The following is a 144,179-nucleotide window of genomic DNA, read 5'->3' as shown; positions in this document are numbered from 1 at the left end:
GTGGCCAGATAGTGAGAACGCCTCATCCCCGAAGTGAGTAACCAGGTTTCCAGGCCTTCCTCAGCCTGAAAGGGTTGGATCCCAAAGCTCTTATCTTACCCAAAGCTCTTATCTCTTCAAAAAATATGTCCTAGCTATCGGATTAAAAAACAGCCTGGGAGAACAGGAGAAAATGGATTTTTTACATCTCTTCCTATTGAAGTTGTTTTTTATACAGAAGAAAAGGCCAGGGACAGATTCATAGGGCCAGGGAGATAATATGGAAGAGGGACCCTGACTTTCTAGTCCAGTGTGAAAGGTGCTTTGCTGTGGGGGTAAACTGCAGGCTTAGATGCCACTATAGACTGTTCACATGTGTCATCCAGAGACTCCAGTGATTCATACTGAGAAACTGTCTCCACAAGAGGACCCAGAACAATGACCTTGACCAAGTTATGGAGTCAGTCTCCTACTTTTTCACTCTCTAGTTCCTGAAACTTCCACTCCTGATTTCTCTGTGGTCCAACTTCACTAGGAGAAGCAAAGGGCTTTCCTGCCACCTTCCCATAAAAATACTTCTCTGAGAATCAGGAGCTCTGGCTTCAGTCCTGACCTTCTTCCCTCCCTTCCAAATGGAGAGGGCACATAGCAAGTTTTTCACTGGATGCTGCATTTGCTTTTACGTAAATGTCAGTGTCACAGCTGCAGTTGCGCTTGTGTGTTGATCTGAACGTAGCACAGAGCTAGGTGTGAATGAGATGACTTAAGCACGGTCAGTGGTCCTGACCTTTCCAGGTTAACTCAGGCAGAGTTTTACAAGCCTCTTCACATATCTCAGCACCTCGGTAAAATATGCCTCCAAACCTGGGTATTCTGCAGCACACTTGAGGTGGGGAAGTGAGAAGATTCTCTTACCCAAAAGTGGAGTAATAGCTCTCTTGAATCTGTTGATTTTTCAGTTTTGCTAGAGGCCAGAATGATGAGACTTAGGTGCCAAACCTGGATATCGAGCAGAAAGTAGGTATTTTTACTGTCTCAACAAATTGAGATGGGAAGAGATTACAAGCATTTTTTGATGCCTGTCTTGAAATGGTAGCAGAGGATAGACTGGGAAACAATCCATCTGCAGTTTGCTTTTCAGTATCTACAGATGAGGAAAAACATTTCTGTTTTTTTCCTATAGCAGAAATACAAGCAGTAACTCTAGGCAGCAGCTGGAGGCAGACTGATACTACACAGAGCTAAGTCTGTTGCAGTCAGCCTAAATTAGATCCTCAGACATTTCACAGTGAAAAAACAGAAACAGGCACTTTCTGAGGTAGAAATATAATCTATCTGACCATCCTTAAATTAAATACATCTTGGGTATGTCAGCAAATGAATTCATTGTCAGCATTAATTATGTGGATTAGCTTAGGACCCAGAAAAGGTTTTCTTATGACTTTTATCCTGGCCATTCTAAGGCTATCTGAATTTTTCCAGAATGGTGTCATGATGGCAGATGATTTAGGAAACACATTCCTTGTGGATGTGTGTAGTATGTCTGTGTCCTCCAAAGTTATGTTATTAATGTGGACCATTCTGTGTCCTTCAGACCTCTGGCACATAACCTACCTCTGTATTGTGTATCATTAAGATTGCTAGTTTCTAGCTCTCTGGTGTTTCTACTGCTCTCCAGCATCAGTGCCCTCTGATTATGCATGTTATTTTTCATTTCAGACAAAAAACATCAATATTCTTAGGAAAGTGAATTGAAAATATAAATGACACTTTGAGGTACTAGTATTCATTCTGGCAACACTTATCCACGTGGTCATATTTACAGCCTTTTTAGCTCTCTCTCGCTGTGCAGACATACAGATGGAGGGTTGTTCATCCAGTGGCAGAAACCTCAACAAAGAAGCCCATAAAGGAGCATTTTAATCTTTGCTGTGTTCCATCCTCTTTTTTATTTTATGACAGTGATAGTGAGTGTTTCCACTTCATTTTGAGAAGGAAGCACTGAGCTATTTTTTCTTCAAAGCTGTGGCAATAGTTTATCTATTTGTACATTCAATTATCCTGATTCAAACCCATTTGAACTCAGAGAAGCTTTGAGCAGCTTTGCTGTGCAGCACAAAATACTGTCCAAGAAGTTCTTCATAAAGCTGGTTATAAATTTCCAATGATTATCAATAACTAGTGACTTCGTCCTTTGCTGGTTTTACCACATATTTTTCAAGGTACAGCACTGGGGAAATATTCCAGGATATCTGTCCATATATCTGCTAAATTGGGAACATCATCGAAGGCTACTGGAACAGAATTATTTGTCTTTTAAAGTGAGGCATGTTTGTAGCTGATCACTTGCTTAAAGAGCAGCAGCTCAAATTATATCTAGTGAGGGATATACACCCGGAAAAACCTTGCCTGCCAGATGACGCATCCCAGTCTGGATTTAGGGCTTACTGTGGTCCCATTCCTAAGCTTTCACTGAACTTTGCCATGCTGCCCTGGCTTTTAACATCTAACCCTCTACATCAGCCCTTATTAAAGGGAGTCTGTAAGTCAGCCCGGTGTTTAAGGTGTAAACCTTCTTGCTACAAAAGAATCTTAATTTTTGTTTGATCTCTTTTAATATGAGCACATATCATACATTTAATTTTCATTGGAAGATTTTAATTTTTCTTCTTGCAGGAAAAATAGGACAATGTCCTGTTTTATTTTGTTAGTTTTCATAAAATTCTAGAAATAAAGTTGCTCACTGGATAGCTCTCCTTTTGAATCTTTCACTGCCTTTGAGCCAAAACAATTAAGACTCAAACCCTGATTGTTGCATTTGCATAAATAGAGTTACACCTGGAACTAGAGCATGTACAGAGATACTGCACAGAGATTGCTCTATCAGATTTGGCATACTGAATAGTAGGCACTGTTTTAATTTGGTACCATGCAGGTTTATGTTTTAGAGCAAGCAACCCGATTCAGAAGAGCACTTAACTATGTAATTAAACTTACATTTATTCAGTAAATGTCTTAAATACGTGGTTAAATTTCACCAAGTCAATGGAGCTGATATCTTCTTTCTCAAATTAGTGACTAATTGCTGAATCAGCCCTAGGTAAAATAGTGGATAGCAAGCAACAAAGTCTCTTTGAGTGTTTTGCTGCTATAACCAAATTACAGATATGAGATGTCACTTTTAGTATAGTATAGTCCTTCTAACTCACTTGTAACAAGTGGCACCTCCTTTCAGTGAGAACTGTGTAGCTAATGTGTAACATTGGAAAGAGCAAAGTCAGGAGGACCGAAATGCAGCATGGATGTGTAGCAAATGCAGTTTTCTGTACACAAAGCAGGGAGTCCCAGCTCTGTGTGACAGCAAACCATCTTTGAGATAAGACAAGAAAGGATCAGAACTGAACACTTTTAGACAAAGTACACTTGGGAGAACTGAAGATATTGGACTTTAAAAAAATGTGTTGAAAAGGACAAAGTACAAGTGCGTTATGAAGGGCAGCTTCCTGAAACTCACTCTCCTCTCCTGCATCTGCAACTGTCCCTGTACAGTGGGCCATAAAGGGGAAGGCTCAGAGGCAGTTCACTCACCCATGCCATACATCTCATTTCTCAATGTCCAGCTTAGCCATGAAAAAGGTGCCCAGCCTCTGCAGAGTGACTAACTGGTACTACACCATTGTACCAGCCTTGTGGTGGGAGAAAAAAAGAAACTATAAGGAGCTAGAAAGCAGGGGTCTAAAGCTAAGATAGAGGGAGAAAGAAAAACATAAAAAATGAATGAAGAAACAGAAGTCAAATCTCTACAGGATGGTAGAGGCTGTCTGTATTCACTGTTATGCCACAAGGGAGCTCCAATACAAAGCTCTAGGTCATAGCTGTGGGAGTGTTTTCACCAAACATTCTTTTCATAGACAAAAGGATTGAGAGTATAAGCCAGAGATATTCAAGAGAACAAATGATACTTGAGTGTTGTTAGGTAAGTATTTTCTTTTTTCATTTCTTTTATTGTTAAATAAGTAAAAGCCAGGCTTCTTCATGAACTGATCTACCTATACCAGTCCAACCCGTTGTTATCATTTTCCATTTAGTTTTTTGGGGTAATCATATTGAATAATGAAAGCAAATTCCATCCACCCTAATATGAATATACTGGAAGTCCTACTCATGTTACAGTGTGACACATTATTGTAATATAGTGGTTGAATTAATGATTTCAATTTATAAATGAATCAGTGATTTAGTACTGTGCATGCACACAATTTATATGAGTTGATATCAAGCTTTTGGAAGTAATGTTTATTTATTAGCACCTTTGTAGTAATGTACGTTATACTTGATTTAGCATATGAAACACTGAACAAAGAATCTTGGGAATTCAGAACTTTTAACTCCTTATTATACAGTTTATCACTGAGTGTGTTAGAAAATAATTAGTCTGTTTGCCTGAAAGAGTGCTGGCTGACTGAAATAATATCCAGACTCTAATGGTACAATTTTGTATTTAGAATATAAAGTATTCAGGATTGCAGATCTTCATTACAAAGACAATGCTCATTTGGCTGTTTCATAAGGCTATGCTTAGCTAAAGGAATGTAATGACTTAAGGTTATTCAACAGAGCCAAGATAATTATTCTCATCTGTTAGAGAAATATGGGGATTACTGGAAAATTAATTTGAAAGAGGAAAGACCCTAATATATAATTAAAGAATTGTCTTTATTAAGTGATTATTGAATTCTAGTAAGTTTTAACTGCTGCCTAAGAAATGAGTTCCCTACTAGGAAAAATATCCTGCAAGAAAATTACTCACATCTGTATTTAGCAAATGAGGATAAGGTAATGATTTGAAATGGTCTTTCAAAGACAATTTACAAAGAATATTTATTAGGACCCCGACCTCATTCACAGTGGACAAAACCAGGTTTTTACCTTGCTCACCTTCTGCATGAAGCCTGAGCACTGTGCCAGCCAATGCCGGTCTCAGTTCTGCCTCCTGTCACTGGCACCATTGAGAAGAATCTGGCTCTGTCTTCTTTACTCTCCCCCATCTGATATTTATTCACATTGATAAGATCCCCCATGAGCGTTCTCTTCCCCAGGCTAAACTGACCCAGCTTCCTCATCCTCTCCTCATATGGGAGAGGCTCCAGTCCCTTCGTCATCTTTGTGGACCTTTGCGGGACATGTATGTCCATGTCTTTCCTGTACGGGGGAGCCCAGCACTGGATATAGCATTCCAAATGTGTTCTCACCAGTGCTGAGTGGAGGGGGAGGATCACCTCCCTCAACTTGCTGGCTACACTCTGCCTACTGCAGTCCAGGAGGCTGTTGGCTTTCTTTGAAGCAAGCGCAAATTGCTGGCCCATGTTCAAATAGTTGTATACCAGGACCCCTCACAGCCTTTTCTGCAAAGCTGCTTTCTACCCAGTTGGCCACCAGCCTGTGCTTGGGATTATTTCTCCCCAGGGACAGGACTTCACATTTGCCTTTGTTGAACATGAGACTCTTGCTTGTTCATTTTTTTCTAAGCTGTCAAGGTCCCTCTGAATGGCATCATGACCGTCTTGTGTATCAGCCACTCCTGCCTGTTTTGTATCATCTGCAAACTTGCTGAGGGTGCACTGTCCCATCATCTAGCACATTTATGAAAATGTTAAGCAGTACTGGACCCAGTATTAACTCTTTGGCTTATACCACTTCCTGCTCTTCTTGAAGACACACAGGAGTGACATATGCTTTCTTCCAGGCCTCAGGAACTCTCCCAATCACCATGGCTCAAAGATAATCGAGTGGCCTCACAACAACCTCAGGCAGCTCCCTCAGCAGTTGTAGGTGTATCCCACCAGGTCCCATGGACTTGTGTATGTCCAGTTTCAGTGTTCCCTAAACTGATTCTCCTCCACTGAGGATAAGTCTTCCTTGCTCAGGACTTTCCACTGGTCTCAGGAATCTGGGATTCCTGATGGCAAATCTTACCAGCGAAGACTGAGGTGAAGAAGGCGTTGAGTAGGAGGTGTCCTACTGTAGTAGGAACTTCTGCGATGGAGAGTTTTTAGATGCTCAGAATGTATTTTAGAAGGAGTTACATAATTTTCTGATGAACTGACTGCCAGAAGTGTAGCAAAAATATAAAGAAGTTTTAGTTCTTAGTAAAAAAGGGGAAATATGAGGGGGAGAAAATTTGTGTCTGAATTAAAATGTTGATTTGGAAGGTAATAGCAAATCATAAGAGTGAGCTTTATGTTACTGTTACTACTGATTGCTCCTCTTTGCAGTGTATTTACTTTCTCTTCAGTTCCATGTAGTTTGAAAACACAGAAGAATAAAAGACAACGCTACCAGAATGGAGTAGAAAATAACAAAATAATTTTCTTATAAATTTGTGTAATCAGTCATATTCTAATTTTTCTTCAAAAATATTTCATTGCTTGGTAATTCACAGCAAAAACAAGTGAGGCTTTTAGTCTTGTGTCATACAGTATCTTAAGTTAAACTCTAATGGAGATGGCTGAAGGCATAACCAGGAAAAGGAGATATGTATAAGGACTGAAATTCCTGGGAATAGCTTGGGAGCTAGTTTGCAGATTTTGGTTTTGTGTTCCCCCCCCCCCCCCTCTGCTGTTCTAGCTTTCCCAGCAGATTTTCCTGTCTATTGCAGTTCTAAGAAGTAGCAATTGTTCCTCCCTAGCCTTCGGCACTTTTCTTTTCCTTTTCCTTCCATCTCTGTGGAAGGATCGATGATGAGGAATTATCCTCAAGACTCCCTGTCTACTGCAAAAAACCCTAAAATAGCTCTGAGCTGGCTTATATTTCTTAACTCCAGCACCAGAATGCAATGGAGTTATGTTTGCATAATGCTGAACATGAAGGGTAAATCACTGAGGTGCATGTTTCACCCTGACCTGGACCTGTAGGCTTTGATTCTGGAGTGAGCTGGGATATTTCAGAGTTGCACTGCATAGCATAGATGTGCCTCTAATTCCTGGGCTTAATGAACAACTACTTAGAATACGGGAAATGAAACAGTTATTTTGGTGTAAACCAGGATTTATTCTCCTCAGTCACTAATAAGATTTCAGAAGTAAGAAATGGATTTATGAAATCTGTAGGCTTGTTCATTACTTACATGAGTTGTACCACGGGGACACTAAGCCACAGTATGCCCTCAAGCACCATTCTGTATCCTAGTTGAGGAAAAAGGAAATATTTCCCTGTTATGAAATACTGATCAGCATTTTGCACAGTAATGCGAACCTATGTAGTTTACTCTCTTGCTGTTGCTTCAGCAGTAGTTCTAAATACTTGTGATTTCACATTACTTTTACACTGACTTCAGTGGGCATAGTCAGATTTTGTGTAAATGTAAGAACTAAATCAGTAATATAAATACCTGGTGAAAACTTCCTGATATTTTTGAGTTATCGCTGGAGCATTGCTGCAGTACCCAGACAGGGGCTCTGAACCCAGTGTGCTCAGCTGCCATAGAAATACAGGGAGAAAAGTAGGTCACTGTCCCAAAGAGCTTACAGCCTAAGGGAATAAAGGCTCTATTTCTGACGTAGGCTGGAGACTGGTGATAAGAATTGTTTGTCCATTTTCAAAATCAAGACTAAATCTCCTTTGTATCTTTTTGACTCTTGGGAACCAATACAGCATAGAACATTTCAAGTTTAAAAAGAACCATACAAAACACTAAAGAGCGCCATGTGTTCAAAAGGTCATACTAATGGTTCAAATACCAAATCATGCACTTTGCCAGGTGTTTTCCAAGACAATTTTTTTCCCCAAAAACAGTCCAGGTTTGGCTGATGATAATTTTTCATGATATGATGAGTGGACAGACAATGGCAAAAGAAAATAATATGAAAAAAGTAGTAGATTGGTAGTTTGTGGGGTTTTTTTTCTTTTTGGAAATGTTTTTCCTTCCTTCAAGGTAGAAAGTATAGTTAGTGTTGGTTATGGTTTTCAAGGTTAAATCTTGGTGCGCTATTCCATCTGCGCTTACTCGTCCCTAAGAAGATTCCACAGCTCAGCCTGGGATCCCGACTAGCTTTACTTCTTTTTCTAGCTTGTACTCTTAAGGTTTCCTTAATCTTATTTAAGTCTAGAAAGGACTTATATTTAGTTGAAAACGGGGTGGTTTTGTGCAGGAAAAGTTCAAGCCCTCTTGCTATGCAGCTGCAGGGCAAAGAGATTTTACTCCTTAGCTTTCCTGGGTTTTACAAATTTCTTTACCTTGCAAAACAGGTAACATACTGCCATCTAGTGGCAATACAATCTGATTTTATTTCTTAAAGTTATTTTAAGGATTTATGATTAATGGCATTTTCCCTTCATTAAAACTGTACATATCTCAGCAGCATGAACTTGCAAGGATCATGCACATATATCTTATAGTTCACTTTAGGATTGTTGTGAGATATTTCTGCGTTTGAATAATTCTTTTGCCAATCATCTGAGCTACAACCTCCAGTTTCCTTTTCAGCTGAAAAATGCTATTCGTTTGCTTAAAAACAAATAAAAATATATCGTATCAGTGTAAACTCTAAAAAGTTTCTGAATGTCTTTCCCCCCCGCAAAAAAAGCAAAGGTATTTTTCCAGATACTTTTGTAGCCCAGATGCCGAGCAATTACAACAGTATAAATGCTGAAGGAACTGCATGGAATTGCTGCGAATTTAGACTCATTTAAGAAACAAACAAACGAAAAAGCTTTTTGTTTCCATTTTAGTTTGGAAATAGTATACTTAAGAAAAACAAGGAAAAAAGAAGAGGGAAACTGTTTGGGTAGCCCTAGCTGTTTTTTTACCATTGAATTCTGCTTCCTCCTTCCTCTGCAGTTAAACCTCTATGTACACAGTCATATCTCTTAGCTCAGGAATAGTTCTGCATGGTTTTCATTACAAAACCAAACAACTGAGCCATGTTTACTCAGCTGAAAATTATAACTCGGTTTAGGCTTGGCCTACTTTGTTGGAGTCCTGGCCAAAATTTCAGCTGTATAATGAAGTTCTGCAACTAGCACAGTTTTTTATAATAGCTAATTGAACCAGTGTAATTTCCAACAGCACATGGTCACTGTATGTTAAGGGTTGAAGGTTATTATAATCTATTTATAATTTTATACTTGTGTTCTTATTTATACTTTATTTGCACATAGGCAAATATACAAAACACTATACGTGATGTAGGCATATATGGTTAAGTAATTGCCCCCCATGTTATACAATCTATGACTTTTTAAGAGTGATCATTTCAAGGCATGTGTAGCAACCATTACATAATTCTTTTAGCAGAATGCTTGAAAACTGAAATACAGTTAAGACATTAAATCTGCTACCCTGACGCTAGTGTTGTCACTTATGCTGCGCAAGGTGAATATTCAGGAAATACTGGTGTAAATACTGATGCAAAAGGCAACCACACTGTTTTTGTATTTACTTGTTCTGGTAAATATCAACCTATACAAAATGCAGGGTAGCAATGTGTCAGATCTTATAGGTCATAAAAGTGTGTTTAGTAAAACATAGTTCCATTCCTGAGCATAATTGGTAATACAACAGCTCTGTTTTGTTTTCAAATTGCTGTTCTCTTTTCCTCGATCACATTTTCCCTCTAATGTCTTTGTTTTCTAACATGTGAAAGAATCACATTGAACTTGTGGCCTTGTTGCTAGGTTTCAAGCTGATTTTATGCAGTCTACTGAGGCACTATTTTCATTTCTGAATTCTGAATCAAGTCCCAAGGCAACAGGACCCTGTTTCTTAGCAACCCAGATGGGTTGATTATATATTCCAGCTCTTTTGCACAACAAAAGAATAAACAGCTCCCCGAATAAGGGTGTGCGGCAAGTTCACCTCTTAACTTCCCCTAGAAAAGAAGAAGGAAAAGTCTGCTTTCTGTCAGACAGCGCATGAAGTTGGTCAGGAAGTCAGACAGTGGTGAGTGGTGCCTCTCTTTTCTGCGAAATGCATGTCTCCGGTCCTTATTCACCACTGTGCGTATGGAATTGGGACTTTGGGACAGCGAGTTTCAGTGTCTAAGACACAAAAACATGCACGGAAAATCACAGGTAAGAAAGCTGATAGAGGAAGTGGGTGTGAAAATACACAGCTTTTCTGTGTGGTGAAATTAATGGAAAATCACATTGCTTTTGGGGGGGCAATTAAGGCTTGAAAAATAGATTTTAGTAACATACTCTGGCTGCAGAAGTTTGCTTTTAGGAAAAAAAATGGAACTGGAGGAAACAGGTGGAGCACTGAGAGGTAAAAAGGAAGGAAAGGGTATTCACAGGACTAGTGAATTAGTGGTTTACATTATCCAGTGTGTGAAAAAAAGGCAAGATATGCTTATGAAAAAGTCCCCGCAAAGGGTCGCATGGCTAACTTTGAGACTTCTTGGCCGTGCAGGCAAAATGTGTATTTTGCTGCCTCCTGAGCGTGCGACTGCGGTTGCCGTGGGGCATGAGGGGCGCTGGGGAGAGGAGAAGGACAGGGGAGGACATGCGGCGCAGCTCTCCAGGGCTCAGCCTTGCTGCTCCTGACACCCGCGACGGTGCAGGATACCTACCCTTCGCACGACGGCAACAGCAGCAGCAATGCTAGGACCAGGTTATCAGAGTTTTGGCTCTGCACAGACAAGCAGAAAGGCCCTTGCTGTTCATGCTCACAGCTGGCTGCTGACCTTGGCAACTGCCTGTTGTACCTACACCTGACGCCTGTCCCAGGGAGTCTGCCAGCATCTCTGGTTAGCCGCAACACAAGAAAAGGCTGTTTTAAGTATCTGAATGATCACCTTCGGTTTTTTTCCCCATTTATTGAATGATCAAATAACGGCAGCAGCTGGCCGAGGGGGGGAACGGCGGACTTGCTGGCAGGCTCTTCCCTTCCTGCGTGATGGGGAGCCAGGGCCGCCCTGGGAGGCGAAAGCGGAGCCTGCCCAGGCCTGCTCCCCGCCTCCCAAGCAGGAGGGGGAGAGGGGCCTCCTCTACAGCGGGGTACGTGAGGCTGATGAAGGGCAGGAGCGGAGACTGGGTCTCCCTGGATCCTCTTCCCATGTGCCTTACCGGGACATACCGGGTGACATACCAGGAAATTTGTAAGGCTTTTCTTCTAAAAAGAAAGAGATTCTGGGGGTAGCTTTAAGATGAGTGAGAGACAGAACTGAGATAAGGCAGTATTTAGCCCCGTGCATGGGGATGAACACTTCACTGCCTTGAGGGCATTAACGCTGCTCCAGTGGTCCCTTGCAGGAGCAATCTCGTCACCCTGCCCAGGTGCATCCTTGGCCGGGGTGCAGGGCCTGCCCCCAGCCCAGGGGAGAGGGTGAGGCTGCAGCCGCGCTGCTGCCTCCTGGGACAGCCTGCAGCAGCACATAACCCCTGCGCACACATTAGGATAGTGCTGGGGCAGCTCTAATTAATGTTTGGCCTGGGCGGCTCCAGGAACGCGGAGCAACATGAAAATGCATCAGGTGGGATGGAGACTCGAGTTTCGACTTTTTTTCCTGATTTGAGGTTTGTTTGGTTGCTCCTGCTTCTGCAAACTGAGACTAGCCTGTGTCCACCTCCGCCTAGCAAACACCAAATCCCCGCTGTGCTGGGGTGCGTACACACAGGCAATAACTTGGCTTTAGTCTCCCCTCAAGAATATACTATTTAACAAGATGAGAATAAAACTTGGGAGAGGAGGTATTTGTGTTTCTACTTAGTGGTGGGTATTTCAGGCAAAAGAAAAGCTGCAGGTCCTGTTCCCATAAGCTGGTGTGAATGGGTGGATTCCTGCACACCCACACTTTTGGCCTCATATGGGCTTTCTGTAGGGTTAGGAGTTTGCTTCTTCTGGTTACTTTGCAGAAACTGCAAACTGAGAGAAAGAAGCCACAGTTATTCATCTGAGCATAGGTACTAAATAATACCGAAGTACGAGTACATATTTATCCTCAATGAGTGGGCTAAGTTACACAGATAAGGTTAGCCAGACTGAAAGTAACCATCAGTAATAGAAGTGCTGTTTGCCTGGCTTTTTCTTTTTCTTTTTTGCCAGGGATTGCAATATCTGAGAAGGAAAAAATCCACAGACAGGCCATTGTGTTCACCCTTTGCAAAGATGATTGATGATTTACGCTTGAAAGTCAAATCAAATTTTCTGCAAACCTTGACCTGGACCTTAAGTCCGGGCTACTCCTTCCTCTTTCAGAGAAGAAAGAAAAAGGAGGTGCCTCAGCTTGTCGCTGGGTTTTTACGGACGAGCTCTTACGAGGCCAAGATACGGTTTGTGAAGAATGGTAAATATAAGGCTGGAGTGTTTCAAGACCCCAAACCGTGTGATTACAGACAGATAAAGTATGTTTTTCTGCTCCAATGCTTTTATAAAGCAAACACACTGAAAGGATCAAATGTTTGATTACCAATTAATTAAGCCACTAGGTGTCAGTCTCACTAGGAAAAAAAAGAAACCCCGGCCCTCAGTACAGCGGTGAGGACGCAACTTTGCTATGTAACTGTGTGGTAGGTATAAGTCATTTGCCAAAAAGACTTCAGTAGGAAAGGCTGATGAATCCACATTTCAGAGCTCTCTGTTTTAACGTGCCCTCTTGCTGACAAGATGGTTTTCAGTTTTGCAGAGCAGACTGAAATGCGGACAGGACTAGATCAGGGCTCACAGTTCATCTTTGCCATCCCCTCTGTGACAGGTCTGGCTGGAGCTTCTGTTTTCCCCAGATCAAGAGGTAGCAACTGAACTGCTTGACTAGCTGGATGGTATGATTTTAAGGTATTTTTTACATTTAGCAGTCCTAAGCGAGACCAGGACCTTGTTGTGCTTGTTGTGTTGTTTGAGCATTTCACATAGCAAGAAACTGTCCCCTTTTCACAACAGCTGAAAATGAAATTAAGTGCAGAAAACTTGCAAAGAAGATGAAAAAAATCCAAGATACAGCTTGGATCAGTGCATCCAAAACAAACAAACAAAAATTTGGTGCCTTTAACATTAAAATTGCTAAGGAAGAAAAACTTTAAATCAAAAGGATGTTTGTTCAGAGTTTTTGCATTTTTTTTCTTTCGCCCCTAAAAAAGCAATTCAGCAAACTTACTATTTCTAAAATTAGAAACAAAGCCCAAAAAGTAAACAAAAAGCCTTCTGTTCTCCAAAGCAAATATTTATACCTGGACATATGGTTTACTGGGAAAACACAGAAATGGCATATAGCTGGTGTTACATTGTTATGTAAAAGAATAAATATTTTTCCCTCATACTGTCTTTGTGAAAGTATAAGTCATGCCTTTATTTATTTACCAAGCTGCTTTAGCAAGAATTTTACTTCCCTGTTTTTGAGTTTACCAAAGTTAAATAAAACCAAACTTTCAGTTTGCCATTACTGCCAAAAGAAATTTGTCCAATAATATTCCATCTCAAGGAAAATTCTGCCTTATTTCAATATGTTCCTGCTTCTGTAATTCTAATTAAATGCTAACTTCTCTTAAAACCTGATGAATGAAACCTTCCTCTTTTAAGTAAATGTGTCTTCCCTCCCACCTCCCCAAGTCTTGACCTCTAATGCAAATTTACAACCAGTGGAAGGAAAAAAAAAAGAAAAAAACTTTGGCCTTGCATCTCTGATGTTGCATTCGCTAAGGTCAGCACTCAGGAGGTTCTGACTGTAGGAAAACAGTGCACCGAAATATTCAAAAATTTTTAGGAAATGTTCTCAAGATTTCAGAACTTTCTCAGTTCCATGTCAGGAGAAAAATAACACTTCAATAATTTGACTGGCTCCAAGAACTAATTCCAGAAAGTCCAGTAAATAAATGGGCAAGACATTTAGCAATGAGGTGTGAAATCTGGGTTCAGGTTCCTTTTCTGAACCAGGCACTGTTGGAGGAGTCCAGCGTGGCTGCTCGGTGCTTTTATCGCTGGCCAGATGGTTCCCTGTGTTTGGTGAAATTCCACCCTGAGTGAAACTGGTAATGAGTCAGCATATCTGAAAAGAAATAAGGAAAAAGCAAAAAAAAAGAAAGTGGCAACCATAAATTCCTGATTAAGTTCCTGATAATAGGTAAACATCCCCAGGCTGCCCTCGGGACTTGGCCTGGAGGTAGAGGAGAGCTTCACTCTGAAGTTTGGAGGAGAATAGTGTATGTCGTCAGATTGGTTGGTTAGGTATGTTATTAACATTTTAGGCAACTGAAAAATTAGGCTGCTTAGGGTTGTAGACAGAACAGTGATGCAAATTTGTTGAAATAAGGACTTGCCTATGCAGGAAATTTTACTGTTTTTTTTTTTTTTTTTCCACTAAAATTCCCCCCCGGGGGAGAACTCTTAATGATGTATCTTCAGGAGTTTAAAATGAAATAACCAATCTTAGTGCAAGTTCTCTAAATGAAAAACATACCTAAGGACTAGCTACACTGATGCAAAATTCAGTGTAGGCTTGATCTTATGCAAAAAGCAAGGTCCAAAATTCAGTAATTGGGGTGATAGTAATTGGTTTATTTTGGTGCAATTTGCCTATTGTAGAGTTCACTCAGATGGCTAGTCCTTTTTCCACCATTCAGGACAATGGAAAATGCTTCATGAAACGGAAATCAGAACTGAGCCACGGAAAGTTAGAAAGGTGGGCGTATTAAGAGAAAGGCAACACATGACAAATGTAAGTTAATAGTGTACAGTATTTCTTTCATCTGGTGTTGTTCCCTGTAAACTCTTGCTCCCTCCCATATGCTTCGGAAGTGTATTACACCAGAGAGTCTGTAGTTAAACATTTGTTATAATAAAGTTTCTAATGTAGCTTCATGCACCATTTATGCTACATTGGTGAGTTTATAGGGCAGTCATCCTGCTGCCTAGCACATACCATTTTGATGTTCTCTTGTTCAGCCATCCAAAGAAACATATCTTCCTATTCATGCAGGTGATACCTCTAAAACATCATAGTTTTCAGTTTTCTATCTATCTGGTAACTGATAAGAAAACAACTGTCTTGTGATACCAATTTGAACCTGAGAAGATTAGGGAAAACTGTGAGTCAAATCTGTGTTCCAAACAAAGCAGTGTAATATAAGTGATCTACATCAGGAAGATAATAGCTTTTCTAGAATGGGCTAATGGAGAAGCTCACTGTATTGAGATACCTGGTCTCAGAAGGGTTCGAAGCCTGATTTCTAGTGTTGTATCTTGTCCTACACTTGACTCACTCAGTCTGCAGAACACTGTTTAGTCAAGAAGAGCACTACCAGCAGCCACACTCACAGTTTCTTCTTGCAATTTGCAGAAAATGTTATTAGTTATTTAAAATTCTGTCCACTTTGCATGAAGAATCACTTATTCTTCCAAGCAAGGAAAATAAGGGTTTAAAAACAATATCTCATTGATGTTACATGACTACCTTGTTTAGGCATTGTTTCTAACCCTCTCAAAAGTTCTCCAGCAACAGAAATCTCTTAAACTTATTGTAGCGTAGCAGACCACAGAATACGTTAATGATTAATTAAGTTCACCACAAAGGTTTGAAAAGTGATGCAGCAAAGAACTCCATGAAGGAAAGAACTCAACATGTTTATTCCAGGAAACTTTGTCTCCTGTGTTTTCAGAATCATAGCCCCTTTCTCTAGAGTAATGTTCTTTTTCTGTTATTACTCCTTATCTGTACTGTAGTAGCAGGCCACTGGACTTGTCTGAGACCAGGACCATGGTGATAGGTGTTGTGTAAATAAAGAAGTTCAGGTTAATGAACAAATGTAATTCTTGTCAGCTCAACAGCTCAATGCTTGACTGATATAGGACAGTTAGTTAAATATATTACAGACTTATCCCTAAATCTTGCATTTTATAACCAAAAATACTAACTTGATAAATAGGCGTATTCTGTACTTTGCCTAATTCCAAACTGTAAGGCTTATTCTTCATTTCACTTCTATGGTCTTGGTTCTAGGCATGGTGGCTTATCTGATGTTACAATGTACTTTTCTCTTTAAATGCAGTATGAAACTAACTTACCAGATCTTGTCAAAGCAAACGGGATCCTAGGCTGCTACTACCAAAGAATCCCTGGCCACCAAAATTTGCTTCATTTATGGTTAGTTAGACTATAGGACAACTTCCTGCTTTTTTGTGCATCAAAAGCTTTAAAAAATCTGAGTTTTCTTGTTTGGTTGTTTTTTCTTACTTCTGAATTAGATTGATTTTTGGTGTTTTGGATCATGCGATACCTGAACTTCAGGGGACAACTGGGATGTTCTGAGCAAAGCACCAGTGTGCTGGAGAGCGACGAACATGAACTACCAATTTTCTTTAGCTCTTCAAGAATATAATTCTATTCCTTTGCTCTTCTTGACTTCGATGGAGTCTGGAAAGATAATCACTTGGGGAATATTTTCCCATTTTAGCCTTTAACAGAAAATTATACAGCCCTGCGCATGCCAGCTCATTTGTAGCAATTCAGATATCCATGTTAGACTGTTCAAAGATACAGACTGTTTTAGAATACGCATATATTAGGAGAAAACTTTAATTGTTTATAAACATAACAACAAACACTTGAACTTAAGGATTTCCAAAAAGAAACTGTCTCCATTCTCTTTACAAAACAGCTCCCATTAACATTACTGAAGGTTAATAAATGGTGGGTTGAGGGGAAAAGAAATTGTTTAAGGAACCGGTGTGGGGGATGATAGATGCTGAGTTGTGAGCATAATTCTACTAAGCAGTGGTATGTGATATTTGTAAAACCTGCACATACATATTTGTAAAATCAGATGGCTGAACACAAACGTCTCTAGGCATTTCAACGCATTGTGCTCTGATTCACTTATGAAAGCACGTCTGAGGGTGGGTTCTTTGATGAACCTGTCAAAGACCATTCTCATGACAGCCATTCCTGTTTTGTTTTGTAGCTCTACCTTTTTACTTTTCTACTCTCAGAGTCTCAGAAGGTGATGTGGTGTTCATACTGCACTCTTAGACCATATGGAGGAAAAGCTAGGCTGGCGACAGCAAGGAGAGGTCAGTGGTGGTGTTAGTTCTCATTCCGATAGAGCAGGGACACTGAATCCAGTCTGATCCAGAAGGCAGATGTCTTTTCGGTCTCCTGGGCTCTTAGATGAGGAAGGATTGATGGGTGCTGGCAGAAGCTCCATCAGTTTGGGAGGGCCTGGAGGCACTGACACCTGAATAAACTCAATAGACCCCTTTTTTGAGCTCAGAGCAAAAAGTGCAGTTTAGATTGCCTTTCCTCAGGCTGGCTTGCACTAGAGAAAGGTTACCACCAGCTGAGTTCCTGGTGGTATGCAGGATATCCTACAGAGGCTTCATGTGTCCATGCAGGCAATGCAGCTTTGCCTCAGAGTCTGTGCTGTGGCATGGGTTATATGAGTGAGCTGAAGCAATGCAAGTGTGCTGGTCACAACACTGACCTTCACTGGAATAACTCATCCTTCTTGGAAAAATACATGTGTCTGAACAGAGTTCTCTGCTGCCATAGCTAGGGTGCTCTATCACCCAGCTTGAGCTATTTAATGCTCCAGTCTTCAGTATAGATGTTCCCTATAGTCAGAAGCGAAGTTGTAGAAAGCAGTTCTGAGTAACTTGATGATCAAAGCAAAAGAAGTATTATTAAATAGCTTTGTCTTCCAGGTATAAATTCTTATTCTGCCAAATTCTATGCACTTGTTTTTAGCCAGTATAAGACTCAAAATAGCTGAACTAAGAGTGGGCACCATTCCTTTTGCTGACAGATTTGCATTTCATACTGACAGTTTCTATCAGACTAAGAAGTTGGCTAATTTGTATATCCTAAAATAATACATTTTTAATTAAGGGTATCTATTTATCTGAGGTTGTTTTATGTTCAGTTGAATGCATATCTGCTGGTTATGATTGAAATTCTCCTGTGCTGAGGACCTGCAAAGTCAGGGTATTCCTTGACATGATCTTGTTTGCCCTTCCAAGGAAAAGGAGCAAATTTCTTTTTCATGTCTGGAGGGGTAAAGCTTAGGGGAGGGGAGAGGGATTTTTTGCAGTCACCCTACAGCCTGGGCCACAACAGCTGAATGGTGTATGAGATAAGGAGTAAAATCCAAAGCTTGACCAGGACACTTGCTGATGGGTTGGTAAGGACAGACTGTGCAGTCCAGCCACGTCTCTCCTGGCATATCACAAGGTGCCCTCATCACACTCCTCTGTCAGTAAACATGCCTGTGGAAATGCCTATGGAAACTCTTGGTCCTGCCATTTGTTGCAGCTTTTGTGAAATAGTAATTATCTCCCTGCCAGATTGGCAGCAAAGGAAATGTGCTTTTCCCCATGTATAGAATCATAGATAATTTAGGCTGGAGGAGGCCTCTGGGGGTTGTATGGTCTAAACCCCACCCAAAGCAGGGCCATGGTGGGCTGCTTTCTAAAGTATGTTGAAAGTAGGACCACTATTTAATGTATTAGCAGACATTTTTCTTTTTTAGCTTCCAACACGCCTCTCCTTCAATGTTCCTGGGCTGCTGACACATTACAACAACCTCTAACACAGCCCCTATGTCTGGCTTCCAGAATCCTGGGAAGACAGAAAAATGGCCAGGATGTGTGCCATGTTATGCTTCCATCTGGTCTAAAACAAACTTCTCACAGGGAAATTCCTGATTTTTCAGCTGACAAAACCAGTTTGTTCTAAACTGCCTTTATTTCCGTGATATCTGATACTAGTCTGACGTCATTTTATATGATGATTGATGACTACATTTAAATGACAATGTCCTTCCTTTCACAGGAACCCGAGACTCAGCAGCACATCCATGATAGAAGGGATAGAAGTTCGGCAGAATTATCCAAGCTAAATACCAACCTTCTGATCTTATGAAATGGGTACATTTGCAGGTGCTCGGACAGATAATAGTGGTGCTGAGCAATGTGTATGTCTTTTGTCCCATTATTTCAGGTATCAGCTCTTTGAGAACCCTGGCCTGGTGTGAAAAGGAGGTCTAGGTCCTTCAAGCAGTGCAAACACTATGATAGAGTTTATCTTATGAATGACATTTAAATATTTTAGAAAATATCTCTTTGTTACTGTAAATAGCGGTATTGAACAGCAACATGGTAAACAAATTGTATCTGGTTTTATCAATGAGTATATGATCTCTTTCACTTAGTTCTTAATTTCTGAAATAACACAGAGGGCGGTATTATTTTCTCCTTAATAAATCCCTCTCTCTATGTATTTGTCTCTATATTGCTAAAAATTACTTACTAGCTCTTCCAATTTATTAATTCTTTTCCCTAACCAGTCCCTCAGCCATCTGGAGATAAAAGAAACGGCTCAACCCATCGTGCTCTTGAGGACTGACGAGGCCGAGTGCCATTATGAATTTATTTTGGAAACTCCCTGCTGTCTGCACCGAAGAGCTTGTGATTAGCAAACTGTACCAGACTGATCCCCCCCACTTCCTCTTGCTTTGATAGCAACAGCTGTTTTGCTCTTGACTCTAATTTCTATGGACCCTCAAAGCTCAATATTATCAAGTAGTTTCAATTCCCTTTAAAAATGGTGTGTGGGGGTGTTGAATATAACAGAGGGAACCACTTCTTAAAGTCAGTGTGCATTGCTGAGGGCTTTGGAGCCATATCCAACAGCTAGATTTGGTCTCAGAGCTAGATTTAAACTGTAAGTAAGCTGCACAGTAAATATACCCCAGCTGGTGATTTAGCAAAAGAAAAATTGCACATTGGATTGTTTTGCCCTTTCCAAAAAATAGTGATTTACACACTATTGGGGGAAGTTTGAGGCGCTAATGAGAATCCCTTAAGCAATGATCTCATAGCTTTGTGTGTGCTGTTGTGGAGTTCGGCCTTTCTCCACGATTTCCCAGATGCAACCACAGGGGAAAAAATGTGTAATATGTTAACACTAGAAAAGGCATACTTAATGTTAAACACATCTTCCTACCAATCAGGGAGCAATCATGTTTTTTCTCCAGATACTTGTTTGGTTTGAAATTTGGTATTCTCTAAACTTGGATTTGGAAAGAATCAAGTCCCCATTCTGCCTGGAAATTGTGTGTTTTCTGAATGCCAGGTAAATCCAGCCCAGAAGACGGTGTTTTCTCTGTTCAGTCACACATGGCGGTGAAAGGGTTAGTAAAAATTGAATAGCTAGTGGACTTCAAAGGTTATTAGGATTTGACTTGTTGGTAGACATAATCAAAATATAATAGTACTGTATCAATGTGCAAATATTAGCTGAGCCTCCCCACAGCAGTAGGGGTGAGAGAGCGATGAAGTGGCACACGTGGCATTCCTCTGGAAGAATGCTGTTGAGGTTGTCTTTTTACAGATGAGAAAAATGAAGCACAGAGAAGCTGAATGACCTGCCCGAAAAGCATGTGGAAAGAGTCGGTTTCAGTCCAGCTCTCACAGGTAAACTTAATCTCTTATATCATAACAGATTTGGAGGCATTTCCAGTGTTTTTGAGCAGAAGAGGACTGAGCCTGCCCTTCCATTCCTGCATTACACTTCATCTTTAAAAAGTTGTATGGCAGAGGTGTATCTTCATCCTGACTCAGGAGAGGTGGGTAGCTCCCCTGTGCTTGGCTGTGACAGGGAGTGAGATGCATCAGCATGTTACAGACACACACGTCCTGGCTTGCGTAACTTCACTCTTGCTCTGGAGGAGCCAGAAAAAAGCCACAGAGCTGCTCTGCAGCCAAGAGAGTACAAGCTGCAAGAGCCTCTGGGGTACAGAGGCTATTAAGGAAGTTAAGGTACCTGCAATAATCCCATACCTGGATAATGCTTTTTACTTCCAAATATGTTATAACAGGTATCCTAAAAAACAAAACTGAGAGTTGTAAACCTAACATTTCTTTGAAAATGCCAGCTCAGTTTTTTTACCTACTGCTATGTAATTATTATAATACATATACTACATACAATACCATAAGAAAAAAAACCCCAACTGTTCCTATTAACAACACTACAACGAAGTATAAAATTTTCATTTGCTCCAACAGCACATCCTTGCTGGGAAGCAGCTTGAAGAGCATTATGGCTACTGACACAACAGATAACTTGCTTCCAGATTCCCACACTGGCTTGACAACAGTCAATAGCTCTTCTGAAATGCAGATTTTTTTTATTTACGCTGTGCAGCTAGGTGCACATGTTACCTCTCCGGGCTTACCAGTGTGTAATGCAGTGGCTTGGTGGAAAGGAGCTGCCGATACTATCATTCAACTTGCAAAGCAAACATTTAGGCGTTTGCTGGAAAGCAATTCTGCCTCTGTTACGTCAGCTTGGTACAACCTGGCGTTCAGCACAGCCCAACAGGAGTGTAGCTTCACCAGCCTTTTGCTGTGCCTCTGCAGGCGGTTGCCCACTCTTAGTAATTCATAGGCACATGCAGGAGAAGCCCTCATCTGAGCAGAGTGTGGTGTCAGCTAGTCATGCTGTCCCCGGCCGGGAGCATCCCTGGTTCCCTCCGCTGTGTGCCTGAGCCCTTGCAGGGCACTGAGGGCTCCTCTGGTTCTCCTGTTTGCCATTCAGGCTGACCTCCACCACCTCTGACAGCGGCATAAAGCTCTTAAACCTCAGAGACACTGGAGTACAGATTTCGTATCAAGACCTGGCTAAAGTCTTTTTCTTACGCCCAAGCAGTTGTTGATACTGGAGATTCATGCAAAATCTCATAAGCCTTTTTTATTTTTTCATTCTCACTGTGGCAGTGTAAATGCACTGTAAATCTTGCTGATGGTTATGTCACCCATTTGGGCATACAGTCAGCTGCAGGGTGAACACCACTTAGCCCCGTGTACGAGAAATGACCTGCATCCATTACCAAAAATGTCTCTGAACTAAAATCCTTTCCAGTCAATAGGTTTCATTGACTTCAGGGTACTTAGGAACATGCTTAAGGAGATGAATTCTGTTGTTTTGAACAGCACTGTTGGATTGTTTCTTTTAGAATCATTTTATAAAAACCTTTACAGCTTATATAGATGCAGAGAGAGAATGTGGATCCTTTCTGAAAGACTTAAAAAAAAGAAGCAGGCTTACGGGTTAATTGTAAATACTGTAATCTCAAGTGATCTGAAGAAATAAGGGAATTACACAAAAGTATGTTCAAAAATGCCACCCAAGCAGACCGACTCTATAAAGAAAAATCATTAGATTCCATAAGTTATTAATACTAATACTTTGCAGATATATGGAGCTTTTCCTTCAGAGCTTTATTATAAAACAGGAGAGCTGTGCAATACTCAATAAAGGAGTGAGGCCTGAATGACAAGGGTACTGGGTTTATTCTTTTCATTTACATAGAATTTCCTCTTTTTTTAAAATTTCGGTACCAATCTTTGTAACAGTTCAGGAAATACTGAGAATTTTCTGCTTAAATTTTGCACACAGGATTGCAAAGGGCAATAACAGTGATGAAAACTGGAGGGGGGGGGAAGAAGCTGTATGAAGAGGGACTCGGAGGAGGTAGCAGGAGGCCATCCACAGGAACGGCTGCTGTCACTGCAGAACGTCTGTAAATAGTTCTTTTAATAAAGAGCCAATTTGATTGTAGTAGTATGGGATTTCCTCATGTTACAGACCAACAGGCAGCACATGAAACACAGAAGGTCTATTCTGCAACTGTTTGAAACACAAAGATTTATAAACATTGAAGTGTTGCTTTTCCTCCATAGAGGCTTTTTCTTGGATGAAAAAATAAAACAAGGAAGTGCCTGTCATGTAGGTTGTACTAAAATTATACTCAGCGCAATAAACTTATCTGTAGTGTGTTCCTCAACTGATGCTTTTTACCAATCATCCTTTATTTTGTAAAGAAAAAAAACAAAACAAAAAACGGCTGCAGTTTATTTTCACTAGCATCCTACATCGCTGAAGAAGGTAGTACGTAAGTGGTAATGGTGTTCCTCAAATTTTCCTCACAAGAGATGGATAGGAGCACGGCAATCCCATGGCAGCCAGTGGAAAGTCAAAACACAGTGCAATAAACAGATGCATGTTAGTAAATGTTTTCCTAAGAGGGAAATTGTTCTTGTTGATGGCTATGAACTTCTCAAAGTAAAGAACAAACAATGTTACTAGTGAAAATAATGAGAACCAGATGAAAATCTGACAAAGCCAAAGAGTACTAAGGGAATCTCTTTTTCCTAACTGAGGAAATTTTCTGGCCTTGTGGAAAAGGCAAGGAAGGAAAGGGAATATAATGGCCTGGTCTATTTTAAAATAATATACTGATATGCACACTCCCCGCTGACCAAAGCTGGCTGGTATGCTCTGTGTGAAACCTTGCATTGAGTAAATAAACAAGTGTTTTCTTGAATCCAGTAAGAGATGGACAAAGCCTTAAGTGACTTTCTAGCACACACATGTTATCACAAGGGGAATGCTTGGGGTAGAGATAATGTTTACATTTGGTTTCTAGGCAAAGCTAGAGAAGAAAGCTCAGGAACAGAGCTTGTAAAGGTGGGGCAGGAGAAAGCAAGAGACCACAAAGCCTTACCCTTCATTGCAGTAGGGAGCTTAGCCTTCCCGGCATGGTAGGGTGGGAATTGCTCTAGCAGAATAAACTGAAGACCCAGGGAAAAGAGATACCTAAGCTACTGAGTGTGGGGGAGAAGCTAAGAGGTGCTTTGTAGCTGTTCAACTTTTGTTTAACCCTGAGAGGAGTGAATGCTGTAGCTCTGTTTGGGAGCACAAGTACACACTATACTATTGACAAGAGTGTGCTTTTGACACATATATTCTGTGTACAGCAAACTCTGTAATGTGAAACTGAAGGAAAAAATGAACATACGTAATCCCATTGTTCACATAGGGCTATAGAGTTCAGGAAAATATTTGGAATATGTGATGAAGAAGAAAAAAAGCTTTGCAGAAGGACACACTCAAGATGTTTTGAAAAAGCCTCTTTCCTCACTTCTCCTTTTCTTTCATTTAAATGTTCCTGTAACTGTAATTCAATGCAGGGCATTAGCCTTTGTCGCAGGGCGGGGATGGGTTATTATATTATGGTATTATTATCTCTGGGTTTATTGCAAACAGATTTATTGAAGATGGCTATACAGTGTAGTCATGGCAAGCAAATCTTACTGCGCATTTCTTATTGCCCAAGTCTGGCTTACCACGCCAACAATTTCTTGTCAGAGGTTCTCTTAATTCCTGGAAAGCAACCTTGAGAGTCCCCAGCTCAAGGGGAGATTCATCGCTGTGCAGCCCGCTGCCATGCAGGAGAGCCCTATGGGCTCCAGGCTGCAGTGCTACTTATGGGCACGGAGTTTGACTCATGGTCATACAATATTTGGTGTGGGGATGTACCTTTTTTGCTGATCTCATGCCTTGTTTGGGAAAATATACCCCTTTTTGCTGATCTCATGCCCATTTCTGGCCTCACCAGTTGCAACCAGTATCTCCTAGTTCCTGCTGGTCAGCCCTGGGCACTGTCAGTCATCCACGATCAGCTGGGGCTTAAGATAACAGGGGAAGGGAGGGGGAGTTGTGCTCCGCCACTCCCTTGTAGAAGGATGCAGGCTTAAAAAGTCAAGGTTGAAAGTTACTCCTACCGGGAAAGATGCTGGAGCTCAGTTTCTGGAAGCCCGTTTTGGGCCCTAGAATGTGTGTGTAACACCTGGAAACAAAACCGTGTTTTGTTGCGGTCCTGAGGGATCCTGATAAAAATCAGAGCTTGGTACATAACATGTTGTTTTTCATATGTGTATGCACACACACACACTCATGCACTGCTTATATGCAGTATATAATAACAATACCCTAAGGAAAAAAAAAGATCCCTTAATGAATACATATTAAAAAAAAATGGAAGTAAAACATAGCAAAATAAAATAGCGAAGTTTTTCATAAAGTTAGATTATGACCTTGAATTCCCTGGAATCACCACCAAAGCTGTAAGCTCAATACAAATCTGAATCTCTGCTGTTTTAAGGACTAGAAGAGGAGCAGGAAGACCTTCCAACACTCCTGCGTGACACATTAGGGCATTGCATTTGGGACTAGGAAAAAACAGGCATTTAAAGATTGCCATACTTCACACAGTGCAGTGAAGCTGGTAGAAATGTTCCATTTTCCCTCCACATCTGTGTTCCAGGTCTGAAGCAGCAGTCAGCTGCGATAGCCACCCTTCCCCTGGGAAAGGGTGTGAGCAAAATGCTTTCCCTTTAATGCTGCAGGGCTAAAACAGAGCTATGCCTTTGCTACGTTTATGACGAAGCTGTAATTCACCACCAAAACATAATCTTTATCTTTAGGAAATTAGAATGGAATTTTTTGAACTGTCTAAAGTAGTCTGAAACTGCATTATAGTGTGCTCTTATGCTCTTAGCTCTAACGAGCTAAGGAATCACGACTTGACCTGCGCCTTCTGGAACACTAAAGGGATGTTATTTTATAGTCTTCCCTACCTTGGTTACTATCTCAAACACCAGGGAAAAGCACATTAAATTTAATTTTAAATATTCTTTCTGAATGTATATAATTTACAAATCCTAGAATAGTTCTCATTTTTCTCTCCAAAATTTCACTTTGAAATAACTGCATGTTAGAAAGCTTTTGGTTGTTTAAAATGTTATGGAAAATCCCTGGAACGCTATCAATGTCAGTGCTCACTTTTGCTACAAGAATTCTGTGAATTAGATGGAAAGGGATCAAGACAAAAGACAGGACAACTTTCATAAAATGACAGACACACATGATAGGAGCCAGATTGCAAAAGAACCGCTGACCAGACAAAAAAAAGATTAAAAAAATTGAATAGTACAAACAAATATTCTGGCACTTACAATACAGACTGGAACCCAGGATTTCCTTTGTTAGTGGCCAGTAAGTGATTACATAGTACATAATCCTACTAAGACTTGTGTATGAGAAAACTTTGCCCTGTGTGCTTAAATCCTTTAATGTGTGAGCAGTTCTATAGACTTCACTCTGAGACAAACAGTTCAACTGTTCTGGTGTCTTTAACCTTTGCCCATTGGTGTGTGATACTGGGCACAGTCAATGCCGAACAAATAAGAGCACTAATGTGTATTTCATGACAACAACAGGGACAGCTGCGAGTAGCACTGAAAATTTAAAACTAGAATAGGGAGATGTAAATTTGACTTCAAATGTATTCTACTGGACTGTGCAATCTGTGCATAAACAGTCTTATCTTGGCAATAAAGGTAGAACAGGGAAGAGACATGAGGCTGGATTAGATTAGGCTGGTTTGAGCTCACATTTGGGCAAAACTCAGCACATTTGCAAAGCAGGAGCAACTTGCCAACTTCAGAAGAAATAATAAATCCATTCAGATAGAGAGTATATAGTAAGTTCTGCTCACAGTGACTAAAAAGAAAGCATGACATGAGAAAAAGAAAAACTGCTTGGTAAAAGAAAGTGACTAAAAGTGAAAAGAAGAACTGGCATATAGATGTGAAGGCAAGTTTAAGAAATCACTTACCAGTATTTCATAGCATCTGATACTGTATTGAAACTGAAACTACTGCAATTTTTTGGCTTGCTATTCCTCCAGTTTCCCTACTTCCTCTTCCCATGGTAACTGGTCTGGAGAAAAGCATTTCAGCTGGGTGACACGATGCTTTGCCAAGCAGGCTCTGCCTCAGCAAGTCCTCAGACCTGGCAGACTGAAGGCTAACGTGCCTGGCTGTGAGCTGATGGAGGTGAGCTGTGATGAACTCACCCGGACCTTGGACATGGCAGAGTACCTGCAGGTTGCTGTCCTTAGTAGCAGGGATAGAGCATAGGGTGCCTGTCCATCTCTGTCTGGCCAGATGACAGGACGCTCACTGGAAGGGACATGCTAGTAGGTACGCAGTGCATTACTGCATCTTTTCAAGCACTAGCTAAATTGCACACTAGACGGTATACAAAGAAAGCAGGGAAGATGGCTAAAAAGCATGTCCTAGGTGTGGTGCTACTTTTACCTTGTTGCCAGAGGAGATCTCCTCTAGGTACATTGCTGCATTTAGCAGCACTACCGGGGCAGCCCTGATCCACCGGCAGGTAGGTAGTTACCTCGTCCTGTAATAAATTGCTGAAGGAAGCCAGCAGGGAATCCACGAGCCTGCAAATTCAGCCGGATGGGTAAGATGATGGACCTAAACACAACCCTTTCAGAAATGTATAATTTCACCTACTGATAGCTTGAACTCTGCCTATCTGTATCCTGCCCAGATTAATCTACCATCTGTCAATGTCAGATGAAAACAGTCAACTTCTTATAATTTTCATGTCATAAAGACTTGGCAGCATGACAACCAACCATATATAGGGATAAGCAATGAGGAAATGAGTTTTAGCCTTTTGAGTTGCTGCTGCACGGTGAGGAAAAACACCAGAGTGATGCTTTCTGTTTCCTGAGAAACTGATACACAAATTCTGGACTTGTTCATTTGGAATCTTCAAAAACCATTTTTCTCCCCTGAAACAAGGTTCCTGGCAATTCTGAGCAAGCAAAATAAAATTATAGGATGGGGGAAGAGAATTGTGGTTCTGCCTTTCCATGCTGGGAAAAAACAGAGCCTGCCAGCAAGTGCAAGCTATAAAAACTCTTTGTACTTGGATGAGGGCAGCTTACAAAGACAAGGCAGATATGGCAATTATACAAGCGAACGGCACACCAGGATAACACCCGCAGTTAATGGGTTAGGCCAGTTGTGCTGCGCCTCGGTGACTTTTTTTTTCTCCTCCTCCTCCGTTTAATTTTAGAATAAAGTTGCCCGCTTGCAGCAATAGAGGCTCTAACTGGGCGGGTGACACGCTCTGCAATGTCTTGGTGGCACAGGAAGGTGTGACCGCTCCGATTTGCAGGCGTCTCCAAAAAAAGAAGAAAAAAAGGGGGAAAATCTGCTCCTCGCTCGGACAGCCAGCGCCAGCCAAGCCCTGCGCTTCAGCGCCAGGCGCGCACAGCCGGCCGCCGCGCCGCCCCGCCCGCTCCCGCGGAGCGAGCGCGGCCCGGCTCGGCCCGGCCCAGGTGCGCGGCGCCGGGCGGGGCGAGCGGGCGGGTCCGCCCCCGCCGCCGCCGCCGCCGCCGCCGCTGTAAAGGCGCGGGGGCCGGAGCGCGGTGCCGCTGTCGCCGCTCGCCATGGCCCCGGCTCCGTACCACAGGGAGTTCGCCCGGGCCGGGCAGCAGAGCGGGCTGCAGGTGTGGCGCATCGAGCGGCTGGACCTGGTGCCGGTGCCCGCCGGCTGCCACGGCGACTTCTTCGTGGGGGACGCGTACCTGGTGCTGCTCACCGCCCGCCGCGGCAGCGCCGTCGCCTACCGCCTGCACTACTGGCTCGGTACGGCCGGGGCGCGGGGCTGCGCCGCGGCGGCGGGGGAGCCGCTGCCTCCGGAGGCTCAGCCTCCTGCCCTTTCGGACGTTTCTTGCTGCTTTGCTGGGCTCCGGGGCATCGGGAGATGAACTCTTACTTTTCCTTTAAGTGCTGAACGTGTGATGCTTCTAAGTTGAGGCATTTAACTAACAGAAGTTGGCCTAAAGCCAGCTATTGGGCTGATGCTAAGCCTAATTGCTTCTGCTGCTGTGCTAAGGGACTCTGGGATGAAGAAATGGGGTGTGGAAGGAGGGTATGTATTTGCTTGCTTTGTGGTATTGGTTGAGAAAGTGGTGAAGGATTAAAGCCAAGTGCTGGCAGCATCCAACCAAGATTCAAGAGTGAATCTCTACCCGTATTCAGCTGAAGAAGAATTTTTTTTTCTTTTATTCCATTAGGATTAAAATTTCATTTTGGCATTCTCCCCTGTGATGATGTTATGCTGGCTGGTGCCTGGATGTTGACTTTTTTGGAAAGTGACAGCTAGGCTAACTTTGCTTTCTGATGATACAGCCTGAGAGGTTGGAGGTGAAGTCACCAGAGCTGTAAAAGCCCATTCTCTCTAATATTACATGTGATAGCCTAGCAAAGCCCCTCCTTGAGCAAAAGGGAACAGTGGTGTCTGGCTGATACAGCTCACTGTGACCCTTATCTAGCACAGTGTTTTGGTAGAATAGAACATAAAATGCATCCTCGTTAGTGCATCTTTAGCTGACTTCATCTTCTTGAGACTTTCTTATTTAGTCACTGAGTCATCTGACCTCAGTGGTTCACTATGTAGCAACCCGAGATCTGTTGCTATTGTCTTTTCTCATCATCCTGAGGTTTGTGTTTGTATGCAGTCATCTCTGTGAATGCACACTGACAGGCCAATATTTGTTAACATTAACGTGTTTGAAATGTTTGAGTTCCCATGGATCTCAGTGTGCTTTTGGATGTGTGGAAAAACAATAGCTGATAAAGCTGGGATTGCTTCTGCACAGAGGTTTGAAGCTTGTTTAGTTTCACTTGTGTCAATGAGAAATGAAAAGAGTTGCTGGATGGCATCTGTCTGTGATGAGTATAATCACAGATGGCAGCATAAATGCATTTCTGGCAGATGTTCTCATGTGAGTGGGCACTGGTAGTTATTAGCAGGGTTTGGCGATCTAGACCTTTGTTAATGATGCTAGTGCTTGTCAGTACTGTACTTATCTAGGTACTTATTATCTTTTCAGCATTTATGTAGTAGTTAAAGTACTGTAGATTCTCCTCAGAGAAAGTTGTGGAGAGCCCCTACCTCTGCAGGACTGAAATCAAAATGGCTAAAGACCTCCTAGTTGCACATGTTGATGTGCATTGCATGCTGATGTGGCAATATCCAGGTATTGCAAACAGCTGCAAGCAGCCTGGGTGCACTTCATTCTTTATGCAAAAGACTCTCAATAGCAGTGTGTTTGGTAGCTTGGAAATTGCTTCCTGCTCTCAAAGTCCTGCAGTAGAGGGCAGGGGATGCTGAAATGCTCCTGCAAAGTTTAATGGCAATGGGAAAGAGCAGTTGGATTTGGGCAGGAGTCTGAATGGCTGGTATCCCTGACTTTGTTTCTCACTAATCTTAGAGATGACAAATCTTTTTCTGATGAGCAAACACTTTTTAACCTGTGGACCAGAAAGATCTCAGTTTTTTTTCTGAAGGCTTCCTATAAGTCTCCAAGAAGTAACTGAAGTCAAATTAGCAGTCAGACTTTGGGATGGAAAGAATTCTTGCAAAATTAGCTTGGTGGAAACCTTCTGGATTTTTCACCTACTACAAATTGGCCTTCTGATCAGGACACTTCTGCATACTTAAGATTATTGAGTGCCTTGCTGTTTGATGTCATTGCCACTCCTGCCCTTCATCTGTGTGGGCCTCACATATGCTGGCTTTGAATCTGGATAGATTCTGACATATATATACCCTCCCAAACCCAGAATAAAAATAAAACATTGAGTTTCCATATCGTGCAGCAGCAAGCTGCCTCCTAATACTTTGGGCACACCTGAGGGAGTGGGAAGAGGTCTAGATCACGGGAGGAGGGTGGTCAGTGACCTTGATGCAACCTTGTGCTGTGAGTGCTGTCCTAGGGCAAAATGACCAAAACCTAAAGTCTCATGCCTGGGCATATTCAGTGTGATCAGCTGGGAGCTGAGGAAAGTGTGTTCCTGAGGCACCCCTTCACTCACAGGGTAGCTCTTTCTCTTCTGTTTTTTGTTGTGTATATTTTTAACAGCCCAAGGCCTGCTCTTTGGCCTAGAAGCCAAGTGGCAGAGCATAGTTCCATTGATACAGCTGAACTTTCTCCTTCTAGCATCTAGCAGGTGTGGGCATGCTTCCAAAAATTTCTTTAGAAAATTAAAACATAGATGTTACTAATATGCAGAATTTTCTGGTTACAACCTGTTGTAGCTTTGAGTTTGCACACTGTTCTTTGTCCTTTCACTTATTGCAAGTTAGGGTCTTTTTTAAGTGTCCTAGGATTAGTGTTGATTTCATAGAGTTAGGAAAAAATTAGAATCCAAGAGCTATCTTAGCATATTAAATTAGAGAATATGTTTATATTTGACTGGTTTAAGCTAAGCTAATGGAGAAGTTCCTCCCTTAATGAAACTGTTCATAGATGAGCTCTCTGATGTAACTCTCTGGTGACAGTTATTGCTAAAGAAATTAGCCTTCCACACCTACTTATAACAGTATATGAAAACAGAATGGGCTAACCTTATAAAAAGGGAAACCCAAATTTGTCAACCAGAGGAGATATGTTGGTTTAAAATGATTGTACTGTTAAAAGCATGAACCTGTAGGCTGAGACACTCCATTTTTTTCAGAGAAAAATGGTAATTTCCTTGTTAAGAATGGGACTGGTAGGACTACAGTACTTGGCAAAATTCATTTGACCAGCTTCCATGTTTTGCTTTGGAAAGTAAATCTGAATGACACAGCTGGAATATACCTTCAGGCTAGGAACTGAAAAATGCTCCTTGCCCCTGTGCAGACAACCTGTGTCCCACTTCTTTAGCTATATGGGGATAGTGTCCTTAGTTACATTTTTCCTTTGAATGTATACAGTGCCAGAGCTTTTTATTAGGACTGTGCAGGGCAGAGAGACACCTGATCTCTTTACTCCATGAGAAAGGTATAGTTAGGTCTGTTGAAGCAAGTTTAGTTTGAAACTTTTGTCTCAGCTGCAGAACTAAAGCTTGCATGCTAGTTTATCTCCTTACAGCTGTTGGATGTGCCTTTGCAAAAAAGGCTTTTGAGAACTTTTTTGAGAATTTAGTAATTGTTTAAGTTTCCAGAGAAAACAAATCAAGATTCTTTTCATCAAATGTGTCTGGCTACTGCCTCAGACTGGAGTCCTAAGTCCTCAAATCCTTATTCAATTTACTTTTCTTCATCTAACACCCTGAAAGCTTTTACTTAAGTCATTCAAGTGCTCCATCTCTTAACTAATGGGCTTCAGGCACAGGTGCCCAATGTGGTAGTAAAAGGGTTTGTTCTAGGAAAGGAAATGTCAAGTTATGTAACTCTTCTAACACTTCCCTTCACTGCTTATTGCCTAGTGAAACTTATGCCTGTGTACCCTAAAACTGTGACTGTGGGCAATAGTGCTTTTCTAGATAGCTAAGCTAATTCTCCTCAGTTAATTTGGGTTACTGGGCTTGCCCTTGTTTCCATTACAGAAGTGAAGTCCATAGTTGTGAAGGCTTCAAGCTTCTCTGGCCAAACAGCAGCCTGTGCAGATCTTGCCTACGGCAAGTGTATGGCTAATATCACAGCTAAGTGCAGTCCAGGCGGGATAACTTCTGAACAAGCTAACTCAGCTGCCGGAATGATGTTAGCATAGCAAGGCAGTCAAAGTGGGTTCACACTGTCTTGGTAGTGGTATCTGTTCTTAGCTTAGTGCTCCTGGTTTCGAGGTCTGCACAGGCATTGAGGGATGTCTTTCCAGCTACTAACTGACTCTTCTGCTCAGTGGAAAGACTACACTAGCTTTGCAAACAGACAGTCAGCTAGGTTTTGTGACAACCACTTTTGCAGACTAGCTCTGTTAGATACAGGATTTCAGGGATCTGCCAAGTCAAAACTTGACAATTATCAAGTTTATTAAAATGGTGCTGGTGGGGGGGGGGGGGGGGGTTGAACAGCATTATTACTGTTAACCCGCTGTTACAAATCTTTCCTTGAAGTGAGGTTGAGTGAGAATATTTGGTGATGAACAGGTACAAGCCCTACCTGAAGGGAGCTGTCTAGACTTAAAACTATCACAAGTAGAAATGGCACATACTATTCCAGGATGAGACTACTTGTGGGAATAAAAATGACTATGGCCTATTTATTTTCTTTAATAAAATTATGCCTGGTGTGTTTTTTAACTGTCCTTAATCCTTGTCCCCAGAGATGAATATTCAAGACCTATCCCTGTAAACCAGGATCAATCCTGGTCAAATTTATACTCCCTCCTCCTGCTTTGTACACTGTGACTTATTTAGAGCTGCCTGTACCTTAGCCTAGAAGGTAACCCTGATTTCCTTATGGCTTGAACACCGTACATTAGGTTTGATGCTCCCTTGTCTTTTTTAAATGGGTTTTCACTGACTACTTTATTGCACAGCAGCTGTGAGACTGAGCCATGGTAATGGTTCTGATCTCTAATGATGCACCCAAACCAGTTTTCTTGGGCCCTGAACCCTGTTGTATAATTACAAGCAATAAATCAAAAGGATCTAGTTCCAATGGAAATGAATAACCATATAAAAAACCCAATAACTTTATGTGGACTGAGGTCTGCAAAAGAAGAACTTGCAGTGTGGCAATATGAATCACTTGAGTGATGGGGATTTTTTTTAAGAGGTTCTTGGGTTGCATCCTGATCTCAGTAACTTTCTACCTCTTTTCAGCCACCCTCACTGCTTTCTCTTCCTTATGCCTGCATTCTTTGGTATCCCTTTGACATCTACTTCATCCTTGCTGCTTTCTTACTGCAGGTTTTCAGTGCCCCACAAAAGCCACAGTCGTGGTGTTACTGCTGCTGGCAGAAGCAGAGTAGTGTTATGAGGCTTGGGAAAGGGGTTGTGTGTGTGTGTGTGGGGGGGGGGGGGGGGGGTTACCTGTAGGATTTGTGCTGCTGAGCCACTGATAACTAGCTCCTCTCTTACAGAGAGCAAGGGAGAGACTCAGTGCACCCTATACCCCTCTGCCACACTTGCTCTTTCCTTGTATCCTGCTGATGGGCCTCCTGTGGCCCCAGCTCCTGGCTGGTGCACAATCAGCTTCTGATTGCCTATGCTTAAATCTAGTTCTAATATACAGCCTGCTTTGCAGAGTGGCTAGGCCATCAACACACTAGGTAAGGAAGACCATTTTGTCACAGCCTTGGGAACTGACTGATCTCAAAGGTACTTACTTCATCAGGGCATACTTTGTAGCTGAGCCCCAAAGCTGCTTTTCTTTCTCCCAGCTTTATCAGGTGATCTAATAAAAGATATATCTATGCAAAATATGCTTGCTTGTGCTATCATGTCAATAGGAACACTCAACATTATTTTAACTTTATTTATAGCTTAGGAAAAGGTGGTGAGTTGCTCTTACTCTTAATATGGCTTACTGTCTAACCAGTCCTATGATGTTATCTTCCTGGGCGTCTTCACACTTCAACTTGAGTGCAAAAATGGGTTACCACAGACATTTGTTTTGCTAAACTTGCTTCATTGAGATATATTATTATTTAAAGGGTTGAGAGGAGGGAAATTCAGCTTTTGCCTCCTGTTTTTAGCTTATGAAGTCTGTTTGCAGGTAGCTAAGAAATGGTCAAGATAATGTTGGTCACTGTCAAAAGCACTGTCATGTAGTGCTCTGTCACAGCACATGCAGACTGTACCAGGTGCAGAAGACTGGCTGTCACAGGAACTGTTTCTATAACAGAGTTCAAAGGTACATGCTGGTGCTTAATAGACATAATCTCACTTTGTTTCAGGGAAAGAATGTACCCAAGATGAAAGCACAGCTGCAGCTATCTTTGCTGTTCAGATGGACGACTACTTAGGAGGAAAGCCTGTACAGAGTAGAGAAATTCAAGGATATGAGTCTACTGAGTTTGTGGGATATTTCAAAGGAGGAATTAAGTACAAGGTAAAGAGCTAGCTGAGAAAATGTACTCTAAAATGTGACACTGTCCCCCAAAGTAGAAACAAATCTTTAATGGACTTGGAAAAAACCTGCATTGTATGCTATTGAATGTTTAAGAAACTGTTTCCTAATACTTAGTGGTATTAGATCTGTGCTACCTGTGCTAAACTATGAGTGCAGTACTTGTGCAGAGTATGTCAGCTTGTTTACCAGCCTTTGCTGTAACTGCAAACCTGGCCCAAGTGTTTCCCCAAAATTAAGCTATCCTGAGATTTTTGTACTTGTCACTAAGGGAGCTCACAGTTGGGACTTCTTGTATTTGGAAGGCAATAAATCTCAAAGAAGCCATTTCTATGCAGTAGACTGGATTGCTTTGTTCAAATTCAGAATCCAATATGCCTAAGTGATTAGACATGAACACCTTTTTTTGGTCAAAAAATTGTACTTATGTTGTATGGAATAACTTTTCCAGTAGTACTGCAGTTATCTTCATCTTTGAAATAGCTAACAAAAACAAAACCCCAAATACTTCTCATGAAACCTTTTATATTTTAAAAGTTGACATTCAGTCAGCTGCAATGTCAGCTGCCTTCTTGCTGTGCCACTTCCAGAGCAGTAACTTTAGGAAGGAACATCTGAGCCATCTATGTTATTGAAAGAATAATGTGTCTTCTGAGAGAAAACAGTATGTGCATTTTTCTGTGGCTGTGAACTTCAGTGACTGTATAGGCTGCTTAGATATACTAGATGTTCTGGGAGACTTGGTCATTATTTTTTTCATGTGTTACGGAGATTTTTAACCTGTCATTCTAAACAATCAAACTGAAGTTTTTAACCTTAGTTTGAGTAAGAGGGCTTGACAGTGACCTGCCTGCTCTTTCCCTGTTTTCCTTAAATATTTGAGTGGCAGATTGTTCCAACCCAGGGTCTGCATATCCTAGAGGAGTTGAGAATACTGCCTCATGGGAGCATGTAGCCCACCCAGTTTACAGGAATAAGTTAGACTTAAATTCATAGCTGTTAAAATCAATGTTTTATTTCTTTCACTACATTTGCTAAGTAGCAAATATTTCAGAGAATTCCAGAACTGCTATGGAATTACCCTTCCCTTTAGACATAACCAGACATTAAAACCACCTGAACTTCTGAGATTTAGGAAGTTGGGGAAATCCACCCAGGAACTGCATATTCCTTTGTTTTCCATCAGTCCCTATTCAGTAACCTACTTAGTTTTGTCCTATCAGTGCAGTTCAGCATTATCTGAACCTTAAGATGGTGCAGGAGAGAGTGCAGTAAATCCCACATTTTCTTTCTCACTCACCAAAAAAACCCTACTCACACTTAAAAGCAGAGTGATGTCTGAAGAAGGTTCACAACATGAGTGAGTTCAGCTGCAGAAGCATTCACCATGTCTATCTGATCTGTGGTCAATGTTGTTAAAACCATATACAATTTTGGTTCATCTCTCACTGCATAACTTGTTTTCAGCTAGTTTCTCAGCTGTAGCAAAAAGTTAAGCTTGCAGAAACAAGGCTGAAGTAAAGCTTGCTGCTTTGTGTTTTTATTCAGGCAGGTGGTGTTGCCTCTGGATTTAAACATGTTATTACTAATGATCTGAGTGCTCAGAGGCTTCTGCATATCAAGGGCCGGAGAGTAGTACGAGCCACCGAAGTTCCTCTTGCTTGGACCAGCTTCAACAAAGGAGATTGTTTCATTATCGACCTTGGAACTGTAAGTCTTTCACAGAGACATAAGTGCTGAAAATAAAGACCTACAGCATCTCTTCTAAGGCTTGAATTGTGCCTTAAAATAGACAATTAATTTGTTGCTTGCCCAAACCAATTGAAAGACTGCTTCAGAAATAAGTTTTAGTATTGCAACATGCTGCAGGTTCAAAATTGCCCCTTAATGGTTTATGAAGTACATGCATTCTGCTTTAGGAAACAATTCTCTTCCACACAAAGCATTAAGATCTTTTTTTAACACTGATGTTGATGTGAGAAGGATTTCATTCCTCTAAGCCTTAAGCTGTTCACATGAAGCCCTTTCTCACTTTGGTGATACCCAAAAGTGCAATGGGCAAAAGATTAGTGCTAAGGTTCAGAACTTAACACAGAAATTGGACTTTTTCAGAAGTTCAGTATGAAAAAGTGAAAATAGTTTGTGCAAGGTAGCAACTGCACCTGGTCTTAACTTTTCTCTGAAATCTTGAATTATCTGACCACTTCCTTTTGAAATGTAAGAGTTCCCTAAAACATTGAAAAAGGAGTTGTTCTGAACTCATGTTATAAATTTGACTTTTTCTCTGAAAAACTTTCGCTGGTGTGACATGGATTGTGAGGGGCTAGGCCTTCTAGAAGAAGTGTCAGTTCCTGTGTGCAAGTGGTTTTTGGTTTATACTTACGGCTTCTTCCCTTACCTACTTAAGGGAAGATACTGGTATTGGGCAGCTATATTGATTATGTTTGCCAGATTTCTATCATGCTCAGCAGTCTTCAGATTAGAAAATAATACTGGTTAACGCTGTTCTCCTAACGTCATTCAGCTCCTCCTGATCTGTGTGCTCTGACCATCTGAAACAGCAAGGAATCAATATCCAAACCATTACCTCTAAATGTGATGTCTATTAAGGATACATAGAAGATCCAAATCATCATATCCCATGGGAGATTTGTGAAAGGAAGGAGGGAATACTGGAGCTACATATTAGTGGAAAATGCAGCTTTTGAACTTGGGCTGTCACAGGGCTTGGTGTGTTTTCGTCCCTTTCCCTGTAGATACCTTCTAGAGCCAGGTGTATGCCATGACTTCCACTTGCCCTGGCCCTTACTGAGTTCTGGCTACTCAGTTTGCATAAAGTAGTTGCTAAAATCATGCTGCAGCCATGACAATGACACTCAAATGCCACATAGCTATTTAGTGGTGCTATGTATATATCTTAGGGTTCATTCCTTTTGGTGCATGCTATTTGAGGAGAGTATTGTTATTAAGCAATTTAAATGTAAAAACACATTAGTTTTTTGACTTCTAATACTGAATGTACATTGTGAGCCTTCTTTTTTAGTATAACTGACTCTGGCTTCTGACTGTTTGATAAGACAGATTAAGCAGTGATGTAATCCTCTAGGAAGAAAGATTAGATGGGAGCAACATCTATATCTTTTTACCATGCGTTATGGTATGGGGGGTGTTGGTCAAATCATATGACAAAATTTTGGTGTTGCTTTATTGGAGTTCTGAGTAGTAGATTTTTCTCAGTTGTGTAAACATGTCTAGGGCAGGGAACTGTTTCAGCACCCAGAAATCTGTACATCTTTGTTTTGTAAAAAATAGAATTTCCTTTCTTGAGAGTTGAAAAGCAAGTGTTGAAATAATTCAAGATCAATATGCGTAAGTCTAGCTGAAGTGTCCATGGAGAAACAGATGTCTAGAACTTGCTCATGGTTTCCACTGTGACACTATTTTCTGAAAGCTGTATTTTAGATTGATGTCTTTACAATGGCGTTCCAGTCCTGGGAAATTTCAAAGGAGCTCTTAATCAAATTTAGGGTGGTTCTTAAAAAAAATAAGGATTTTGGCTCAAGGAGATGTCTTTACTCTAATAACCAAAAGAAAATGACTGTTGAGTACGGTTGCTCTCAGCCTTGGAATTTATCACAGGGCACTACTGAACCATCAGCTGAGAATAATGGGCAGTAATGGCATGAAAAATACTGGCCATATCACTATTTAATAGCAAATTATTGTAGCATGTCAAGCAAGATGAATTTCTAAGGAGTACTTTTCCCAGTCCCTTAGCTAACCAGAGATGGTTTCCATGGCACTATAAAACTGCTTGTGCAGCCCATTTCCTGTTATCTGCATCAGAGCAGTCATCTAATATAATTAGAAATCGCTTATTTTTCTCATTGAGCTCAATTACTGCAGTATTTTAAACCTGTGGTCTGAACAGATAAGGGATAATTAAAAAAGGCTAATGATCAAGAACAAAACAATGATTGGCCACTAACACTTCCCTTGCTGGTGATACTTACGTAAGTATGAAAGCTTTTTGTGTGCATTTCCAGCTAGCTTCAGATAGTTTGGGTTCTGATGTTTACCTCATTGCTAGCATGTTGTTTACAAACCCAAATTTACAGTATTTTAAGCATCCTGCCCAAATCTTGTCAAACACTTGCCTGCTTTGAACTTCCTAGACTGGAGTAGAGAATTGCTGCAAATAGCAGGGAACACATTGGCTCTTGGGTGCTGATCTGAATCACTTGCTATCGGAAATGCATACAGACCTCTTATCCAAACGATCTTCTGTAAGCCGATGACATGAGCACTACAACCATGACAATTTCAATGGTTCAGCGCAATGAGTGATTCATGAGGATGTCTGCAGTGTCCGACCTTTTTTCTTCTCCCCTACAAGGCATTTACATTCCACCTCTGCATTTGAATCTGGGAATCTCCTTGTAAGGGTGACTTTTGGGGCAGGGCAGGCAACCTAAGTACAAGCAGTTGCCGAGAAGGCTTTGTACAAGACCTGGAGTAGAGAGACCAATGTTGGGTGCTGCTTAGCATGTCCTGTACTGGTATAGGTGGGCTAGAGCCCTCCCAGAAGCTGTGGTCTCCTCCTGTACTGCCCATCCCATCCTTTTGGCTGGAGGCAGGTTCAATGGAGGGTGCTGAGCTCTTCCTTGTGTCTCACCTGGGAGGCACCAGGACATGTTTGGCAGTTCTTGGCTGCTGTAAACTGTCTGGCTCTGTCCTGTGCTGTCCCCCTCTACCTCTGGAGGATGAGTGATGCAGAAACAACTGTGTCCTGTCACCTTCCCTTAGCCACATCCCTCTTTCTCCTCTGTCAAGACAAATTTTGGGAACACAAAGCAGTGGGAGAAGGCATGGAGAATGGTTGGGGAGGGGAAGGAAATCACTGTGGCATTAGTGGATAATTTTTTTCTAAGCTATTTTAGTATTAGCCAAATGCATATTTTAATATTGCATATTTGATGTGATATGCTAGGTACTTTTGTCACTTTTCTTATTGGTTGGTTTAAAGAAGGAAGGAAAGTCCTCAGTATTGAGGTTCACCCTGGATATATTGGTCTATACTGGCAGTGCACAAAATGTGAGTGTTGGGGACACCAATAATACGGGAAGGACTGGAAGACCCCAATCAATGAGAGAAAGGGTAACTTTCAAAACATATGTGGCAGGAGCAATGGAAGTAGCAATATAATAAAACTGCTTGAAAAGTGATCAGCTGACTTTGAAAGTTCCTCAGCTCAGTCTGAGGAAACCCTCTGCAGTAGGAAGGCCATCTAAATTTATACCCTTGGTGACCTATAAAAATATTCCCTAGGCAGTTGTTCAGATAGAAATTTGTAAAGTGTAAGGTTTAATTCTGACTAGTTGACTTTCTTCTAGAGGGGAGGCAGCAACAGTGTTACTTGCCAAGAGACTGCAGAGGGCTGCATATCACTTAACCTCTGTAAGAAAATTGAGACAGTCCCTAAAAATAAGGTCATAGTGGGTGATAAATACTGAGCAGTTCTCTGAGCTTGGGACTGACCTATGCCAAAAAGTTTTCTCAGTACAAGCATAGGTCTGTTAAATCTTACTCCTGTCCCCAAAGGAATTGGATGTCAGGAATGCAGAAGGCTAGGTTGTAGGTATACCAAAAGTTAAGTAAACACTGAAGGCAAACTGCAGTCAGTTGTCCATCCTTCTCGTTTCAAGGGTGGTGCTTCTAAACTGTGGTCTGTAAGCAGCTAAGAGGCTGCTAGATTGAGATTTAAGAGCATGCAAAGTGTGTTTAAGAAAATCAGTTTGCTGTGCCATATAGCAATTGACATGCATGATTTCTCAAGGGCTCCATAAATCACAGGTGAAAATCATGATGTTAGACAGAGGCATGGGACTGAGTAAAGCTTTTGTGACCATGTATTCACTGGCATGCTCCTACCTGAGCTTCTCAATCTAGCAAAATTTCAAGTGGGGAAGAGATGGTGCTCTCTCAGACACTAGAAATACATCAAGCTGAAAGACAACTGTCTTTTTATCACTTATAAAAATTAACTTCCTATAGACTAAAATAGTTAATTTTCTTCTAAACATAATTTCCACTTTCTAACAGTAAAAGATCAAGAGGACAGATACCTGTTTTATGGTTATGACTATTGGATATGAGTCAATGTCATGTTGTAACCTTAAGTACAGCTGTAGTTTTGCTTGCTTCTGTCATCTCCCTTCTTGCTTGCACTACCTTTCCTATGTGGTCTTTCTGCTACTTTCAGGAAACCAGTTCATAACCAGCATATTAATCATTTTATAATAAAGTCACTGCCTGGGAGTAAACAGGACTGGAAGAACAGATTCTTGCACATGGGAGTCCCTCATTGTAAGATTCTAGTTCTGTTTTTCTGATGCAACCAACCAACCACTTTTTCTTGTTTTTTCATTCATGTTTCTCTACAGCTAGCTTCTTCCCCAGGCTCCCTCACCTGAGAGTTGGAATATTGGTCATGCTGTAACAGAGTTCCCAAACAAGCAGCAGAGCTTGCAGAACTAATAGCTTTAGTTCTTTATTAACTTAATGGATTATTAACAGCTGGGAAATATAGCTAATCTATGCATAGTATATCTTAGTAAACAGGCATCTTGTATTACTCTGTTGTTAGTAATCTGACTTTCCTGTGAACCAGTTATTTTTACAGTTTCAGTAGTGTAAACTTCAGCATTTTAGAAGTGTGTTCCTAGAGTCATCAGATAAACAACAACTGTAAAACTTCTCTCTTCCTTTCAGTTAAAGCTTCATGATTTGCAGTTTTCCTTCATACTCTATGAATAGGAAAGTTATTTTTTTCCTGTTTGCATGCAAAAAGGGGCTAAAACGGAGAGACTCAGTAACTGAGAACTTGTACTTTCTGATAGATAGGACATACATGTATGCGTGAGTGTTCAGTCAGATTAGTTTTCTTCCTGGTGGTGTAGGAAATCCAAATGCATTGCATTGCTCCTTGAACTGCTGTTACTTAGAATGGCTGTCCTACTGGTACTTGCCCTTTGGGGCACTGTGGTATAGCAACAAATATTCCCAGAATGCACTAACAAAACAGTTAGGTGCAAGAGGAAAAAAATGAATATAGTGTTTGTGACCCATCTGACTTCTTATCTTGACAATTTGTTCCAGTTGAATCAAATGAGATACTCCTAAACTGATTACAAAGATGCTATTGTAATTATACTAGGACCATTCATGGTGCCCTCAGACAGCATTCTGGCTGAATTAATTCAGTGTGGTTTGGATTATCAAAACTCTGCAACTTTCAAAGGCTCACTGTGTTACAGTTTCAACAAATGTAAAAGGCAGATTTGATGAATATGTGAAATAATCTTTTTTCCCCCTCTACCAAGAAGCCAACAGCTGAGACAGCAATAAACACTGAATAATTTTTGCTGAGAAAAATGGCTCCAGAAGCCCATATTAACCTTGTTCAGCCCAAACAGTCTTCTCAGTATATATGTCAGTTCCTGCAAAACTGAATTAGTTATTGAACTAACAAAGTTGCTATACTTGAGGCACTTATATTCAGTTTTATCACTCAGTTACTTTTCCTCACCATTTGGACTCTTTTCTTGGTTTAGCACACTTCTGGCTGAAAATGAAGCTATGCACCCTCTTGTTTTAGGGGTCTTCATTCAAAGCTTCCAGAAGCTAGTGTTTGAGAACCACTGAGATGTAATGTGCACTTGTTTTAAAAGTACCTTTAATGAAAATTGATAGCATTGGAAGCACTTCTGTTTGCAGTTCTCATAAAAGCTCACTTTTCAAGTCTTTTTGCAAGTTCACGTTTTGTATTGACATCATTCCTTTTAATCTGCACATTGACTTTAACTTAAAAGACTAGACTTTAACAATGAAGAACAGGTTTTTAACTAAAATGAGCTCTTGCCTTATCAAAACAACAGTTTAATGACCCTGAAGACAATGGAAGGAGTCCCACATGGATGTGTGCCAATTGCTTTGATATAAGAGGAGCATGATGAGATGCATATAAAAGCTTTGCGAATATTCATGCACATTTGATCTGCCTGTAGTTTTGCTAGGTCCTTCCACTCCTCTCAAGTGGGATTTTAGGTTCACTGATACATAGAAACATTTATTTTTAATAGGAGTAAGTCTTGGGGTGTGGGGGTTTTTAATCTATTTTCTGTGACTCTTATCTGGCCGGTTCCTTTGGGCATTCCTGCACTCCACTGCCCCTTGTCCTGACCCATCTACTTTCTGTGCAAGCCCAGTCAACAGAAACCAGTGCACCAGTAAAATGCTACAGTGGCTTTCTGTGATGTGGTTAATTGCCAAAGCTCTTATCTGCTCCTATATAATATAATAGAAGCAACTAAGCCCAAGAGAAGAGAGGCATTAAGGCAATAATAACCTTACAAATCTCCTTTTCCTGGCATCTATCCCTTTTGTGAGTTGTGGAGTTCATATGAGCAAGCAGCTTCAGCTGAAACTTCTCACTAAGCCTCTTTGCTTTGTGACTGTGCCTGCATACATAGCACTGGTGTACACCAACCAAAGACAACTTCCTGACATACACATTAAGTCAGCATAAGCTAAGTCATGCTGACACTTAATTAGAAGTGGTAACTTGTTAGGGCGAGTGGACATTACGTTCTGGAAGCATGTGGGCAAAGGTGCAGGGGTTTAGGTCCAACCAGGGCCTGCCAATGAAAAATGGAGAGGGGAATATTGTCTTATGATATTTGGCTTAATGTCTTTCCTTAATGAAAGACATTATTTTTTGATGCTTTAAGATGAAGGAAGCTTTAATATTTAAAATATTCTCCTCTTATTTTTTTAACAAATGAAATTTGACAAAAACTTGTTTCAAAGTAGAGTTTTGAAACCTATTGAACTTGTGTAGTTTTTAAATGCCTTTCTCAATTAGGATTAAGGAAATTATAGTGCAGTATAAGCCTGAAAGTTACTAGGATCTTGAACAAAGGTATAGGATTAAAACATTTGTATGTTCAGGGCACATTTGTAACTAGTATTAAATTGGGTCCTTCATGCTACTCTGCTTTGGCTTTCTTAGCCCTGGCTCAGATTCATAAAAAGGACACAGGGACACAGTATAACTTTTTTATTTGCCTCCCATCTGAGCAGGCTGCCAATTGAATACAGAGGTGGCTTGTGTCAGAAGGGAAAACTTGTTTTTATGTCACTCCTGAAATGAGCAGCTTCTGTTTTTGTTTTGCCTTCTCTTGCTCTACATCCAAGTCAGCTAGAACAGGAAAGCAGGAGGTATAGTGGAGAGGGATTGTGAAAGTTCAGGGAAAAGTGCCAAGGTATTTTTATAATCTCAGTTATACATAAGCCACACAATTATCCTGCAGCACACTTCTGCATCGAAGGCAAGTGTTGCACCACTCTAATGCACTGTAGTAAACACGTGAGACCTGGCTCAAGGTTGCTTTGCAAGCCTGTAACTATTGGGAGTAAAAGCTGAGATTCCTGATACCTGGAATCTGTTAGGTTCCTTGTAGCTTATGTGCAAGTGTTGAATGCCTCTTGTCCTAAACTTCCAGATCTCAGAAATGTGTGGAGAGGTCTGCTCTGTTCTTGTGTACAAGATTAATCTGGCTCTGGAGCAGCTGACCCACTTTCTCTTTAGCCCAAAACAAATTGGAAAGCAAAGAAGCCAACAACCAGAAAGAAACCTGACTTCTGCATATGAAGACCAGTCATGAATTTGAGATGACTTGAGCTAAACTTATTTGGATTTGTAGTCCTAAAATTCTGTTCTCCTTGTAATTCTAGCAATTATACAACTTTCTCTTCTATATATGGCAAGATTTCTTTTTTGGTGCCTTAATCTTCTTGCTAAACGCTCACAGGTGGTCACCAATTTATTGTAACATTTTCTTATGCTGAGCTGCTAATTGTCTCACTGATCCAATAGTGATATTGGTATCAAGAGCTATGAATATCAGGTACCAGAGCTTCCATATCTTCCATAGCTAGTCTATTTCTTTAAACTGTTAACTAGATTTTAAAAATTACTGCTGGTAAGACTTCCAAAAATAAACAGGGCTTGGCAAAGGAATTACTGATGAATGAAGTTCCTTTTTCTGAGGGGAGTGAATGCTTGAGGTCTATTTTCATTTTAATAGAAACATTTTTTGTCAGCTTGCCAATTCAAAATAAGGTTACCAAAGCAAGGCTAAACTTAGTGAAGGTGCAATAGAATTTCAGAATTGTGAAAGAACTGAGTGAACTAGAGCTAAGTGCCATATTATGGCCCTAGTTCAGCACTTAATTTTAGACACATATGCCTGCATAGTAAGTAAAATACAAGCCAAAGCTCAGTAGCTTGCTGGACATAGCTTGCTGATCCTGGATAGGTATGTCTGATAAATGCAAATATAAATATCAGCGTTGTCAAGCAGCTGTTTAACTTTTAATCCTTTCTCTGGATTTAAATACATAAAAATATGCCCAGAGACTGAAATGAATTGGTTGTATCAGGAAGACAAATTCAAAATATCTATCTGAACTTCTATCCTGAGGCCTCAGAATGAGTTATCTGAAAATATTTCAGTCCTAAAGTAAAATAAACTAACTAAATCTAAACTCCAGAAGCTTGTAAAACTCAGTATGTAGTTTAACACTCTTGTGCTCAATGTAATTAAAAGTATACACTTTCATGGCTCTTGGCTGCTTGCTGCCTTCTGTTAAATTACACATGTTGTACTTGAAGGTTTAACTTTTTGGGTTTTGATAAAGAATGCTGCCTTTATCTTCAAGGACTTGAAAACATTCAGATTCTTGTTTCTCCAACTTTCTTTAATCTTTTTTTAATAATCAGAGGATAGTACTTTAGGAATGATATTGCTCATCTGTGCATACTCTAGATCAAGAACACTTCAGATTGACTGCTTGTTCAAGCCAAGCTGCTTCTGCTGCAGGAGAGAACCTGGGTTCCATTTACTACATGCAGATTCTCAGGGTTAGAGCTGATAAAATTGCGATTTTACTTAGTTTGGGCCAAAAGTACTTGTTCCCCATTTTAACAAAATGTGTATGTAGTTTAAACTTTTGGTTTTTTCTTTCCATCATAAAAGTTGAAACAACCACATATGCAAAATGAAGTCTTGTGTGGTATTATTCATGCCAAATTTTGCAAAATTTAGCAATTTTCTGCAGAGTGAATTCTGAAAACTATTTGAGGAATTTCTTTTTTTGTGGTAGCTTATGACCTCTTGTGTACTAATTTTGGGGTCTGAAAGGAACAGATAATTGTAGGGCTAAGTTTATTGTATATTTTCCTGTAGAGATATGGATTCAATACAGAAAATGAGGTCTGCATATCAAAAATCTGAAATCCACTTCTGTACATCTTTAAAGCTTTTCCCCTTCCTCAAGCTGGTGGGCTTGTATGAGAACTCAGCTTAGTCACTTGCTTACTGAAGAAAAAATGGGAGACGATCCTGAGAATGGTGGCTGGCCAGGGCAGATCTTGCAGTGGGACTGCTAGGAGATGTTAAAGGAAAATGTGAATTTATTGCCTGAGAACTAAAGGTCTTTGTATTTTATGATGACTATTTAAGTTTCTTGTGGTCAGTACAATAAATATCATTCATTTTGTAGGTGAGAATGCTGGAAAGATTATGTAACCTGTTTGAGGTTGTACAGCCATTTACCAAAAGACCAAGAGAAGACTGCCACATACAACTGAAAGTGAACTTTTCACCTTTCTCAGTGACCTTCATGAGTTACAGCCTATACACCAGGATAATGCAGTATCTCCCTAGCCTCCTTGGCTAATTCTCTACATGTGTTTTCTTCCTCTTCCTTATTGCTTTTATTTCCCATGGGAAATTAGAGATCCAACAGCAATAAACAGGAATTCCTTATGATCCCTGGTTTTTTTGGATTGCTTCAAAAAAAGCTCAATTAATAGGCCAGGAATAGGCTTGAGTGCTGAAATTTTGTGACACAGGAGGAGTATGTGTTTTGGAAAGATGCCCAAAACTTGACAGAGGAAAGTTGGAAAAGTGCATATCAATAGTAACTATTGAAAAATCTGGTCAAACAGACTTGACTTTCTGCACGCACCAAGGCAATCTTTCATTAATGCTTCAGAAGATCCTGTTTCCCTGAGTATCCACAGATACTTTTAACATTTCCCCAAGAAAAGAAACTATCTAATCAGATTTAAAACAGGGTTCAGATATGAAGCCAAGTATGTGTTTCCAGATTCTGGATTAGAACCAGAATGTAGAAAATAGATTTTTGTTGTCTCGGATCTGCAGTCAAGTTTATAAAGGCAAGCTGAAATGCCCATTTCTTTTGTTGCATAAATCTAGAAGTTGAAAGAGATCCAGCCCTGGAAATCTGTCTAATCCCAAGATAAACTTAAAATGTCATCCTTGAAGGAAGCTCCCAAAAGGAAGGGGAGGGGACTTGGCTGTGAGATCAGTGAGTTTTGTTGTTTTATTTAAGCTGGTGTGAAATAAATACCAGAAATTGCTAGTGGACTGTTTTGCATGCAGATGGCATTAATATTAGCTGGATTCTAAAAGCTTGTATCTGCTAGTGCTGAGAAGCAGTACTTCATCATGCAGTTGTCTCAAGCCAGCACTTTAAGTACTATTAAATAATGATAGCAGAAATAGTGTAAACATACATTCAAAAATCTAAGCTGCATATAGGTGTATATACCCAGTAAAGCTTTTAGACCTCAGTAACTTATTTGGTGAAGACGCCAGTAAGTATTTTTCTTACCATTATTTGTACCATACATGGACATAAGCTAGTTTAACCTTTTCTAAAGATGAAAATGACTGTTTACCTCTTGTTCTTGCTACACTGTTTGGGCTACTTTTTAGAACTTTGGAAAAAAATCATGGGACTTTCCTCCAAAAGTTGGAAGGAGGGGAAAAAAGCAATCAAGAAAAGCTGATTCACTTCTGTTGGCTATCTCCTTCCAGTTTAGCCTCTAGTGATTTTGCATCTTATGTTCTGGCTTTTCTTAGTAACTTTCATCAAGACTGAAATCTGAATTCTTTGTCCTGAAACTTTCTGTATTCAAGATGAATAATGGGGCTTATCCAGACTTGGGGTGCTTGGCTTGTCTGTCTGGATTAGATGTCAATCTTAGGCCGATTCTGGTGGCTCTCCTTCCTGAGAGGCTGTGGGGAATAAGCTGTGCTCCAGATGAATTGCTTTCCTCCTTGTGTGAGGAGCATACCTATGCGACATCTATTCAGCTGTATGATAGGAAGGGCTGGAGGTGGTATCTAGGACTGGGCTGCTGCCACCAGAGCAGGCTTGCTGGTCAGCCTGAAGAGCTGTTGCTGCTGTGGCTGAGGCATTCCTGGTAAAGGGGGCAACCATGGTGGGGTGAATTGCTCCTGTAACAGCATCATCTTTTTAGCTGCTGTGTTTTCTGAATGTAGGCTTTTCTTAAGTCATTTATGAAGATTTGTGATTCCTAAAGTTAGGAAGGGCTCAGGCCAATGAATTCTCATGTGTATCACCAGCTGAACCCTGAAGGAAAAAATCTTCCAGTTGTGAAGACACCTACACTGTCCATTTTGGTTTGAGCTGGTTTCATGGTTTGATGCAGCACAGTGAGGGCCAAGTATCATTCTACAACAAAAAGTCATCAAGATAAAAGCTAGTTATAAAGATCTTGTTTTACTTCTGAGTAGCAATATGATCAGGACTTTCTTTAAGGTTTTTGAAATTACTTTTTTTTTTGCTAGAGATAAGAACCAGCACTGCTGAAGTAGCTTAGATGAGAAACTGCCAGATACAAAATAGAAACAATCTGCGATAGCAAACTTAAGATTTTCAGGTTCTTCAGATAGTTTAATTTAGCTGTATCCCAAATAAGGATAGAACTTCAGCTAATTCTGAGACTGAGCAATCTCTTATGTGGATGCTATAGTGAATTACACTATACTATATTACTACATGAATATCTCGCTTATTACCGATATATAAGTGGCTTAGAAATGCATCAACTTTCCCCAGATGTCTTCTGAAAAGTATTTCAGTTATGTTCTAGTGGTTCAGATCCAGTGAGACCAGATGGCTATTAATAAAATGCTGATTTTATGATTTTGCTCAGTGACTTATTGCTACCGCGTGTGCTTTTAATTATTATAGGAAATCTATCAGTGGTGTGGCTCAGCATGCAATAAATATGAGCGTCTGAAGGCTACTCAGGTTGCTGTTGGTATTCGGGACAATGAGCGGAATGGAAGGTCGCAGCTAATGCCTGTGGAAGAAGGAAGCGAACCGGACCGACTTATAGAGGTAAGGTAGATGCGGTTCATGCAATTGCTGATGCAGCTGTGATTAAAATGCTTTTGCAGCTCAGGACCTAAACAGGATTGGGCTCAATCCTTGCGTCCTTCAAGGAGGCCAGGAACTCAATTACCTTGTGGTAGGTCAGTTAATACTGCTTGGATTAGGAGGGAAAAGTGTAAAGATGCTGGGCACTGGAGTCTGAGATAATTAACCACCTGAATATACTCTTTGAGGACTAAGAATATTTGCTTTTTTTGGATTAGCCTACAAGTGACTGAATTAACAGCAGAGTTCTGTACTAGCAGAGTACCTGAACTATGCTATCTGTTCCATATGAGGAAGGAGCAGGATCAAGGTGGGACAATATCAAACAGCTGGAAGTACTGTGTTTTGGATGCCAAAAAGTGTAGCAAATTGCATGGGATCAAGCACACTGCTTTGCATCACCACCTCTATTACAGACTCTGCACCTAGCATCTAGTGAGCCCCTTCCTCTTATGTTTAGAAAGTTTAACTATTAAAAAATAAAAACAAATCATTTGGATTTCAGAAATGATCAAAATAGGGTGCAACCCCTCCCCTGCCAATTCATCTTATTTCCATATCTTGCAAAAACTAACGAGCACAGAGTTGTTGCTGTCCACATACTAACTTAGTAATAAAAGCGTTATCACTGGCATTTATGTACTAAATTTAGCTTTTTCCATTCCTCTAAAAAGAGGAAGGAAGAAACAGGGTCATAAAGCAGTCCTTCAGCAAAATGGAAAATGTACATTTGAGACAATATCTTCAGATTAACTTCAAGAAGCAATGTTAATGGTATAGGCAGGTATGCTATTATTTTTTGATGATTTTTATGCTGTTTTGTCACATGAACTAGTAACTGCCTAAGCACAAAGCATGACAGGTGCAGAGCCTCCAGCTCCATACTAGCCACGATGATGCCTTTGTATAATCTATTCGTCTGCTTGCAAAGATGTTTTGCCTGTGGGTGCCTGTGTACAGAGGCTGGGGAGGTGGTGTTCAGCTCACCTAAGTTCTGTGAAGGAAAAGAACCCCTAAACCTGTGTCTGGCTTTTGGTCTGCTTTCATAGACTTCTCAGATTGGCTCTTGTCCGGCATAGACTTCACACAAATAACTTATGAAAAGAACACGATTGGTTGAGACTTTGAGCCTAGCCTTCCTGCTCCTTGCCTGAAATTTGTGAGAGTTGCAGCCTGATGTGGGCTGTGGCTTGGTGGCAGGTGCCAGGTGGCATGATGGCACTGTGCTGACATAGTCCCTAGGCAGCAGCCTCCTACTGCCCAGCCCACCTTGGAGTTTACATTTGAGGCTCCGTATGGGGTTTCTGAATCTCATCTGTGAATTGGGAGTGCTGATCAGAACAGCTGCACTTTGCACCTCTTATCTGACTTAAAGTTGCAGATGCAAATTCAGGCTTTTGGGCAGCAGCAACAAGGACATGGGCCCACTGCAGAGCTGGCCTTCAGGAGGCTGGCTTTCTCCTTCCCCTTGAAGGATGTGAGTGGCAGGGGTATGGTGGCCTACCATGTTTGTTTATTTGCCAGAGTTGTGTTCAGCTGTGTGCAACTGTCTTGTAGCCACCTGGACATGTGATTAAGAGCAGGAAAAATGACAAGGTTGCTTTTTGATTCTGAAGCACGTTGTTACTTTATCAGGGAATAAATCTCTTCTTTGCTTGCCCAGTAGTGTATGATGAAAAGTTTCAACTTATTCTTTTGGGTTGTGAATATAGAGGGAGGATGAATGTTAGTTCAGTGCAAGTAGCTTCACTGCATTTGTTGCCAGCCATACAGTGAGTTTGACTCAAGTGACTTTGTCAGCAGCCAGGGCCTACTTTCCAGCTGGACACCCTCACTCTGGGAAGCCCACACTGTCTGTAGCTCTGCCTGGGCTGTCCCAATCACTGCACTCTGACGGAAATGTGCGGCAAAACAGCCAGGAAGACAGCCAAGCAAACATATGAAGCCCACTAATGCATATTCCTGCTTGAAGTGTATCCAATTCCTTGCCTTCATTTTCTCCTTGCTCCCACAAAATCATCTCTAACTTGCCTGTAGTGCTTGCCTAGGCTGACTCCGCTGAAAATACTATGCTTGCTTATTCCCTCAGGATCAAAGCGTGGGCAAGAGGAGGGGAGGTGCCATTCCTTTCCCTAGAGGATGCATGAGTAAAATGAGTGGTAAGGAACAGTAGTAGTTTCATGAGCCTGTGCCACAGTAAAACATCTGAGGGCATATTTACTCTTAAGAGGTCTATTGCTGATTGACTGTCCTGGCAGCCAAGCTTGTTCTGCAGATATCAAGCTATTATTATTCTTGCATTGCCAGCTGGATTTGAGAAACTCAAGAACTGTTCTCTTAGCTGTGGGAACTAGTTATCTTGGGTGTAACCACACTGTTTAATTGGATGTGCAGGCATCACTTGTCATTTGCAGTAATCCCTAAAGTTTAAGCTTCAGAACTGTCAGAAATTCCTTTTCTCTAATTCTAAAAGTGCTCAAATCTTTTTGGGGATCTGATGTCCCATATTGCTTTCTCTCCAAAAGCACGACAGTACACTAAGTTTTTCCAAAGCAAACTTCACAGGTTGTGCTGAAGGAAAAAACAGACTGAATAGTCTTTTACCTAGAAGTAAGAAAAACAAGTCAGCCACAAACTTCTAAATCCTGTTTAGGTACCCAACTCCTACTGAGATTTGATGTTTAACCTTTCAATTTCTGTGGTTTTGTGTAATTTATCCTTGTGCATCTTGGCTAATGTGACTTAGCTCATGGCTACTACTAAATATGAAAGACATACCACAAAAAGGAGCTTATGAGTCTGCACAACAAAAACCAGCTGGTTTAGCAAATTATTAACAGAATGTTTGAAGTGAGGAGGAAAACTTTGGTTTACTGATATCTGAATGCTATAGATGAAAAAATACATAGATGGTACTTATTGCCTCTTGCTCAATGCTTTCCAGTGTTAACTGACAAAAATGTTATTGTCAGTTTGATTCTGCTGCTTTTCTCACTGGTATTAAAAGAAACTAGCTTAATTCTAAAGGTAAGGTGAAGTTTATAGTCAGCATTTATAAAAGCAAATGACTTGACCTCATCATATGCCAAAAAGGAAAACAGATCTTTTGAAACTGGTGGAGGATCTGTGGAGAGCATGGATGGATCTGGGAAGTGACTCTCACAAGCTCACAAAGAAACTAGAAAGCGGATTTCAGTTTTAGCATGGTCTTTTCCCAAGAATCAGGACAGTTAGGCCTCCATTGCAGAAGTCATCAGACAGATCCTCAGGTATCATTTAAAAGAAAACCTTTTAAACTACTTTGGTTTCTGTCAAAAGCTGAACAGTGCCAGAACTGTCAAAGTAAGGCAAGCAGGAAGCATGTACTGTAGATTAATTTAGTAACCAAATAGTTTGGAAACCTAAAAATAAAGTGGGCCAAGATTGACATACACTTGAACTTTTGGTTATTCAGACTAGAAATGGATTTTTGCCCTCTATCTTTTGTGGGGGGCTAATTCTTTTTTCTAACAAAGAAGAAATCATGTACTTCAAATAGGTGGTTTTTTCTTCCTCCTCTCCCCTCATCTGTTGTCTAGCTGAAATCAGAATGAGGCTTTCCTAAAGTTATCTTCTGATAAGTGTCAGGAAAAATTCCCCCTCCCACAAGTTAGAAATCCATCTGCTTCCCCATGAGTGGTTTGAGTTCTTGCGCAATGCTGCTACAACAGCGTTCCTCAGGCAGAGATTGGCAAACATACCACACTACCACTGTAATGAGTTGATACTGATTTTTATCCATACTCCATTAACATGCCAACTAGTAAAGCAAGACTGCTGTGCTTACACCCCACCACTGAGGTGCAACATGGAGACTGATTGTCTGCTCTAACAAATCTTGCTGGATTTCTGCTAATCCCATGGGAAGGGGTAGAAGGCAGCAGAAGCAGTGCTGGGCTCCCTTTCCCTAACAGCTGGCTTCCCTGCTGGGAGCTGGCAGTGGGAGAGATGAACTACTTTGACAAGGGCAGTTGCCTGTTCTCATCTACTGCCTCTTTAGCTGGGACTTGTTCAAGTGGTGGCAGCCTGTTTCCAGTTTGTCTGTGGGAAAGGGAGCTGGCTGGAGCATGCCATGGGCTGGGTGAATTGCTGTGGCAGGCCAGCAAGATGTGGCTTGCTAGCCCTAGGAAAAGAGTGGCCAGAAGCTGTGCACAAGTGGCAACCCCTTTCTCATCTGCTGTTGTGGCCAGAGGCCACCTGGGAATACACAGTGACCATCTTGTGCTCACACTCGGGAAATCTGACACTTCCAGGAAGCTCAGGCCTGCAGTAGGTGTGCAGAACATCTTCTGAAATGCTACAGAACGGACTAATTCCACTGTGGAGATGAGCCTGAAATTTTCCCTATAAATACACTGAAGGTGTGTGGTTATCTGGTTGAACATCCCTGTTCGCATTTTATGTGAGGTGCTGACTGGGAGGTTTAAATAAGCACTGCTGTACAGGATTGCTGCCTTGGAAATTTTAAAAAATAAACTGACTACCTTGGACAAATTGCAGCTGTTCATGCTCAAACTGTGGTGGCTGCCCGCAGTCACAGCTGTCTGTAGTAAAACTAACCAGATGCCAACTCTATTTTGATTTTCACACACAAACAGCTGAACAGTTACTCATTCTTGCTGAATCTTGGGGCTGAATGTTGCAGTTGTGTTATGGAGAAATTTTTAGCCCCATGGGACCAATCCAAAAATAGGTCTTAGCAATGCTTGAGTCAGTTTGGTCACCCTAGAGTGACCACATTAGGGCTAAAGTTAACTTTTTTTTTTTTCTTTTTTAAGCAAGAGGAACACTAAAGATATAATTTAGAAAGCAACATAGGATTGAAATCCTCTAGGGTCTAGCCCTGTTGGCTATTTCCTTGGGTGTACTGCTTTGATACTAATTTCTGTCCTTCTGACTGTTTCTAATGGTAAGCAGATATCTCATGACATAGCAGTCGTATACACAACAGATCTCTGATATCATCTGAGGTCTGAGAGTGCAAGTACAGTAACAGCTAGCAGTGCTTAGAATTGACTTAAGGTGATAGCTTGAATGGCCTAGCATTAACTTAACGACTAATGCTTTTCAGGATGACTGTTGTTGTTTTTTCAGTCAAAACTGTCTGATTCTTTGGGCCACACTTTTGCTGTTTCTGTACAAATGATTGCCTAAAAACTCCAGCTCTTGGTAGCATGTGCTTGTTGAGGTTTTTACTGCTTAGGCTTTTGGCTTCTGTTTCATTTTTTGCTCAAGGTTTTTAATGTCAAGTTGAAAGCTGAGAAATGTGACTGCTTAGCTCTAAAACCAGAAGAAAATGAAGGACCATGTTAGTACACATTTGAAATTGCTCTTCTGTCTTTAAACAAAAAAGCAGGAGCTATTATTTGCAGTTGTCGTGTGCCTGGTTTTGTTAGAAATCTTGTGGCCTTGCAATAATGTTCAAATATAGTACAAACTCTCTTTTCATAAGAGTTATGTAAATATCTGAGCAGTAGAAGGAACCTTTTCTTCCTCCTGATAAAGGAGGGAGGAGAAAAGATTTTCTTCAAAGCTCCCAATAAATGCTTTGTTCTGAAAGTTCCTCAAGGTTATTGTGTTTAGTGATTGTTTTTGCCTGTGGTGTGAATAAATGTTACATAGAGGTATGGGGAATAGCTTGATCATATTGTAGCCGGGCACACCTTTCCACCTGTATAGCTGGTACCATTATACTGTGCCAAGTCAGTCACATGGATAAAAATCTCAAGGGCACCAAAACTGCCCATCATTAATGCTTGTTACAAAGGCTATTCTTCTAGACACTCAAAATATGCAAATACTGTTTTAATGCAAGGCTTTAGCAATCGTTAATTCAACTAGATAGGTGGCTGGGCATACAGACAGTGGAGCAGGAAGAGGAGGATGACCCTCCTTCATTGTTAAATTCAAGCCCCTAAAAATTGTTTGCTCCAAGCAAAGAAACATATCTGCTGAGGGCAGCACAGAGAGCAGCGAGGTAGCTGGAGAAACTAAGACTTGCTGTGACTTGTGGCTTGTGACTTACACCCGTGGGTTTGACGCTGCAAAGGCATGCTTCTCCACCAAACGAGACGAGCCGGTTTCTGCAGTCCCCAGTGCTGTCATGTGGATTATTGCAAAGGGCTCGAAGAGCAGCAGGTGCCTCAGCAATTCCTGCTTGTGCGTGACAAAACAAATGACCTTTGAGTAAAACCATATACAGGTTATACAGTATGCATTACCTAAGCTATAGTCCAGCCTGACCTCTTCACTTGCTCAAAATACAAATACCTTAATGCAGTCATATTATGTCAAGTTATATATGACTTCGGGAATATGTAAGCCAAAGTATCTATTATCTAAATTGAGACAGTTATAAAAATGGGCAAGCCTCCCAGGAATTTTGTGAAATAAATTCTAGAAATAAATTTGTCCAAGCAATCATGTATAAAGGAAAATGAATGTTTTAAGAGAGCAGTGGTGACGGGTGGAAACAGTACTACTGCCCTGTGTGAAGACTCAGTTATGCAAAGTCAGACACAGGTATAGGAGTGAGAGGTAAGCTTAGTTTTTCATGAGAATGTACAGATTTAAGAAAGTTAGGTGAGGGAAAATAACAAAACTAATGCCACTCAGCACCACAAACAATATTCTCAGGCTGCTTTGAAACTATGGGTCAAACTTATCTCTCAGGAAGGCCAAGTATGCTTTTTACTTCACTGGCACTACTCTGGATACATTCAGGTGCCAGCAAGAGCAAAAGTTGGGTCTTCATATTCAGAACAGTGCCTAAGAGGGTGTAGGATATGAACACAAAGTATGAACTCTGGGGAAAAATACTACATGTGTTTGCAGCTTTCACAGCAGCATCTACCTGCTCTGGGTAATGAAAGTCTAATCATTACATTGTTCAATTAAAATTTATGATGGGTTATGAATGTGTATATGAAGCACAGAAAAACCCCTTGCACTGCAGGCAGCCAGTTGTAGGCTGTCAAAACCACATGGCCTGTTTTCTTTCTAATTATTGACCATGTTTTCTTCATTAAAGGCAGTCTTGTTTTGGTGAAAATTTCCATTTAAAGGACTCAATTCTACAACCTGTACTCAGACAAAATGTGCATGGCTTGGATCCTCAGCTGAATTGACTTCAGTAGAGCTTGGCTCATTTGTACCAGTTGAGCACTTGGCCCAGTGTTTTCCCCAGGGCTAAATGGAAAATCAGTGGATGTTTTGCCTGAGAATGGAAGAGGCTTGTTTGTAGGACTGAGGCTCGCTTCTGTGATGTTGTGGGTTACCTGCAATGGTCTTCAGGCTGCAGTTTTCAATCTCGGCTGTCTCAGGCTGGGTACCTGAATGACAGTGAACTAATAGGAGCTGCAGGTGGCAAATACATCTGAAAATCAGGCCAAAGCTTTTCATCAAGTCACTAAATATGGACTTTAGTGCCTACATTAGGAATTACTACAGAAAATGTTCAGGCATATCATACTGCATAGCATGAACTAAATCATTCATGAACAGATCTAAATAGATGGTTGATAAGCCTGTAATTTCTTATGCTAGAAAAGATGCTTATGTACTAGGTATTTAAGTGGGTTTCTGAAGTCATTATGAATTTCTGGAAGTACTTGCAATTAAATTATAACATGTCTCATTTGCATTCTTCTAGGTGAGAAAACCACTCATCTTTGTGTGTTCTTCAGCAGCTATAGTGCTTGCAGGGTTACCATGTTAGTCAATTATAATCGTATAATTACATATTAGAATACTAATGCAGTTTGTAATTTTTTTTTCTTTTCTGTGATAAACTATCAAGAAATCTAGTGATGAAAAATGCTATAATTTTCAGTTATTAAATGAGCATAATTAAGAAGACAAGGCTGAAGAAAAGAGTGTAAACAGTTATTTCCATGCGCTTTCTAGCACCAGTGGATTTCCTGGAGAAGAACTTAAAGATTGGAGTTTCTTTCTGAATGTAAAAGCCTTGGAGATGCAGTGTTTTTGAATCCAGTGTCTCTCTGGGACGAATAAACCTTGAAAAGGAGATTCTGCACTTTTTTGCACTAGCAGTCATGTTTGGGTTCGTCTTATGGCTTCCAGATATCCCCAAACACACAGAGCAGCTCTCAAGGGATTTCTGCCAGTGTTGCATTTGAATTTACTTAAATGAAAGTTCTGCAATGCAGAAAGGGCTCAGGGAGGAAGGCTAGGTAGGTTTTTTTTTTTTTTCATAGAAATCTGTATGTGCACAGATTGGTATTTTCTATCCAGGCCTGACCTCTCTGTTCCTTTGGCGCAAGAGCATCAGCGCTCAGATACCTCCCAAAAGGAGTAACCAGTTTGATATAGCACCATAGCACAGGCCTTTTCACATCTAGGAAAGGGTGAAGAACAGCTCTACAAAAGAAGCTGTTCCACATGTTTTAGGATCATTTCATTGTTTCCACCACCACAGAATGAGTAACACTGCAGAAATTTGTAAATATTACTGTATTTACTATAAAGCAGGTTATCAGGGCCAGGTTCTTTGCTTACATAGCTGCCTTTGAATGTGATACTATGTGGCTTTACCTGTAAAAATAGGGGGTAGGTAGAATCACAAGAGGGATTTGAACATAGCAGTAATCAATGCTGCACAATCTAATTTTTAAGTGCTGTAAACCATAGCTGCCCTAGCAGGCTCCATTACACAAAGTTTGGGGAGACCCAGGAAAAAATACAGAAATCAGCTAATAGAGGGCACCTAAATTAGCAGGAGGAAATGATTTTTGAAGAGATTTAAGTAGGACTTGCATGTAATAAGGTGAAAGCAACATTCTTGCTTGTTCTCTTGCTCTCTATCCTAATACATATTTAATTTTGTAAAGCTTCAGCAGGAGTCATTAGAGAAACCCTAGCAACATACTCTCTGGTTTGCTCCCCTGAATATTATGGTCCTAAATCTGGGCTCTATTTTGGATGCAAGAGTCTGGGTGTTGCATCAGAGAGGATGCCCCGGCATACCCTGTCTGTTAAGCTGCATGGGACTGGCAGTGCCGAGTTTGTGAACTCAGACAACTGTATGCTAGGATGATATTTCAGTGCCCTGAGCAGCCTTTCCCACCTTCCTGTCTCGTGGGCTGAGTGACGAAGCGCCTTGCTGCTGGTCCCTGCCCTGCTGCTGCCGGCCAGCTGCTCGGCTTCCCCGGCACACGCAGGTCTTCCGGTGGGAGCGCGGGCGGCCGATCGTCTGCTGCTCCCTGCTGCCCCAAAGGGGATTTGCCGTGTTGCTCTTTTCCTCTGCTATTTTTATGGTCTGGCCTGCCACAGCTTGGGTGCCAGTCTGTGTGGTGGCATGGCGAATGCCCGGCTGCAAAACAACTCAGCTGGGAGGTTTGTGAGCTGTAGCAGCTACATATTCCTTGTGAGGCAAACTGCTGAAAAACATCGAAGTTGTACTCTCAAGACTGGTCTAGAGGCTCGTCCCATGAACATCTTATCCTGGACCTGTTTTACAGAGTGGAAAATTAATGTTGGAATGTCATTATCCTACCAGTAAAGGTTTTATATCCGAATTATTCTGGACAGACATGCAAAGCTGCAAATATTTTATGAAAAGCTGCCAAAGCCTAATGCCCTATTTTTAGGAAGTTAAGCACAGAGCTTTGAATAAAATTATGATTTGCATTTGAAATTCCTGAGACAACAGAAACTGGATAAAAACGTAGGCTATAATTTATGCATCAAAAGTGCCATGAGCAACTGATGTGTTTCACTATTTTACAGCATCCCAAATGCATACAGATCAGGTTTAAACCTTAATTCCATAAAGCCCTTTTGATAAATTACATGGATAAAACCAAACAAGCTGGCAAAATACCAGGACTGTTTGTTAACTTAAAAATATTTTTGTCTAATTCTCAATACATTGTGGTCTTTTCCATCTTATTCTTAATTTCTGTTAAGGCCGGTGAGAGGTTTTCTGTTCAAGGTGAATGTGTAGTGACCTCTGTTGTTGCTTGAACTGCTTGTGATAGGCAATTTCAGGCAGACATCCTGCTATCTACCTGGGAGTAGTTTAGTGAAAGGTTTTTTTCATGATAGAAGTGTAATTTTCCTGAAGATTATGAATATTTCCTCAGACTGATGAAAAGAGCTTCAAGTTACAATAACCAGTGAAATAAGCATATTCAGCTATTCATAATCTGACCGTCAAAAGTGATTTTTGCTCGGACCAGAATATCTGCTGGAGTGTTTGTGCTTGGGCGTGAGAACCAGTAAGCAAAAATGGTTAGAGATGAACGTGTGGTCAGGCATTTACGCAGCAAAGCCCTAGAGCCCCCTTTGCCCAGTGATACTCTGGGCAGTGTGTGTATGCCCATACTTAGGATCGGCCAGGAGGCTACCAGCCAGTGCTACATGTTTATCCCTTCCTTTCTTAATTGGATTTTTTTCCTTTTACTGGCTTGAGATTTTAGAATTGAGATTTGAGGCAATATTTATTTCAGGGAGACATTCTTTGTAATATTCTATTCTACTTTGAACGTTAATAAAAATCTAGGTCTTCATCTGCAGATGAGTTCAGCCAGTGCCTGCAGTTCAGACTTAATCATCCCGCACTAAGGATTTATTCTCTGTTGCAGCATACAAGTGTATCCTGAGTTGGCAGTAGCAGGATATACTTGTTCATGTCAGAGGGTGCAAAAAGGTAAATGTTGAACTGCTAATCCTGATTGTTTTCCAAAAGTATTAAGTAATAAAATATTTGAGGCCTCTAAGACATGGGAGGGGATTTCCATGAGATGTAAATATCTCACTTGCCTTTTTTTTCCCTCTTGCTCTCAGCATGTAAAGAGAGGAATTCTAATTTTTTGGAGATTTGACCACTTTGGATCACAGCCACAACAAATAGTTCAGTTTCAGACCCAGAAACCTAACCCAAGTTGTGTATAGTAAGAAGAAATGCAAACACGGTGCTAGTATACACAAGTTAAACTGTATGAAGCTGGTTTTCTCATGGCAGATTGCCTTAATTAACCTTCACCTGACATGTTCTTCAAGTGTTGTTTTCCTAGTCTGTCCTCCAGCCTCACCAAACTTCTTGCTCCCATTAAATCAATATCAACAGCAGCTACTTTATGATGCAGTGCTGGCTTTTCTGGTTATGAAGATGAAATTTGCTAAATTTCTTCTTTTGAGATGTGTTTATAATTGTTTACATTGTTGTATCCCTACAGATTAGACACTTTTTGTCTGTGATTTCTTCTATTCTTTTTGAGGGAAAGGGAGTTGAGTTTAACTTGTCAGGAGAAGCTTTGGCTCTGTTTTTGCATTTCTCTGAGAAGGGTGCAGATATGCACAGAGATGAGCTCGTGCGCACAGCAAGATGAAAGTGGATCATGGTTTTGGCACATGAGATAAGCTACTTTTCATTTACCACAAGAGCAAACTCAGGCAGTTATTGCAGAGGAACTGATGTTCTTTTGGTTATATCTGTGATATCCTTGCACTAAGCTAAGAGTGTCAACACAAAGTTTTAACAGAATTTATTAAGACAACTTTTAAAATTAATACAGATTAACTTCCTTAGGTATACCCCCCACAGACAAGGCGAAAGGTGTGGAGTTAATGAATGCTTTGGATAAAACACGCTAACTCCTCAGTCAGATGCTCGCATTCAGCAGTCAGGTGCTGCTGGGCTATAGCCATACAAGGCAAGCTGAGCTCTGCAGTAGCCATCTGTGGACATGTTTTATTCTGAAATAACTGTGAAGTAGCTTAACCCTCAGGGGGTTGGGGTTAAGCAACCTCGCATATACCATGGAGCTAGACTGTGCACACAGGCAGTTACAGCAGAATAGCTGAAGTAATGTTTATTTAGACCTTAGCTGAGCCCAGAGTTGCTCAGGGTTTTTTTTCAAGACTCTCATAAATCTGCTCAGCGGAAGCAGTGATCAGGAGAGGACAAGCATAATTCTGTGATGGAGCAGTAGAGGGTGAGGGGTGGTTTAATAGCTAATCAGTGAATAACATATAAGGTGAAGGGACACCTTCACTTTACATATATTTTTTAGATATATGTGTTTCTAGTGCAGTAAATAAAAAAGAAAAAGGCGGGGGGGGGGGGGGGTGTTGCAAAACCTGAGTGTTCACCTGTATATTTGCAAGAAGTACAGTCCGGAGTCACCTGCATGGTTGGAAGTCTGGGAGGAAATATCTAAGCCATTTTGTGTGCTGGAGAGAGATCATACCTGTTCTCAAGTTTGTGTAGGTTGGAACTGTAAGTCTGAATTTTTGGAAGGTAGTGCTACTCAGTGTCCTGCACCCTCCGGGCAGCCCAGGAGAGCCTAACCCAGGGCTGCCAGTACACATGGCCCAAAGAGAGGAAGACCCAAGAGAGCAGGCTGGCCAGCTGCCTGAGTAGGGAGAACTCTGCGGAGCAAGGTCCCATGTACCTAGCTGCCACAGGCTTTCAGTGAAACTGGGTGTATGTAGATAAATGATCATGACATGCAATGTCCTTGAAACTGTCCATTGACGTAAGTCATTTTATTGCGTAACCCTGCAGAAAAATCGGGCTTAGGTAGCCTTTAACTATAGCTTCAGCTTGCATGACTAATTTTCTTTTTGATACATCACGTGAGAATCAGCTATATAATCTGTAGAACTGCAGCTTAGCCAACCATATGCTCATGCAATTATATGACCCAATTCCAGCACAGCAGTTAAGAGTTCAGTATCCACTTTGTAATCTTATCGTTAAAACTATCAATTGTCATAAAATCCAGAACCCATGTGAGGGTATGTGTGGAAATAGCTAAACCATCTGAGCTTGCCTTAGAAGGCAGAAAGAGGACTTCTCTGGGAAGAAATTTCTTTAGGGAAGAACTTATTTTTTTTTCTCAGCAAAAATTGCCTTCTGTGTGAGCACAAAATTTTTATTTCTGTGATCTCTCCTATTTTTCAATCTGTGTGATGTACTATCTGGCCGAAATTAATCCACTTGGGGAATGACATAATTTATTCCTAGCAATATGAAAGCATAGTGACTATGTATCTCATACCATGTCATTTCATATATACAGTAAATACAGTTCACGCTTCACTGCTTCACACTATGACTGGTGTCTTCACTTGCCATAGGTTATTTTGATTTTGTGTCACCTTCAGATTTTGATACTGGCGCACATAGGTATATCTGTTAGTGATTCAGCTCAAGGCTTATTCTAACAGCTGAGTTGGGTCCTTGGTCCTCCTCAGAAGTCTTGGATTTCTTTACCTGTTAGGAAGAGAAGCGCATCTTGGCCCATCTTAACAAAGGTCACCAAAACGCTAGGGTCTACAAGCAACTCTGAATGCAGAAGGGGTACCCTCAAGGCCCTTGTCTGCTTCTTTTTGTGCTCCTCTAAGGAACTGTGGAAGAATTATAAAAATGAGCCTTCCAGTAACGCTCCTTTCATGCTTGCTTATGCTGAAGCATGGATTTGGCCAGAGAAGCCACTGCGCAAGCTGCTAGTTAGGAAACTGTTGTGGGGATTCGCCCAGAAGCTAGAATCTGCGATTTCCAGGGCAGTTCATTTCACAGCTGTAACTGAGTCTGCACAAGGGAGGCTTTGGCGCTTCTATCTGTGCTAGCACCCATGAGCTCTGACACGTCGTGTGCAGATAAGACTTAGGAAGTCTGACACTAATTCTCTACCTAGTTTAGAAAAACATTTTTAATTACAGTTTTAAGATACCAGTGGCCCAGGCCGGCAATCTAAAGTGTGCTGGCACCAATTTTAAAACCAAAATTTTAAATTACAGAGCCTGCTTGGGTAACTGCCAGTAAAGCGGAGCACTTAGACCATGCTGTGAATAGAGAGGCTGCTTCTGTCAATAGGTTTTCATAAAGACCATCTGTCACAATTTAGCCTCGTTTAAAAACGTTTACTGTAGCATAGTTTTCAAAGACCTGTATACAAGCAGAGAATGTTAAGAGCAGTTTATTTTATATTGCTTTAAGCTACATTTACAACACTACTGTAAAATAATTGTGGAGCCACAGGTATTCTATATACATGACGGGGTAAAACTCTGACTTCATCTGTGTCAGGAATCACACTTTGTCTGCGTGAATGGGATTTCTGCTTTTGTTGAAAGTACCTAATAAAGCAAAGAAAAAATGTTAGTGATTGCAGACTTTTGGAAGTTTTATTAATAAGCATCTTTTACCCTCTTGATCTTCACTGATATTTCGATGCTGTAAAAACTATATTCAGTGTCTGTTCAGTATGTGTTCAGGTAAAGAAATTGCCTGTTACTTGGCAGTTTTCTGTTCCATGCATTACAGAGGCAACAGACACAATTTCTTGGATGCTCTGCAGCTTGCATGTAGGCTACTGTTTAGTGTGAAAACCTAGTGGCGGAAACATTTCAGAAAACTTGTGACAATTTGCCACATATGCCCGCTATCTTTTGAGTTGCAGCTCTGAATTTCTGCTATGAAAATACAGCCCTGATTGGCCAATACATTAGTGAATCTGCAGCCGTGTAGTGTAAATCCATGAAATGCTGACTGATGGCTATTGAGGAGCTACTGATAACATCTTTCTCAAAGATTCAGAGCAGTACTTTTTTGGTTTCAACAAATCACAGGTAAAATATTTCAGATTAAACTGCAACAATTACATTCACCAAGGCCGTATATTTTTACTGGCTTACCAGGTTAGGATACTTTGTAAATGGCTGATTTATGTTAAATAATTATGCTGGGTTTTTTTCTTCCAAATTATTTGCAGCTGTATGCAATGACAGGCTTCCCTATTACCAAATATTTGCAATGTTTTTGCATGCAGCCCTGTTCTATATGCAAGTGTACTGTGTCAATAGGAAAGCTGTTACTTCTTTTGTATTAGAGGTTAATATTTATTTATTCAGACATATCACTTACTGCCACCTTCCCTCTGTGACATAGTCCCAGTGAAATCAGTGAAACTGTGTATGTAACATTTGGGTCTGGTCATATATGAATCAGTAAGGAAAGATCTTATTAATAGTGAGTAGCCAGTATCTAATAGTCACTACCTGACCATTACGTGTTTTTGATGAACTACTGTAAATTTCTTCTAATAAAAGTTGCTATAAGATCCATTGTGTAAAACTATGATGTAAAACTACCACAGTGTTACAACTGAGAGAGCAGTGGAGCAAGAAAATGTTTTTCTCACCCCATAAATTCTTTTCAAGGACTTACCTATTTTTTCCTCCTTAAAATGAGATTAAAAATCTGTAACTTTTTTGATTTTTGAGCTAATAGTCTGATCTTTTTTTAATTGTCAATGGAAATATTTTTAAAGATAATTTCAACCCATTTGTTTCACTTTGCTTTAATTTTAGTATGTTCAAACATTGTAAGAATAAAGTCATTCCAAAAATTGCAAGATGAAGCTTTGCTTACCAAAAGTGTAGAAGTTACTCAAAGAAAAATGGGAGAACAGGCACATAGACACACACATAGAATATCATCATATAAGCCTGTCTATTCCGTGTGTGTCCACTGAAGCTTTTCCCTATATAACGCAAGTCCAAGGAGATGCTTGCAGAAAAGACAGCACATAGATATAATGCTGTTGGCTATCTGACGTAGTTTTTTTAATTTACCGATATATTTTTGAACAAGGCATCCAAGAGTTTGGATTTAGATTTGATTATGAGTAGAGATGATCCAGACTGATTACTGGAAAAACACATGACAGTATTTAGGTATTTATACTACAGAAACTAGACTCTCTTTGCATTGAATTTATTATTCTCTGGCTTTACAGGTTTTAGGAAACAAGCCAGAGCTTCCTGAGTGTGGTGATGATGATGATGAGGCAGCTGATGTTATGAACAGGAGAAGTGCTAAACTGTATATGGTAAGTAGTTTTTTCTTTTCTTTTCTTTTTTTTTTTTTCTCTGAGTTAGGTGTACTCAATAATCATTCATATAGAACCCTTGCATATGAAGTTCTGGCTTCAGTTATAGAACTCTGGTTGACTTAATTGATTTGCAGCCAGTAGACAGGATTCTCAAAGACATCAATCAAAACAGCTCAGTTAGAGTAAAACAAAAAAATCCTTCTGTTTAATAGCAACTGGACTGAGTGGCTGATTACAGTCCTATTTACTCAGGAAACAAGCTAAATATGCTAGCATGAAGCTACATTTCCTGCCTTGGTTTTAAAAATGAGAGTTTCAGTAGTCATATATGATTTAGTTATTCTTAGCAGAATTTGAGAGAAGAACATTTATGTAATATTTTTCTAATAAAAATCCAGAAGAATTAGGATGCATGTGCCTTTCTTTTGCAGTGGCCTTTTCCTCCTTCCTCACCTGCAGTGGCTCGACAATAAGTAGGACAGTGCCAATGTCATAAAATTACCAATTAACAAAATCAGTACAATTTTTATTCCATTTAAATCAGTAAGTGTTTTATGATTGCATTCAGTGAAGTTATGATTTGTCCTCATATCATGTTAGGGATACTGCTCTTGCTTAGAAGGGGCACATAATTCATTCTTCTTGCTAACAGTACATTACATTAATTATATATGTCTATACAACTGTTTCTCTTTCTTTAAGTAATAGAGATAGGGAAGTAGTTAAAAATTATTGGTATTCTATTAGAAAGGATGTGAGGATAGCTTTTTCTTTACAAATATGGTCAAAGTATCTACATATCCCTTTAAGCTAGAAAAATGACAGCAATAACAATTTAAATAAATTATTGAGTATTATGATATTCATGCAATACGTTATTCAACAAATAGTCTGTGACTTATTTTAACAGACAACCATGAGTCTAAAGCATTTTCTTCGTTACCAGTGCCAAAGCAGACCCAGGTTTTTGTAGTTGATCCTTTTTCACAAAAAGGCCTGTTTTTAATTTGAAATGTGAATTGAAAATTTTTTTGATGTTTTTTACAAGAAGCCACAAAACTGAAACAACAAACTATTTCCAGCTCTGTGTTTTCTTTCACAGCCACCTTTTCTTTCGTATTGTCCCACTTGAGAAAAGGAGTAAAAACGTATTTAGAAGAGGGGGAATATTTTAATGAAAAGTTAGAAAAGCCTTTCCTCTGCCCCCCCTAGAAAAGATTATTTTCTTCTGAAGATTGCATGAAGAGTATTTTTTTACAAGCTCTCAACAGCATTGAGTTCTGAACCCCCATCTTCAGCATTTTGTGCTTTTGCTCATGCAAAGCGGATGCATTGCACGATACAAAAGGATCTTTCACTGACTGTTGTTTTCCTGTAATCTCATACGAGGAAAAAGAGTTTAGTCACAGTGTGGCAACATCCTGACAGCAGTAAGCATTCCTGGATCCTTCTGCCCAGGACCCTTCGGGTGCCATCTATAGTAGGTTGAGGCTGCTGTGAAGTGTGAGAGAGGGTGAATCGCCCCCTGTGCAGGTTCTGCACCCCGCAGACCGCAGCAGGGTGCTGCCACCTTCCCCACGGCCTGGTTCAGCAATCCTGAGCCTCCCCGTGTTTGTGGCTGTAGCTTACAAGAGACTTATATGAGGCCGTTCATGTTACAAGGCCAGTGTTAGTCCCTGTTGTCTATGTGCTGTGCGTAGTTCCCATTAATCATTCCATTCTTGCCAAAAAATCTGGCACAAATTTGTTATCTTTTATAGCAGGGGGTTTGGCTTATTTTGAGAAAAAAAAATAAAGAAGAGAAGTTTTGCATCAGATTAGGGCAGTTGTAATAAGACAGTAATTTAGAAATCTATTGTAAAGTGCCTGCAATGAATTTTGGGTCACAGGAAATCTCAGAAAATTTTGTGGATATCTAGTAAATTCCTTTAAGTTCACAGATCCTGCTAACAGAATTCTATTAACAAAATTCTGTATGTGCTGCAATATAACAGTGAGTGTCAAAGTCAGGAGAGAGGCTTACAGCAAGTCCTCAAAGTAGGTGTTTATTTTTATTTGCAATATGCAGTCGTAATTTCCATCTTGTGTTTCCATAATATACAATATAGGATAAAAAGACATATTTAAAATTAATATGAAAATTTAATTATGAAAGGAAATGAAGACTGCTAGAAAAATGAAAGCCATAATAGTAAAGAACTTCTTTTGCTGGCCTTCGAAGCCATACAGGAGTGAATTTTGAAGTTTGAAGTGAAGTTTATAAAGGTCTACATGAACTTACAGCTGTGAGAACAAACTGGGAGTTGTGGTGGTTAGAAAGCAGATTCTGCAACAGATCTCATATGAAGTTTCCTATTACAGAACTACAGATTGTGAATGTAGATATTTCAGTTGCAAAAGTCAGTGTAGGACTATTTTATCATAATTTGAAATGGTTTTGTTCTGCGTGTAAATGTACTTTTGGCTTCAGTTAGAGTTGCTTTGTAGAAGATAATGCCTAAGGGCTCCACTAGTTCAATAAAGTATATAGGGTGGGCCTAAGAAAATACAGATTTTTGACTGTGAGGTGTTCACTGAATGAGCAGTCGAATTGAGAGCTGAAAAAAGACTTATTTATTTTAAAAAGTTGTGAAACAGGGATCCAATAAAATCACTAAAATTAACACCACATCTCCCTCTATTGGATGTAAAATGAAAAGAAAAAAAAAGTAATTAGCTGTCATTACTTTCCAGCAACATACAAATTTTATATAGTCATTTGCATAGGAATAGTTACTGATTTCTGTAGTAATTTGGGGAGGAGAAATTAATTTGCTTATAAAAGGCAGAGCTGATCTGAAATTACTGCTTTTTTAGGTGTCAGATGCAAGTGGATCCATGAAGGTGTCAGTGATAGCAGAGGAAAACCCCTTCTCCATGTCTATGCTTTTGTCTGAAGAGTGCTTCATTTTGGACCATGGCGCTGCAAGGAAGATCTTTGTGTGGAAAGGTAAGAGATGACTTCTGTTGCAGATGTACAAGGAACACAGACGGCCCACTGGACACTAGCGAGAATTTCATACTGGCTGGACACAGTACCCTGCACTCAATTTCTTACTTAAGCAATTCTCCCTTGATGGTAGTCAGTGGACAGGGATTGCTCATGTGAGTAAGGGCCTCAAGACTGGGTCCTGTCTAAGCATCTTGAGTATTTTGGGGGTATCTGTAATTTTGGGTGCTTAAATGCTTAATGGAGTGGCAATTATGAAGCAACTATGAAGAATCCTACAAGTTTTATATATCGCCATTAAATCTCTGTCTTCTGGGAAAAAAATCTAGAAATTGAAGGCTTGATAATGGGTAGATATTTTATTTCCATATGCTGTTCAGAGGAGGTGTGAAATTTAAAGGTGAGTGGTTAATACAGTCTCAGTGTCTCATGCTTTAACTGAAAGTGTAAACTTAAAAATACTTTGATGCTTCTTTATTTCTTGCAAACATTTCTCTGTGCTATCCTCAATGCTTGTGGGAGCGTTCGCAATTGCTTTGGCTGAACATTTCCCAGGAGAAGACTGCTACTGAGGAATTAGGTTTGGACTCCTTGTAGCTGGAGTTACAGGGTTACCATTGCATCCAGTGCAGAGTATCTCCTCTTCTCTGACTGAAGCTGCTTATTAACTGTTCTGCAGCATTTGCATTTCTTTTTACCATGTGCACTAGCAAATAATTAATCAGTGCAGTTGTCAAACTTTTGAAGTCAATCCAGGAAGCACTGTAAGCATTTTGCCTGAATATTTCATTTGCAGTTAGGGAAGCCTCCTTTAAAAAAAGAGCATTCTTTGGGCACTGTGCTCAGGTGGCCTAAGTTCTTCCTAAGCCTCTGCCTCCTGCTTTCCAGTGCCCACCTGATGACTTCTAGAAGAATCAAGCCAAGACCAGGCATTAATATACAATTTAGGCCCTCTGAATATGGCCACACATGCTCCTCTGTGCATCCTCACTTTGCTGCTGTTGATAACAGTAAAGTGTGGAAATAGCCTGTGAATCTCACCTTGCACTGAGAGGCTGCAGTTACCATCTCTGCTGGAAATCTTCAGATCGCTAAGCTGAGGAGTGTGAATTACTTTGCTAATAGTCTTATTCAAAAGTGACTATGATGAATAGCTTATCAGAGGATCTTATTAGACTAAGAGGTCTCTGGAGTATAGTCATTGGCAGCCAGCTGGGACACAGAACTGATATACAAGATCATCTCACAGGCACTTTCAGAGATGTCTAATATCTTTGGCTGAAAAAGGAGCAATGAACAGGGGAAGGTGGTGATAAATTGTACAGCATGGCTGGATTAAATAGGGGCTTCATCTTCTCAGGCTGTAGAACCGTGGCGCTGCCTGATGAAAGGAAGGCAGTTCTGGACAGCAGCTTTATTTAACGCATTGCAGTCCAGCAAGGAAGGATTCAGAGAAGGCGGCCCAGGTGTTCTTGCTGGATGCATAGCTTCAACCAAGCAGATATCATAAGAAGTGGTTTTTGATAGAAACACGCACATTAAGCAAAAAGAAATTACTATTTTGTTTTCTTTTTAACCATGTTCAGAGCCACTAAGATGCTGTGTTTTGGCCACAAAGTTTTGACTTTGTGTGAATTTTATTACTCAGGCTGACCAGCATTTGTATTTGTGCAAGACTGAGGCAAGAGCACTGTGGAAGAGAACGTGGCTCAAGGACATCTTCTTCATTACGAGATTTTCCCTGTACACTTTCTTTTGCAGAATCTGTGGTCTTATTCCCCTTTCCCACCATATTATTATCTTTCTGTTTTAACCAGGCAAAGATGCTAACCCACAAGAGAGAAAGGCAGCCATGAAGAATGCTGAAGAATTCATACAGCAGATGAATTATCCTGCCAACACACAGGTGTGATCTATTTTTGAGATGATACCAGAAAAGAATAAGCTCTGTTAAAGGGTTTGTTTTTAAATCAGTGAAAATATATTTAAGGGCTTATAAGAAGCAATGTTTCACTAACACATGATTAAGAAAAGTTTGTTTGTTCAGGCAGTTTGAAGACTGGGAAAGTGTAGAAAAGATCAAGTGGTTGAACAAATCAATAACATACACATTATTTTTCATTCATTTAAATTAAGACTCTTTGTCCTTTGCTCCCAAATCAGTTCAAACACCTTGCTTTTCATATTACCAAATCCATGAATCATCCCATATGTAGAAACCAGCTAAGCAGATCATAGCTCTCTTCTAGCATGGTCTCCTGTCCCAAAGATGTATCTGGTATCACTATTCTGCTTTTCGGAGAGCTTCTCTGGGAGAAGGAGGTTGTGTGTTATGCTTTGGAAAGAGGCAGACCCAGATTAGACTGTGCCTGGACAGGACACTGCTACACAGCTGCAAGTCTCTCCCAAGACACCCTTACAAAACGGATAGCCACTGTGACCAGATGATAATTATACTGTCTCATTGCTCCTTGCAAGAACAGGAAGTTTTTGTAATAATCCAGGCCCAGCCTGTTACAGGCTTGATTTCTAAGTGAGTTTAGAAGCAGAAAAATGGCCAGTAGACAGAGGTACCAAATGATATCTTTCTCTTTGTTGAGTAGTCAATGTGTTGCTTGCTTCACGCAAAGTACAGCCTCTTTGGCTATTTCCAGATAGACAGGCCTGCCGTGCTTTAACCTACAGGTGACGTAAACTGACTGCACAAATTACATCATTTGACAGGCTCTCTAAATTATGAACATTTTACAAAATAAACCATCAGCCATCCAGAACACTCCATTCTTTGACATTTTAGCTCAAGCCACTGTCAGTTTTGTTTTCCTTCTGTTTCATGTGTCTTGTTTCATTTCAGATTCAAGTTCTTCCAGAAGGAGGGGAAACACCAATCTTCAAACAGTTTTTCAAAGACTGGAAAGATAAAGATCAAAGTGATGGCTTTGGAAAAGTTTATGTCACAGAGAGAGTGGCTAAAATTGAGCAGATTGAATTTGATGCTACCAAGTTACATGAGTCTCCACAGATGGCTGCCAAACATAGTATGGTGGATGATGGTTCAGGGAAAGTAGAGGTAATTTTTGTATTGTATTAAATTGTAATCCACCTGTAATTTCTTCTGTTTTGCAATTTAAACCGTTGTGTGCTGTTACTCCTACCATCAAAAAAGCTACTTTTAAGAGGAAAGGGAATCTCTGTCTGCTGGGTCATGTTATTTTGTGAAATGTTCTGATGCTCATGGATGATGGTGTAAGTCATCAGTACAAATCAAAGACCAGAAATAATTCCCCTTTTAAGTAATACATTTTCAAGAAGTACTTTAAAGGAACACTTCTACCTCACATCAGCTTGAAATCTGGCATGGTAAAACTTGACCCTGGAGTTAGAAACTCATTCTGGATCTTTCTGTCCCTCATATATCTGTCATATCTGCTTTCTAGAGGAACTCTCTGTCTCGAGTGGGTCTCTCAGCTATCCTGGATTTGGAGGGAAAAAGACGTGTAGCATCACATGTAGCATGTGATTCCAGCCATGACTGCACAGTTCTAAATCTATCAGTATCCCATTGCAGCGATGTCTTTGGACTACATGGGGCCAGGCTGGCAGTGCACCAGCACAGCCTGCTCAGGACAGGTTGGTCTGCGTGGTGGGGTGCCAGAAGTATGAGGAGGGACCAATACCCACAGTTTCATTGGCATATCCTTTGGGATTCTAACCTGATGTTTCAGATGGTACCTAGGCTTGACCACAGCAGCTGAGATCTGGATCATTCTTTTGATATAATTTTAGCAGTGTGTTTCTGGAGAGCAGATGGTAGCTGAACTGGACTGTACTGCATCAAATAGGAAGAAGTCTGCAGATGGCGTATTATCTGTCTGTGGTGTACCTTTCCCATATGATATGATAGTTCTATGATGAATGATAATGTTGTGCCATTCATGTCATAATATCATTTTAAGATGTTAAGAAAGTAAGTTGAATATGGCATTATGAGATGGTCATGTGGCATTTAAACATCAAGACAAAGGAAAGTGTTAAAGTGTTCTGCAGGGACTTGTTAATGATCACTATTCAGTCAGTGGGTGTAGGGTTTATCCACCTACTTCATGAAGAAACTTTCCTGGTTTTATTCCATAACCTTTCAGAACAAAACCAAATGTTGTTCAAGGGGTAACACAGTAAATTGCTTCTTTAAGCGTCTCAGGATGAAGTTCAACATTTTCTAGTGATTTCTCTGTTTTTCTAGATCTGGCGTGTGGAAGACACCGGCAGAGTTCCTGTGGAGCCTGAGACCTATGGGCAGTTCTATGGGGGTGACTGCTACATTATCCTCTATACTTACCCTAAAGGGCAGATTATCTACACATGGTATGTTTGGTCTGCTTTGCACAGATCTCCAGCATGTGAATATTATTCTATGTTGACTTTATGTCCCGTAGAAAACAACAGAATCATATGTAAATGCAAGATTAGATTTACTATGTGGGTTTTTTGTTGGTTTTTTTTTTCCTCTGTAAGATCTGGATCATTCTGAAACTGGTTTTAACCATTGTTTTTTTCCTTATCTTTCTCAGGCAAGGAGCTCAGACTACAAAAGATGAACTGACTGCATCTGCATTTCTGACTGTTCAGCTTGATCGGTTATTGAATGGTCAGGCCGTGCAGGTTAGTATCTTTCAGATGAAATTCAACAAATATAGTATACGATGTAGATGCAAAAATAATGGGAATTGAAAGGAGGAGGTAGCTTTTGAATATTGGGAGTATCAGCTGCTTATGGCAACTCCTGTGCATGCATTTGCCATGTAATAAGATATTTAACTTTCTTTCATCAGTGAATAAACTACCTGAAATTGCTTACATTTTACCACAGATTAATGGCATGGAAGTTAACATGGAGCACTGCAAATTTACCTCCTAGCTCACCTTGTGCAGGTGGCCATGCTATTAAATTTTCTTAGAAAATGGTATCCAGTCTTTAAACACTCCATGCCACTTAGCTTAATTGCAGAAAATGGATGCATCTGCTTTGTTAAAAGAAAACGCAAAGTTGCGTTCACACAATCTTCTTGCCATCCACCCATTTATTAGGTAAAACCAAACTGCCTGTTATTTGAGTTCACCTGGAATAAAAATAATTTATTTTCTACAGCTATTGTCTTTTCTTCATACAGCTAGTACTGTATTCTCCTCATATTTACCTTATAATGCTCTTCTTACTTGTAGGCAGTAATCTTTGGAAACCAAAAATTACTTTGCAAAGCACCATATATATAAATCTGCAACCTTAACCTGACAATTCTATATTTTCCTTAGCTATTATTATTAATAATCTTCACCATTATTTTCCTCACATATTAATGCAGACTAACTTCAAGGTACATTTTAGGATTTACCTAACTTGCTAGCCTTTTCTCTTTGGAAGACTTATCCCAGTTTTGCTCAAATTAATAAAAACTTGTTCATAGCCCTTCGTGAAAGGGTTTCTCTTCTATGCCTCTTAGTTTTCCCACTTGCCACAGTAGAGGTTGTTTTATGTCAGAAGAAAATCCTTTATAAAGTCAAGGAATTTTTCCTTTTTCCTTACCCCTGAAGCATGGTCATATTTGGGTATTTGAGTAATTGGCCAAGTGCAGATTTCTATAGAAGCCTGTATCAAGCTAAGCACCACGGGCTCCTTTTGTCAGCAGAGATTTCCCACTTGAATCATCCTATTTGAATGCAGATGTCTAAAAGAACACAGATATTTCACATTCCAAAACTGCCTTTCTTTTCTTTCTACTGTCTATAAATTGGGGTTTTAGCCCTTCCTAACTTTACAGAGGCTGCATGTAATTAGTGGAGACAAAAGGATAAGAACCTGCTGGAGCAATTCACTTTAAACCAGGTGTCTGATGGCAGAGTAGCCCTGTATAAGCCCCTCTGTCTCTACCCCTTTTGATTATGTAAGAAGCTGAAATGATTAGCCTAGACAAGCCTGACTTTTAGATAGTCAAAATGGAGAGAAATGAAAGCCACATGACATGCCAGAAAAGGAGAACCCACCAGAATTGTGCCTTAGGGTCTGTTCTGTCCCTTGTGTTTTCCCATCCCATAGCCTGTTCACCTCCAAGAAAGCAGGACACATATCCTTACTTTCAGAAACGTGGTGCACAAGGAAAGACATGACATTGGCATCTAAAATGTGTGACCAGATAAGAGGTACGAGGCATAGCTAGTCCTAGTATGACTATGATATGTGCTCTCTTTTGATCATTAACAAGGATTGATGGGTAGGTGGAGAGGTGGGAGGTCTCTTTTCACAGAAGGGCTAGAGCTAGAAGATGACTTGGGACAGGAGATTTTATAGGCAGTAGGAAAGAATTCTTTGCTTCTTATTTCTTAATTATCAAAGTAATGGCTTTCCCCATCCACCAAGGTACACTTAATTTAGATGGCAGACCATCTTCTAACTATTAATTAGTTATTGTTGATTATTGAAAACATATTAAGGAAGGAGTAGAATACCTCCAGGTAATTATTCTGTGAAATATTCACCAAATCACAGAATAGTTGGGGTTGGAAGGGACCTCTGGAGGTCTGGTCCAACCCCCCCTACTCAAGCAGGGTCACCTAGAGCACACTGCCCAGGACCTTGTCCAGTTAAGTTTTGAATATCTCCAAAGATGGAGATTCCACAACCTCTCTGGGCAGCCTGTTCCTGTGTTCAACCACTCTTGCAGTAAAAGTGTTTTCTTATGTTCAGATGGAATTTCCTGTGTTTCAATTTGTGCCCATTGCCTCTCGTCCCATCACTGGGCACCAATGGGAAGAGTCTGGCTCTGTCTTTTTTACTCTCCCCCATCAGATATTTATTCACATTGATAAGATTCCCCCTGAGCCTTCTCTTCTCCAGGCTGAACAGTCCCAGCTCTCTCAGCCTTGCCTCATATGAGAGATGCTCCACTCCCTTGATCATCTTTGTGGACCTTTGCTGGATTCGCTCTGGCTGGCCCACATCTTGGAGCCCAGACCTGGACTCAGCACTGCAGATGTGTCCTCACCAGTGCTGAGGAGATGGGAAGTATCACTTCCCTTGCCCTCCTGGCAACATTCTTCCTAATGCAGTCCAGGATATCACTAGCCTCCTCTGCCACAGGGATGCACAGCTGACCCATGTTCAACTTGTCCACTAGGACTCCCAGGTCCTTTGCTGCAAAGCTGCTCTCCAGCTGGTTGGCCTATACTGGTGCATGGAGTTATTCCTCCCCAAGTGCAGGACTCTGCACTTCACTCTGATGAACTTCATGAGGTTCCTCTCTGCCCATTTCTCCAGCCTGTTGAGGTCTGTCTGAATAGCAGCACAGCAACCATCTGGTATATCTGCCACTCCTCCCAGTTTTGTATCATCTTCAAATATGCTGAGGGTGCCTTTCATCCCATCATCCACATATTAATGAAGATGCTAAACAGTCCTGGACCCAGTATCAACTCCTGGGGGACACCACAAGTGACAGGCCTCCAGCTGGACTTTGTGTTGCTGATCACTTCCCTCTGACCCCAGCAGTTCAGCCAGTTTTCTGTCCACCTCACTGATCACTTATCTAGCCTGTACTTCATCAGCTTGTCTATGAGGTTGTTATGGGAGACAGTGTCAAAAGCCTTACTAAGGTCAAGGTAAACAACATCTACAGCTCTCCCCTCATCCCCTAAGCTAGTCATCTTATCATATAAGGCTATCAGATTGCATAAGCACAGTTTCACCTCCGTAAATCCACGCTGACTACTGCCAATCACTTTCTCATCCCCCATGTGTTTGGAAATGTTTTCCAGGATTACTTGCTCCATCAGCTTCCTAGGGATTGAGGTGAGGCTGACCAGCCTGTAGTTCCCTGGATCCTCCTTCTTGCTCTTCTTGAAGATAGGGGTGACACATTCTCTTTTCCAGTCCTCAGGAACCTCTCCTAACCACCAAGACCTTTCAAAGATAATTGAGAGTGGCCTCTCAATGCCACCAGCCAGCTCCCTCAGCAGTTGGGGGTGCATCCTGCCAGGGCCTGTGGACTTGTGTATATCCATTCCTAAAAAATTTTCTATATTTGGACAGAGCTGAGCACAATATGGTCCTGCCTCATACCTAAGGCCAATACTAACACTACAGTAATAATAATATTACTACTAACAGCTGTAATAATAATACACTTAAAATGTTTTTTTAAAGCTGAAGGAGATCCATCTCGCTGCAATGGATATATTTAAAAATATTCTTTTAATCTGAAATGAAGTTAAACAAATATATATATGTATATATGCATATTATGTGAATTTATATGCGTATACATGAATACTTAGAATGTATTACCTACACTTAACATCTGGATTACCCTTACTTAAGTTTTAAAATGTACTAATTAATTTAGTCACTAGATGGCACTACAGTACAAATTACTATAAAAAACAGTTTCAATATTTGTTTTGCAGAAAGATGTTTCCCTCAGTATTTTCTTCCCCGTATTAGATTTTTTTCCTTTTGCATTTGTAAAATCCTGCTGCAATTTGGCATGTGCGAATGTACATGTTCTAGGATATCCTGATCAGGTGATTTTATCAGTATATCCAGCTGTGAGATAACTAAAAGTATCTGCTTTTGCTGCCCAGCATGAACATCGTATTTCCCAGTCATCCTCAGTTGCACAGCTTTCCAGTGCAACACATGCACTCTTGCCAGCATCTCAGAGAGACGATGTGTCAGGCTCCCAAGCTGGAGCGACCTTGCCTTGGCTTTCATCCTGTCAGAAGGCACTGAGCAGCGTGAGGCTTTTCAACTGCTGCTGGGTAGTGACACTGGGCTGGGGTCAGGATCATCGAGCCCTCCTTTAGTGGATAAGCAGCATGCCTCTTTCCCCTTTTTTCCATTTCTTTCTGGGAGCGACACTTAGAAGGAGCTAAGAGAAGGCTGGGAGTCTCAGCCCTCAGTCTTGGCTTGTGCAGTGGGACCACAGGAGTCCAAGTCACCGGCGAGCTGGGTGGGAGCAAGGGCTCCGCGGCACATGTGGGAGATCACACTCGCACCCAGAGGCTCTGCAGTCTCTGGCTGAATTCAGCAGACCTGTCAGTGGCCAGACACTGCCAGCTAACCTACGTGTTTTGCATATAAAGGAGAGTTAGTAGGACACCTCAAAGCAGTACATGCTTTCTTCCTGCAGGAGTGCTTTCCCTGGCATTCCTGGTAGGCAATTTCCCATTTCCTTCCTTTCCCTTTTTTTTCTTCAGTTTTTCTCTTCTGTCCTTCTTCATTTTTCCTTCATCCCATGCACAATGTAAGTCAATTCTCTTTGTATAAAGCAAGGAGAAGTTGAATAGAAAAAAACCTGTATACAGTTTAGCCTTCAGCTGTCACCTTTTTGTTTCTTTCAGACTGAAAAAACAGAGGATACTGTTATAAGTGAAGAATAAATAGATATATACAACTTTTGTAGTAAATTAACCTGAAAATAGCAATTCTTCAGAGTTCAATGTTCTTTGAAATTTCCGTAATGTCTTTTGTATCTGTAATGGAAGTTCATTTTTATCATCTATGTTATCCACTGCAAGACAGATTTATGCTCATCTTTCTCATCCTCTTGCAGATAAATACACGCAGAAATAATGAATATGATAAATAACCATTCTCTTCTGCTTAAAAACTGAGCTCCGGAACTTCCAAACTAGTTTTTTAGGGGAATTAAGTGACTCTATAAAACTCTATGAAATTACAGTTCTTTTGAAAAAGAATAATTTTCTTATTATAGTAGATAGCAGCCATTTTAATCAGCTAAACATTATGTTACAAGTCTGAAAGATGTCTTTGTGTTAGCATGATTGACAAAAAAGCTCAGAAATGCCATAACTTTAATGTCTCTGGAACGGTATTCTTAAACCTTCTCATTTTGCCACTTCTGATTCTTGCTAGCATACTTACCATTATTGGCTAACACCCCCTGTGCTATTCAATGAAGACCAAAAATAATTCCCATGGTCCTTTTTGTTTCTTATATTGCATTTCTTCATGCATATACAGATCCGAGTCAGCCAAGGCAAAGAGCCTGCACATCTATTGAGCTTGTTCAAAAATAAACCACTCATTATCTACAAGGATGGGACATCAAAAAAGGAAGGTCAGAAACCTGCTTCCCCAACACGACTCTTCCAAATCCGCAGGAACCTGACATCCACTACCAGGATTGTGGAGGTAAGGACAAATATTCCCTTGGATAATGGTATAGCTGCCCCTAAACCTTCTTCCCCTCCAATTAGTCCTTTTGGGTAGTCAACATCTGGTTGGAACACAGAATTCCAGGTCAACTCAACTGCTCTGAGGACAACTAGGCTGTCTGATAAAGTGAAAGTGAATATGCCATAGCTGACTACGGCCAATCTACGTGTTTCAGAGAAAACTGTTAGAAAATGCTTAGTGGACAATCAGCTGACAAGGAATACACGAAAAATCAGTGACCCTTATGAGACAGTCATTCCTACTTCTAGATAGTTTCAGGTTTTCTCCTTCCAGTCAGTTCCCTATTTCAGGTTAAATCTCTACTTCATAACAGTATAAATTTAGGGACAAACTGCAGAAAAAATCACAGCCAATTAACATCTATCTACACATTTTATATAAGCATGCAAAATAGAGATCACATTATTTGAAAATATGAAGAATAAAATAATCTCATTCTTGATCTAGGTTGATGTTGATGCAATGTCACTGAACTCCAATGATGTCTTTGTTCTGAAACTGCCAAACAACTCTGGCTACACCTGGGTAGGAAAAGGGGCAAACAAAGAAGAGGAACAAGGAGCTCAATACATTGCCAGTGTTCTTAAATGCCAGGCTGCTAAGATTAATGAAGGCCAGGAACCAGGTTAGTATGAGGCCATGTGCTTGCTAATATGTAGCTGAGAATACACAGTGCTCTATGGAAATGAGGCCTAAATGTTTTTTGCAATCATGTATTTTGTACGCAGAACCATATGCTCACTCACTCCCTTTGAAATTCTAACCTGAGATTTTATTGTGAAGATCTGTCCAGATTTGGCTGATGCACAAACAGTGCAATCCCCTGAAAGTCTGCAGGGCTGTAGCAAGAACTGCAGTAGAATGGGGTCTTTTTTTCAACCCTGAGAGACTAGAAGGGGAGTAAGCATTGCTCTAGGTCCACATGTGATATCTTTATTGTTATTGATAAACTGCAGGAAGAACTGTAATAAAATGCACTCATCTTTGAGACAGCAAAGTCATCGTTTGGGGATTCTTGGAATAGCGTCTAACAAGCTAAAACATAAAATGTGAAAGCCACTGCTGAATAAATTATATATTGCATATTTCAGAGGAATTCTGGAAAACACTTGGAGGTAAAAAAACATATCAGACTTCATCACAGCTCTTGACAAAGGCCGAAGATCATCCACCTCGTCTTTATGGCTGTTCTAATAAGACTGGCAGATTTACTGTAAGTATATAATGGATACATTCCCTTCTGTTTAATTATATAGTTTCCAGTACAGTATATTTTAACTTGGGAATCAACAGACATTAAACGATTTTGGGGATCTGGCTTTTCTTTGTGTAGTTAGCAGTGCTTGGCAAGAGCTAGATAGTTAAGGTTTGGTGCTCTGAAATAATCTAAGTGTAAAGAACAGACAGAAGAATAAATACTGGAGGTGTTAGCAGGGAACGTCTGTTCCAGCAGGGGACTAGAGGCTTGCAGATGCAAAAAGGCAAGGCCCTTTCCCAGTCAAAAACAATTGTGTTCTTGCAGAGCACTGCCAGACTGCTATCATTTCTCTGAGAAAGTGCAGGTCAGTGCCTTGCCCCCTATGTGTTTGATAGTGGTAGTGAGGAAAAGAAATACCTCCTGAGACCTTGCCAGAAATCCCTAGCAGCCTGAAATTTTCCATAGAGATTTAAGGCCAGTTATTGTGCCTTCAAAGTATTGGCCTGTGATCAAGGAGGTAGGAAGGCTTATTTCTGTAGCAGAAATACCCAGAGCTGCATGAGTGAATCAGGCTTAATTGCTTACTGCACTTGGAAAGGCAAGACTGTGACACTGTTTGGCAAGGATGCCCTAGCCCTTAGGTAGGGAACATAGCTGGCTACCATCTCTGCAGTTTCCTTAAGGAATAGCCCATTCATTTGGAGAAGGATAAAACAAACAGGATCCTTTAATAAGGACTTTAAAATCTTATGAGAGTAGTAGAGAAGTGTGTTCCTCTAGCAAGCTTCTAAAACACTCCTGTAAAATACAATAATAGGAACCAACTTCTCTGTAATAGTCTGCTGGGAGCTATAGACTGTTTGTTTTTTGTTTCAGATTCCCTCCAAATTCTGTGAAACCTCCTGTCTCCCCTAGAATCTCCCCAGTAATAGAACCATCACCATTAGAGCTCACCTGAAGAATAGGCAGGTCAGATCACACTGAGCTTCTGGCCACCATAACAAGGCCAGGGGAGTGGGGAAAAGAACATGTTTTCTGCACCATCTGCTTACAGGCCCTTTAGGACTCTTACCTGACCAAGCATAGCCCAACCCTTGGACGCCCTTTAAAAGTAGCAGGCTGACCACTAGCTAAATTATCTCTCTTGCTGATACAGAAGATGATTAAACTGCTTTCCTACTTAACTGTAAATGACTAGAAGAAGTTAGCAACTTGCCTTTCCTTTGGGGACCAATCCTCAATGGCTCAGTCAAGTAGAATGTCCCATTTTCAAGTCAATGGAAGGTTTGCTTGGATATGTATTTCACCCCAGAGCTCATCCACTGCAAATGCAAGCAGTTTCTTTTCCTTATTAATGAATCTAAGTCTGTTTGTTTGTTTGGTACAAGTCACTCTATGGAAATTTCCCTGTCCCTTTCTTCTGGCAACTATAAGTTTTTTTTACAACATTTTTGTTTACAACAATTTACAACAGTCACAATTATAGTATAAACCTATGCCTCTCCTGAGGATATCCTATCAACTCTGACAAACTGAGAGTTGGTTTTATAGGACATGCGGTATGTGATTTGTTTCCTCTCAGTGTAATATTCTTCACACATATATCAAATCAATTTGGGCCTTGACCCTATAGGAGCAAAAAGAATTGCATGGCCCCTTCTAGACTTATCCCTTTAAAAAAAACTTTGCTCTTTCCAAAATCAGAATATCTTGACAGATCATTAAAAAAAAAATGTGACATCCCTTTTAGATTGAGGAAGTCCCAGGAGAATTCACACAGGACGATTTGGCTGAAGATGATGTCATGTTGCTGGATGCTTGGGAGCAGGTAAGCTATGCACTTTACCACTGCTTTTTGTGGCAATAAGAAGAATTTATTCTCAACAACCACCTGGAATGTAAGATGGCAGGAAAAAGTCACATTTGTAAGAATGGAAGAAGTCTTGTTTTCTTTAAATTATATCAGAGGGAGCTATATTTTATCTTGTGCTATATTATGTGCTAGTGTGAACATATACAGTTGAATTTCCAAGCAAAATGTGAGATCATAGCAGGCACTTCCCATTAAAACCAAAGAAGGCTGGAAGAGTATAAGCCCCAGCAGTGTTCTGAGAGGCTCACAATAATGTTCCTGACTTTATCACTAAAATTTATTAATTTTCAAAAAGAAAGTTATTTCACAAATGCTATTCAGAAGCCACAAAATCAATGTAGCAGCATCTAGGAAAAAGCTTACCAGAGGAGAGGCCAAACACTGGACCCTTACTCTGATTTCTTCAGAAGACCTGAGTGGAGAATGACAGAAGTTGTCTCTGTCATTTTCCCAGGTTCACTGAAAATTGAAAATGTTGAGAGCTTTTCAGATGACAGGAAAACTTGCTGGGAGTGTGGACAGCACGTTTGTTTCTAACAGTATAATCTTTCTCCCATTCTTCCACCCATTGGAGTGAAAGGGAGAGAAGGCCATGGGTCCCATGTTTTGCTTTTCTTCTTCAGCCTAAAGAAAAAAGGCTGAGATTTCTGCAAATGGGAAGGAATGTCCAAGTCCATGTGCAAAGAAGAGAAGGGGGAAGGTGGTATTAAGAGATGCATAGAAGTGGTTGGGACATCCTCGCTCAGGATGAAAGGAGCCCTGGAAATGTAGTTGATTTCTAAAAGGATTCTTTACAGAAAAAATTGTGGGGATTGGTGATTTAGACTCTGGATGTTGGGTTGCTCAGTGGGGAACGTAGCAGTTACCCTGGGTAGCACCTGCCACAGTGCACAAGTGTTAATGCCTATGCAGAATTCAAACCAGGGTCAGCTCCTGTTCTGCAGTTTTACCTGCACCTAAAGAGTAATTTCCTTGCCAATTTGTAAAAGACATCCATGGAAAAGGTAACCAGAGTTCCTTTCATCAGAATGCTTAAAGTCAGGCCTTGCAGTGTCAAGAGAGGAGTGAGATTTCAGAGTATGGAACTACTAGAGCAAGGGAAAAGAAATAAAGGTGGTATATGAGAGCTGTGTATCTCTTCACAGTGCATGTTCTTTCTCCTAATGGAATCAGCTATTTTGGGTTTTACCTGCTGTACATAAAATCCTCATAACAATTTATTTGCAGGTTTTTGTCTGGATTGGGAAAGATGCTAATGAAACAGAGCGACAGGAATCTGTTAAATCTGGTAAGAAAATCAATTTGACCTAATTCTGAGTGAAGTAGCATCAATAGTACTTAAATGAATGAAAAAGGTGATATAGAGAAAATAGTTACGTTTACAGTGCTGTTTAAAAGGGTTATTGAGCTTATTAGGATTTAACCCTGGAGAATATTATTTTCTCCTTTAAATGTGATTTAAAACTCATTCCGTGTTTCTTATCTGTAAGTTTATGAAGAGTAAAATTAATCTATATAGCATTACTAGACTGCAGGGCTTTTTAGAGAGTATATAGGAGAGCTCCATGAAAAGAAGCTGCACTGAAAAAGAGTAGGAATTTCAAATGGAGATATTTACTGAGCTGTACCCTACACTAATATTTAGAGTCAAAGGAATGCTGACAAATCTTCAAGTCCTTACATTGCTACCTTTTACTTAGCTAAGTTTAGAAGAAGAAATTCCTATCCCAGAACAAATCCAGGCAATTTATTTGGAATGCACCTCTTTGAAAAAATCATGGGTCATCTCAGGTGTGATTTCACCAAGCTGAATTGTCATGACAAAGTTCCTGCTAAAAATGCTTGCAGGCCTTTCCCTAGCACAGCTAAGGTTACCTAGTTCCTCTTCTGGTATGTACTGACTTCACATCGTGATGTTGAGGGAAACGATACTGAATGCAGCTGTGAGGGTCTCCCATGGGAGAAAGGGAAATGAAGCTCGTGTGTTTGCACAGCACCAGCAAATGCCTTCTGCTGCTCCAGAGCCAAAGCACTGCTCTATGGGAAGGAAATGATCAGAATAACGATCGCTCTGTTTTAATCTTGTGAAAATTCTTTCACTGGCAGCTGGAAGAAATCAGCAATTATTTGATCATTTCATTGCCTTTGAAATAATTTAATTGAATACTTTATTGTAACAGCCCTTGGTTCTTCTACTAGGGCTTTTAATGTATTTTTTATACCAAAGGAATGAACTAATATTTTACACGTTTTATTTCCTCTTTCTCTTTAGCCAAGCGCTATATTGAAACGGATCCTTCTGGAAGAGATAAGGGGACCCCCATTGTTATTGTGAAGCAAGGATACGAACCCCCTACGTTCACAGGCTGGTTCCTGGCTTGGGATTCGAATAAATGGAAAAATTGAACTATCCAAGAATGCCGCAGCTTCAAGCCAAAGAATGATCCGAGCACAGCTAGTTTCTAGTATTTTTAAGCATAGGCTTATGCAACACTATGTTGCATCTGTTGTTACTCTTTCTCGAGCTTTGACATATTTCTATGAATAACCTAGAAATTCTCAGTACTGGGAAGGCTAAATGATAGTGGCAAATGCGTCAAATGGGGTGGGTGGGGCTTTTCATGTAGTAAATACGCAAAGCACCACCAATGCTTCAGTTAATTTATGACTTCTTCAAACAAATACTGTAGACCATTTTATCTGAAGTTTTTGTGCTAAAATGGAAGTGTGCCTTCATTTAAAAAATCCGAACTAATGCCAAAGAAGTTACTTTAGATTAAGGTCAGCATACTTTTGCACAGAATTTGGCCCAATAAAGTACTAGTTCTGCATCTGTTGCAAGGGCAGGACTGGCCCATGACTGACTTAATAGGCCAAAATACTCATGCTCACTTACGTAAAATTTCAAAGGGTGCTTCATCCAGAATGAGAGCTTTGTCTTGCAGGGGGCTGCAGCTTATATGGGTGGGTATTTTGACAAAGCTACATTTATCGCGTTTGTTTGCTATACTTAGTCTAGCAAGTAGATGCTTGATTTTGAGCTTAGGACTGTATGATTGCAAGAATATGAAGTCAAAAAAGGCTTTTGTGAGACTGCAGTAATGGTTTTCTTTAGATTTTTAGCTGCTTTTGATTTCTCAGTGTGAACTGGCCTCCAGTTCCAGGCCTCTTAACCACAGCTCTTAAACATATACTAATCTGCTACTGCTTTTAAATGGTAGCAGAAGTAACACCTCTTTAAATACTTACTCTGCCTTTCCTGGATTGCAATGAAGCTATATTTTGTCTTGGTTGCCTTACTCTGCAGTGCTCAGTTCTTTTCCAGCGTATAGATTGCTCACATTGTCAGGTACAGGATGTGTTTCTACTCATTTTCTATATAGGTCTTGGACATACATCAAGAACCTCAACCGCTTTCTGTTTCAGTAGCATTCCACATCCTGGGAATCTGGAGTCTGAGTACATACCATAGAGTATTGCCCTCTCTTTCTCTCAGACACAGTTATTTTGGATTATTTTTATTCTGATGAATCTAAGAGTAGACTTTCAAAGTGTTTTTTATTGTAGTTTAGCCACACAAGTCTCTTTAAAGGCAGTGGGAATAATTCTGCTTTGAATCTTTAACATTGCTTTAAACACTTATCCCGTAATGCTTGTTTTAGAAAACAATTTGTACAGCTGTCTATCATGTTAATGTGGCTTTTTAATGAAGGCATTTTAATTGTTTTTTTTTGTACTTTTAATTTGGAAAATGAAATTTTAGACATTTTTGTATTTTCTTGATTAATTGTGATTTTGAATCTGAGTAATGCAAAAGGTGAATTTAGCCGGAGCTCATAATCAAAATAATTGAAAAAAAGAATTGAGAATCTAATAGATTAATTTTGGAAGTTTGTTAGCTTTAAACATTTTTATAAAACTCTGCTAATATAATTGGGCTGTATTTGAATGTCATTTCATTTAAAATAAAATCGCAAAAGAGTATTTTATATGCAGACCTTATCTTCCTACCTCCACCTATTTCTGACATATTGTTAGTCAGTGCTTCCATGAATGTCTGGCAAAATCTGCTAAAAGAAACCAGCAAATGCCTTCCTTTTTAGATGGACAATGCACTGAATATTTTACTGTGGTGTCATTTTAGCCAATAGAGACTTAACTATTCCGAACAACTTAAAGTTACAAATCTATGTGAACATCAAAGAACTGGGTGCTTATTAGCATATAATTTCATTTTTAAGAAAAATTAACATTGTCGTCAAACTCTTTGGCTTTATAATTTTCTGTTTGCAAAAATGATTGACTATAGGAATGATTATTTTATAAAATAGCAGGAAATTGGTATATGTTTGTTTTAAAGGATGCCTCTTGCTTTTATTTGTGAGCCTAGAAGAGATACCCTTCGCCTGCTGGAAGGAGCACAATGAAGGACTTTTCAATTACTCAGCTAGTGTGCTCCATAGAGTCACTGAAAAAACTGTAATTATCTGATGGTCTTCTTTGACATATAAATATGAATATATAATTATTTATTTTTTAAAAATAACAATTACATTAGCTCCTTAACCAGATCATAACAAGATTTGCCTTCCTTGTACGTAAATGTTTTAACTGTGTTCCAGAACACTGTTAGTGCTCTGGTGCTTATGGGGTTGTGTCAGCATACTCTGCAACATTGTGAAAGCCTGTTTTTAGTTCCCTTACAAAGGACAGAGGAACTTTTGTAGTCTCCTGGCCTGGACATTTCAGTATTACAATACATTTTCCTGGCACATTGATTATTAATGTTGAGAAGATCACCGAGAGCTCATAACTGAACAATGTTCTCAACTATATTTAAGCACAGTAGCTGCTAGCAACATTGTTCTTGGTTTTACTTGCCAGCAAGGATGCTTATTTTTCATATCCATATAGATATAGATATGCAATACACACATATATATATATCTTATAGTGAGCAAGGGAGAGTTGTAGATATATATAACTCCTAAGAGCTATAAGTCTTTAAGTGGGGCAAAGGGGTCTTTGTTCCCTTCCCTTAGTACTTGGTAACTTGTAGATATCAAACTCTAGATATCTAAATCTATGAATTACAGCTTTTTTCTTCTAATATCTCTAAAGTGCTAGGTGATGATTACAAATGCAGCATTCACTCCTAAAACAGGCAGATGCTTTGGAAAATTAACTGGGGTAAGCAGGGCCTGTGAAGGTGTGCATAATGTTCCTTTAGGAATAAATGTATTGGGAAACTAAGCAGTGAGGCTGGAAGAACCTGAGCAGTGTCCAACAGCAAAGCCCAGAGACAGGGCCATTTGCTTTAACAGTAATGAACAAAATATCTTGACTAATGCTAGAAGTAGCATTGCTAACTCTCCATGTCACTCTTTAAAGGATTTCACAGGTGCTGAAAATATTAACATCAAGGCTGAATGTGGTCAGGTGATTCTAACATCACTTACCTACCAGTCGACCATGCCTTGTCTTGTCCGATGTCCTTCCTAAGCTAGAAGCAGTTATAGCAATAACCCTGATTCCTCGGAGGAACCTAATACACATTTCCCTCTGGGCTCAGATTTGTACAGAGGTGGCTCAGAATGTCCCGAATTTCTTGTAACAAGCATAGCGGTATGGCTGATTCCACATTTAATCAGATGAAGTATGAGCAAGGCTGTAGTTCTTTGTTGGTGCTAAAGATTACTGTCTGTCTTTCCTTCTGCTAATTAGATGGTCTCCTATTGGACTTTAGGGAGAAGTTAGTTTTTGTATCAGGGAGAAGAGATAGGAGTAACAATGAATGTCTTATCAGCAAAGACAACAGGTAAGAAGCCCATTCCAATAATCCCCTGTGTTCTTCCTAGTGTTCACAGACATACTCCAGCATCTGCCACCTAAATACCCTACCTATACACTCCCTTCTTGCTCCAAGTGCTGTCCTGCACCATGTGCAGTTCTCCTTACTGCTTGAAGATAAAGGGATCTTACTATAAGCTGAAATATGTGCAGCCAATTCTCTTTTAACACTTTCTTTTTTTAAAACCAGTTGTTGGAAGGCACAAGCATGAGCTTTTAATGTATCCAAAGCCCCAGGTGATTTTTTTTAAGATTGTGTGAGGAAAGACAATAGAAAATTGTCCTGCATTTAAAGCAGCAGACAAGGATTCTGGTAATCTGCATTTTGTGTGGTCTGTGCAGCCTTCTGTAACCTGAGGTAGATTGCTGAATTTCTGTGCTGCTATCCTCCACCCATTAAGTGCAGATTTCTTACATCCTCTCTCTGCTTATTTAAGCTGCACTGTCATTTACTGTATGTTTGTACAATGCCTGACCTAGTGGAGTCACTTCTTGACGCTGCCATCCTATGCATACTGATCACCATCCAGACAGCTGCCACAGTTATCAGTGCCATGCTGTGTAGACTTGCTCAGAGCAAGGTTAGTAACAGGGCAACGATGATGCTAGCAGCTCCCTGAAGACATATCTGCACTACTCAAACACTGGTGCAGCTCCACTGATGGTAGCTCAGGGGCAGCAAAGAAAGGGCTGGAGCCAGCTTGGCAGACTAGTAAAGATTTCATGAGCCAACACAGTGCCAGTGAAAATAAAATCTGCAGAGCATAGTTCCAGGTTGCTTTGTCAGATCACTCTGTAATCATAATTGCATCTGTACTAGATCCATACGATTTTTTTCTCCAGCTCAGGAGCAGCTGCTCTGGGGATAACAAGTATTATCCCCAGGGAAGACAAGGTTCAGCTGTGTTTATGAACCAATAGTGAAATCCTCAGGTTCCTCTTTACTTTGACCATAGAGAGTGAGAATAGTTGCTTTTAGTTTGTCAACTCTTCTGATCTCTTCTGTCCTCAAATTTTCCTGATACTGCTGTTAAAGCCAAAAGGCCTCTCTGCACTACTGCTCACTCTGTTTCTGGCGAGTGAGCGTGCTGTCTTCTGGGCTACTCAAGGGCTGTGGTTACGGATAGTTTATTGCATCTTTGTTCTACTGCTACTGAATTATACTGGGTAACAGATATCCACTGTCTTCTGGCTGCTGCTTTTGGTTTCACATAAAAGGAAGAATGGTATAGTTTATTAACAGTAAAAGCTTGGAGTTAGGGAATGCATGGTCATTGCAAATAGTTATTGTTTTATCTGAACTCTGTTTTATCAGAGGTCTAAAAAGCTCAGAAAGTTGTGTGCTTTATGTGTTGGTCTGTTGGGCCCTCAATCAGTCCTCAAGGACTCAAAGATCAGTGATTTGAAGGGAGAGCGGTGTTGCTCCCCTAAAAGGCTCTGTGTGGATTTGTGCTGAAAGGAAACACCTTGCAGATGTCAGTATTCCTAAACAGAAGGGCTAGGCTCTGAAGTCAGACTCAGCAGGTAAAATCTCTAAGACTTAGCAATAAGCTTCAGCAGAGCGAGGAGGGTGGGATGCAAACATTGTCCTCTTTGAAGCTCTCTGATGCTTCCTTTGAAGATCCAGATTGGGGTTGTATGTGCTCATGTGCTGTGTACGTATCATATTATTCACCATTTGAGATCCTAAGACCTTATCATATGAAGAATTCCCTAAATAGTCCATTTCTGCTTATGGTATGTCCATGCTTATTTTTCTCCTTACATAGAGATGTATTACTGACTTTATTTTCCTTTTATATCCTAGCAAATTCCATAGTAGAGAGGTCTTGAATGTAATAAGTAAATTGGGGGGGGGGGGGGAAATTATAGCATCCTGCTGCCTTTTCTGCTTCCTACAATTCTACCTGGCATCTTCCTTAATTGTTCTTGTGTGTCCTATCGTGACAGAAGTGCAGAAGATCTGCAAAGATGAGAAGGCAACTGTGGAGCTCACCCTTGCAGAACACAGAATTACTGGCTGTTGCAACATTGTCTGTTGCAACATATCCACTGGAGTTAAGTGACATGATTAAAATTTCAGCCAACCAGACTATTCCTGCCTAAATGTGTATAACTGCCTTCCTTTGTTTAAACTCTGTTAGAAATACAAGTTGTGCTTAATAACATGGATCGCTACATGTGCCCATCAGAGCCAAAAGCGGAGAACCCCATATTCTGATTAAAAAAAGCTGAGATGTCAACAGAAGGCATAAAAATGTATGTATTTAAAAATTAATTTTTGGCAGGTTTTTACATAACTGGAGTTTACAACTTCAGTGGCAACAGCTGTCAGTTGCCAGATTCTCTGAAAGACTTACCAGTATTATGAAACTGGGATGTATATAATGTGGCTTGTTTGAATCATATTCTCTGTGAGATGAAAGAAAAAATGGTTTTGCACAGACAGCTATGTTATGTTCCTCAAAGTGAGTTTACTGTTGTTTCTATCCAGAACTGAAACCTATCAGTGCAACAGAAAGGTTTCTGCCTAGAACACTGATGATCAGCTTTCAGGTCAGTGTTTGATTTAGCTTTTAAACTTTAGCAAACAGCAGGCTCAATCTTGCATTCATTGAAGTAATCCTGAGATTTAGCCTTATCTTAAAAAGAAGAGATGGTGGGCTAATACAACTTAACAATTCTAGAATAGAGCTGAGCAATGAGCTGAAATTACTGCTCCCCACCCGTGCACTGTTTGTCTTCCCTGAAACCTAATCCTTTTATCCTCCTCTTTTCTTTTGTTTGTTTCCTCCTTTTTTAACGAACCATAGTAAAAGCTTCCCTATGATAAGGGCTGTTTTGCCTTTTGCTATGTTTATATAGCACACAGAATAATAGGCTCTGATTTCTCACTGGATCTTATGAACTCTAAGTATTGCAACTGAGAAGAATAATTACATATATCCCTGACGTTCTAGAAACTGCAACAAATATCCAGTACTTACAAAAGTATCATATGCCCACCTTGTGTCCATGTGAGAGATTGAGAACTTCATGCAGCAGTTTAGGTTAGCTGGTGAAACTTGCAATGACCCTAGGGGAAAAAAAAAAAAGGGAAATCCAGTCTAGGATACTTAGCTCTCGTTCATTTTCTGCTGACTGAAGTGCACTTTTAATGTCAGGAATCAAAGCAAGGGAGTATTTGCTCTCTCCTCTCCGTCCTGTAAAGCTGATTTTTAACACTTTTTTGATCCAAAAAAGAATTCTTTATGCTGGTCAAAATCCAAACTTGTTCAGAGGCTGGATGCAACTGCTGAACACCTGGAAAAGCTGTAGACCTGCATTGCTACTGCTAAGTAAGTGAAAAGGCAAAAAAGTCTTGGCTTACAACTCCTAGTCCTCTGTAAATCCACAGCTGAAAAGTCAGTAAGAAGTCTGCCCTTGCTTGGAATAGCAATGAATTGGGCCATATCTCATTCTGTCTGCAAATTTGTGTTTTGACATATTTCACTGAACCAGATGAAGTATTTTCCCCTGCATGCTTCAGATGCCTACTGACTAAGACAGATGTAGATCTGTCCAGTGATGCTGGTTTTGAAAAATTTGGTGCAAGTGCCTCACAACTTGGTAGGAAGTGAGGAAGGCACAGTGGAGGATGAGACTAGTGAACTGCAAACAGACACTCAATTGACTGTATCAGTTTAACCATGGTTCACAAAACACTGAGTTAATTCATCTGCTAATGCATATATTGTGCTGATTATCTTCAGGAACACTGTTAACCATTAATCACCTCATTAAAGAAATTACAACTACACTTGTGTTCAGTTATCTGACTAAAATTCATAATAAACTGTTGCCTCCTTAAAAAACAACAACAAAAAAACAAACTAAAAAAATAGTGTATCAGCTAAGGTGCCAGTAGATCTCTTTCTTATACTGTGGACTATCACCTAAGAAAAAGATGCTCTCAGAGAGCTTGCGCTTAACAAGACTCCATATATATTTGTTCTACAGATGTCCAGGAGGTATTATTAGGACCACTGGTAAATCACAGAACAGTAGTTGGAGAACATAAAATAAATCATTTGTGCTCTGTTTCACTGCCTCAGCAGTGATTTACATTAGCTGTTGCCTCTTAATACCATGCTCAAGAAGTTGTGACACTATCACTGCATTACCTACAACATTACACACACAGAAGCAAAGATGAGGTTTTTTTTTTTTCTTTTTTTTTTTTTTTTAAGCACTCATGGGAGTTTAGGCATATCTCCCATATTTTTATACAATGTAATCTATATGTACTCCTTTTCTATTCCTGCTATGCCTTTTTTAAGGAGAGATGAGCAACTGAATTTCCTCTTCAAGGTGTGCACTTAATTTGATTTACACAAAGTTATTACAGACTAACAGCCTGTTCATTTTCACAGTTGCTACTGTATATTGGACAGGCATCTTCATTCAGCTGTTGCCAAAAGGGTGAGAACTCGTCCAAGAGCTAGCTGTGCACACGAGATACAGACGTGTGTTCCTGCCCCTACCAGCTGCAGGCACCAGTGGGTCATTGCAAACTAACAGAGATGCAGTGGGGTTTTGTTGGTGATCTTTGATGTGATGTATTCTCCCATAGCATGTTTCAGTGCACTATACTTCTTATGTAAACATTATGTCACCTATATGCTAAGTCTCACTTTGTGAACCAAGTGCTATACACTTCTTCCTATCTTTGGATTTCCTTTTAGATGTATGCAGTGCCTGAAAGGCAAAGCATAGCTTTTAAGTGAATAACTTTTGTAGGTGGATAGATTATTACAGAATAACTGGTTTAAATTAATGTTTAATCCACCCACCAACTAGCAGTTAGTGAAACATACCCACAACATAAACCTTTATGTTTCTTTTTGGCTTGACTTTCCATGGAAATAAGATTATATAGAATACTAAATAGGATGTGTGTGTTTGTATATCTGACCCCAGATAATAATTTCTTAAAACTGTTGGCTAAACTGAACTTAGCAGAGGGGTAGAGGTCTTAAAGACAATTATGTTTCTATGTTTCTTTGTGAAACTTCATGGTCAGATCAAGGAAAGAGCATCTACAAGTGTCCTGTGCCTGTACTGTATATTAGACACTAGTGAATCCAGAACAATAAAGGCCTTTATTAGTATCACCATCTCAAAATATCTCATCTGCATCTCTTTTCCCACTACGGTCAATCAACTGAGATACAAATTTGTAGGAAAAGAAGCCTCCTTAGTTCTGATGTCCAAAGCCTATTTGTTTCTCCCACCTATTATAGTTTCAGCAAATCTCACCACCCTTATAAATGTTAAATACTTACAGAATGTTGAGAAAGTTCTTCAGAAAAGCAAAATTTAATTGCTTTTCCCGTTTAGTTTTCTTCATTATTACTCTGTGCTGGTAATATCACAAAACAAACAGCAGTACCTGATTTACTATTGATATTCCCATTATTATTTTGGACTGGGGAAAAGAGTTTCATGTATTAAATTCAGCTGTGTGGTTACAGAATAAAACAGATACTGCCCTTGTATTTGAAATTGTAGTACTTTTAATCAGTCTGCAAACAGCTTCTATTGTATTAAAGTGATATATTTAAAAATTGTGTAACCTTCTTCAAAGGAAGCATAGTAAAGAGATTGTAGCTTATCCTGAAATCTCAGCTTGATAGAATTTTAAAGTACTTTAGAGTAACTCTAGCACACAAACCAGCTTCAAAGTGCCCAGGGCTTTTCTCGGGAAACAAATACTGAGAAGAAATAAAGGTCTAGAAACTAGTGCTGTAACTGACAAGATGTTAGAATGGTAGCACTGTGTAGCCTAGGGTTCCCAGCAAAAGCACATGTTTGACTCAAGACAGTAAAAAACTGCTGGGGGAAAAAAAAAACACACAAAAATTGTGGCACAAACTTGTGTGTGTGGGGGGAATTGCTGTTGTGGTGTATATAAGCACAGATATTTTTTATCAGTAGAAAACTGTCAAAGAAAATATGCAAGCCAAAGTTATAGAGCTCGTATATAGTATCACACACAGAACAGCTTTTTGAATATTTTCTTGTTGTGGAAGTCTTACTTCACATACTGAAGGATTAAGGTGGGAGGTATTTTTCATTTATTAAATAAATATCTTTACTGTGTTTTAGAGCCAGATGCTTAGTGAAGTAGAGGCAAGGAGATTGGAAACCAGGAAAACCTGCAACAATTAATGTTTTCTTACACTCTTAAAAACTGCCCCATATACAATTATATGTCTGAATTTGGATTTTGAGATTATAATCATCGTATTATGCAAACACAGGATCTATGCTTAGCACTTATTGCTCGTGTGCTGCTATCAAGTGAAAAATCAATATGCTACAGAGTTTTGCAGTACTAGTCCTTAACATATAAATGCTGCCAGGGAAATTAGCTGTTGTGATGTATTCCATCTGATCTCAGGAAGGAGGTGACTATACACACATATCCACACATACAGTAAGTGTTCAGATTATTCACTATGCTCTGCAAACCTGGAGTCTTTGTCATTACAGCCATCCTGTTAAAAGGCAAAGCAACTAACGTCTGCAGAACTTGGAAGGTGGATATCACAGTTTCAGTCACCCGAGACAACACACTTCTTCACTATGACTAAGAAAAGTTATGAGTTAGTATCATAATTTTTTCCAGCTAACAGACCTCAGCAACATTCAAGATGCAACTCTGTCTGACTGTCATTATCAAAGAACAAGGCATTTTGTTTCTTAGTCAGCATAAGGTTTTTGCATGGAAGCAATAAAATGTAAATGTTAGACCTCATGTGCAGACACCTGTGAAATGAGAATAGGTTTAATTAACTAGTGTCATCACAGAAGTAAGTTTAACTGAAACAAACAGCAGTTCCATCTCCTGCTGCTCTAAGCTTTGTTATTTATTGTGAGAAAATAAATTAGATTTTCTACCACCAACTACTTTTTAATAATCAAAGGAAAATAATTCATGCAGCATGTAAGTTATCATAAAAGAATTCAGCAGACACAGCGAAGATGATAAAAGGCTTCTTTATGCAAAACATTTTGTATGTCAATTTAAGAGTCAGTCCTAAGAGCAAAATTTCATGTTTTGTGATTTGTCAGCAATTTCATTGTTACAGCTTATTTTCTGTTTTTTCTCAAAATCCATGGTAAAACTGTGCTAGTTTTTTAGATAAGAATGTGATCTTTTTTAAAAGCAAATGACTTCATCTCCTAGCAATACTTTTTAGTTATAATCTTAGATTTAGGGTATAATGGATCAGAAATAATTCCAATTTTCGAACACGCTCAACAAAGCTACAATTCTAAAATATTATCTTGTACCCTAGCCTAGGTCTGCCATATCATTATACCACAATGCAATCAAATTTCTTTTCTCTACACATTGAGTAATCTGCTCAGTTACCCCATGCAGCAGTAAGAATTGGTGCTGTGAGATCATTTCCCTGCATCTTCCGTGAACAGCAATGCATCGGGATCCCACCACTACATGCCAGCCACAGGTGGCTGGCAGTACATTGTCATTATTACAATTTCATTCTCCTCTTGACTTCATTCTTTTTTTTTTTTTTAATTAATTCAGCTCCATGAGGCAGCTGATTTCTTCCGTTCCCTCCATCTGCATTTGCTAATATTTGCTTCCATCCTTTACTATTCCTGGCTGTATCCCTCCACATCTGCAGTACATGGGATTTGGGCTGTTTGTCTTATGTTCTGCTTTTCATTCTATTTGCATGTTACTCACAACATATGGTGTATTAAAAAATAACTGCTGTGGTTATTAGCTATTGAACTGGATAATAAGTGTCATTAGCCTGTTCTATAGAATACTGGTATTCAGCTGAAACAAAAGGAATATTGGCCTTATCTGACCAAGCAATTTCAAGCCCACCATCTTTGCTTTGGAAAGAATTTATCATCTGCTGTGCCACTAGATGTGCTTGTATAACAAAGTCATAGCATTTGAATTGAAATAAGCATCTTGAAATAAGCAGCATTAAGCAGAAGTTCTGATTTAATGTCTTTATACAGTTAAACTCATATGAACTGTTAGCTTTTAATTTCCATGACTATTTCCACATGGAAGATCTCTTCTGAAGTACACATACAGCCTTGCAGGTGGACATTTGATGATCCTTTCAATTTTTGGTTGTTATCTAGGCACTGAGAGAGAGCTCCTGGAGCACGTGATGGGATATTTATCAGAAGATAAGCTAAGTCTGTGCTGGGTGGTAATATTAAAAGTTCCAAGAGTCTTCTCTTTCCGTTCTATACTGCTTCTTTCTTGGCAACATCTGGAAGCTCGCTCTCCCCACTATCAGGTCCACATTCCTACTACTAAGGACTGTTTAACTTTCATAGATACAATGGCTGGCTGCAGCTTTGGAGGCCTGGACCTCCCAAACTTGTCCTGATCCAAAATTTTCTCTAGACCAAACAGGAATAAAAGTCTACTTCTAGCACAATGAAAGGGTAGTATATCATGCAGGCACAGCTTCTTTTTCTTTAAACACAAAGATTTGTACCAGACTACATTTTCTGCATACACAAACCTTGATAAACACGTATCATACAATGAAAAAGTTTTTAAGCCCAGAGAAGATGAAGTTGCAATTGTTTTCCTGAGTTAAGCAATGTTTAGCAGGAAAGAACTCAGAGCTTTGGACAAGTTAGGAAGTGAGAGAAGTGTCAGTACCTGACATAGCCTCAACACAGAAATTAAACATCTCCCTATTTTGCATTACAGTCTTCACATAACTATAGCCCTTGCCATTCAGTTTCCTCACACATATTCCTATTGTACTTTGCAATTATGTTCACCTGTCATCTAATAAGTCTCCTCCCCCAATTAGCTACATACTTGAAAAGGCAGTAAGTATACTTTCAGCCATACACCTTCATTCAAGGCTTCTAAAGGATAATCTAAGCCTTGCTTCACCCTTACCTTCAATTATCACGGGTTGAATGTGTCAACTTTCTTACCCTCCCACTAATTTAGATGGTATTAGCCCATTCCTAACAACTGGAACACCTGCCCGGTCTGCACATTCAGCTTCTAAAGTAGCAGGAAGTATATGGGAGGAGTTGATCAGCTTGGATTGTTATTTAATAGTTGTTTTGCAGTAATGCCTACAGGTATTAATTAAGATCAAGGTGCTAAACACTAAGAAGACTTGCAATGGAAAATAGTTCCTGCCCCAGAGAATTCATAATTCAGTTTACAGCAAGTTACAGCAGGTAGATGAGATAAATTAAGTGTAGGGGCAGAAAGAGAAATATAACAATATACTTCTCCAATTATTTTCTAGAAAAAGTGTGGATCATTTTCATGTATACGTTTATAGGTATTGATATTCTCATTTTGTTGAAGATATTCATTTCTCTCTAATCTTAATCCTTTAATGATCCCCTCAATATCATAAAACTCTTCTTCCAAAGAAACACACAATCTACAAGATATTCCTTCTCCACTCATGGTGTCTGATATGCTATACTCTAGAAAATCAGCAGTTCTGTATCTCTCCCTTTGCAAGGGCATCAAAATCTATTCTTACGTATTGCTTGTTTTCCAACAGAGCAATAGACAAAGGCAATCTTTCTGTGTTTTACAATTAAAAATTAAAATACCTCCAATAAGACAGTAGCTGGCCCATATCCTCCTTGTGGAATTAATTTTAAAATAGATGGTTACTATAAAGCTGTATTAAAGTGGGAAGAGATCTTCGTAACAATCAGACATAAAAATTTGGAAGACTATAATATCTAATAGGCTTATTTTTTCATTAAAAAAAAGGAATTTGTACCGTAATTTGGTAGGTGGAGATAAAGGTCAGTTTGATTTATTTCGGCTTGTCGAGTTTTATGAATAAATTTATTATCTTGTTAAGGAATGTTACTACAGATATTTCTATCTGGTTTCCACCAGTTTTAAATTACTGAAGACCTTCCCTGAAATAATTAAGGCCCAACTGTCACTACAAATGCTTCTCTATTGCACTGAATGCTTTGCTTTTCTTTAAGCTATGCGAAGACAATGTAAAAGAGTGCCAAATCAGAAACCCTACTAGCCAACATTAGAGGCAGTAATTTACCCCATTTTTTCCATAGATGTAAAACCACCTTCTTACACAAACAGGCCACTTCCTCCAAAGAGAATCATCTGCAAGATCAGGATGTAAATAAGTAACGAAGATAAAAGCAGTGAAATATTAATCTCAGATCTAAGTAAATGAGAATTTTGCTATTTTTAGCAGGACAATAATAGCTGTCTTAACACTGTAATAACATGAAACCTTGCCTACAACATACTATGGAATTTCTGTTGCTATACAATACCCTTTTATTATTAAACTACTTCCGTATTACATAATTCTTTGTGACTTGGAATATAAAGTACAATGCTTCCACAGGAAAAAAAATAAGAAGTATAATTGACAGATTTTTTTAAAAAACATTTCTTTTCAGCAGTCACATCAAGAAATTTAAAAGTGCTCTAGAAAAAGTGGTAAGCTTAATATTGAAAATGACACTGTTCCACATCTGCTGGAACCTCAAAGGTCAAAGATTTAGCTATGAGAAGAATCTATAGATTCTCTTCTTTGTGCTAATTACGGTACAAAGTAGGGAAAGCACACACTCAGAACAGATTTCTGTAGCACAATAGTTAGTAGTTAAGCATATGCTTTTATCAATGACTTCTTGAATTTGTCTCTAATTAAGGGTCATATACTTAAGACTTTATTGCTATGCCCTGCTCTTAAGTCAGTGGATCTGATCCTTCTCTGTGCTATAGACACTTCACACTGAGCCTGTGTACATCCAGTACAGGCAAAAACCAACCACATTGTCACAGTTGTACAAAGACCGCAGTGGCAAAACATTAAGCAAATAGAGTGATGGAAAGAAACAGAATAGCAAAAATATCTGAAACAAAATACAGCTCTGGACCTTGTCTAATGCTCCATATACTATAAAAAACCAGTAATGTACTAAAATGGCTTATTAGAAACCAATAATTAGTTCTGACTTTCATTGCTCAACTCAGGCTTACAGATTAAAATGCAGAATTACTTAACATAGCTTTCTGCTGTGAAAACTCATCCTAGTAACTAGCCTAGGTGTAACCTCTGTGTACATTCAGACCTGGGTACTGCTCATACCTTTAACTATATGCATGTAAGAAACATGAACTACATCCACTCAGCTCCTCCCAGTCCCTTTGGCTCCGTATTTCACAGGAACACATGAAAGGCAAGAAGAGCAGCATTAGTACATATGGGCCTGGGGCCTAGCACCACTCACTCTGATTTACACAATAGCAGCAAGGGAGCCTGCTCACCCCCCTCAAAAGATTTCCCACCCCTTTATATTGTGCAACTGACTGTTTAACATAGCTAAGCTTAACAGCCCAGATGAGCATCTGCAGAGATCCCAGAGGGGGACTAGATGAGTTCCTGTGCTACACCAGGAGCTGTAAGGTATTTTACAGAGGCACCAGCAGCGCTCCCGACCGCGCCGCCACCGCTCCAGCCGCCCTGAACCCGAGCAGCGTGAGCCCCTCAAAACCGCGCCCGACGGCCATGACGGCCGCACCTCCCCCATCACGGCGGCGCCGCAGCCGCACTGGCCCAAAGGCTTGGCGGGGGGGCGGGGTGGGGGGCGCGGCTCGTCACGTGGCCCGCCCGCCCTGCAGGGCTGGGCGGGGCCGCAGCTCCGCCGGCGCAGTCGAGCAGCCGGTGCGTGGGGAAGGGCATGGCAGGTCACGTGCGCAGGCCAGCGCGGTCACCGCCGGGGAAAGCGGGCCCGCGGGCTGCGTTCGAAGCGCGTTGCTAGGCGACGGGAGGGCGCGCGCCGCCAATGGGAGAGGCCGGCGGGGGTGGGGGGCGATGACCCAACGGCTCGGCGAGTGGAGAAGCTGGGGCGGGGCCCGCTGCCCGCCCGAGGGGTGGCGGGGCTACAGCGCGGCGGCGCTTCCCGCTCGGGGAGGCGTTCCTGGGGCGGCTTGGGGCGGGCGAGGCTAGACAAGGGCGTCCGTGGTCCCTCGGGGGCGGGTAGGCGAGGAGGCCGCGGAGCATCCCCTCGCCAGCGGCGCAGGTGCGGTGTGCGGAACGGGAGAGGGGCAACCGCCCCCCTTCTACCCCGGGGAGCCGGGGGCGGGACACTCACTTGAGCGGCAGCCGGCGGACCCAATGAGCGCGCGCGCCTCAGGCGAAGGGGCGGAGCGCTAGGGCTGGGGGGGCGCCACCGCCCACCGCGGGGGGTGTGAGGCTGCCCCCGCCGTGGCCCGCCCGGCGGCTGCGGCACACCGAGGGCGAGGCGCCGCCTGGCAGGGGGCCGTGCTGCGCAGCGACTCCGCCCGCGGGGGCGGAAGGGAGGAACCGGTGCGCTCAGGTTGCGAAACCGCGGGGGCGGAGAGCGGCGACCCCTGCAGCTGTGAAGGTAGCGGCCCCCTCCCCCGCGCTGTCCGCGGCCTGAGGGTGGCGACTGGGGCCTCTGCGGTGCCGCCGGCCAATGGGCGCGGCGGGGCTGGCGCCACGCCCCGCCCCCGCCGCGCGGCGGGGCCAATGCGGCGCGCGGGGCGGGGCTTGCGGGGCTAGGCGCGGGCCGGGCGGCGCAGTGCTGCCAGATGCGGTGGAGTCACAGCGGCGTGGGGCGTGTGGGGCGGCGGCGCGCGGGCATGGGGGCGCGGGCTGCTCTCGCCGCCCCGCGCTGAGGGCCGGGCCGGGCCGGGCCGGGTCGTGGCCGGCGGCGCAGCGAAGCGGTAGGCAGCGGCGGCGGCGCGGGGCGCAGGTGCCCGCGGGGGAGGGCGCGGGTCGGGTGGCGGTCTCCGTCCGCGGCCGGGGCGCGGCGTCGGCTGCGTGCGGCCGCCGCGGAACCGCGGCCGGGCTCAGCCGGGGCTAACGTTGCTTTTGTCGCCGGCAGGGGCCGAGTGTGGCGTGGCCGCGGCTGTGGCTGCGGGGATCCTGCCTCTGCTCGTGGCAGCCTGCTGTCACCCTCCCGTCTGGCAATGGGGAATGGACTCTCGGACCAGACGCCGATCCTGTCCAGCCTGCCTTCCTTCCAGTGCTTTCACATCGTGATCCTGGGGCTCGACTCGGCTGGGAAGACGACCGTGCTCTACCGACTGCAGTTCAACGAGTTTGTCAACACCGTCCCCACTAAAGGATTTAACACGGAGAAGATCAAGGTGACGCTGGGTAACTCTAAGACGGTCACTTTCCACTTCTGGGATGTGGGCGGCCAGGAGAAGCTGAGGCCCCTGTGGAAGTCCTACACGAGGTGCACCGACGGCATTGTGTTTGTGGTGGACTCGGTCGATGTTGAGAGAATGGAGGAAGCCAAAACAGAACTTCATAAAATTACTAGGATATCGGAAAATCAAGGAGTGCCTGTGCTTATAATTGCTAACAAACAGGACTTGAGAAACTCTCTTTCCCTCACTGAAATTGAGAAAATGTTAGCAATGAGTGAGCTGAGTTCTTCTACTCCCTGGCATTTGCAGCCTACCTGTGCAATCATTGGAGATGGACTCAAAGAGGGACTGGAAAAATTATATGATATGATAATTAAGCGAAGGAAAATGTTGAGACAGCAGAAAAAGAAGAGATGAGTTCTATTTTGACCTTTTTCTTTTAGAGTAGTTACACGGTCAAAATTTGACATGAGACAGCTTCCAAACCCAGGCCTGCTTGTTTGGATGCCGTTAAGCTTAGTTATGTTAAACAATCGGTTGCACAACCTTGCTGTGTGGAAGGCTGTGCAGTTATGGAACTTTTTTTTTTTTTTCTTTCGATAGTCTCTTCTGAGTTTTAAGGCTCTGCATTATTTCAGAAGCCCTAATAGATAATGTAATACTATCAGGAAATGGATGGGTGGGTAAATGTGACATGGATGTCTAAATAGCCAAATAAAATGAGGGTTTTTGCTTAGTGTTGTATTCATATGTTTGAGGGTACCCTCTGCAAGCAGTTCGCATCGAAGGTGTTCTGTGTTTTTAAACTTCTAATGCTCGTAAGTGGAGTGTTTAGGTGAACATTATACAGCTTTAAAAAAATGTATGGAGCTAGTAACCCATTATTTCAAGAGGCTGTTTTTTATCTTATTTGGGGATTTCTATGAAAGCTTGGCTACATGTGTAGTTTTTTAATTTGGCACTTTTGAAATCGAATCATGTTCAGTTCAAATACTTGAAACTTCAGTGCTGTGGATCCTTCAGCTGATAAAGACTTGTTTGACAAGTAGAATATAAACAACACGCTGGAGCATGGAAAAGTGATTTCCCAACGTATAGCATGTTTTTGGTATGTAAGGCTTTTATTTCTTAGAAGTAGCCATTCATCACTATACAGTGCTAATCAGGTTTAAACTACTTGTATATCACTAAGAAATTTACTCAAAGTTCTTAATTTATTTTTGAATGATGAGTGTTATGTCCTCATGCTATCAACTTAAGAGTAAATTAATTGCGGTAAGGGAGTTACAAAGAACAACTTTGGCTGTTGTGGTTGTAACCAGTGCAGTATTTTTAGCTCTGTTGGTGATGTTTTTGGCAATAAAACTAAATCATAATGAAGTAAAGATGGAGTTAAACTTAGCAGAACACATCTTGTATCTCCCCAAAATACCCATTTTATTAAAGTGGTATTGCTCTGTCACTTTCAACGTATGCTTTTTTTTTTTTTTAATTGTGACTTTTAAAGTATTTTGTGGTTAGAAATGTATTAATGCTTTATACACTCAAAACATTTGACACTATGGGGGTGGGGAGCGGGGAAGAAGATTTTAAAGATGGGCCTGTGTTCTGCTTTAGTTATGCTTTAAGCTGTTCTTGTTTACAGAGTGTGCAAACAGTGTTAACTGGGCAGGATAGTGCTTGACAGAAAAGGGAGGATAGTTTTTTTTCTTACTGGTACAGAGCTTCAAGTGACTCTTTAGATACTTGGCTAGTGATTAAAAGGGCTAAAACAGAGCCTGTATTTTTAAGACTAACTTTAGTGGTGCTGTAAAAATTCATCAGAATGTTAGATTCTCTTCAGACTTTTGTTGGAAATACCAGATTAAAAAAAAATGAAAAACCTATTTCTTCCTCTTATTCAGCCAGCAAAGTAATACATTTTTCTTACCTGCTGTCATGTATCATGAGGATGACAGCTACAAACCTGAATGTCAATCAATGTAACTTAGATATGTTTAAAAAAAATTTTTTTTTAACCAGCAGCTGTTTGTCCAGGAGGTAACCAAAAATGCACTTTAGTGTCTTCAATAACTGAAAGTAACAGCTGTTTTTTTTTGTTTTTTTTTTTTACTTTTTTTTCTTTCTATGACATCTTGGTCCTTTTTGAATAAACTGAAGTAGCTTCCAGTGGAGCTTTTGTATGTTGGTTATATATGTACCTGCACTGGTGACATTGTAAGTCACTTACTCAAGTAATGTCTATATTTATAGAAATGTGGATGACTTCTTAAACCTCAATAAACAATTCAAAACAAGTCTGTAAGGAGAAGGTGTCTGACTTTTTGTAGTGCAGTGGTGTGTTCTCATCAGCCTCTGCACATATTGATGCCAGTAACAGTAAAATTATTTCTATTGAAAACAAAACTCAGTGTTATAAATTGCAGGTATCTCATTAAAGACTAAGTGAATGGCATGTGTGTATGTTCACAGAAGAAATGATTAACAGCAGTGACTGCTTTCTGAAGTGGTGCTGTGCATTAGAAACTTCTGACTTGGATACTACTATCTTTGCACCATTTGAAAAATCTTCCATGCAGCTGAATGTATTTTGAGTTATGTGCAACATCTAATAGATAAAACGTTGGGCATTTATCATGTGTACATGCAGGTGGTACTTAATTTAGCGTCAGCAGGCTCACATTTCTTAAGCTGGCTGAGGGATTCGCATGTACATAAGCCTTGGACGAATTTCCTCTTTGGTTCTTACGACAGGGAGAATGTGGCAAGAGATTTTAAAGATTCTAATTAGAGTTTTAGGCCTTTGACATAGGCAAAACAAATCTCATTTAGAAACCTACAAATCAAAATTGCTAGGTTTAAAGAAGAATTAAACAAGATAGGTTTAAACCTAGCTCTCTAAAACCTGATACTTAAGAGTTCTGTTCATGTAACTGATGGCACATCAAAATGTAGACTACTAACAGCCTTGTGAAAGAGATATATATCAGTAATGCTTAGCCCTGTGAATCTAGGGCATAATCAATATAATGTCTAACATTTTTCTTCCTGTTGCGTGCATAGTACTGCCAGGCTAAGGAAGTTACAGGTACTTGACAGTGGCAGGCTGGCTTCTACCTGGTAAACAAACTGTAGGATACTAAGTAAGTTCTTCAAGTATCCGTTAGGCTTCTCTTCGAAATACTTGAAAAGGCATATTGCCTCGAAAGGTCAACCGTATTCTGTTCTGCACATTAAACATGCTAGTGTTTAACTGGTGGCAGTCTCCCAGAACTCCTGTATCAGTTAAATTTCTTATGCATACAAAAACATAACTGGTCTGTAGTCCAGCACTCAACTTTGGAGGAAGAAGTGGAAGAAGGTAGAGAGCTGTGTTTCTAAAATGTCATAGTTGCTACTGTGTAATGTTTAATATTGACTCGGAATTATAAAATTTCAAATAGGGATGTGAATTCTGCATTCAAGCTATACCTTTGTCAGTATTAGATATTACAGTAACTGTTTTGAGTAAAATAATCACGTGGCTGTAGCCACATCTGCAAATCTGTGGGGTTTTCTTTGTTTTGCTTTATTTGTTTTTAATTAATATGACAAAGTGGCCAAGTACAAACATAATGGTACTTGCAATGGAGTGTTTGATATCTTAGTTGTTTGAGTTTCTGCTGGTGTAGTTCTGTCAACCTGGGATCACTCTTTTCCATAGGCTGAACTGACAGACCTAGCCTAAATAAATGCTAGTATGAATATCTTTAGAGGAGCTGAATAAGCAGATGTAATTTTGTTACAATGCTGGAGTTGCACAATTTAAACTTTAAAATAAATTTCACTAAAATATACTACAAGTGATACTCTGTTTTTCAAGATAGTAGCTATTTCATATTTCAGTAGCTATAGTTAAGTGTCTTAAACTGTTTCTACTTTAAGAAGGTGTGGAATTGCATTTTAAAACAGTGCAGCACTGTTAAAAATGAGCAAGCCACAAGTTCTTGTAGCCTTACCATTGCCGTCTTAGAGTTATCTTACAAAAGCAAGTATAGCATTGCCTCTGTTGTTTATGCGTATACAATCACTTAAAGTTAGCCAGCCCTCAGGATCTGATCTTTGTTTTCTGTAGCTGCATAGCTATGTTTTAATCTACAACTGCTTTAGCTAGCAAGCAGCACTGCAGAACTGTTAAGAGGTGCTTGAGTTCTTGACATCACTTTTGTGTTACATGTTGCACTGAATGTGCGTTTACATTTGAAAATTTTAAATATTGGATTTCAACAAGGCGAGGGGTGAAACCTTTCTCTCTTTAAGCTTTCATGTTTTATTGAGACACAGCTGATCCTTTCTGTGTGGAAAGCAGTACCTCCAGCCAGTCCACTTTCTGCTGCCCAGGATAAAGCAGTTGGGAGTAATCCAGATAAAACACTGCTGCTTGCAGGCCTGACCTATCTAGGCACTTGCTGTACTGTGTTACGCAGCACTTCCAGCTAATAAACTCTTGCAGCACTGGGTGCCAGGATCGCAGTGCTGGCGAGGAGCTGAGAGCAGCTGAGGTGTGCGGGGGCGAGTGGGCCCTTCTGGGCCTGAGTGGGCCTGCGAGAAGGCAGCTCTGGGTTTCTAAGGTGATTTACCAGGGTCTTGGGTAATTTGTTTACAGATAGCAGAAGGTTAACTAGCATCTAGTTGAAGCTTTGAAAAACAGTGCAGCTCGTGGCCTCTGAGAAGGATTTAGGTACTGCACTGATACTACGAAGAAGGGCTTGGTGAAGCAGAGCATGGAAAATGTAGGCGATCTGGATGTGCTGTATCCACCCTAACGTGCCATCCTAATTCAGCTGCGGGCAGATTGCTATCAGAGGAGATTTGTAGACCTGTGCTCAGACTGCTGTGTTCCTTAACTAAGTTATTTTGAGAGTGAAATCTAGGAATGAATCAGTGCTTTTTGGATTGGTATTTTCACTTTACTGTCCTATGACTCATCTTCAGAGAGGGTCATGGTTTACAGCCATCCCCATAGCTTCATCTCCTCGAGTCAAAAAGCAATACCCCCTGCCCCAAACCCTGTTGTTGTTGCTAGAAGGGATGTCTAGGGAGCTGTGTATGGGCATAGCCTCCTATTTTTAGCCTGGGAGATGAGGAAAGTACTCTCTCTCTTTTTTTTTTTTTTTTTTTTTTTTTTTTTTTTTTTTTTGATTAATGACTGATATATATGGGTGAAGGCCTGCTTTGCAGGCTGTGGTTATTTTTAGTAGCAGTACAATACTCAGAACTGTGTGGGTAAACTCTTGTGTGTGTTTTTAAACTGAAGGTAAATATACAGCCTAAAATTCCCAGCAATGGGGTGTGTAGAGTTGTGGCATGGTTTCACTCTGATTGGAGAACAAATTGAAGGGGTAATGAATAGCTGTTTACTGGCACTTCTTTAAAATGTTAGTCATCTTAAACTAGCTGTACAGAAGCAAAAATGCATTTTCAAAGGCCCAGCTGAAAAAAAAGAGCAAAAAATCCCAAGAAGCAAATTAGACTCCTGAGTCTCGTGTCAGTCTCCTGTTTTGCTGGTTCTTACTGTGTGTGATCTGAGGCATCTGTGCAGTGGTCAGGAAAAGCTGCCCTGTGACCTGTCTGTGCTGCAGGTGACCTGGTTCATAGCATATTTGCTCTATTTTCATATAGTGATTTTATTCAAAGGGAAAGCCAAAATCTAAGAAGACGAATCAGCTAGGGGAAGGCTAGACAGTGCTTCCAGACAAAATACCTGCTTGTGAACAGGTCAGGAAGGTAAGAGATAGTGATCCTGAGCCATTAACTGTGAGGATTGCCATTTCTTAGTTCCAGCTATGTTTACACAGCTGTTCTACCAAACCAAAGAGCTAAGGATGACTGAATACTACAGGCCAGAAAAAGAAAGGAAAAGGTAGAGGATAGTAGCTGGGGCTTTTGGGCCAGAGGATTTGAAACTCCTAGCTTTTTGAGAGGCGTTGAGCCCTGAGGGAAATGGATATGCTTTCAGGATTTTTAATTGGTTTTATATCTTTATTCTTTTATGCACTGTAGTTTTCCTATTGCTGAAATAAAACAATACCTCATTTAAGAAAGCCATCTAATCACTGTATTAATCTCTGATTACCTTGACAAAGGAGAAGATTAGGAGGGGTGTTGAGCCTTGTTAAATATGCTGAGGCCTCCTGGCTAGCACACAAGCTGCCGTATTTCAAGGGCTTTTCTAAGAATAGCAGGATCACAGAACTGTAGGTCAGGCGAGGTAAAGGTGCAAAGCCTCACACCTCGGACACCACCCACAGTCTAAAGGTGCCGCTCACCCTGCAACCAGGATGCTTATCTTCTGCAATAATTTTATGCACGATAAATAATAATGATTTCCTGTGGAGCATAATGTTTTCATCCCTTTCCTGCTTCAGTGTCATTTGCCCCAAAAGCTTTAACAGGTTTTGATGTTAGAATATTGTTGAGATAGATGCCATAAGAGTAAGGAGAGTTCATCAGGTCAGGAGTGAGCTTTAACCCTTGCTACAGTGACTTGTTTAGCTAGAAACAGTCTTTTTGCAAAGCTGGCTTAACATGGAAGACAACTACTTATACGAGGGAAACTTTCTAAAAATATCCTGTTTCCAAAATTAGCTGAACTCCACTGGTCTTATAATTATTGGATGCTATCATAGACGTGGGCTGCTGCTGCTGTTGTGGTTTTTTTTTTTTAATCACTGTCTGGTTACTTGATGAGCTCCAAAATGCCTTCAGCAGTTTGCAGATCCTCAGTGTAAGATCTCCACAGCTGCAAATGATAATATTGAGCTTACATATCGGTGATGCACATTTTTTTAGATGCCATCTGAAGGGCTTCTGCGGGTCATTTTGGGTTCTCAGGGAAACTTTGGATTCCCTGTGAGACATAGACTGATATAACAAGGTCTCTGCAAACACAGTCCATTCCTATTTGGTTCCTCTTATACCATAAGTGATATAGTAAAATGACAACCTATGAATTAATAGTAGCACAATTTCCATTGAACTCCACCTTTTGAATTTCCATTTGAGTCAGAGAGACGTATTCAATTTTTTCTTGATTATGCTGTATTTCATATAGGAGCTGAGTTGTAAAAACTTTAGAAATACTTACCCGCTCCATTTTAATTAGCTTAGAAATTTGACTTTTATATTTAAAGTCACTGTAATTCAGCTGTAATCAGCCATGTTACTCTGGAGCTAAATGGGACTGTCAGATCGTGCCACACTGATTCTTTTTGACAGGTCTCCTATCACCACATGAATACACTTCCTTCACCTCCTGCTTTGGTAGTATTGGTAGGAACACCAGCATAGCTCAGCAGCTGTATTTCTGCCACTGTGCTGCACAACTTGCTTGTCCGCAAGGTTAGTTTATGTCCTGCTATTGCTGTAATCAAGACAGGAGACTTTATGAAAAGATTGTCTACGAAGATTCGTCTGCAAACTGCAGCTATAAAACAAACAAACATCCAGCTACATAGTTTACTTTTAAAGTACTGGAGTTAATGCTGACGGCTGGAAGTCAAGGTTTTGGTCCTCCCAGCTGCTGACTAGCTCTGGTCATTTTATCCTTGAAGAGGCTTCATCTGTGTGTAAAGCTAGGCTCTTGTAGCAGCCCTTACATTTAAATTCATGTTTAAAAGTGCTGTGAGATACCAAGATGTTACAGAAATACAGTGTAGTAGAAAGTAATAGAAACAGAGTAATAGTAATTTTGATTTTGGATTGGCTTATGTCTGTGATCGAAAGTCAGGCATCAGGAAAGCATACCATTTTAAAAGCAATACTTTTGAGAGTTTAAAAATACAAGTTCAGCATACTGTATTATCACTGACTCCATGAGCTGCAGCTGCACAGAAAACAAACATTACTATAGTTGATAATAATGTATTTCATAATCACCAGTGAATAAATATTCATGAAGTTGATCACTTAAACCTGACTTTTGTTTGCATTTGACCACAGCTATTAAGCAATAGTAGTCAAAATTATTCAGTTTTATGTCTGCATTAAATTGTGATGAATATATGGTCTTCCAGACCAGGAATATGGAAATGTTCAAGTAAAGGTGATTTGCAAAGACCTGGAGTTAAAATACCATATTATCTTAAAATAAGGTTTTTTTCAGAATAGTCAATGACAAAAATGGCTGGTATTTTCTATGAAAGCCAGCTTTATATAGCATGATGAGAGAAGTATCTTAGAGTGGTTTCAAACGTCAGGATTCAGAGGGTCTCCTGTTCTCTGTCTTTCTTGGCTGTAATGAATCAGTCTGCACAGGATGTGGCTGCTAGCAGATGATAATGCAAAGTGAAGGGCTGGGCCACAAAAAGCCCCAGGGTGGCTCAGCATGGTGCTGAGTTCTCACGAAGAGCTGATTGCTTTCCAAAAATAAGACCGGGAACTAGGGCAGATAATCCATATAAAATGCACTTTCCACTGTTACACATTCACAACAATTTATTATTTTCAGCATTATGGGCTATTATATGTTGAGCATATGCATAATCTATCTATTCACATACACCTACACATACTTCTACTTCTGTAGTATTCCTATAAACGTTGTTTGCAATCATTTCTCGAGGATCCTGTTTTCTGGGTGTAACTTGAGAATATATAAATAGATTCATGTTTTCACATCATTTAAACCCAAATGTGATTGCAAATATGACAGCAGAAGAAATATGATTGTTTGAAATAATTTGCTCTGTTTAAAATCCTTCATTTTATTAGGCTAAACTAATCTGGGCTTTTCACACTGCATATGAACATGCAGTTCTGATGGCATTACCACTGCTCAGAGTTCAGGTTGTGTCAGCACTTCTCCTACAAATATAAATCCTTATTTCAGAAGCTTAATAACCTAATAAGCCTTGAAATTTCACACTTCCCTGAAACTTGGCACAGAGTGTTAACTTTGCTTTTTACCACATTAAATAAAAACATGTATTTGAGGGGAATGTAAATAAACAACAAAAAAAGCTTACTGAGCTTTGATGCCTTTCATATCTCAGCGTTAATTTTGCTTATTGAAATGAAAAGGCATGAGCTCATGGGTCCAAATGGAAACCTCTGCAAATTTCTTCTGACTTTAAAAGTTGCAGTCGTTTGAGTTATCGGTTCAGACTTCTACACATCACACAGACATGCAGATCTCACCCACAGAAGTTCTCACATCAGTTTTGGTAGAGATGTTCATGTGGAGTACCAGCTGCAGGCTGGACACAGAGAGAGCATAAACATGGCCATTTCCTTCCTTAGCTTCAAATCCTGTGAAGCTAAGTAGATTTTCTTAGCAGTGATGATGTGTAAAGTAAACCAAAATGCAGCGATTCTTCTGTCTCGTGGAAAAGCCAATGCTTATAAAAGTTTGAGGTTGTTTTATAAACAAAAGAAATATGGGGAAGACTGCAGCCTGAGTATAAGTGCTGAATCTCTTCACATTTGCTCAGCACTGTGTATACAACCTTGAGGTTATTCTGGGGGTCACTAGACATACAGCTTGCCTATGCATAGTATCTTTTCCTCTTTCATAGAGGAACATTTTTTTCTTAAAGGTAGAAGTAGCAAAGGAATCCCGTATTAATGATTGCTTTAGTTTGACCTAAATATCTTCTGTCTTTTTCCTTGTGTAGTCACTTAAGCCTCTGCACAGGGAGCATAGCATCCTCCTGTTTGAATCTGCAATGTTTTGTCCTCCCTTTGCATTCATTTTAGCTGTGCATATGTGACTGCATAAAGCAGCTCTTACACATCCGTTCCAGGGAACGTTTTTCCGCTCAAAGACTGGACACGCTCTTCTGCCCTTACTTTGCCCAGCCCATTTTGTGCAGAGCATAAACCCCACGTAGCTTTTTCCTTGACCTCCCTTTCAGATGGTATACTCCCACTTTCATTAGGAGGGCCAAAATTATGTATTTTATGTTGGAAAATCCTCACTCACTTTGACTACTTCAGGTGAAATTTAGAGTACCTTTTCAACCCATCTGACTTATTTTTGTTATTTGTGTCCCTAAGGAAGGTTTATCATACCTATAATGCCTTCATACCCATAATGCTCCTTCCCAGGAGCAGTGCTGTGGATTTACAGTATAACATGGGCACAACAATCAGGATTAATTTTACTCAACTTTAGCCTTCTAAAAATTAGGTGTCCTTGTCTAATATAGACATCTCCAGCTCCTTTTATAGTCCATGCAGAGAAATACGTTTGTCTAGGGCATGATTCATCTTAGTTCAGGAGTGGTGTCTAAGGTAGGTCAGATAGATACCCCTCTAAAGAGGCTTGTTTCTCTGTCAACTATAGAGACAGCATAAGCTGATTAACTTAAATAGACACCTGCCTTTTATACCTACTATCTATATTTATATCCTAAATGATAGCGCCAAATCCATGCCAGCTACTCTGCTGGAGTGTGCAGGTGCCTGCCATTGGAAATCTTTGTCTATCTATAACAGCTGAGAACCTGGTTACGCTTTTTTTTGCTTAATAAATTGACCACAGTGCTTCTGGGTGCTATAAAATGATCATACTTTACATAGAAAGGAAATATAAGGACTGATGTATTAGATAGGATGTATTAACAAAAACTGAAGTGGAAGCTTTTATTTACAGTGAACATCACATTGAACAGTTCAGATAGTTTCACTAGAAAATCAGTAAAAAAAATCAGTAAAAAAGAAATAACTTCCTCTTACAGTGTGTTATGATTCAGTCCAACTCCTAGTATATGCAAAGATAGCTTTTCCATTTAATTCAGTGGGAGTGAGATGAGGTGCTAGGATTGTGCAACAAAACTGTCATCTGCAGATCTTGCAGTTTTTGTTTCTTTTTTGAAACGTAAGTAAATCCCCACCTCTTACTTGATATTGTTATTGAGTCTAACAACACCTGTGCCTGCTTTCGCACATGTGGGGAGTTGCAGCCTCTCTCATGGGACTACAGAAAGGCTCCAAGTAATCAATCTGAAATTGTTAGAGAATGAAAAAGAGTAGTCTAAAGGAAGTTTTGTAGCTAATCCCTACGGCCATTTAGGGAGCTGGTATTTAGGGGCAACCTGAGAGGAAAGACAAGATGTAAGTAAGCAGCTCCATAGGTAAGGAAAGCATAAACTGACCCATTCTTTCCAGCTTTTCTTTCCCTTCTTTCTAATAAGGTATGAGTAAATGATGGCTTTTGAACTTGTGATGGGGGTATGAGAAAGGGTCTCCCTTGTCCCTGTGTTTCTGAAAAGTGTAAGAGTTTAACAGCTTCTTAGGTATCTAGTGTAGTCAAACTTTTTGTTGGCTAATGGTTCAAAAGCTATTACATGTACTGTGCTGAAATCACATATAGCTTATTTCTTTAGGAAACTGAACTAAAATGCTGGGAGGAGTAGTACAGGAAGGAAGAGGCTGAGGAACTAAAGATCTGGGGTATGGTGTTATAAGCCTTAGTGTTTAGTGAATGAATTAGCTGGGCATGTTCTGTACTCCTTCAGTCTAGTCTTAGAAGTGTGAGACTTACTCTTTTTGTTGTTGAGACTATTTGCTTAAGAAGGAAGCTGGTGTGCAGATGTACTGAGAGACCTGAATCCCCGAAATCACCATGTCCTCACATGAAAGCAAAGTAAGGGTGTCCCTCATGAAGGGCTGTTTGCTGTGATGTGAGACCAGGTGCTACAACTTAGTATTAGTTATCTCTAGTGAGAAAATATATGTATTCTAAATCAGATGTTATCTCCTTTCTTAAATATCCTGTTGACTGTGTATTGTACAGGTTAACCCACAGTCACAAAGGCACTTAAGTCTCTCTGGCAGAAAAGCTATGTTGTCTGTGATAGCTTGCTTTCTCTCTTCCACTGTGGGTGTGTGTAAAAAGCATTTGGCTATTGCTCCTCAAGCCTGTGGCAGTGAATTAATAATGCATAAAGTAGTATAACCATTTACTAGGGCTGAATTTGCGTGGAGTTCAGCTGATTTTCAGTTCTCCTGAGGATGAGGAGGATGCAATAGGAGTATGCTGCTGCAGAGAACAAGAGGAGCAAGTTGGCTATGTTTAGCACTTGGCTGTTCCAGGCAGGGAGACTAGGGGTTTTCACGCTCTTGTGACAGAAATCCAGCAAGTGTCTGACTCACTTCTGATGCTAGTAGTAGCATTGTTCATTGGCCATTGGTTCTGAGCATGCTGTGATTATTATTATGAAATAAAATGTAGAGACGTAAGAATGAAAATTAAAAAAAAAAAAAAAGAGAGAGAGCAGTCTCATGCAAAATTTCTTAAATTAGAACCTAGTCTCATCAAAAAAGCAAGTTATTGAACCTGGTTGTAAGCATTCGTTGGTAGGTGGCAAGGTAAACTGAATCGTAGAAAATCTCATGACAGATGTGTTTATTTGGGCCTAATTACTGCCCTTAGATAAACAAAGTTCAGTAAACAAATGACTCCAGGTTTTGTCTGTGAATAATACTTTATATGTATTTTTTTATATGTATGTGTGTGTATATATATATATATATATATATATATATATATATTTTTTTCCTCCTCTGTCTCTTCTTCTTGCAAAGGGGACTACAGTGGTACTTCTCCCACCAAGCCCTTCAGTTCAGCGGCCTGCAGCACTAAAGCTCCTCTAATGTCCTCTGGAACGGGACTGGTGAAGTAGGCAGCAAGCAGAGAGGAGAGCTGTTCTTACTCAACATGTGGCGTCTGTTTAGGTGTTAGGTTACTCTTGTCACAAAGCCAGGGTTTGTGTTGCTGGCAGCTGAGCACCTTCCTTTAGCCCTGCTCTAGCTCTGGCCCTTGTCCCGGGGAATCTGACTTGCCCAGCGCGACGGCAGGAACACCAAAGCCAGCGAGTTCCTGTGCAATGAGAGGACCTTACAGTGCCAACAGCAGTTCAGCCCTAACAAGGGTTCCATTTGTGGATTCCCCCCCGACCCCCCAATTCCTGTCCTTTCACTATGGTCTTAGACTCCAGCATGTTTACAGCTATGTCCTGTGCTGTGATTCTGAAAGGTTTCTTTAAATCCTGACCCAAATCAAATAATTCTGTACCCAAATAGGCTGCTGCATGTTCTCCTCACCTTTAAAAGGACTCGGACAGAACGCTGCAGTGTACTCCTCTTCGATAGGGAATGTAAAAACAGGGTATCTTAGGAAATATTTTGACAGGGAGACTAACGACTGTATTTGTTACCGTGTCTGAAGAGCCATTTGCTGTGTTTCATTGGTCAGTTGTTGGGGGCATCTGGAGCTAAACCCTGCGGGAGCCAGGAACTGTCAGTGCTGCTGTCTCAGGGCCTGCAGTGAAATGTCATCCGCATGGTCCCTTTCTGTCTGAGCTGCCAGCGGCTTTGTCTGACCTCTGAGGACTCTGCAATGGGCTGCACTTCTTGTAAAATCTCTCCCGGGAAAGTGATTAAAGTGACTTTGACACAGGCTATTGCATAACGGTAAGAGTTGGCTGGTGCAATATTTCAGTCTCCCTGAAGGACTAGTGGTGGTGGTGGGAGGTGGTCATCCCTGCTAGGGAGAGCTGGTGGTGCTTAACGTCCCCTGCACTGTAGTGCTCTGGTGAAGTCTGCGCCAATCTTACAAAACAACATATCTTGTGATGAATTTGGCAGTAGATATCTAAACAGGAGAAGCAAAAGGTATTTTCACTGCTGCCTATCAGGCTGCTTGGTATTTGGAGAGGCTCTGGGTTACAGAGGGCCTCAGCAGGGGCAAGGAGCAGAGCAGATGCAGGGGACCATTAGGAAGCCCCAGCTGGGTTGGGTTGAATGGGCAGCTCCGGGCTGGGGCATCCCTGTGAGGCCTCCATCAACTGCCTCTCCTGGCTTCCTCTTCCCCCAGCGAGGGTTCGGGTTGCCTGACCATGCCCATGCCAGTGTACTCAGCGCTCAGCCTCGTTGCTCACAGTCCCATACGGCTCTGTTCATGAAGGAAAATGCAATTTGAAGTACCCTGCTCCCATAGAGCAGTTGTTGCTTGTCGGCTCCCAGCCACTGCTCACCTACGCACCCTGCCCGTCGCATCTGTCGTGGGGCTGGTACAAGCGAGGGGCTGTAATAGGCTGGATGGCGGGTGTCTCCTGTGGCTGGGCTAACCCCAGCCCATGAGCATGGCTGGGGAGCTCTGCTCCGTGCAGGTTTTGCTCTGTGCGTGCATTTGTAAAGCAGAGTGAGTTGGTCCTGCTTTTGGAAGTGTTCAGATGGAGGCATCGGGCCTGTGCTTGCTGGGGATTGATGGGGAGCAGAGTGTGGCCTCTGGGGAGATCCAGGCTGGTCCTGAACCTGCGCTGTGCCGTGGGCCTGCGGCCATGTGCTGTCCCCGAGGTGCTGCCCCCCTCCTGGGGGTGCAGCTGGTGCAAAGTCACCGCAGGATCCCCCAGACGAGAGCGGGACACGGCCTTGCAGTGGCTGCCCAGAGCCTGCTGCCTGCCCAAAGAGCGCTGGGGTCCGGTCCATGCAGCACAAACCTGACTTCCTTTGGCATTTTCTCAAAACACTTAGTGCTGTTTCTGTGGCTAGTGGTGTGTGCCTAGTCTTGTTATAGCAAGCTCCTCCAGTGCGTTTTCTTAAACTTTTCTGTAGCTTCCGGTTATTAACAACTTCTGGACTGGTTTGTTGAGCTGAAGCGAGAGGGTTGTAACCAGGTGGAGTGCTGCTTTTCCTGGGAAATGCTGTCTGTGTGGAGACTTTCCTTTAGCCAAAGTTTACTGGCTTTGAAGAACATCATTTCCGGTCTTACCACTTCCTTATTAATAATTTATATGATCTTTAACAGTACATTGGAGTCTTCATCAACTTTTCTGGATTATGCCCCATCTGTTTGTTTTTTTGCCCCCCCCCCCCCCCAGCTCTTTTCCAATGTTAAAGTTGGACTTTTTTTTTCTTTTAAAAAGATATCTAAAAGATAAGGCAGAAGGTTTTTTAAGAAACTCTGAATTCTGTTAGGTTCTTAGGCCATAGCTTCATGGTGCAAAGTATTCAGTAAAAATGCTGCCATGCACCCTGCAGTTGTGCCGGCACCATTGTTTGTGCAGCTGTACTGGGGACCTTACAGTGAACTGATCTGCCTTCAGGAAAATTTCTAGATTATCTTCCAGCTTATGAGTTCGCAGTGCAGCTGTCTAAGCTCATATGCCTGCACAACTGGAGGGTGCTGTGCGGGCACGCAAAAGATGGGGCAGAGTGGTGGCAACACCTTAAACTAGTACTAGTTTAACTACCTTAAACTAGTTGCTGCCAAAGACTTTTGGATCATGAAAGCCTTGATGTTTTGCTAAGTAATAACAACATGTTCAAATTTTTTGTTTTGTTTTGAAATGTAGCAAAATATTACAGACTTGAAATGATTTCCAGACAAGCTTGATTGGTCTTGCTGGTTGCCAAGACCAAAATACATAACTGAAATTACTCTGGGAGAAACCAAAGTAGGAATTGAGGTGCAGCTCTTAACAATGTCTGCTTTAAAACTACAAAAAGAGTTTCTTGCATTTGCTGATATTCTTATACACTCTCACTTTTTTACATCATAGTACAATGTACTGGCAGCATTTTTTTTTTCAATCTGAAAGCAAGGAGTGTAACTTCTTAAATAACTCTCAATTTTTGTCAGTATGTAATTGCTATTTTTTTAATGGTATTTTGGTCTCTGATTTAATAAACCAAGCTCGTTTCTGCAGAACTACTGGGGAATTTTCCAGGTTATACTGTTTTAAGCCAGATAGTTGTCTGGACAGCAAAGAGAATGAAATCGGAAGGTGCAAACCGTTATTACATTTGATACTTTCTAGGGTATCAGGAAGTGTGAGATTAAATAGAAGAAGTGGTGACACTTGAAGAGTAGAAACATCTTTTTCTTCTTTTCAAAGAAAGAACAATGGGAAATTGTGGTCTAGCTTTGAAGGCTGGCAAATAAAGCCTGGAGTTGACACGGTGGCCGAGGGCAAGAAATCTGTCCTAAGGTATTAGATTACCTTGGTCTGCTTGACTCCTCCTTGATACTGTCTGTAACAAAGCCAGGCCTTCAGTTTAATGGCACCTTTGCTTCTTCCTTTCCCTCCTCTTGTCTTTCTCATCAGGAAGGAAAATCTCCCCATAATATTGTAGAAAAAATAAGCTTTACCTTAGGAATGTCATGCTTGCTGAGGTAATTGCTAGATGACTTGTTGATGACCTTTGTTCCCTCAGTTATAGGGTGGGGTTGTTCAATATACTCATTCACTGACTTAAGTGTTTAAACTGTATGGCTTCTTCAATTCTGACGCAAAACTCTTTGTCTTCAGACTTAATATTTGTCTCTTCAGGTGACCTTATCTGCTGGCAGGGGACAGCTTCCCCATTTGGCCTCCTCAACTTGGTTCTCAGCTAGACAGCTCTAGATTGTTTTGGAGCTTGTGATGATGATAATGAGACAAACTTCACTTTTACTTCCAGTTGCATTACATTTTGAATCCAACGTTTGAAGCAAGCCATCATTTGCTTGACTGAAATGGTCCTCTAAAACTAGAGCTTATTTGTCTTTCAGAAGGAGGGGAGCTGAAGCTTCTCTTCTTGAGAGATGTATATAATTTTAACTCTGTAGTGGCTGAATTGGTTACTGTCAGTCTGTCTAACTCTTAGATTAGCAATTGGATTTCCTAATAACCCTGGGGAGGAGGATGCTACTGATCTCCCCTGGCACATTACCCTTGCTGTTTCCTTGGTTTTCCTTTTGGTGAGGCAGCACCTGCTGCTTGCCAGGCAAGGGAATACTTGTGTTTGGAAAGGTTATCGCACTGTGGCTTCTGGAGAGGCCAGATAGCCGGCTTTAAGGGTGTCGTTTTCTGCAAGGTAACTTGTAGAGGTCAGGTGCTGCCCCCGCAGTGCAAGGAAATGATGTGGACGAGAGCAACTGTTTGCATTTTGCCGTCCACCTTTAGCCCTGGGAACCGACGACTCACTGCTGAGACCTTCCAGCTCTGGTGGCGGTATGAACTGGGACTTAGGCAGCCAAGCTCCCGCTTTCATCACATCACGCTTCCTGTGTGGGGACTTAGTAGGGTTTAAAGAGGCGTGTGTGTACTTAAGGAAGTTTCAGCCTCTTCTTCACTCCCTTCGAAATTAACACCTTGTTGCTACAGCTCTGGGAGCTTGTGCTGTCCCTGTTGGATGCTGTGGGCTCCCTGACCTCCCTGCTGGCTACCCCAGCAAGCTGGGGAGAAGCGCGGCAGCACCCACCATGTGTCTGCCCCCGGCCCAGCCCTGGCTCGGTGCTTGCCCTGCCGTCTCCTGGCGTGATGGCAGGTGTGGAAAGCTCATCCCTCCCCTTGCCTGGTCTACATCAGGGCTCAAACCTGAGCTTGTATGTGGAAAATAGCAATTGTGTGTGTGTGTGGTTTATTTATTTACTTATTTTTTATTTATATAAATGAAAACAGCCATAACTTAGACTTGGTCCTCCACAGCCTTTTGTTCAGTTTAGGGTTTATTATGTTTTTTAGACAAAAATAGATAGATCATGACATTCTGCTGCACAATGTAATCTAAAGTGAAAACAGTCTTAGCTGAAGGATGTGACTTGCCTTTAAATCTGACCAATTTTATTGTGGTCGCTTTGGTTTCTTTGTTTTGTTTTTGGGTAATGAAATGACAAAAGATCTTGAAATGACTGAAAGCAAGCCTGCTGAGACTGAAAGTATGATAATAAAAACTGGTATGATTCTCTTTATTATCCTAATTGCCTGTCTTGTGATGTACAGGCAAATATCTTGCAGTTCACTGGAGCTATGTTCTGCTTAGTCTACTATCATTTTACGTAATTGTTTTTTCTGTCACACTTTATAAATCAGGAAGTTATCCTCAATAGAACTGATTAATGGATGCCATAATCATATTACACATATGAGTAGCATGTCTTAAGCTCATCAATAGAAAGCATCACCATCTTTATGTCCCTCATTCATTATAAGGAATAAAGTGTTTAACAGTATAACACCATCTGTTAATTGTTTAGCAACTCCTTATAATAAAGATATATTCATAAGTACTTTGTAAAGCATGACCATTTTCTTCAATGCACTCAACTTCCTAAAGCAAAATGTATTAGTAGTAATAAAATGTATATAGACTGATGTAAATAGAATTTCTAGGAACACTTTAATTGCCAACAATTATATCCAGGTTTATCATGATTACGTGCTCTCTTGGTGCCTGCCCAGCCCTCTTTAAAAAAGATGCAGTACCTGTTTTAGGGTTTACAGACTACTTTTTTAGACTTTAAATTAGCAGGAGGGCACTGATGAAAAGCAGGCATAGTTGGAAGAAAGAACAAAGGCTACAATTGCATGGTTGTGTGGTTTACATCACGTCATTAGGTAAACAGGGTGGTTCTGCTAAGCTTTTTGACTTTATAGTTGTAAGGATACATGCCTCTTGTACCATCCCACTGATAGAAATGTTAACTTGTTTCCTTCCACCTGTCATCTTGTTTAAAAACAACGTGTGGATTCTGATGTGGTGATAAGATCAAATGTAAGGAATCAGTATTGCCTTTGGGAAAATTCCCTCATTCCTTCTCGTGGGAGACTTAACTTCTTGCTGTCCCCAGCTGTTAGTCTTATAGTTGCACTACATCTCTTAGTATTTTATACCCTCGTCTTTTATGTAATATTTTCTGCAGCTATTATCTCTTAGGAGGGGGTGGGGGAAATATTAAAAAGGCAGATACAACAATAGATACAAAGAGACATAACTACAACCTTCTTTCTTCTCTTATGTTTTCAGCTTAGCGTTTCTATCTCTGAAACTTTATCTGGCAAAACTTTGATGCAGGATGACTTCTTTGCAATGCTGTTACATATAGACTTACTGTAGACTTGATCACAACAATGTGTTTGTAGTGGTTTAATTATGCTGGTTAGGTAAGTGATATTAAAGTATTATATCACACCAAATGTTTTTGCTCATAATTTCAAGTTACAGATAAGGCAGGATCTTCCAGTTTGGCTAGTCTGTCTTGGGTATGTCTGTGAACTTAATGGGTCTTTCTCACCCTACCTAATCTGAATCCAATCATAGAAACTAAGGGTGATAAACAGTTATCAAAAATGAATTTCAAAGGAAAGATTGTAATTTCTGCTACTGACACAATGCTTATGTGGGAATCTCCTTTCTTCTGTAGCTCATGATGGCATATGGGACCAATGCATTTGCTAGCGTGGTTAGAGCCACTCACTCGTATGGAGAACTCCTTGCCGCTACCTAAACAGTTAACTTCTTTTCCAACATCCTTAATCTGTCATGTGCCATGATGCCTACAAAGATTTGGAGCCCTGAGCTGTCACTGTCTTGATGCTATTGCTCTACAGTGACTACTTGCCTCCCTGTCTGTGTTTGCAACGGCCTCGAAGCATGAGTCCAGGCACGATTTGTTGACTAGTTCTATTAATTACCTGCTGGAATGCTCCCTGGGCGGCTTTGGCACACCTACCTGAAACGTACCATCTACTTTATGGCACATGCCAGGGCACTGTGCAGTCAAAGTCCTTTCAGCAAAGTCACAGGACTGGCTTAGGCAGCTGTAATAGCCCAGGTCTCTCTAGAAAGGCCAAACAGTGCATGTTTCGAGGGCAAGCAGGACTGGTAGGAAGTCTGAATGAAATTAGGCAATGGAGCTGGCTTTTAAGAAGGCTGTGGGCTTCACACTATTCCTTAGAAAGTGCAGTTCAAGTAGTTAACTGTGGTCACAGTTTCCTCCAGACAAACAGATGAAACTGTATTCTTCCTTTGCTGCTTAACTTGGATTGAGTTCTGAGACTCCCCCCCCCACCCCCACCCCTTGACTGATGCCTTGGACTCCTGCTTGCTCTGCTTGATGCAAATAACTGCTAATGATGTCCAGCATGGTGTGGACAGGCATTTTTCAATGGAGGAAGTGATTCTGCAGCAGCTTGGCTGGCTAAACCTGACAGCTGGATTATACGAATCAGCATTCTTTGCTTAATGAAAACCCAAGTGAGTTACTGAAATATCAGTCACTATCTGATGCCACCTCAGTTAACGCAACCACTTCTTTTTGGATGTGATCTGAGAACTTTGCTTCAGCACTTGCCTGACAGTCAGCCTCTTTTTATTTTTCTTAGCTGGGATGAAGTAAAAGTATGTATTATTGTTATTGCAATAACACTGTAACTGAATGTAGTAAGAGCGTGTTTATATACTCTTCCTGAACAGTTTCAATTTAACTAAGTCCCTTTAAAAGTTAGAGTTTAAATTTCTGTACTGGAAGATACTTTTCTGCAACAAACTCTGTCCTATATTATGAACAAATAACGTGTGGGAGGAAGAGTTGTTTAAAGAATGTTTTTTAAAAATGAGCTAGTTGTCCAAAAAACTTACACACAGTCAAGCAATAAAAATTAATAAACTGATTGTCTTCTTACTCTGGCTAAGAAAACAAAATCAATTAAACTGAAGAATCCAAAACTTAGTGAGACCAATTTAACATATGCATCCAAAAATAAAAATGGCCTTTTACTTATTCTGCATATGTTTGGATTAAGCCCTGAATCTGTAAGAGGAAAAAGAACGAGCAGAAATGAATGGGAGACTTTCCACTGATTTCAATACGTGTTGGATCTGATTCTTATTCCCTCCCTCTTGACAGAAAAACCTGCTTGTGTAAGCTAAGGAGAACCAGATCCTATCTCCTCCCTCTGCATCAGTACGAAGTGTTTGAGGCCTGCTACAGCATGAGTTCAAACTGTGAAAAATAAGCAATCCCACTGAAGCCTGTGAGCTATCTCCTAAGTAAATGCTACCTATCACAGATGGAGCTTTAGGCTATCAACCAGACCTGCCGAGCACTGGGAATACCTCTGTCAAGCAGCCATGGCTGATGCTGGTGGAGACAGTTGAGCTGAAGGGCTCTCAAGATAGTGAAGGGACTAAGCTAGCTTTCTCTAGAAGAGAATTTTGACTCTAGAATCTGTTCTCCTCCACTGACTGAATTGCTTAATTTTTCCAAGTCAGCTGTTTATTTAAACTTTCAGAGAGAAGAGTTCAGTTGTAGAATGTGGGAATAGTTTCGTTGTTGTAACATCATGTTAAGTTGCTGGTGACTTCATTCTTAGAATTGGGAGAGAGCAGGTGGATTAGTTTTATTTTACAATAAACTAGAATGACTGAAGCATTGAAGAAAGTATGTTAGTGCACTGTGGCTGTAAAGTCTGCTAACTGGTTTAACTTGTACGCTCACTGTGCTTTGGACCCTACTTATGGACACACACATTGTGCAAAGGGCTATGCAAGCACAGACCAAAAGGTCCCTACTTGGCCTCATAACCTAAATGAGATGAATCAGGAGTACACGATGATGGAAAGCAGGAGAAAATTAAGAGAATACTGACCAGGTGTTCATGTACTATGTGGCCTAGTGTAAGGCCAGCATCCTTCAGAACTAGGGTACAGCTGTAGCTTACAGGTAATGAAATAAAACATGGGCACATCCATGTTTTCTGGGCTCTTTAGTGCTGCTGTCTAAACAGGACATACTTCCAAGGGGCATACTGTTTTGCATACTATAGTGAAAGTCTTAAAATGCATTAGAAAACCATGCTGAAGCCTCTTTAGTCACAGTTCTTGCTGAGAAAACTTTTGTCCCTTGGAGACTGGAATGAGTAAGACAGTTGCAGAGGATGTACTGGAAGAAAGTAGGGGATGAATCTGCTTCTGTACACGAATGCTGGTGACTTTGGAACAAGGTTTTACTAGGCTGTGAGAATTCATACAGGTGCAATGGCTCCACTCTGTCCCATGGGAAATGATTTATCAGCAGCTTAAAGCAATGACTAACTAAAACTGCCACCTGCCTTATGCCACTGGCAGTTGGTAATAACGTTACTGTGTGAAGATTGTGATAGATGAAGAGAGCCATGGTCCTCTTCTGTCTTAAGTAGGAAAAAACTGCTTGGAAAGCAGACAGGGGAAAATGGAGACATCTACTCTCCTCCCCACAACCAAGCAGAGGTCACTTGGAATAAAACTAAAGTGTGTTTGCTTTTTAAAAAGATGAGGACTTCTTTGACTGACTGACTTTCTCTTAAATGGTGCTGAAACCATCTTGAAGTGATCTTATTGAAACGGTGAGGAGAAGGGATCTTGCTTCTCCTGCTATTATTGTTTGCTCAGGTGCATAGATATCTCCCACAAAGCTGACTCCACACAGCAACAAGAGCTGTGCCATGTAGACATTTTTGTAAAGCAGAAAAGCTAAAAGTTCAAGCTGCCCTGTAGTTTGTATAGTTTACTTTAAACTTGGCAGCTCACAATCTCTTATGCCTGTTGTAGATCCTACTCAGAATCTCCAAGAGATAAGAATTTTCCATCTTAAAAATAAATGGAAAGTAGGGGGAGCCAAGTGCCTCTGAAAATCCTGCTTCAAGTTATTTCTTCCCTCCTTTAGGGAAAAGAAATTTCATGTGTGGTTGCACCTGAGAATATGTTGTTGTTCCCTAAACCAGAATAGCCTGGACCTTGGTGCTCAAGATTAAAGAATCATAGCTGAATTTCAACTGGTAAGGACTCTTGCAGGATGCTTGGTCTAACTCCCCGCTCAAAGCAGGGACACCTTTGTAGATGACCAGGTTGCTCAGAGCCTTGCTCAGTCAACTTTTGAATATCTCTAAGGATGGAGACTTGACGGCCTCTGTGGGCAGCCTGTTCTAGTGTTTTGACCATTCCTTATTGCGATTCCCCCCCTTCCTTATTGCGATTCCCCCCCTTCCTTATTGCGATTCCCCCCCTCCCTTATATCTAATAATTTATCTTGCTGAAGCTTGTGTCCTTCAACTCTCATCCTTTCACTGTGCACCTCTGACCAAAAAAAATCTGTTTCTGTCTTCATTATAACCAGCCATTAAAGTAGGTGACAGGAACTACTTCTCCCCTCAGCCTTATCTTCAGTCTGAACAAATCCAGTTCTCCCAGCCTCTCCTCACAATGTGGGCTCAGCCCCAGGACTTTGACCCATGAGGAACACCACTTGCAGCTGGCTGCCAGGTGGACTTTGGATGACTGACTCTCTGAGCCTAATGGTCCAGTCAGTTCTCCATCCCCCTTATAGGTCACCCATCTGGTCCATACCTCTACAGTTTGGCTAACTGGATACTATAGGAGACCATATTGAAAGCTTTGCTAGACTTAGTGTAAATGACATCCAGTGCTCAGAGTCACTCATCTCATCATAGGAGGATATCAATTTAGTCAAGTGCTATTTCCTTTTGGTAGCTCTGTGCTGGCTGCTTCCAGTGACCTTCTTGGCCTTCATGTACTTGAAAGCAGCTTTGAAGATTTACTCTATAGTCTTTTCAGGGACTATGATCAAGTCTGCAGTTTACCCAGAACACCCTTCTTTTTACAGCTTTTGGGGCCTGCCCCCAGTTGCCATGACCTTTCAAAGGTGACGGAGAGTGGCTTCTCTGTGATGTTGGCCAGCTCTCTACGTACCCTCACTCATCACACAAGTCCATGGGGCGAGACAGGTATTCAGTTTGCTTAAATGGTCCCTAATTCAGTCTTTCTCTACTCTGGGTCTCAGTGTTCTAGACTCTGCTACTAGGCAGAGGAACCTGAAAGGCCTGAGAGCAAACCTTGACACTAAAAGCCAAGGAAAAAGGCACCAAGTATCTCAGCCTTTCCCACTTCTGTTGATACTAAGTCCCACAACCCATTCAGCATTAGATCCATGTTTTCTTTAATCGTCTCTGTGCTGACAACATGTCGGTAGAAGCCCTCCTTGCTGCCTCTTGCACCTCTTGACCATTTCAGCTCCAGACGAGCTCTGGCCTTCCTAGTTCCAACACTGTGTACCCAGGCAATGTTTCTCTTCCCTGCCTCCTTCCACCTTTTGCGTGCTTCCATGATATCTCATCCATTATCATGTTCAGGATTGTCTCATAATCTGTTCTTGACTAACAAGGTAGAATACCTGTTTTTCGATTGTTTTTAGATAAAGGCATTTTTTAAGACATTAAAGAATAATATGCCCTGACTAGCATATAAGAATATCCATGGATGAGGTAATCTGCAGAGCTGGAGACTAGTCTTGTGTGGACATTGGCTAAGGTATTCACAGATATGAAAAGGGACCTCTGAAGGTGATCTTAGTTTTCATGAGAAAACTTACGAATATTCACTCGTTTCCTTCTCAATTTTAGCAACTCCAATATGCAGCAGGCTGCAGTAGGAAGAATTGTTACATACATGTTCTACTCCCACTCTTCAAGTATTGGCAACCCTCGCAAGAAATCTCTTTCTAATTAAAGGAATTGCCTGACTATATTACTTGAATTCTTTCAGCCTTATTCATGTTAGCCTGAAAAAAATATGTAAACTTTAAGTGCTGCTCCAAGTCCAAAAGCCACACCACAGACAGTTCATACCAGTGTGGTACAGGACCGCACGAGGGCAGGTGTTATAGCCAAACTTCTAATGAGTAGTTAGGAGTCTAGGCACTGCTATAAGTGACTATGTTTCCATCAGCACTAATGAAGAGAATTTTTTAGCCTGCGAACTCCTTAGCACCCTGTTTCATTTGAGTTTAAAAATATATGTTTCAGGTTTTTTTTCCCCCACACTGATCCTCTGGATGTGCAGTCCCTTGCAAACAGATCACAATAGAAATATCAAACTTTGCAAACCTAGAATAAACATCAAATTAAGCAGCATGTTGCTTCACAGCCAGCTCCGTTCAAGTTGAATGGCTGAATGAGAGTCTGGAGCCATAATGTGGCTCTTACTGCCTGGACATACTTCCCTGGCATTGTTTTTTTGTTTGTTTGTTTGTGGCTTTTTTATTTTTATTTTTTACTCTATTTATTTTGGGAAAGCAAACTACTTTGATGTCCATTTTCTAAAGCTATTACTAAAATTATGATTTTCAGCTGCTGCTGCCTTCCAGACTGCTAGGAATCCACATGCTGAGGCCAGGAAGAACATACTCTGTTGAACTGTGATGCTGAAGCAGATTTGCAAACATCAAAAGTGAGGAAAATATTCTGCTTATAAAACATAAATCACTACAATCTCTGAAATAACCTACTGTGCTGAAATGGCAATGAATTTTTCATGAAGTACAGCAATAGCACCAGATGGCTACTGGGCCTGTGGGAGAATCTTCCCGTTTCATATTAACTCTGAAAAATGGTGAACTATAAATCGTATGCAGTAACTAACAGGTCACCCATAATTTAGTGACCACTCTTAGTTTGGCCCTAGAATAAATGCATGGAGTTAGACTTGTTCTAAACTGGCATAATTTCCATGATTTTTATCTGAGGTGTGGCTCCATGAGTTCTTGTCTACACAAGACTCTTCTCAATGTGTAGGTGGGTGTTCTTTGGCTTAAGATGCTTTACACTCACGCAGTTGACTTCCGTCTCTTTTTATCTTGTCACATCCTGCTATAATTAATCTACTTTCAAAGTGACATAATTCCAGCTTGGAATGGATGAGACTACTGTAAAAGTTCATGGGAACTTTACCCATGCCATATGAGCTGGAGTGCTTTAGGTAGTCGTCGCACTTGCAGGGCTTTGCTTGACATTTGGAAGCCTTGTTAGTTTAGCTTTGTACTTTCCACTGTTGAACCAACACCTTTATTAAATGCTGGCATGTTTCTAGCTGTACCTGTCTTCAATTTATGGCAAGTTCCAGCCAAGACTGTATTGTAGCTAGCACTTTCTGTGCTGCTTTTGGTCAAGGGTAGTGACCTACTATCTGTCATTCCTAGCAGGGTATTAGATGCCCTCATGTAAGAGCATAACTATCTGTTAGTGCAATAGATAGAGAAGGAATAATGCAAAGGTTCAACCTTGTGGTATGTCAAAAGCAAGGAGGACTGCTTGATTAAAGAGTTCTTAAAAAGAAAATTCATTTCCTAGAACATGCTCACTTTATGCAAATCTGGATCAGATTTTTGCCTTGGAAGATGCCACTGACCTTTTTTTTTTTTATCTACTTTTTGTTCTGTCTTATTGGTTTCATAGTGGCATCTTTGGTAGTTTAACAAAACCTAAACATGGCCTTCTCTGATTGTATTTCTGACCAAATGGTTAGAAATGTATTTGAGTAAAATTCTTGTACCCCCCCCTTAAGCCATTGCAGATTAAAATTTAATGTACATTAACTGAGGTGAAGTGCCTATCTGAGTTTAGAGATACCTATGTGTATATATAATTTGTATATAATACATGTGTATGTATAATACGTATTTTTTGGCATGTGACTTACAATATATACCTATACACACATAAAAGTGTGCGTGTATGTTTAAATATGCCCTCTAGAACTTATAACCCTAGAGCAAAAGCCTGATGGATACTAAAGCCTTTCTTTAGAGAGTTTAACAGCTTTGGTCTTCTACTTCAATGTACTTTGCCCTTGTCAATCAGCAAACAGGAATTCTGTGGAAACGCCTGGGTGTATCCACAGTTCGGAGTGAAGTTCAGAGTCTTTATTTAGATTTAAGGTGGCTGATATGTCCACATGGCACAGTACAAGCCCCACTAGCTTTATTGACAAGCAGCACAGCTCTGTTAGCTTGGTGTTATTCCTCAGCTAATATGTCCTGTCTCTTAGCAAAGCTAATTAGGCTGACCACTATTAGATTGGCTGACATAGTTCCTTAACTAGAGGTGCTCCAGCAAATCCAGATATATCTTCCCCAATATCTCTTTCAAGAACTATACATACTCATGAATACACACACAAAAAAACAAGGTATACCTTATGGTTTTCTTTTTAACGGGGACAGCATCTTGGAAAATAACAAGTGCATGTATCTATCTTTTGTTCTTCTGTTTAGATCCCTTTTATGTCTTGGTGGGACACCTCTGAATAATATGCTCTGATGTGAGACAGTTTGAAGGAGTTGAATCCAAATATTAACTTATAATTTGGGGAATATCCGAAGCATTACTTTGTTATTCAAACGATAGTGTACTCTGCTGAAATAGAAAATCACCATGTGTTGCTTGGCTGGTGGAAGTGCAGGGACAGAGGTGGCTGACCTCTGAGGAGCACCTCCCGACCACGTGGCATGTGCCTGGCATGGGGCTAGGGGTGGGAGGCTGGCATAGTCTGACAGACTGGCCACCCGTGGGGCATGCAGGCACTCGACCACAGAGCAGACGCTATCTCTCAGCACTGGTAGGTTGAAAAACTGCACTCTGGGCTGTTTCTGGCCACAGACTACATGTTTTTCAGGCCTCCTCTAGAGCATTGTACTGCAATATTATGGCAACTATTCTTTATAGGCATTTAAATATGCTGCAAACTGCAGAGCAAGTCAGGGTGAATTTCAAAGCTGAGACTATGGTGAGATGTGAGACTTCAGAAGAGCTGGATCACAGTAAGAGCACTGTGTGCTCCCTGCCTTCCAGGAATATAACAGAGTTCACTTGGAGAAATGTACTGTCAACTGAGCTGTAATTTGTTGTCATTCATTTCATGAAATAAGTCCTACCTGGAAACAACTGACCCATAACTCCTGTTTTTTGTTGTTTAAATTTAACCACCTCAAATATGAACATGAAACAAAATGAACAGGAAGGTTTAGGAGTGGACTTGAAAGAGCCTAGTCTGAATAAAAAAAAAGAGAATGGGGAGGAGAACTGAAAATGTGCCACGAAGTTGTGGACAGGTGAATGGACCAAAATAACAAAGAGGGGTTTGAAGGAGAGGAAGCTGGGCATTATGCAGAAGCAGACAGCTGAAGTCAGTAGCTTTACTGTAGTGCAAATACATGCAATGTGCAGCCTGAACCCTGCTCCATGAGATTCAGGTATGAATATAAGGTTCAGAGTACTGCCAAACGGTGATGTGCCTCAGTGCCCCCCCCCCCCCCGCCCCAACAAAACAAAACAAAACAAAATTCCTGTTACACTCTTCATGACCCCCATCTGTACATACATATTTATACTGGAGCTTCCCCACGAGCGCTATTTCAAAGATCTTGATGTGTGTGTAATAGTTCCCTTGAGCAAGATCTTACTGTTGTATTTAATTGTATTAAAAATTAGTAACAGTAAAACTGTTCTTCATTAAAGTCATTCTACCTGAAAAACAAAACAAACCATTCTTTTCCTCTGTCTACATTCTCAGGGTATAAACACAGTGCTGCTTTTGGTGGCCAGAGAACCTCTACGGCTATTCACAGCATCACAAAAATCTCTCCAGATCCTCTAGGTACTTATTAACAGAGCCTCTCGTTTTGATATGGGACAAAAAGATCACAGACATTTAGGATGAGACAGATATGGAAAGGTTAGCGGCTTCTGAGAGAGGTAGCATTTCTATTGTCCTTTTTGCTTTTCCACAGTTGCTCCAAAGTCATTCTGCTGATCTACAAGATACTCATGAGCAGTCCTCTTGTCCTTTCAAAATGTCCACAGAAAGGCTTCCTGATTCAGAGAAGAGGAGGATAAATGCCCCTAGGGTGCTGTGTGCTCCTTGATATCTTGTTTTACTGATGAGTGCTGATTAGCTGGACCGAAGTGGTACTGTATGAGCAGAACAGATGCAGGTAAAAGGAAATATATGCTTATATTGCTCTCTTATTTGATGATGTTGTTTTTCCAGCCCCTGCAATGCCTCTGCATCTGCTTATATAACATATGAAGAATACTGTACGTAAATGTAAAGAAAGCATAGCTGAACATCATCTTCCTGAGAGCAACTAAAAATTTGCCAGAAAGCGAAATAAGACTTTCCGGAATCACATGGGACAGAGAGGAAGTATTTTGACCCTGTATTCCGGAACTTAGGCAGCTTTTTAAAACATATACTGCAGTAATGAACCTGTGATTGGGGTGGCTTGGAGCTCTTCAGAAGCAATTTTCTAGTGGGAGTGTGTGTGTGCGTGTGTGTGTGTGTAAAAAAATTTTCATACATACGTGAACACACACATATATATGTATGAGTAGATATGTATATAATTTTTTTTCCTTCAGGCCGCATGTCCCAGGGCAGTTCAGAGCACCAAGGCTGAGCACGTTTGCAGTCCCAGCGATGGGTAACTGCGGCAGTGCCGTCTGCCCCTTGCTGGTGCTGGGGGAGGGAAGGTGTGTGGCTCCATTCGCTCCCAAGTTATACAAGATGGAGCATCAGCGTGAGCTCAAAGAAAGAGCTACGTGTATTGATGCCTCACAATGTTGTTTCTTCTAAGTGACTTTTTTTTCTCCTCCCTGATCTTTTCTAAATGCTTTTTTTCTTTCTTTCTTTTTCTCTCTCTCCCCCTTCCTAGCTGGTGGAGCCCCTTTCCTCTTGGCTACACCAGCAGGGCGCAGGGAGCGCGGCCTTGGCGGGTCCAGCTCTCTACGCGCGCGTTTCCTTTCCCACTGCTTTCCGCTGAGTCAGTGCGGCGCAGGGGTGTTCCTGACGGCCGGGCGCTGCCTTTCGAGCAGAGCAGCGTGCCTGGACCGCACCCGGCTGCCAGATAAACAGAGCACTTTGTCTGCTTATGAATTCTGTACTTTGGCCAGTTCGAGGCATTTTTCAAAGCTGTGCTATTGTTGCTTTTGCTTTGATGTGCAAAGCTGAGCGTGAGTACCGTGCCACGTGTTTCTGCAGCCAAGAGCTTGAGAGATAACAATGTTATCGGCGCATTAGATGAATATCCATGTAATGCTGTTAATATTCAGATAACGCTGACTTCCAAGAGATAATGGAAGACTTTGAGGCAGGCACTACTACTCGCAACACGTAGGCTGGGCTAGCCCACCTCAGAAAAAGGGGTGTCCATGGAATTTCTGATCTTTTTTTCAGGTAGCTGTTTTAATCAAAAAAGAAAAAAAAATCTGTCCTCCTTTATGTAATTAGGCAGGTAAAAGAATAGGAGGCTCCACGTCAAACTTGATGACTTATATCACTGCCTGCAACTGAGCAAAGCAAGTGCAAGCAGTAGGAATTTAGATAGTGCTGTTCTGTGAGGGTTTCTTCCTTGCAAACACAGAAGCTGAGAAAGCTGTGACTGGGATTAAGAGAGTCTTGAAAGGGTAAACAGTGATACTATTGTTTTAATTATAGCTGGGGGAGAGTGTATTTGTAAGCTTTTTGTCAATTGGATCTGGGTGGGGTGTGGGCATGACCCTAAGGAGCAATAGAGCCAGGTCACTAAATCTTTAGAGTAATCTACATGACCTCACACTTCCTGGCTGGACACAGTCCTTCAAAAGGAGATCTTTCAAACTAATAGGAGGTAGCTGGGAAAATCGGGTGACATGTTCGGAGCTTGTTCTTGGTACGAAGAATGTGAAACTCGACTCCCGGATGCCATCTCTGCTCCTGGAAACTACCCACAGCTCTGGCAGGAGTCTTCCCGATTTTACCTGGATGAAGCGTGCCCAATTTACTGGAGAGAGCTTCAGGATAATCTCTTTTCTGCTCTGTTAATATTGCTGTTCAGTTTTGGGTACAATTTGAGAGCTAGGCAAACATTTTCTTCTAGATGTAGAATAGGTAAGTTGTCTAGATTTTTTTCACTAATAACTGTCAGCAGCAGCTTAGGTTAACTGTGGGGCTAACTGAAACAACAAACTTACAGCTATGGAGTTATGTAGTGATTTATGAGGCTATTGGTGCCTTTGTAGTTCCCATGTCCTTTGCTGGTTCATAGAGCAATGAACTGGATTTGGGACCCAACCTACAATTTCCTGTGCAGGCAGCAGGTAATTCTGAGTCGTTCAAGACTCTCTCAAGTTTTTGGTGATCCTGAAAAATCTAATCCAAATCTACAGGATATTTAGTGTGTTAAGTGCACACAACAGTCTTGGTTTGACTTTTGCGAGGAAAAGGAGACATTAGGACTATGCAGTCAGTCTGTAACAGCCATTATCATTAATAATGTATTAAAAAGAAGGTTTATAGCCTCAGGGCTATCATCTCAATGATGCATAATCTCAAAAATGTCAAGGTGACTCAGGGTGATGTGATGGACCATGGCATCTCTGAACTGTTCTGAAACGTGCTGTTCAGAATACCACATGTTCCGGTGCTCAAACACAAAGCTTTTGTCGCCTTGTGAATCATAAACACTCCAGCTGGCAGGGATACAGAGACGTAGTAGTGTGTATTGTCTTTGCATTTTAAAACTGCGGGCTTGTTTTTGTAATCTGCAGCCAACTTGAGGTATGAAAAATTCTGCAGGCGAATGACTTAATTCCCACCTTTCTTGGGATAGAAATACCTTTTGCTTATTGGGGCAAGCTAAATATGGTTAAAAATTAGTGTGAATCTGATGTGGGACATATTTATCACACTGTAGAAGTTTAGCCAAAAGTTCTTACAATTAACAACAATGTCAGTTTGCTTTGTTGGTGTTAGTTTTGTGCTTTGTCACCTTAGTTCTCTCTCAGCCAACATTATCTTTGTGAGCCTAGCCTCTTTTGCAACCACTGCATATTCTCATTTATAGAATTGTATTTTAGCAGCTTCGAGCCCTTCCCCAGGGCTCAGTCAAGCACTGATCATAAAAGGTGGTTCCTTTCCTCCAAAACTTTATGCAGACCTACTTTTTGACCACTTTAAAAAAATTGCTTTGGCAGTGTTTTTTTGCTTTCGTTTGCTTGTTTTTACTGTGTATTTTAGTGATACAGTCCTACTCAACAACAAAAATGCCCTGAAGATGTAAAGGGAGAAGAAAAAGGGAAGGTGAAGAAAGGGAGATGTAAAGGAAGAAATGAATTTGCATTCTTTGGTCAGACTATACTGGAAAATCATCAACATAAAGGACAGTAAAGAATGTCTCTTTCAATTGGAATGGGTAGTTGTGTACGCTTAGGAAATAGCATTCCTAGTAGGGACCAGGTGGTGCAGCCACTCCTCCCACTCCCATGACCTGATGTTTTCACTTTATTTTTGTATGCTGTCTTTTAACAATAGGCTTTTATTATTTTTAGTGGATTTTTTTATAATGGGCTGGGCTTCCTGACTAGCAGCATGTCTATCTCCCTTGATAATTACCTAAGAGTTTGTCTCGGAAAACTCTCCTCTTAGAGTACATTATGTTTACTCAATTAATTTGCTCTGCACTTGGCATTCTGAGTGGGTTTTCCTATTTTGGCACCAGCTGGCTGTCTAAATTAAAATAGCTTTTTGCTACTATGACAGTGCAGATGCAAATCTGTGGTGCCTTGGACAAAACAAAGATGGACCCTAAGGTGAACTTTGCCACTTCCAATACGTAAGCTAGACCACAGACACCTAAATTACTCTTGGGCCCCTCTGTGGTCTAGGCTGTGCACTTGCAAAACTGCCTATTGCGTGCTGTACCATCAAAGTGGCTTTGACCAATGCCAATACAAGTCAGAGACCTGTGGTAAAATCCAGCTTTAGTCAAGGTAATAATCAAGCTCTCACTAACTTCAGTGGAGTCTGGCTTGCAGATCTTAATTTCTTGTCCCGCCTCTGACAGTGGCAGATATGAGTACACATCTGCCTGTATGTTTTGCTTTAAAACTAGGTGACCACATTCGCTGAGGTAGTGCCATGCTTGGCGCAAAGAACAGAGAAAGCCTTTCACCATGACTTCAGTTGGGCTTGATGCTGTCCTAGCATGTTCACATAGGTTTTTTTTCATCACGGCACATGAACTGAAAAACTTTCATCTGCTTGGCACATGCCCACAGTATACAGTGTAAACATATCCCTGTGTAACATCTAAGTGAATTATACCAAGTATGCCTACTTCAGTCTGTCTGTCTGTCAAATGAAGGTAACTTTTATTTACCTTTGTAAGATGCTTTGGATAAAAGGTGCTTAACTGGTGTAAAGTCTTGCTGTTAGGAATATACCTCATCTCTTCCAGCTGCTCATGCTGCTGATATGATTTTTTCCTCTCGGGCTTCAGTAGAAGCAAAGCACTACTACAGTGAGAGATAATGAATCCTGAATAGTCTTCATGTAATGATCACCCTGAGTTCCCAGCATTGCTGATGTTTTACCACCCTAATGATCAACTTCAATTGTACTTAATCTGAAACATTGTCTAGACTCTCTAGCTGGTCCCTTTTTAGTCATTGAGACTACTACTTGCTAAGGCCTGGGATGGCACCTTGCTCTACATATCATCAGTAATATCTCTCCTTGTCTTCAGTTGTAGCCAAAAAGCCTTTTTTTTTTTTTTTTTGAGCCATGTAAGCTTCTAGCCAAAAACAATCTTCCTGCGGGAAGTCAGGGGCTGCAAATACACTAAATAGCTCTCTACACACATACCCTCACCCTGATGGTACATTTTGAGGGTTGGTACCACAGCTTTAACTGCCAATCAGGTCTAATTAGTTGACTTTAGTCATTAGCATAGACAGCTTCAGGACCCTCTATTTCCTGTGTATTTCTTTCTCATTAAGAGAGAACTTTACCACTGACTGTAAAGTCAAAGGTCTTGGGGCTGGGAACTAAGGATTTTGCTTTCTTTCTAAAATAATTCTTGTGGACAGCCTTTTCCAGTTCCTCTCTTTTCCTTTCTCCTCTGGCCCTGTGGATGCATCCTGCTCTTGTGAGAGCCCAGTTAGGACTGCAAAGTAGCCGTTCATCCTTGGCAAGTCATTGAAGAGCTTGATGAGAGGAGTCATTCATTATCTGGTATCTGTTGAGCAGCTTCAGGAACAAAGAAATGGAATCTGGGTCTCCCTGAAGGTACCAGTATTAAGAGAAGTGCAGCCTTCAGCTGCTTATTATATGTAATCATTTAACCAAGGGTTAATTAGGAAAGCCCCTATGGTATTTCAGAGAGGTTTGAGGGAGCTCTGAAAGCAGAGCAAACCAGGCTTTGGGACAGAGATTGAAGCCTTAACAAACAGTCCTGCAGGGCTTTCGCAACCCTACATGACTCCCACTTTTGCTGGCTCAGCTTGCTATTTTATAAGCTGTGACGCAGATGTTGATGCAAGAATAAGTATTAATGCCTGATAAGCACTGTAGCAATTTGTGAAGTCACCAAGTAATTGAATCTGAGATAGAATATTCATAGTCTGAATGCTAGCACATATATGACCTTGTATAAATAGTTGTGCTAGTAGCTAATTTGTCATGCATTTGGCATAGGAGGTGCATTATTTTTTCACCAGTCTCAAACTGCAGGCTAGTTCTAACAGCAGAGGATGTATTAGAAAAATGACCCAGTTATCAAAGTCACAGAGGTAAAATCTTTAGGTGCCAATAATTCACCGTGTGTAGTCCATATGTAGCTGCTGTACCCTCTGCATCTGGTGCGTGTCAGTTTCTGAACTATAGCTTGAAAGCCATAGAAATTCTGGTTGTTATCCCTGAACAGTGTAGTGTCAAAGCGGCTGTGAAAGGACAAAAACTGTATATAAGGGAAAAGAGCCAGCCCACTTAGGAAAATGCTACAGCCAGTAGGGGAACTACTTGGGAAAAGCATTGCAAGGCTCTGTTGCAGAAAAAGTGTTTTTCATTTTCTTTTTTTTTTTTTTTGCATTCTTTTTCTGTTTGTTTGTTTTTACTTCTTTCCGTTAATTTTGCCAGAAAGTCCTCAATTTATTTGCCTAACATAGGATAATTCAGATAACCTAGGTGGCTGGTGCTGTCCCTGCTTTGCCTCTAGCTAGAAGGGTCCAAGTCTCTTGTAAGGTCTGATGATATTTGCAGCCTTAGGCAAATGTCTTGGATGCCCTAATGGGCTGAGTCCAAGGACTTTGAACAAGAATCTAAAGCTTCTGAGCCCTAGCTTCTTGCATTAATATTTTTCTAGGGTAAATTTTAAGGTTAAAAATTACATTTTAACTTGCTAAAATGCAAACGCTTATTTACTTCAGTAGCTAAAAGTTTCTCTTCATGAATAGTATAAAGGGCTCCAAAGTTGGAAAACACTTTATTTGTTTTCTGTTCAATACCAGAAGTAAAACACTTATACCCATTAATTATCTGCTTTTCTCTTCAGCATCTCCAATAGAAAATTTCTGACTATCTAGGATCTGATTAAAAAAAAAAAAAAAAGTAAAACCCCCAAACTTAGTTTGATCTGATTGTTTGTCTCGTAAGTTCTGATCAGTAACAAAAATAAAATTATTTTTGTTTCACTCACTTCCCATTTGAGATTTGTGTTTTAATAAAAATCAGCATCAGACTGCAGCCTTGGCTCCCTTCCAGAAATGTATTTATTGTGCAAGGTAGCAGCAGTAAGCAGCACGGAAAGCCTGTCTGCTTTGCTGAGGAAAGGGATCGTGTCGTTTCTTCCATTTCCTGCTACTGTAAAGATCGTAGTAGGACTCCGGCGTTGTGGGACGGGAAATCTGGGCAGTTGTTCTTTGACAACTTGTTGATGTTAAATACGATGAGAAAACTAGCTTAAAGTTGTATTCAAAGTCAATTGAACCTAGATCACACATTTAAACCTTCATTGTATTCTGGTTAATCTCCTTACTGTCTTCCCAACAGGAACTATTTTTAAAATGACTGAAGTGAGCAAGGGACTTTCCACTGACTTTGAGAGGGGCTGGACCAGAGCTTTACCATTGTTTTAATTTTTTTTTGTAGCTGTTTTAGCTTGACAGTGCCCATGGAGAGTCAAAGTTATTTTCAGAACTGCATCAATTATGACCAAATAAAGATCTGTCATCTATTAACATTAAATAAAAAGGATGCATTCAGCTTGCCACAATATCAAGATTCATCTTTGGGAGGCTTCACCAAAGAAAAATGAAGCAAAAATCCCTATTTGGCTACATATATAGTCTGCTTGTACCCAGTCCTGCTGACAATTAATAGCAGGGGAGCTCTGCAGGCAAATGTTCAGACCAGTTCTGGCTGGGGAAGATGGGGAGAGTTAGAGCGAGAAGGAAAGATGCTGAACTTGGACCCTGACAAAATCTTGCATCTTTGAAAAGTGAAGCTGTAGAGATTGACAGGTGTTAATCTGTAGAGTGAATTTTTGATCAAAAACAAAAATCAAGAGACAACTATTTACAGTCAGTTGTCTGTGAGCGGGATTTAGTTTGAGAAGGATCATTCTCACTCAGTGTAACTCGGCTTTCCTATATTTGTTATGTTACAGCTCTGTTAACTATCCTCACAAATTTGAAACTACACTCAATTATACTGTCATTCATCCAACATAAGCATATACTGCTGGTTGCGTAGTATGCTGTAAACAGTACACTGTACAACAGAAACGTGATTTCCATCTTTTGTAAAAGATTCCTTTAAAGAATGGAACAGTAACTGGATAAGAAAGTTTAAATCTGTCAGTCTTGACAATGGACTCTGCTCTGACAATGCTCAGACAGATGTCTGGTGATGGAAAATCTGCCCAGAGGGGAGGTTACAGCATTACAAAAGTGCTCTGTAGAACCATGCATATAATAAAAATGATCTCCCTTTCATTGTGGTGAAGAGTTGAAGTAACAAATAGAGCCCAAGGAGTTGGTAAGCCACCTTGGTAAAGTCCACAGTAGGTGTTTATGAGGAAAAGGATGCATGTTTTTCTCCCAGTAACTGTGTGGTGTGGCCCAAAGCGTCAGGTTGAGGGTAACGTTACATGATCAGGCAAAGTATTTCCAGAGGCGGCATGTTGCCATTAAACCCTTTTGTTTTGTTATTTGTTTGTTAATGAGGAGGTGACTGCAAATATCTCCACCAGTGCACAAGTATGTAGTGAGATCTAATGTCCAACTGGTGCAGGGTAGGCCTCGTCTCTGTTGGGAAGAGCTCGTGGTCCCTGATGCCTTCAGAAACTGTTAGGTGCTATTTACTAATGAAACGATTAGTTCTTCCCCCCGCCTCCCCTTTTTATTCTCTCCCCCACTTTTCCTCAAGTTTCCTCTTCAGAAAGCTGTGATCCTCAGGCTTTCCACCCCATGCAATTTTGTTGTTCCTATATTTGATCCACTGCTCCCAAGGGGTCTCTCTGTTTTGGGTGAGGGCTTATTATTAGGATATGTCTGTTTGCCTTTCTCCTAGGTGTTTTCTAGATGGACAGTAGCCAATGGCAGATAACTAACCAAGAATGTAGGAATATTGTAATACTCCCTCCAGTTCTAGAAGCAAAATGGTTGTTTTGCATGCAAAACTGCACTCGTTGGTCCCTTTTTCACTTTCCCCTGTTGCCCACTTTGCTTTCCTAAGGGCACTGCTTCCCACTTGATGCAGCTGTGGAGCAGGTGTTCCTTATGACGGGAGACAGTCTATTTGGGGTAAGCATGTGTCAGCCAAAGTCCCCATCTGCTTATGAAATGAATACATTCTTCGCTGTCTAATTCAAAAGATGGCTTCAAGGTCAAAAGGTTTTTTTGTTTTGTTTTTTCTTTTTGGTCACCTGGCCACTTCCTTAGTATAGTAACTACAAAAATAAAATTAGGGGAAGTTACAAATAGCTAGCTGTTGGCAATTAATATGATTTTAATGTTAATTTCTTTTGTGCATGTGTGTATGTATGTGTGTGATAAGTGTGTATATATATACACACGTGCACAACACATATAGAGAAAGAAAGAGGCACTTGCACGAAAAAAGAAAGAATGAGTCTGAGAGGTAAGGTATGTAGAGATTATCCTTAAGACCTCGTTTTCTTAATTAGTATCTGATAGCTGGACTTGGTGATATCTCATTCTCTTGTACTGGAGACCTTTTACCTAATATGCCTGCATTTTTCTGAAAAATTGATTTTTTTTTCCTCTTGTTGATTGTGAATGATAGCGATTGTGGCTTCTGAAACATCAAATTTGGGGGATGCTTTCATGAACAAGATGAACAGACATAACAATTCAGTGTATGTGTAAATATGTATGATAGGTGGGTTTTTTATCCTACTCTTCTCTGTCTGCCTCAAGCTGATTACAACACAGACACGTACAGTTCCTCTTATCTATTTCCAAACTCATCTGTTCCTATTTTTTGCAGGATCTCAGTATAATGCATTTCACATATATATATATCCACTGCATGCCTGGTTATTGCTACCAAGTGTGAACACATTGTACCTTTTGGTTAATTTGCTATAGGAAGTCAAGACCTCCGAAGAGAATTTATTAATAGACCTGTATGGAATTAGAAGCTTAACAATAGTGGTACTACAACAAGGATAAATTTATACCAAGGGCAGCTCCAAAATGATTTGCATAGTTTTAGTAGTTTTCTGCTACCTGGAAACCTCAAGAGAATGAATAATGTTCTTACCTATTACAGTTTACAAAAGCTATGGGTATTTCTAATTCACAGCTTTTCTCCTTATAGAGCTGTGTTTTTTGTTTTTCAGCTTGGGTCCCTGCAATATTTGCAGAGGTAGGTAGGGTATTTTTTTTTCCTACAATTTCTTTGGGTGTGCCTGAAAAATGCTGTCTTTTGATAAAGAATTCGGTTTTTCAGAACAGCCCTCACTGTATAAACCTGGTTTCAATTTAATACTGATAAGCTGTTTGTTTTTTAAAAGTTGTAAATTAGATCCTATTTATTTTTAAGCAAGCTTTATTATATCCCTCTCTCTTAGAAAGCTGAAACTGGAATTTTTACTTTCAGCAAAAACTCTGCTGCAGTGACAGCGGGTGCTATGAGAGGCGGTACGTGAAGAGAACTTGATAATCACCAAATCTTCAGTACTGTCACCCTAACTCTGTGGTCCTACTCAGGCAAGTCAGCTACAGAAAGTGCCCTGTGTTTTGGGCAAGCATCCTACTAATTCATTAGCGGTGGTGAGAAGCGCTGGTCTGACTGCCTGACCAAAACCCTCTGCAGATGGCACCTTCTGGGAAGTGTGGCTGTGCAGGCTTTGGGATACGGCCCCAATATTTCATCCTTTTCCTGCCTGCTTTGCGCTAAAAAAAGGGGAGGAATACACAGGGGAAAATCATGGCTGGAGGGTGCGAAGGGGCTGTGCTGCAGCATGGGCTTTCCGCTGTTCTGCACCAGAGCTCGCCTGCCCCACGCTGGTGCTGGTGCCGGTGCTGGGGCTGGCGACGTGGCTGGGCGACGGCATCGGCTGCCTCGGGGCACCCAGTGGCGTTACCGGGTCTGAGCCGTGTCTGGTCGTGCAGGTGCTCAGCTGCATGCCTGAACACGCGGGTTCTTTCTTTCTGATTCCTGTGTGAACAGCTTTCCGCAAAAACATGGCGTGTCCTCAAAGGTATTTTTTATGACCTTTGAGAAAAGGTCCTGGTCTGCTGCTGCTTCACCAGGCCTCTGATATTTGAAAGATGGGCTATTGTATCAGATACACAAATCACGTGGGTACCTGGTCAAAAGTGTTCAGTGTTAGATAACGCTGGTGGAAAATGCTGCTTTTTCTCTCTTTCTCCAACAGATCTGTTAATGTAGTATGTGCCTTCAGGTCTGGATTAGATAAATAAAAGAATCCCATACACTTCAGGTTTACCAAATCAAAATTTGCTTCTCATGAATAATCTTCCATGTTTGCTTTTAATTTACTCTGAACAATTCCCACTGGCATACTTACTCTGCAGCTTATAAATAAAATATGAATGAAAACAAACAAACCCCTTTGTTGCTTCCAACTGAAAAGTTTATGTAGGCTTTATTCAGCTGTGCTCAGTTTGTTTGCCTTATATTGGTTTATTCCCTCTTGTTAAGGAGCTGTGGCCAGCTCAGAGCATAATCATTTTTAATCTGCTGTGCAGCTCAAGAATACAGGAACTGTGACCAAAGAAATCAATTTTCTTTTGCTTGTGTCCAAATAAACTGAGTTACGGACTTTATGAAAATGTGCAAGGTGAGCTGTTTAGTACTTTCTCCCATTACAAGTACGCAGATGTGATCCATGGACTCCACTTGTACCTGCCCAGGCTTTCCAGATAACTTCAGTGAGACATTTGTTTGAGTAAGGTTTAAATGAATAAAGACCTCAGGATTTGGCTTTTAAACTGTTTTAGGAAAGAAAAAGCAAGACAGGTGTAATGAGAAGTTGGCTGCAAACAAATAACCTCACTTCTCAGTCTGGGCGGTTGGATAATTCCATATATATTAGCAAAACAAATTGCAAAGCAATTGTGCTCAGGCACTGCATCCAGAATGACTCCATTTTGCAGCTAATTTATTACTTGTTTTCATGTTAGTGGCCTGTCAAAAGAGTTACTAATCTCCTACATGAGGTGTTATCATTCTTGCTAGATGCTATTCAGGGGTAATGAGAATAATGTTTTCCTAGTTTTAAGAATGAGATACTGCGAAGCCTACAGAAATGAACAATCTAGCGCTGCACAAACACCATTTGTTTAGCAAACAAATTCATTCAAATTTTATTCCTTTTCATTTTATATTGCTTTTTGCTGGACTAAGCTTTTCCCTGACAGTTCCTAAGCAGAATATTTCAGCACTTCACATGAAGAGATGGGAATGCTTAAAACGCGGCTCGGTAACGAAGGCCAGCTCGCACAGCGGGCGCCACAGCAGGCCTGCGATGCGGTGTGAACGGCCTGATGGCTGGAGGAACAGGCATTGAGCCACGGCTGCTTTGGTTTCGTTCTTTAAGCTTTGGCTTTTGGAGTCATGTGAACATATAATTAGCACAAGGCTTGGCTTTTATTTATTTATTTATTTTGTAATTGTCCTATTAGAAAACTGGGAACCCTGAAAGCACAGTTTCGGTGCACTGCCGCTGGCTCAAAAACTGGGCAATAAACCTAAAACATGGTTTCTGAGCCTGAAGCAGGGTTTCTCGCATGTAGGAGCCGGGGTTTTAAGGGGAGTGCTATATGTGCCTCGACGGGTGCAGGGTGCGTGGTGGGATGGGGCCTCGTGTGCCCAGCCTCTCGCAGGACTGCAGCCGGGACCAAAGCAGGAGCCAGGCACCTGCTGCCGTACCCCGTGCCAGGGACGCAGCAGGCCTTTATTTCCGAAACGGGGTTTAGTTTTGCAGATGCTTATGTGGTTTATAAATGTTTCATCCTAAAACTTGCCTCTGTGGAAGGGGGTCTTGATTAAGAGATTCGTGTTCTCCTTTGTATGGAGACTGGATGGCTTGGCTGTATATTCAACATTCTTCATTCCCCTGCCATAAATTTTTTCGTCAATTAATTATTCACGGTATTTGTTTTCAACGCTTTTTGCACCAGATTCTTGGCCTCTCCACTTTAACACTGGAACAGCTGATGACTTTTTGGCCAGCGTCGAGGTAAAGCCATTCCTGTCAGAGCGCAAAGGCTCTCCTGGTGCTGATCACAGAGCCGGCCGGGTCGCAGGCACGCCAGCACGGAGCCTCTGACAGGCCCAGAAGCGGTTATCCCACATAAAGCTACAAATATTTTAGTATTATAGTAAGTTTGGGTGATTAACTTGTCTCGGCTATGGAAAATCTCTACCGTTAATATATTTCTTAGAACAGTAAGACTGGCAGTTGAGAATCCGAGCTTAAAAAAAAAAAGTTTCTCATTTTTGTCATTAGGGAGGGCATCCTAAAAAATATGCTGCTCGTGCTTAGATGACCAGAAACCGAGGCAATAAGTTTTGTTTTGTTTTGTTTTCTAAGAAGCTGTAAATGTTGGCATACTTAATGTACACTCCTAAAATGTAGGCGTAACCACATTGTTGTGATTTTGGGACTCATACAATTTGGAAATGCTAGGGTTGACAACGTTGTCTACCTGTGAACACAAGTCTTTTGTGTAGAGGTGGTTGATGACAATTGTCCTGAATCCCTGGTGGTGTTTTGACAAAAGCCCCTCCGACCCTGGTGCTCACAGCCATGCACAGGGGTTGCCCTCTGAAGGGAATGAGTTTATAAATCTAGCCTTGACGTGAACGCCAGTTAAGTTGGTGGTATTTCACCCACTCACCTGTGGGTGAGTTAATTAATCTGCAGATGCATTCCCTGGCGCGAGGAAAGCTTCTTCCCGTGTGTGTGTATAGCACTGTTTCCAGACCTGACGGAAAAATGCTCGACCACAGTGCAGACAGCAAGAGCACAGGCAGGACAAAGCCGGCGGCCGCACAGGAGCAGCAAGGGACGTCCCCGATGCTCAGCGCGAGGGGGAGGAAGAAGGAAGATTTTGTGCTTGCGGTGGAGAGGGCACAGGGGTCAGCTGAAACTGAAGTAAGACATGAAGGGTGGGAGACCCTTTCAGAGGGGCTGACTTCTAACATGGATGAATGAGGTGGCCTGGAGCTGAAATTACAAAGGAAGTGCGCATCAGCTGAGAGCGGCGGGGCAGGAGGTCAGGGGAGAAGGAAAATAGCAGGAAAAGGCACGAAACCAACTGGCAATATTTGAGTGTTATTGTTCAGCCGAGTGCTGGGAACTGCACTCTTTTTTTAAAAAAAAAAAAAGGCAAAGAGTGCACTTGGTGATCCTGACGTAAACAAGAAATGTGCAAGGAAAGGTGTGATGAATAGCTTCTTGCATGTGTGATCTTAAGTCCTTCTGTTTGGAGGGGTAATTTAAATGGCCTGGTCTGGGAGAGATATAAAATGGTTTTTGAGAATGGAATAGCTATTGTGAATGCTACGCAAACACTAGCCAAGGTCCACAGTTTACTTTTCTACATAGGCCAAAGTGTTTCAAAATGAAGTGTGTGAGGGAGAAAGAAAGGCACTTGCTTTACTACCTTTTCTGCTCACAAGTAAGGATCTCTATGTAAACACTGTTAGTTCAGCGTAGCAACAGACCTGAAAGCTTCCATTCTAATAGAATCAGTCAGAATAATATAAATTATTTCTGTTTCTCCTCCGTTGCTGTTTGTAGGAGAAGTTTTGTACTCCTTTGTAGAAGGAGTTTTGTCTATTTTATAGACTGTAGGTATGTGATAAGCTTCATGAGAGAAAGCTAAGATAAAATGATTTTATTATTTCTTTGTACTCCTCCGTCCCCCTGTTTAGGTCTGAAGGAGTCATCTTTGTGTCCCCAGAGAGGAAGCTCCAGTCTCAGGGCAGCAGCCGCTGTCAAAGCTTTTTATCCTGTGCTCACACAGCTCCCATCACAGGCCAGCATTCTTGCTCCTTTGGTGTCCCCCAGCCACTGCAGTGACAGCAGGCGCAGGGAATTACTGGTGCTGCGGGCCACATCCATGGGAGGCTTGGAGCTGAACACTGTGGAACCACTGTAGAAGTGTAGCAAAACAGTGGTGATGTCTTTGTCACCCACATTCATAGTGTCCACGATTGCTAAATCTACTTAAAATTCTTCCTGGGCATATTGCTTTGTTCTCCAACATAGGTTGCAATAATTAAATCAGGATGACACTAAACTCAGAGCCATACGGTCAGAAGCATGTGGTTGGACTGTCTTTTGGTATAACCATGGAAAATTGGTTGCCTCCACCATGCTGATGTTTCTCATGTCACACTCCATAGGAAAACTTCCTCTGTCACTTAATGTAAAATTTTCTTTTGGGTTACCCTAACACACAGGGGAGAAAGATTAAAATCCACTGATTCTTCAGAGCTTATAAATAACTTAAGACCATTTACTCAAAGCCTGGCTGAAGTTTCCCTGAAACCTTTGTGAACAATGAATTGAAGTTTAGAATAAGAAGCTCTTTCTTGGATTAACTAGTTAGGAGTGTCTGGTAGAGACACTCATAGTAGAATTGGCCATTCCCTTCCTCAGCTGTAATGCTGGGAATAGTCATAGTTTGGTGACTGCTTTAAAAGATATTTCCCATTGCAGAGAGAGGCATATTGTGTACCTTTTACGACAAAGGAAGAGAAGACATTTATATTGTTCCTCAGATGAAATTTCTGTTCTCTGCCTCCTTATGTCTTGAGCTGTGGGCTGGGAGGAAACCCAGAGATCAGCTAATCCATGCCTGTGTGCTGTGGCGAGGTCAGTATGCTCAGCCCCCCCTAAGAGATGTTCATCTAGTATTTGCTCTTAAAAACCTCCAAGGAAGATTTTCCAGTCTCCCTAGCTAGTCTAATTTTGCAGTTCATCTCTCTCTCAGTGCCTTCAGAATTTCCTCAGTAGTTAAGCTAAGTGTTAGTTATTGCAAATTAAGCCAAATTTCTTTTTTTCCTGTTCTCAGTGACCATGAAAAATAATTTGCTGTCGTCTTCCTAGTTTAGAGGCTGATATTATATCTGCCTTTGTCATTATCTTTTTCTAATCAAATCTGTTTTTTGGGGGGAGAGTGGAGCAGAGTTTCTTTTG

General features: G+C 40.9%; 2 protein-coding genes and 1 long non-coding RNA gene across 3 annotated transcripts; 2 read left to right on the top strand and 1 right to left on the bottom strand.

Moving 5' to 3' along the window:
• Positions 1 to 28,042: 28,042 nt before the first annotated feature.
• Positions 28,043 to 85,013, top strand: SCIN (scinderin). The gene is made up of 16 exons (XM_026105062.2): positions 28,043 to 28,270; positions 34,297 to 34,451; positions 36,018 to 36,179; positions 48,622 to 48,771; positions 64,617 to 64,709; positions 67,569 to 67,701; positions 69,519 to 69,607; positions 70,556 to 70,771; positions 71,945 to 72,066; positions 72,273 to 72,363; positions 77,738 to 77,908; positions 78,401 to 78,578; positions 79,045 to 79,166; positions 80,902 to 80,979; positions 82,252 to 82,312; positions 83,297 to 85,013. The coding sequence occupies exons 1-16, from the start codon at positions 28,072 to 28,074 to the stop codon at positions 83,428 to 83,430; spliced, it is 2,154 nt and encodes a 717-aa protein (XP_025960847.2). The 5' UTR covers positions 28,043 to 28,071; the 3' UTR covers positions 83,431 to 85,013.
• Positions 62,780 to 99,236, bottom strand: LOC135327482 (uncharacterized). The gene is made up of 3 exons (XR_010387656.1): positions 99,055 to 99,236; positions 89,881 to 89,950; positions 62,780 to 62,955 (listed from the first exon to the last, which is right to left on the bottom strand). It is a non-coding gene; the product is annotated as an uncharacterized LOC135327482 (long non-coding RNA).
• A 256-nt stretch (positions 99,237 to 99,492) lies between these two features.
• On the top strand, positions 99,493 to 102,378 carry ARL4A (ADP ribosylation factor like GTPase 4A). The gene is made up of 2 exons (XM_064506360.1): positions 99,493 to 99,649; positions 99,811 to 102,378. Exon 2 carries the CDS (start codon positions 99,896 to 99,898, stop codon positions 100,496 to 100,498), a length of 603 nt encoding a protein of 200 aa, XP_064362430.1. The 5' UTR covers positions 99,493 to 99,649; positions 99,811 to 99,895; the 3' UTR covers positions 100,499 to 102,378.
• The last annotated feature ends 41,801 nt before the right edge of the window (positions 102,379 to 144,179 follow it).

This window comes from Dromaius novaehollandiae, chromosome 2, assembly GCF_036370855.1.
Source record: "Dromaius novaehollandiae isolate bDroNov1 chromosome 2, bDroNov1.hap1, whole genome shotgun sequence".
NCBI classification, from domain to species: Eukaryota; Metazoa; Chordata; class Aves; order Casuariiformes; family Dromaiidae; genus Dromaius; species Dromaius novaehollandiae.
Note: the sequence above shows the minus strand (reverse complement) of the source record. Positions and strands in the feature narration are given on the sequence as shown.

Excerpts from the sequence above, each read along its gene's own strand:
- SCIN (XM_026105062.2), top strand. The coding sequence starts at position 28,072 with ATGGCCCCGGCTCCGTACCACAGGGAGTTCGCCCGGGCCGGGCAGCAG. Across the intron at positions 28,271-34,296 it reads CCGCCTGCACTACTGGCTCG|GGAAAGAATGTACCCAAGAT; the intron begins GTACGGCCGGGG and ends ACTTTGTTTCAG. Across the intron at positions 82,313-83,296 it reads ACAGGAATCTGTTAAATCTG|CCAAGCGCTATATTGAAACG; the intron begins GTAAGAAAATCA and ends CTTTCTCTTTAG.
- ARL4A (XM_064506360.1), top strand. The coding sequence starts at position 99,896 with ATGGGGAATGGACTCTCGGACCAGACGCCGATCCTGTCCAGCCTGCCT.